General features: G+C 36.7%; 11 protein-coding genes across 27 annotated transcripts; 5 read left to right on the top strand and 6 right to left on the bottom strand.

Moving 5' to 3' along the window:
* The first annotated feature begins 8,933 nt into the window (after nt 1-8,933).
* On the top strand, nt 8,934-19,561 carry LOC147536920 (autophagy-related protein 9-like). Of its 9 annotated transcripts, none has more exons than XM_086644553.1 (12): nt 8,934-8,997; nt 10,874-11,481; nt 11,586-11,625; nt 12,285-12,927; nt 13,020-13,340; nt 14,439-14,661; nt 15,691-15,870; nt 15,986-16,192; nt 17,108-17,185; nt 17,285-17,355; nt 17,513-17,623; nt 18,492-19,561. In XM_086644553.1, the coding sequence occupies exons 4-12, from the start codon at nt 12,347-12,349 to the stop codon at nt 19,342-19,344; spliced, it is 2,625 nt and encodes an 874-aa protein (XP_086500679.1). In that variant the 5' UTR covers nt 8,934-8,997; nt 10,874-11,481; nt 11,586-11,625; nt 12,285-12,346; the 3' UTR covers nt 19,345-19,561. The 9 variants fall into 9 exon arrangements, with proteins under 9 accessions (XP_086500679.1, XP_086500677.1, XP_086500676.1 ...); XM_086644551.1 differs by having other exon boundaries at nt 8,974-8,997; nt 10,874-11,343; XM_086644550.1 differs by lacking the exon at nt 8,934-8,997 and having other exon boundaries at nt 10,828-11,343.
* Nucleotides 19,562-20,463: 902 nt separating this feature from the next.
* LOC147536919 (metal transporter Nramp7.2-like) lies at nt 20,464-26,736 on the bottom strand. The gene is made up of 13 exons (XM_086644560.1): nt 26,586-26,736; nt 26,407-26,485; nt 25,457-25,497; nt 24,464-24,542; nt 24,221-24,325; nt 24,018-24,127; nt 22,688-22,866; nt 22,472-22,541; nt 22,217-22,390; nt 21,990-22,094; nt 21,364-21,495; nt 21,163-21,258; nt 20,464-20,888 (listed from the first exon to the last, which is right to left on the bottom strand). Exons 1-13 carry the CDS (start codon nt 26,700-26,702, stop codon nt 20,628-20,630), a joined length of 1,548 nt encoding a protein of 515 aa, XP_086500686.1. The 5' UTR covers nt 26,703-26,736; the 3' UTR covers nt 20,464-20,627.
* Nucleotides 26,737-29,538: 2,802 nt separating this feature from the next.
* Nucleotides 29,539-31,612, top strand: LOC147536918 (protein TEEBE-like). The gene is made up of 3 exons (XM_086644549.1): nt 29,539-29,791; nt 30,169-30,675; nt 30,987-31,612. Exons 1-3 carry the CDS (start codon nt 29,674-29,676, stop codon nt 31,505-31,507), a joined length of 1,146 nt encoding a protein of 381 aa, XP_086500675.1. The 5' UTR covers nt 29,539-29,673; the 3' UTR covers nt 31,508-31,612.
* A 6,056-nt stretch (nt 31,613-37,668) lies between these two features.
* Nucleotides 37,669-42,197, top strand: LOC147536917 (uncharacterized). Its single transcript, XM_086641756.1, has 4 exons — nt 37,669-38,153; nt 40,579-40,714; nt 41,345-41,438; nt 41,644-42,197. Exons 1-4 carry the CDS (start codon nt 37,753-37,755, stop codon nt 41,922-41,924), a joined length of 912 nt encoding a protein of 303 aa, XP_086497882.1. The 5' UTR covers nt 37,669-37,752; the 3' UTR covers nt 41,925-42,197.
* A 369-nt stretch (nt 42,198-42,566) lies between these two features.
* On the top strand, nt 42,567-44,322 carry LOC147536916 (17.1 kDa class II heat shock protein-like). Its single transcript, XM_086641757.1, has one exon. The coding sequence runs from the start codon at nt 43,664-43,666 to the stop codon at nt 44,147-44,149; it is 486 nt and encodes a 161-aa protein (XP_086497883.1). The 5' UTR covers nt 42,567-43,663; the 3' UTR covers nt 44,150-44,322.
* A 760-nt stretch (nt 44,323-45,082) lies between these two features.
* LOC147536914 (uncharacterized) lies at nt 45,083-57,417 on the bottom strand. 6 transcript variants are annotated; one of them, XM_086644543.1, is made up of 10 exons: nt 55,576-57,417; nt 51,412-51,653; nt 51,003-51,060; nt 49,393-49,531; nt 48,463-48,706; nt 47,609-47,737; nt 47,436-47,485; nt 46,853-46,950; nt 46,476-46,763; nt 45,083-45,836 (listed from the first exon to the last, which is right to left on the bottom strand). In XM_086644543.1, exons 3-10 carry the CDS (start codon nt 51,048-51,050, stop codon nt 45,348-45,350), a joined length of 1,485 nt encoding a protein of 494 aa, XP_086500669.1. In that variant the 5' UTR covers nt 51,051-51,060; nt 51,412-51,653; nt 55,576-57,417; the 3' UTR covers nt 45,083-45,347. The 6 variants fall into 6 exon arrangements, with proteins under 6 accessions (XP_086500669.1, XP_086500666.1, XP_086500667.1 ...); XM_086644540.1 differs by having other exon boundaries at nt 48,457-48,706; nt 55,576-56,079; XM_086644541.1 differs by having other exon boundaries at nt 48,457-48,706; nt 51,377-51,653; nt 55,576-55,884.
* Nucleotides 51,976-54,230, top strand: LOC147536915 (uncharacterized). 4 transcript variants are annotated; one of them, XR_015226329.1, is made up of 5 exons: nt 51,984-52,310; nt 52,764-52,989; nt 53,426-53,449; nt 53,554-53,725; nt 53,901-54,230. XR_015226329.1 is itself a non-coding variant. In XM_086644546.1 (4 exons), exons 1-4 carry the CDS (start codon nt 52,200-52,202, stop codon nt 53,652-53,654), a joined length of 462 nt encoding a protein of 153 aa, XP_086500672.1. In that variant the 5' UTR covers nt 51,985-52,199; the 3' UTR covers nt 53,655-54,230. The 4 variants fall into 4 exon arrangements, 2 of the variants coding, with proteins under 2 accessions (XP_086500672.1, XP_086500673.1); XM_086644546.1 differs by having other exon boundaries at nt 51,985-52,310; nt 53,554-54,230; XM_086644547.1 differs by having other exon boundaries at nt 52,005-52,368; nt 53,554-54,230.
* Nucleotides 57,418-65,238: 7,821 nt separating the features above from the next.
* LOC147536913 (uncharacterized) lies at nt 65,239-68,691 on the bottom strand. Its single transcript, XM_086642454.1, has 4 exons — nt 68,154-68,691; nt 66,862-67,610; nt 66,233-66,635; nt 65,239-66,062 (listed from the first exon to the last, which is right to left on the bottom strand). The coding sequence occupies exons 2-4, from the start codon at nt 67,607-67,609 to the stop codon at nt 65,426-65,428; spliced, it is 1,788 nt and encodes a 595-aa protein (XP_086498580.1). The 5' UTR covers nt 67,610; nt 68,154-68,691; the 3' UTR covers nt 65,239-65,425.
* Nucleotides 68,692-71,791: 3,100 nt separating this feature from the next.
* Nucleotides 71,792-72,343, bottom strand: LOC147536912 (uncharacterized). The gene has a single exon (XM_086642714.1). The coding sequence runs from the start codon at nt 72,341-72,343 to the stop codon at nt 71,792-71,794; it is 552 nt and encodes a 183-aa protein (XP_086498840.1).
* Nucleotides 72,344-84,672: 12,329 nt separating this feature from the next.
* On the bottom strand, nt 84,673-85,635 carry LOC147536911 (Integrase-type DNA-binding superfamily protein). Its single transcript, XM_086644465.1, has one exon. The coding sequence runs from the start codon at nt 85,584-85,586 to the stop codon at nt 84,870-84,872; it is 717 nt and encodes a 238-aa protein (XP_086500591.1). The 5' UTR covers nt 85,587-85,635; the 3' UTR covers nt 84,673-84,869.
* A 29,562-nt stretch (nt 85,636-115,197) lies between these two features.
* LOC147536910 (expansin-B18-like) lies at nt 115,198-117,975 on the bottom strand. Its single transcript, XM_086642331.1, has 4 exons — nt 117,674-117,975; nt 117,090-117,202; nt 115,864-116,057; nt 115,198-115,760 (listed from the first exon to the last, which is right to left on the bottom strand). The coding sequence occupies exons 1-4, from the start codon at nt 117,873-117,875 to the stop codon at nt 115,427-115,429; spliced, it is 843 nt and encodes a 280-aa protein (XP_086498457.1). The 5' UTR covers nt 117,876-117,975; the 3' UTR covers nt 115,198-115,426.
* Between the last annotated feature and the right edge of the window lie 3,776 nt (nt 117,976-121,751).

Below are 121,751 nucleotides of genomic sequence, written 5' to 3'. Positions count from 1 at the left end.
TGTCTAAATCACAGTCGGTTTAGCTAAGCCTATAAAAGGGCCCCCATCGTCCTCTATAGGACACGAGCTTTCTTCTCACTGAACAAGCTTTACTCGACTCTTGATCTCTCAAACAGAGAGATCCCCCATCAATACTGAGTTCCCATTCGCCCCCAAAAGGATCAATCAACATTCATTCTTTTACTGCAAAGAGCAACCTAAATGTCTTGAGCGTCAGAGTGGTTTTCAAATCCTTTGCAGGTTTTCCCATTAGGAATTAGGAGTAGGAGCAGGAGCGGGAGCGGGAGCGGGAGCAGGAGCGGGAGCGGTAGCAAGAAGCTAGAGCGGGAGCGGGAGCAGTAGCAAGAAGCAAGATGACTCAAAACAACATCGATACCCTTCTTGCTGAACTCATGATTCCAGCCGATGTCGAACTCGTTCTTCCGACTCCCGAAGATCGAATCAGTTTTATTGATGACCGTCGTGTTAGTGTGTATAAGATCTTCTTTCATTTAGGTCCGATCTTTTTGTTCCCTCATTTCCTTGTTGATTTAATGAGCTTCTACGAGCTCCAGCTTTTTCAGTTGAGTCCTAATGCTATGATGACAATCATGGTGTTCTATCTTCTCTGTCTTCAGAAAGGTTTGAAAACCAGTCTTTACACCTTTGACAAAATCTTTTCGGTAAAGACTAGTGACCTCTGTTGGTATTACTGTTCCTCTCGTATGGGACCGTTTTTCTCGGCTCCTTCTATCCCTAAGGATTATAAGGAGAAATATCTTTTTGTTCGTCCTTCCCTCGTGACTACGAAGCTTGGTTTCATTGCTCATGCCACCAATCCCTCCGTTGACCGTCCTAAAATCACCACCGACGCCTAAGATGTTAGATTCATGGAGGTCTTAACTGCTCTGGACAAAGGTCAGGAAGGGTCGATTCTTGAAGACATTGCTGATTTTCGTGCTTTGTATCAGACTCGCATGCTTCCTTTCCTTCCGGGTATGTTGATTATTTATCGTTTGAGGCACTTGCCCTTGATTTCTTCATTTATGCAGGCTATTTCTTATATATTTCTTCTTCACAGTGTTCTTGAAGAAGCGATTCAGGACCGACAACTTGCCCTCTTCTTCCTCTGCTAAGAAATCTCGATCTAAGACGGTTCCTGGCCGGAGCGCTGCTGGAATCGTCATCCACGAACCGGGTAGTCTTGTTGTTCCTTTGGCTCCCTCGAGCTCTTCCACTGGGATGACCCCCCTTGACTGTGGTGCTATCGCCTTTTGGACCCGATCTGGAATCCACTCTCGTGCTGACAAGGGCAAAGTTCTTCGGGTCATGGGGATGTCTGCCAAGATGTCTCGCTGGCCCAAGGGTCTTCCTTGTTTCGTGGTTTCCCTGGTTAACGACTTTGATCATTATTTCACGGAGGTACCAAATATTTTTGATTTGACCCTTATCTTGTATCTTTACTGCTCTACGATGATTCCTGTTTTCCTTTCTTCTTCTTCTTCTTCTTCTTTTTTCCAGAATTCCCAGGCTAGCCAAGATGTTGTGTCTTGTCTTAGCAAGCTCGAACGTATGGAGGCCCAGCTCCCGCGAGTTAAGCGAGAGGCTCTATCTTACAAGGTCGAGGCTGAGATTTTGGCCAAAGATCTAAAAATCATTACTGTTGATCAGGACTCTGGAAGTTAGCGGCGGAACAGTCTCGGGCCAGTGCTGAACTGCAGTCTTCTCAATCCAATGCTCGTATTTCCGTTCTTGAAAAGTAGCTCGAGGCGCTCAAAGAGAGAGAGTCCGACCTGGTTCATCGGAGGGAGAAAGATAAAGCTGCCTCAAAGGATTCTCGCCTTAAGCCTCTTGAGCTGGCAGAGTTGAATCGGGCGAAGGTGGTAGCTACCTTCAAGTGTAGTGATGAATTTTCGGCCATACTGCAGAAGCAACGCAAGGTGGCTTTCCAGGTTGGTTGGGAATCTGCCCGTCGCTTCTATGCTCCCAAAGACTTTTCTCCCCTGCGCCATATCGACAAAGACAGGGTGTCTATGTTCGTCAAGGTCGTGTCCGCTGATCTGGGTTCTAAGGAGGACTTCCCCTTTAGCGACAAAGATTCAGATGATGGGGCCTCTACTTTCGTGGTCTAGTTGGACGATGATTCTGACGAGGGCTCTACCTTCTCATTACCTCAGCCGGGCCCTGATGATCATCCTGATCCGCCTCCTTCTGAGGAAGAGTCGTAGCTTTCCTTGCTTCTCTTCTTTTGTTTTATTGGTTTTATGCTCGGCCCCCCTCGTACTCTGTTTGGATAATATCTCTTGATAGGTGTTTTTGGTTTTGATGAACTATTTTCTGCTGCACATTATATGTCTGCTTGTTATTTTCTCTTTGCTTCCTGTTACATAAGAAAATTCACCAGCCAAATACTAGTTATCGTTAGTTCAAACCTACGTTTACTAATGCAGATTTCCCTATCTTACCACGCATGCTCCGGATGAACGCTCCTGCAAGAACGACAATCAGTTAGACCTATTCTATCATGCCCTAATCTTACTATTTCCTCCTGCAAGATAGCACCCAAGTTAGCCTTGTATTTAAAATTTTTGAATGGTGTTCGAGTTAGAGCTCTGCCCCTAGTTCTTGCTACCAGGGTTGTAGTTTGACTAGGACTTCTCCTTGACCCCTGGTCGTCGCTACTAGGGTTGTTTTCGTCGGCTTGAGCACGATTAGTTTAGCTAGGACTTCTCCTTGACCCCTGATCGTTGCTACCAGGGATGTTTTTGCCGGCTTTAGCACGACTAGTTTAGCTAGGACTTCTCCTTAAGGACCTCTGCTCGTAGCCTCGGCTATCAGAGCTATCCTGCCCCCGATCGTCGCTTTCGTTAACGGGACGTTCGAATAACTAGGACTTCTCCTTGGGATCCTCGGTGGGGATTGCGTTTTACTCGAGTAAAGTGAGTTTAACTAGGACTCCTCCTTGAGGTCCCGGGTTGTCGCCTTAGCTACATAGGCTGCATGTTTCGCCTAAGCAAAGTGAGTTTAACTAAGACTCCTCCTTGGGCCCCTGTTGGGGGGCCGTGTTTTGCTCAAGCAAAGGTTCAGTTTAACTAGGACTGCTCCTTAGGGACCTCGGTCGTCGCCGCAGCTACCGAGGCTATCCTGTCCCTGGTCGTGGCTTTCGCTATCAAGGTTGTTTTTAGATTAGGGCCCTTGGTCGTTGTTTTCGCTACCAAGGCTACCTTTAGGTCCCATCGTCGTTGCTTCCGCTACCAGGGCTACCTTTTATCGAAGCCAACAAAATCTTCCTTTTTGCGGTACCGTTTTTAGAAAAATATTATTTTATTGACGAAAACCGTAGCTAGTAGCGCTACCCTGCTGCCTAAAGGCTCTTATTGTGAATTAAAATAAAGTGAAGAGTAAGTAAAAGGGTGGCTACCTGTCGTGCCTGGGAGGTAGGAACTTCTATTCTTGCATGTCCGTCGTGTGACCGTGGTGAGGAGCTCCTTCAGCAGTGGTCGGAGGGATATTCTTTCTCTTGCAGTTTCAAGCCGAGATGGCGTAGTACTCTCTAGCCGTTGCTTGGTTCCCTCTTACTGTCCCTACGAGATTCGTCCCCTCGATTGGAAACTTGATCATTAAGTGGCTCATGGAGATGACGACCCTTGATTCCCTTAAGAAATTTCTTCCTAAGATGACGTCATAGGCGTGCAGCTTGCCGATTATTACGAAGTTGAGCATCATGGCTTTGCTGGTTGCCCCTTCTCCGATAAGTATGGGCAGGGATACCACTCCCTCTATTTCGATGTGATTGTTTCCAAATCCCGCTAGGTGTGGTTCATACTTTTTGGGAGGTAGTGCCCTTACCTGGAGCTTCCTGAGGCAGGTACTGCTCATGACCTCTGCGGAGCTTCCAGTATCGATCAAGATACGACTTATGCTTCGGTTGGCCACCAGTGTTGTTATCACCAGGGGGTCGGTATGGGGAGTGATTACTCCGTTTAAGTGTTCATCTGTGAAGATTATGAACGACGAGGTTGGCGTCATCGTGGTTCTACCATCTTTTTGCTTTCTTTTTTACCTTGACTTCCTCTGTAAATCGAACCTCCAGCTACGGCGCTGATGTTTCCCCACACCTCTGGGTCCCAATCTGCTTTCTCTTTTTGATGCTTCCCTTCTTGGTCGTGATCTTCCTTTTGTTCGAACCCTTCTATCACTGTTTCTGCAACGTCCTCAAACTTCTGCATTAGGTCGGACTAGGGGTGAGAATCGGGCGGGTTCGGACTCTTGATTCTTGGGTTCGGGCGGGTTCGGGCTCAAGAGTAAGCTACCTGATCGGGATATCGGGCACTTCGGGCTGGGTAAACCTAAGTCTCTTTGAGCCCGCGGCCCGATTTTACTCGAGAGCCCGATTGGGCTTTAACGGGCTCGGGCGGATCAGGCCGCGGGCTTTTTGAATAAACAATAATTTGTGGATTATTCTTCTCCAATTTGTGGTTTATTTTTTTCCTTCACATGGATCGTAATCAAAATCTTCCCAAAGGATCATAATAATCAAGATGTTTCCAATTATGTTATGTGTTTCATATCAATTGATCATTATCATCATAATCCCCACATATGCAAAAATTCATTAATAGATATCATCTTATTTATTAGTAAAATTTGAAAAACAAACTAGTACATCTTAAAAACCCATCAATACAAAAGAAAAAAAATCTACACCAAAGTCATATCCATATCCTCCCCTTTTTAATTTCATCTTCTTCTACTTTAGTTACAGAACCATAAACCCTAATTAATACAACTTCCAGGAAACAAGATTTAATTACAGAACATATATCAGGAACCATCAACCATCAAAAGCTTGAAAGATCTCAAACATAAACAAACCCTAATAAACATAAATCCATCATATACTCGTTTACTCACTTGGGGTTTGATATGAAAGAGAACATAGAGAGAAAGATGATAACAAGTCTAATATAAAGAACACATACTTACTAGATCTACATTTTAATTCTCTACATATGACTTTTATAGAACAAATCTAATAGAAAGAGGTAGAGAAAACAAAAATTAAAAAGCATACATACAAATGAAGACTAAAAAAAAGATTCAAAAAAACCTAGAACAGATCTGTAAATCTGTAAACATAACTTTTTTCTTCATCTAATAACTCCTCCTTGACTTTGTCTCTTGAGAATTTTTTTCTTCACAGATCTGACTTCATTAATACTCTTCATCTAGAGAAAGTAAAGGAAGGAGTTTCTAATGATTCGTGGAGGGAATGGAAAATTACTAACCATGGAGGAAATGGAAGAGATGGAGAATAGTGGAAGAGATGAAGAATAGTGGAGGATGGTGGAGGAGGCACTAGTTTTTTTGTTTAACTGCAAGGAGGCAGTAGGGTTAGGTTTAAAGACTGAGAGGAGGGTTTTGTTATATATATAAGCGGGCGGGTAGGTCAAGTAAACGGGCGGGCGGGTAGGTCAAGTAAACGGACGAACGGGTACATTGTATTTTCGGCGGGCAGGCTTCGGGTGTCTAACGAGCGGGCGGGCTTCGGGTGTCTAACGGGCGGGCGGGCGGGCTTCGGGTGTCTAACGGGCGAGCGGAACGGGCTGGGACTCGAGAAAACACCTTACCCGAGTCCCGCCCGAGCCCGACCGGAATTTCGGACCGGGCTCGCCCAAACCGGGTTCTTCTCGGTTGTCGGGCGCCACGAATCCGGGCGGTTAGGGCCGGTTTTCGGATTTCAAACCGTTTTCCCGACCCTAGGTCGGACAGGTGTCGGGCTAATACCTAGGTGAGGTTTTGGTTGTGTGTTCGACAGATGTTCGTCTTTACCCGCTTCATACTACCAGGTCTGGCCAGGGTCTTGCGCCGACCCGGGTTAGGTGCCTTACTAATGCTTGGGTGCTTCCGGCCCAGAGGATTCGCGTGACCGAGAGTCAGGTCGTTCGGGAAGGCCTCGCGGAAGGCCTGGGCGAGCTCCTCGAAGGATCTTATCGACCTTGGTCGCAACGACCGATACCATTCCTGAGTTGGCCCTGTTAGGGTAGTCGTGAAAATTACACACTAGACGTCGGGGTCAGTCATATAGAGATTCATCACAGAGACGTAGTTGTTGAGAAATCTTTGCGGATCTTCTGAGCCGTCGAATTGTTCCAGGACGGGAACTCTGACTCCCTCGAGGTCCCCTAATTTCAGTACTTCGTGACTGAGCAGAGGCTGGGGGGTCCCGTGTGCTGGCTCCTTCCTGATTGCTTCAACTACGCGGAGGCTCTCTTGTAACTGTGCGATCTCTTTTTCTTGTTGTAGTCGTTCGAAGGAGGCTTCGAATATGACCTGATTGAGGTACATATCTTGGGTGCTTTCCTCTGAGGGCATGTTCGTAAAAGGAAAATTGTTAGTTTTGAAAGTGGAAAAGAGGATTCGAGTTTTACCGAATCAAAGGTTTTGCTGGAGAGATGCCCTCTTTCTAGCGTCAAATGCTGATGTCAAAAAATGACCTTCCGTTATATCAGCATGAAAAGGGAGTTGGTGCATGACAACCTCCGCTATGATGGTATATTCTGTTATGAGAGGTGAGATTCCTCTGGTTAGTCCTGCTTTCAGCTATGGTTCTCTACTACGTTGCTCCAACTCTTCGCTCCTTGCTCCTTACTTCTGGTTCCTTGCTCCTTACTTCTGGTTCCTTGCTCCAGCTCAGGTCTCCTGTCTTTTAGCTCCAATTACAGCTGTCTCCAAGCTCCTGTTCTTCGATTCCCGAGGGGGGAACCTGCAAAGGGTTCGAAAACCGCTCTGACGCTTAAGACAGTCAGGGTGCTCTTTGTAGTAAAAGAATGAATATTGATTGATCCTTTTGGGGGCGAGTTATGGGAACTCTGAGTGTTTATTCTAGGATTTCTGGGGTAGAAGACGATGTTCTAAGATGTGTTCTTAGATTCGGGAAGTCTCCTCCACATCCAAGATTTAAGGGATTCCCAGATGATTCAAGCTATCTTGTGGAAGACGATGTAGGGGGCCTTTTATAGGCTTGTGAGGCGGTGGTCTTTGTCGCTTGAGGGAAAGTTTCCTTTTGTGTTTATCTCGGATTCGGGATATGTGAAAGTTCCCAAGTTCAAGGATCTTCCATAGTTATTCTGGCGGTGTGATAGATCTTTTGGGAGAAGTTTCCTTCCTTAGACGCGTGGAGTCCAAACTTGCTTAAACACTTCAAGATCTGTAACCGACTAGGATCTTTGAAGTATTTCGAGATTAAGTCAATTTGAAGAGAAAGTTTCATCTCGTGAGTATCTAGGGTTTCTCTTAGAGTCTATCCCGGATCTTTGATAAGTGGAAGTTCCTAAGTTCAAGGATCCTTCGTAGATATCTTGCCGTTGTGATAAACTTTAGAAGAGAAGTTTCCTCCTTTTAGATATGTGGAGTTCAAACTGGCTTAAACACTTCGAGATGTGTGTCCGACTGAGATCTTTCTAGAAGTTTTGGGATTAAATCGGTAGGTCGCTTGGCGCTGCTGCCTCCCCAGTTCTGGGCGTAAGACACTGACCGAACCTGTGGGACCCCCCTCACTCCTTTGAAGACCCCAGGACTTATTTGTCCATGCCAAGAGCGTCTTGCAGGGCTGGTTGCTTCTGGCCGACCTCCTAGTTAGGGAAATATTCGGTGGATCATCAAGAACTCAGCGGTCATGCTGCCTTAAGCCGGTTTGACCTTGTAGACTTCAAGTATGATCTTGAGTCTTCAGACGTTCGTCAACGTCTGGACATTTTATGCATCATCATGTACAATGCTCCTCATTTTATATTTAAAAGAGCTTTACCATTACTAAAATGGGACCCTTAGATGGAGGGTGGTCGGTGCGGCCGCACCGGTCGCACCCCCTCCCCCATGCCTCTACAAAGACTTAAGATCTTGACCAACTGCGATCTTTAGGAAGATTTTGGATTAAGTTGGTAAGCTTGCGACATACTTCTGCCTTCTCATGTTCAAGGCATACCACATTGGCCTTGCTTATGCGAACCCCAGCTCTCCTCACGAATCTTAGGTCAGACCTGGTTGTGTTTGAGGCATGTCAGGGTTGGGTCTCCTTAGACGATCTTGCCGACCTCCCGATTCTGGGCTTAGGTAGCAGACCTCTTTGGGCTCAGCAGTCATATTGCCTTGAGATGGGTTGACCCGTAGGAGTTTTAGGGTTTTGGTCCTTTCTTGACTTATTGACTATAGTCAACGCGTGACCATTTTATGTAGCATCACATATCTACTGAAGATTGATTTGAAAATCAAAACCCTAAACTCGATTTCGAAGATTAATTGAATCTTCTCCTCCATCACTTCTTGAAAACAACATTTGAACTTTATCAGACCCAACATTTACTTCTTCTTCATTTCTTGAGATCAAGGCTGCTTCCTGTAACCTAGTTCCATAAAGAGGTCAATTTTGGGATGAATGTAAGTTTTGGGATCTTCTAAAGGTGTCCGTCCTGATTGCAACTAGCACCCTATAAAAGGGCACCGACAGTAATATCTTGGGTGCCTTTAGAAGTTTCCTTCAAATTTCCTCTGACATATCAAACGCAAATAATTGAATTCATGTAAGAAAATTCCATCAGAAAAGAAAATGATTACATCAAATATTTTCACACGTACGAGACAAATCCTTAATCTGAAAATGGAATTAGATTTTAAAATGAAAATTCCAAATTCGAAAATAAAATTGTTGTTTCATCAAAAAGAACTTCATTTGGAGATATTTCCAAGATTCCGCCTCTTGGTCTAATTTTTATTTTTATTTAACTTTGGGTCTTAGTTCATCGACACCTATATTTTTGTAGTGCAAAAATTATCTTTTTACGTCAAAGGACAATCTTAATTTGTAGCGGTTAGATCCCACGTATCTTGGGCGAAAAGATATGTAAAGACACATGACCTTTTATCGAAAAGTCAAATACGATGAAAATCGACGTGAACGGAAATCAAAAGAATCCTGACCCCTAGAAAAAGCCCAAGTCCAAAAATTAGATTAATTTAGTCAAGACCCGAATTCAAGCTCATTTGGGCTTAAAAGTTATCCATCGTTTCTTCTTCCAACAAGTGAAAATGGAATTAGTTTTCATACATTTACAAAGGTGCCTCTATAGGCGGCTTCCAAAATTACTACAGGCACCTCCCTAAAAGGTTTGACCACTGTCAAACCTCCGACAACTGTAGGCGCCCTCCGTTCGGACTCACCAGTCTGAGGCCAAAAGCACGTTCTCGGACTGGCCCAGTCTGAAAGGAGTCTGACTCCAACCCGATAGGATTCAGACTAGGCCAAGTCCGAAACCCTATTTTGGACTTCGGATTGACTAGTCAGATGGTGTCAGACATGGTCGATTTTCATCCCCAAATCTCACAAAACTCTAGGGTTTTTCGTTGGTTCCTCCATATAGGACTTCTTCATCTCCAAATCTAAGGTTGATTTTTTCATCCCTAAATCTAAGGTTTCTTCATCCTCTCAACAAAACCTTGAGATGTTTAAACTTGAAGATTAAAGGATTTTTTATTTCCTAAATTTGAAGACCTTAAAGTAAATCTAGGTTTTTGATTTCCTTCGTGATGTTTAATGATAATATTTGTTGATAGAGATTAATGGTTTTTGTTGGTTTAATGTTCGATTAATTTTGAGATTGGAAATTAAAAGAGAAAATAGAGAGAGAAAGAACAGTAATGAAGAAGAAAATAAGAAGAAGAAGAAGAATGGGGGGGGGGGGGGGAGGGGGGGGGGGGCTCGGAGGCGCCTATAGACACTCCCATTTAACAATTACTTTTCTAGGGAGAAAAACTAAAATGAATCTTAGGGTCCGTTTGATACCCGTGAAAATAGAGTGGGGTAATCGATTTTCTTAAGAAAATCGTTTTCCACTCTTTGGTTAGAGCTAAAAAGTGTTCGAACTACTTTATTGTGGGAAAAATATGTTGGAAAAAACTCAAAGTTATTTTCCACTAAAAAGGTGGTAAAATGGTTTCCCCACAGATTCTTTCCTCTTCTAGTAAAAGACTATCTCTTTCCTTTTTTTTTTCTCTCTCTCTCTCTCTCATACAAAAACAGGAATATCAACTCTCCCGATCATCGTCTTTCTCACACAAACAACAACTCTCTGTCTCTTTTTTTTTCTTTCTCTCATACGAACAACAACTCTCTTTATCTCAATTATCTTAATTATTTCTCTCTTAACCACTTCATTAAAATCCATATCTACTGAAGGTTCATTTGACAATCAAAATCCTAAATCTGAATTTGAAGATTGATTGAATCTTCTCCTCAACCACTTCTTGAAAACAACAGTTGAACTTCATCAAACCCAACATTATTTCTTGAGATCAAAAGCTTCTTCCTGTAACCTAGTTCTAGACGGAGATGAATTTTGGGATGAATGTAAGTTTTAGGATCTTCAAAAGGCGCTCACCCCAATTGTAACTGGCGCGCTATATAAGGGGCCGACAGTAATATCTTTAGAAGTTTTCGTCAAATTTTCTCTTACATATCAAACATAAAAAGTTGAATCATTTCTTTCGCATCGAAAAAGAAAATGATTTTAGATCAAATTTTTCACACGTACCAAACAAATCCTTTATCTGATAATGAAATTAGATTTAAAAATGAAATTTTCAAATTCGAAAGTAAAATAGTTGTTTCATCAAAAAAACTTCGGATATATTTCCAAGATTCGGGCTTCGGGTAGTGTCCCTCACAGGACAACCTAAATTTGCAGCGATTAGATCCTACGTATCTTGGAGGAAAAGATATATAAAGACACGTGGCCTTTTATGAGAAAGTCAAATCGGATGAAAATCGACGTGAATGGAAATCATAAGAATGGTGACCCCTAAACAAAGCCCAAGTCCAAATATTAGATTAATTTAGTCAAGACCCGAATTCGAGCTCATCTGGGCTTAACTGTTTATCCATCGTTTATTCTTCCAACAAGTGAAAAAAAATAGAGAGAGAAAGAGGAGAAGAAGAAGAGCTTCGAAGAGAGAGAGAGAGAACCCAAAACGCCACTTAAAAAAATTAGGGAAACAAATCTTCCTTACTTCCACGCAAACAAATCGAAACCCTTTTCTCCTCCTTCTCTCTTACTTTTTAACTTTATTATTGTTTTCTTCTTCTTTCTTCTCCTTCAATCTTTATCCTTATTTCAACGCTTTTTATTTCTCTCTCTACTTTTCCTCTCATACCCTTTAACTCTCCCTAAGTTGATTATTACTTGAACTCTTTGTTTTTTTGAATTATTACACAGAAATAACTTTTGGGTATCCATCAAAATCACTTATTGTGATTGTTTTTCATCTGTTTGATGACTTAATTGAACAGCAATTCTTTGTCAGTCTCAGGTAATTTCTTTGTTTATAGGCATCAATTTTTGTTCTGTATAGATTCTTGTATGTTTTTTCTATGATTCTTAGGTATTTGGTGCTCTTTGAATGATATTGGGTTTTAGTGTTTATGGGGAAGACTTTAATTTTTAAAAGGTTTGATAGAGAACACCAATTTATTGTTTTGGTATTTACCCTAACTTGACATTGAAGAATTCTGGGTACATGAAATTTTGATCAGAATTTGTGTTTATCTACAGAAGCTCTGGGTGGATTTGGAGCTTCTAGGAGACATATAAGGTGCATAATCCCAATCCTGTACTAAGAAAGTTGGAAGTGTAATTCTTCATCTTTATGCCCAATTATTTTTTCGGTAGCGTTTCCAATTGAGTATATATTGCTTCAAGTTTCTGCCTTTAATTTGAATTTGTTTAATTTGAAGTCAGCTTATTTCTTGTCAATTTTGCTTTAAGTGATTCAGATGGTGGTAGATGTCAATTGTTATCTTTAAGCGTAATAGAACAGTAGGATTGTTGGTTTATTAAGACAAGTGCTTCAAACTTCATGGGAAGCAAGTTTTAGTATTAAAACTGCATTTTGATTAATGGTTTCTGTATGAGTAGACGAGTAGCAATAAAAGTTAAGATCTACTTTGGAAAACATTACGTGGGACATGTTATCTTCTCTCTTCACTTGTATCAGTTTAAATTTTCGAACTCGTACCGGTTTTATGTTCTTTGAGCGAATTGTGCTAATTAGTAGTTAATAAGTGACACATATTCTTTTCCCCCATTTTCATCTATGATCATTTAAAAGAGCAAGTTAACTGTTGTAAGCTTACAATCGTTATGTTTGGTAGCCATTACGTCTATTTAGTGGTGCACTTTAATACTTTATATTTCTGAAAAAACCTTACCGAATGTTGAATTGCATCTTCCTTCTTTCTTTACTTGCTTTAGGATCCATTCACATAATTTTGGGGGATGGACTTGTTCTATTTGCTTGGTCTGAAAATTCTTGAATGATGTCTGGTAGACAAGGCGCTACAAATGCTTCCAACATATTTAAATGGAAATGGCCCAGAGAAGAATCATCATTACATAGAGAACTGCTAAATGATGTTCCACATGAGATTGAATTGTCTGACTATCGAAGGGTGCCAAGTTCCGGTAGTGAGAGTCCTTCTGGTCTTCTCAATGGTGAAGACTTGAATGTGGAACCAATTGCCGATTTAGACCTTTTCTTTGAAAGACTTTACAGTTACTACTGCGAGAAAGGACTTTGGTGCATTATCATCAAGTGGATAGTTGAACTCCTAAGCTTGGGATTCACCATATGTTTCTCTGCAGTTTTCTTATTATTCGTTGACTGGAATGGCCTACGAAATGCGAAATGTGGGATAGATGCCGTTGAGTCAGGGATTAAGCCTTGTGATCTGGCTAAAGAGGCGTTTCACCAACATCCGTTAACTCCTTTAACATTTATTAAAGGGGTTATTGTTGGATATCTAGGAATCTTTTCTGTTTATTGGATCTTCTGCTTTTTAAGGTTCTTTGCTCAGTTAAAAGAAATTTTGGAGATTCGGAACTTCTATTACAATAGGTAATTGAGAAACTAAATCCCCATTCTTTTTTCGATGCTCAAAGTTTGTTGTCAAGTAGCTTCGAAGTTTATTACTTTCTCTTCTTATGCAGTCTCCATGTTACTGATCGCGAAGTTCAAACAATGCCGTGGGCATCGATTCTTGAAAAGGTTGTCCAGATACAAAGATCTCAACAACTCTGTGTGGTGAAAGATCTGTCTGCACATGATGTGATCATGCGAATAATGCGCAAGGAGAATTACTTGATTGCGATGCTGAATAAGGGTGTCCTTGCTTTTCCAATCTCTCAATGGGTCCCCGGTATTGGTCCTGCAGTCAACTTTGGCAGAAATGGAAGGAACAATCGCTTAATATTGCCCAAGACTCTTGAATGGACTTTAAATTGGTGCATACTACACAGCATGTTTGACAGGTATGTCAAAATAGCGTCTTGAGCATGTAGTCGCTTCGGATTCCCTTTGTTCTTTTCTTGTTGTCTCTGTACAGTCCCTCCTCTCTTTTTTCGTTATATTGATTCAAATTCTTCAAAAAAAAACATCGTATTATGGACAAAAAAGCTTCAAATTTTATTAACTGAGGTATTTTACTTATGGACATCAGTTTGTTTCAACTCAGAAGGAATTTTACTCATAAGTATCATATCTCGTGTTACCTCCTCAAGTATGAGGCTTCTGGGGTATCTATATAATCATCTCGATGTGTCCTTTGAGCCTATTTTGTTCCTTTTCTATTGATTACAGGTATTGTGTACTTTTCAAAAAAAAAATTTATAGGTATTGTGTATTGATCTGCAAGTCTTATGTATCTCTCTTTTCCTTTTCATTCATCCAAAGGTTCTTATATAGAACGAGTAGTTGAGTTTAATTCTTCTCGCACCTGCTCACTCAGGTGGAAGAAGTAATGTTCTTGATAAAATGACACGTTTCAAGCTTCCATGTACCACTTGAGTGAAGCATCCATCCCAATGATAGTTAAGTTAGTTTGTCTCCATTATAGGAGCCATATGCCTGACATATTGATGTTTCTGGACAAATTTTGGGTTACAAATAGATTATAACTGCTGGACCAACAACGTGTGAGTTTCTATAGCTTCTTTCTGAGTGTAATGGATGTAAGAAAACATTTTGCTTCTCATAATTCACATTCATCTAATCTTGTTTGAAATATTAGCTAAAAATCCAATTGATGAAAACTATAACCATTTGTCAAATAATTGTTTTATAGTCTCATGGTGTTAATTGAACAATTCATTTCAATAAGATGACATCTCAGAAATGAGTTAGACATTCAGTGTATGCCAATTGTGCGGTGTACATCGTTATCTCACTTACGTTGTCACACAGTAAGTAAGCTCACGTTTAGTCGTGGAGTGGCTTAACTGCTTTAAAGGTTATTGCTTCCACATTTGTTGTGGAGAAGTTCAATTTCTTTTCGTTTTTTTACTTCTTAACAAGTAAAATAGCGACCAATGCTCTTCTTCTTCTGATTCTAATGTATTTTATTCTTTCAGAAACTTCTGTCTACAGAGGGATTTTCTTTCGAACCCTATGGCATTGAGAAAGAGACTTATGACAGTAGGCTTGGCAATGCTTCTCCTTTCTCCCTTTCTTGTCATATTTATGCTGGTATATCTCTTCTTGAGGCACGCAGAACAGTTATACAATCATCCAAGCACGGCATCATCTCGACGGTGGTCTAATTTATCGAAGTGGATATTTAGAGAATTCAATGAGGTATGACTCCCATTAATCAAATTTCATCTTCAATGTCATTTAGTAAATCCATCGAAAAGTAACTAACCTGGTAAAGATAAGAGGTGAACTACCCTAGTTAAGACCTTCAGAGGTAATTTCGTGGTCAGCAAGTTGTAGGAGCTACAATTTTTAGACATTAGCAGTTTCACATTTCTTTGGTAGGAAAGGCAGAAGCAGAAGAAGGCATGAGGATTCATCTTATTTCTTGCTCTTCCTTTAAGTATGTCTTTGTTGTTTTTGGTTTTATTGCTTGCTTGCAGTGGAACTTTAGCAAATATTTACATTTTCCTCCTTTTATGCCTTGATGGTGTTTATTACTTTGTTTGAATGCTATTTGAGGAATTAATTCATAGTTACCTCTGGCAAAATAGGATGTTTAACATCCCTACAAATTATCATAACTCGCATTGCTAGTTACAAAGTGGCTCATATGTTTGCAATTCAACAGAGAGCACAGAAACGTGCCTTGGGGTACAAATATTTGCAAAAATTTAAGGTTTACCAATCAGAGCCTATGACATAAGTTTCTTACAGAAAGAAGTAGTAGTTGGCGCCATACAATAGGAAAATAGCTATTTATGGAATACATACAACACATGCTGATGGTTTACTTAAAGAGCTTCTTATTCAGTTTAAGCTTGTATCTTCAGGATTAGTTGTATAAGTTCCCAATAGCGGTGAGAAGGTATTTTGAGGTGTCAAAGAGAAAAGTACTAGTTGTGTCCTCTTTGTCATATCAATTCATAAGCATACATTATATAAGATTTCTTGTGTTCGCACTCTAAGCAATAAATATATCAAAGAAAAATTGCGTGCTAGTATGCTATGCTTCTACTATTGCAGAGAATTATTGAGTTTGATTTGCCGTTTCGAAGAAATTAAGACATAGATTTTGCCGTTTCGAAGAAATTAAGACATCAATTTTGCCGTTTCGAGGAAACAGCTTCATTGTTTAGCATATTTGATTTTCAAATATCTTTCTTTAATCTTTTCATCTGGCATATACAGGTTGATCATTTGTTCAAGCACCGAATGAATAGCAGCATAATACATGCTGCCGATTATCTGAAGCAATTTCCATCTCCTCTCATTACTATTATTGCCAAGTTCATCTCTTTTGTATCTGGAGGCTTTGCTGCTATTCTCATCATTATTGCTTTTCTTGAAGAATCACTACTAGAAGGCCATGTAAATAGTATTTCTAATCAACTAATTAAAAGTCTATTTTATCTAGCATTACACAGTTAAGATGTTCAGAGAAGTCGAGTTTCATTTGACGGAAAATTACCTTAAATGTTTTCAGATATATGGTCGCAACTTGTTCTGGTATGCTGCTGTTTTTGGAACTGTAACAGCTATTAGTAGAGCCGCTATACAAGATGAGCTACAGGTTCTTGAACCAGAAGGAGCAATGTCATTAGTAGTCCAGCATACACATTACATGCCAAAAACATGGCGTGGCAAAGAAAATACTGATGTTGTGCGAATTGAATTTGAAACCTTATTTCAGGTAAATATGGTTTTTTTTCTAATCCTTATGTGCTAAACTGCTAATTATAGTGCAAAAACTTTAGCTTTAATTACGCCACAGTGGAACCATTCTTGATGAACAATCATAATTATCGTATAAACAGAAATTTATGAACTGAAGTATAACAGAATTTGAAGTTCAAGCTTCTCAAATACTGGCTTATCCTCTAGTTTCGTTTCACTTTAATATAACTCATTCAACACTTATGCTGAATGACGAATAATAGTCGCAATATATTAGTTACTACTCTTCGCCTCACTTTGTCCCACTGAAAAAGATGCTGTGGAGGATCTGTTTGTCAGATCACGATGATCATTTTCAAACATGCAATTTCCTGTATATAATAGTTATGCATGTTAAGTTTGTGGTTATCCAACTGAAAACCAATTTGCGATGAGTGGAGAGAACCTAGACATTATATTCTTAGTTACTAGATCACCCTTCTTCCATGTGGGACTCTCACATGCCCCCTGATGTGTGGCGTTATTTGGGCCTAACACGTTTTTTTCTTTGCGGTTGACATGGAGCAAGTGTTGCTTTTAAACCTAACACGTGTGGGCCTAGATCTGATACCATGTTAAGTTTGTGGTCATCCAACTTAAAACCAATTGACAATGAGTGTAGAGCACCTAGACATTATGTTCTTAGTTACTAGATCCAACTCAAACCTCTGCAAATCCGCGCAAGCCTCTGTAACCCTGTGCGAATCTTATTAAGGAGCTGAAGTTATTAAAAAAATTGTTGGATCCTTTTTGAGAAAAGAAAATTTGGCCTACGGAGATTTCACTCATTTTCCCTTAAAAAACCAACTTGAACTTCTTGTTTCCCCTGGTTTAAACTTTTAAATGGTAAATAATATTTGGTGCTTATGTATTAAATTAATTATTAATGCAGTACACTGGGATGATGTTGCTGGAGGAGATGGCCTCAATATTTCTTACTCCATATTTACTTCTTTTTGTGGTACCACAGGTATACTTCCGTACTATTTTGAACATATTTTCATCTCATTCTCATTTTTATCTATTAGCCTTCTTCGTACTAATCTAATAAGTTCTACAAATTCTGCAGCGGGTGGATGCCATCTTGCAGTTCATTTCAGATTTCACAGTGGATGTTGAAGGTGTGGGTCACGTTTGCAGGTTATAGTTCTTCTATATTTCTTATACCCATATTAATGGCTCAGTATATGTTGGTCGAATCTTGTTCTAAAATCAGTTCAAATTAAATATATGAGTTGTTCTTGGAGTTTTACGGAAGATTAAATTCAAGCTCTTTCTCTTATCTACACTTCTGCAGCTTCAGTGTCTTTGATTTTGGAAATCACGGCAATAGCAATTACGGTTCACCGCACAATGCACCTCGAAACCAAAGGAGCTCGCAAGGGAAGATGGAGAAATCGTTCTTGAGGTATGAGATGTAACATTGATACTCCTTTTAAGTATTTTTTTTGCCTGATGGATGCACAGATACTTGTGTTCTACATCGGATGCTAGATTTCAGTAACTTTGATGGGAATCATGTGCGGTTTTGTATGTACGTCATTTACGAAATTGCACAAACTTTTGTTATTACCATAAAGTACAGCTTTAGGTTAACGTCTTTTGCATATGATATAAGAGCATCTCCATTGGGAGACTTAATCTCTAAAACTTAGACTGCGACATGGGATTTTAGAGTTTTGTTAAGATTTTCTCTCTGATTAAAGACTATTTGAACTCTCTGATGACATGGAGGTAGTTATTTTAGAGATCCACAAGAGGACACATAAGTTTAGAGTGTCCTCTTCAGGATCTCTAATTGTCATAATCATTACCTTCTATATTTTGGGCAATAGGCAACTTTCCTTCATAATTTCTTTACAACCAATTTTATTCTATCATTATCAAGTGGCACGAGGACAAATATTTTTTTTTTTCTTTTTTGATACTTTCATTGGAGACAAAAGAAGTAAAGGGTCTCTACTCTGCCACCAATGGAAGAAAATCTCAATTGAGACTTAACACTTTCGATTTTTAGAGTTTTTCTCGAGTCTTCCGTTGGAGATGCTCTAACAAGGGCTAGTCGAAGAGTAATTCATCATTAGTAAAAATAAAGAATCCAATGACTAAGGAGGTGTTCTTTTAGATTTTTTGAATCTGAATCCTCTGAGTCTGACTTGTTTTAACTATTGTTGCATTAATGTTCCATAGGATTGGTGGGTATGTATTACGCAGTCCAGTAACTGATGACATAAGGTCAAAAATCATATTCGTCTGAAATTGTGATTGATTTGCAGCTTCCAAACCAGCTATCCTACTTGGGAACCAAATGATCAGGGGAAGCAATTTCTCTCCAATGTTCGGAATTTCAGAGAGCAAAAATTGCAAAGAACACACCAAGAACAGAGGTATCCAAGGAATAGGCTATTAAACCATCCGACTATGAGATTCCAAGGCAACACAAGTGGATATATCTCACGGGATATGCTATATAATAACATGGGGTATGTTCCTATAAACGGTTATCAATTAGGTTCTCTATGGATGGTAGATACGGATCAAAAGAATCACCCGTATTTGCTTGACTGGTATTACACATCACGCGGTGATCAGCAAGATCCAGAAGCTGAACAACCATTGACAACCAAGTTGGATGAGAGTGGAAGAGATTTTTGGACGCCACCATTTGATCCGAATAAGACAAGAACAATACCAAGATTTGAAGAGAACTGGGGTTTCCCAATAGACGAGGAACGTGTACAGAGTCACATGGAAGCTTCTACTTCAACTCCTATGTTTCGGGAAAGTGTGATTCAGCATGACAACGCGAGTAATCAAGAATATCCTTCCGGTAGCCATTGGTGGGATCGTCGTGATCCCCAGTCTACAGGTCCACAGGCAAGTTTTCTCGAACCTCCTAACTTCATCTATCCCATTCCTGAAAATATTTATGATAACTCGTCCGATAAAAGTACGGAGGAACAAGAACTAAGATTGGACTGGAGGAACTCTCGAGTTTTATCGAGAACGACTTACATGGAAGAAAACGATGCTGATGCAGACTTAGAATTCAATCTCCCGTTCAATGACGTTTACTATAAACCTTCTGAAACAACTGACCCAAGTAGACCAGAAAATCATGAATTGTGAATGACTAGTAGATTTTAATTTTTTTTAATCTTTATTCAGATGTTCTTTGTTCCGGTTATGCTTGATTCAAATTTGTTTGTAGGACTGGCTTTGATTTCTGGTCTTCCTTGGTATTCTTTATTTGTATATAAATTTATGTTTCCGAATGGAAATTCTTCCGTGGGGGAAAACCACGTCACTATGTAATAGTTGCATCGATTAGATCATTCATCTCAAATTCTTGTCCGATCTAAAATTTCCTGTGGCTTTTGTTGTGTTTGGCCTGCCTCACCTGTGTTTAAGATCTATTTTCATGGTATGTCCAAATTTTCATGCTAAAGGGCTCGAATAAACTACCTAAACTAGGGGGGTCAACGGGTCGGTTCCGGTATTTAACTATCCAGAACCTGAACCTATAAATTGTAACGGTTTCGGTTCTTGACGGTTCCGGTACCGGTACCTCAATCAAAGGATCCAGAACCGGAGCCTTTAAAATTCTCGGGTACCCATCGGGTACCCATCGGGTATCGGGTACCCATTGGGTATCCACAAGAGCATATCAAATATTTCTTAAAGTAGAAGAATTTGCATGAATCTAGTGAAAAGAAATATCATAAACGACATAAACCCTTAAATAAGCAAATATCCCGCGTACAATAGTTGATGAGTATAAGAGATTAGAGATTAGAGATTAGGAGAATCAAGAAAGAAGAAATGAACCTTTATGTTATATTAATTCGCTTACTTTTGTGTTTTATAAATTAGCTTTCAACCATGGAAAAGAGGATTTGAGAAATTTCATAACTTGGTGAGTTGGTAACTTGGTGAGAAAAACCCTAACGTACAAGAATACTATATAATCTAGGGTATTTTTTCGTATTATCTCGGGTACCCATTACCCGTCGGGTACCCGACGGATATACCCGATAAGTACCCGCCTCCTAGTCGGGTCCTTTCGGGTATACCCATTTAAGACCCGATTTCCTTTATGGATCTAAAACCTATACCCAGTACCTACCAATTAAGACTCGGGGTCGGTTCGGTTCTCGGGTACCCGTTGCCACCCCTAACCTAAACCTTAATGTAAATCACTAGGTAATATAAACTCTAATAAGTAAATAATAACAGAAACAAATACAATTACACAAAAATTAAAATGGTTTTGTCAAATCAAATAAAATAATCTTCTCCTCAACAAAAAAAATAAAAATAAAATAATCTTCTCTCTAAACCAAGTGACTAATATCAGCAAAATCCTCTCTAGAGATAGCTAGGGAATTTATTCTTTATCTTCTTTGAAATTATTAATTTTCACTCAGTTCTCTCAGCTCCATGGACGATGAAGGTAAATCATCTACGAAAGTACCAACACGATCTTTCCTAAATGTGAGGTATATGATGGCTATAAGGTAGATAGCCATGAGAGGAAAAACAATCATCCCTATGAAAACATTACCAACCTTTGGCAAGTTGTTGTGTATTAACCAGTCTATGAAACCTGTGCTCAAGTAGTAGACGTTTATGCCTATTAAGCATACCCCTAGTGTCCAAGATATCACCATAATCTGCAAAAACAGTACATCAGTATTAGGTTTTTTCTTTATATAGTAACACTTTTCAAAAATGATTAACAACCCGCCTAGTACACTTACTCGGTTACCACCTATGTGGTGAATAAGACAAAGGGCATTTTGGTCTTACGCACCTACAAAAGCTACGAATTGACCAAAATACTGCTTGTCTTATTAAGGGACGGTCACCCAGGGAGTCGTCCTGGCGGGTTGTTTATTAGCTTCAAACACATTTTTTTTACTTTGATATCTCCTCATATATACTTACATAGATGGAGTTTTTGTAAGGACCCATTTTTGGAGAGCTACTGCTGAATTTGAGGAGTGGGATTAGAGCAAATGGGAGCTCGAAAGACAGTATCATCTGATTTAAATTACCCCAAACACGCATTATTCACAATTCTAATTAGCTGCAGTAAGAGAAGTGGAACATTATTACTATGTCGAAAATGTGAGAACAAATGCTAACCGATGAAATAATAATGAGCTTGCCAGCACCGGAAGCTCCCCCGATGACGGAGACTACAAGGCTGGGGGCAATTGCAATGCAACGAGTCACGATGTTTCGTATCCATTTCTTCATTTTAAGGTCCAAGAACCCCTTCAAATCAAAATTACAGAGACAAGTCAGTACGGTATTAAATTTCAAAATATTTACGCCAAAATGGTCATCATATTTCAACCGAAATAACCAAAATATTAATATTTTCGACCCCTCTTGAATGAAAATTTACTTACGAATTTCTTTGTTCATATTTAAACCAGAATGGCTAAGAGAACGAAATATTTGAAATGAATCATATGTTTATACTTCCATTTGAAAAATATACATTAGACAAAAATGAAACAGAATACGAACGGCCAAAGAAGATAAAAAATCTTAAAAGCGGTCACAACACAAATGGAGAATAATAAAATTTAAAATATATGTAAAGAGACTTATGGACATGTTAACTATGCTATGTCAAAGGTTCATGCAGTTGAAGTCATCTTCATTTTTTTTGTGGGGAACTAAATTTTTTTCGGAGGATGCCAAATGGAGCCAACGAGGAAATTATATCAACATTAGTATGATATTTATCTCCCGATACATACCTGCATAACATACTGGCCTGCATAAGTACCCGTGATGGTTGAACTCTGTCCGGAAGCTAGCAAAGCAATGGCATAGACTATTGAACTCGATTTTCCCAATACATTCTGCAATATAAATCCCAAATGAATGTGTAAATTTGTTGTATATGACCAAAGGTATGGCAATTTTATGTCGCAAACACGTAAATGTAGCAATAGGAGTGGTTTCTATTTCCGCTGTATCATACCTTGAGGAGGAAAGAAGCAGAGTTAAGAGTGAGATCACTGCAATGGCCCACATTGTCCTGGGATAGATTATCAGCTGAGCAGACAGTAGCGGAGACTGAAATTATCGCGACGTTGATAAGAAACGCAATGAAAAGTGCAAAAGCACTTTCTATAAGGAAATATCTGCATGCACTCTGCAATGGTACCATAAAATTCAAACCTAATGAATGGGAGGTTCAATGAGAGCATGATTAGTGCTCTAAGAAGGAACTTACATTAATACCGTCCGCAGTTTGAGGAACCTTCCTCGAGAGAACTAAAGCCGAGTGAAGAAACAAATTATGCCTGTACATTCTCACATAGAGTGGGTTTATAAAAGTAAAATATACGTAAATAGAGGTTCATCATGATCAGAATGAATTATAAGTTGGTTGTCCTGAAAAAAAACGACCTTCTTTTTTTCACGACGCGAAGAAAGAAAAGAAACTTACGGCATAACAAGTGCACCTATTAAAGCAATAGCATCGCCAATAGCACTTTTGTCGAGCTTTGGAATGAACATACCCTTCAACAACTCTCCAGCAGGTGGCTTTACATAACTCATCTCTCCAAAAAAACAACCAGCCATCACAAATACAAGTATTGTTATCAAAATCTCTAGCTTCCGTACCTAATTGTACCATCAAAATCTCATTGTCATAAAAATGTTCTAATAAATTAAATAAATGAAAGAGACACTTATGATTAGTTAAGGATATCTAGTAAGACTTTTGATGCCCTAATATAGTTTAGGGGACATGGCCCTCCTTGCACTCTCTGGTACACTCTATTGGTTAGGTTGCTAATAGGACAAGGGGTATTTTAGTCTTTTCGCAATCCTATTAGGAGGAGTGCACGAAGGAGTGTACCGGGGAGTCCCAGTGTCAGCTTCGTTTTTCTCCAAGTCTCGCTCCGACTTAGATATTTTAATTTTCATCACATACCTTTAAAAATTTCTTTAATCTCAATACAAATAACAAACTAAACGATCAATGCAAGAGTAATATTATGAGTAAAACTTAAAGTGATTATAGTACATTAATTTATACATTCACAAATCATCATCTCAATTTTCACAAGCTTCCAAGTTTTAAAAGTTAAAGTTTTGTGATGAAGGGTTTCCACTCTTAGTTTTGGACCCTTTGGTTGGTTGATTAGTTGGTTGATCCATGTACAGAATAAATTGCAACTTCTATATTATAGTCTTTAAATGACCTTGTACACTGTACACCTAATATAGACACAAAAATAGATGTACATACTTTTTTTCTTTTTTACTTTTGAACCCAAAAACAAACTCTTTGCCACTCGAACTTTACTTTTATCCTCCCCAACATGATATTCACCCCCTAAACCTAACTTTTAGACCTGACTTGTATTTTTCCGTTTCCTGGGGGGTATTCAAAAATTTGGAGTGTCCTTGTTGGACGTATGCCAAATTTTAGCTTATCACTTCTATGGTGAACCTAGGCGTCAAATACTATTAGTAGGTGAATAGTTCAATAATACATTTGTGCATAAACATGGTAGAAGTTGTGGTGCCAGAGTAAGTGACAGTATGATGATTCGATGAAGGCGCCTCTCTCAAGGTAAAGTTCTTATGTTTGATGAAGGCGAGAGTTTGATTTATGCGTTGAGTGAATTGTTCAATAGTATATTATCTCTTCAAAACTTGATTTAGCATAATTAACTATTTAGAAATTCGACTAATCCGTTATGATATTACTTTCAAAAAATAAGGAACCAATAGTATACCCGGAAACGATTAAGTCAATAATTTACCCCGTATTTTTGCAGCGAGAGAAGTAAGAGAGTACTGCAACCCGTTAATAGCACTCCCACCCATACTGGTATGTTGAAGAGTATATTAAGCGCGAATGCGGTTCCAATCACTATATTCAACATCAAACATAAAGTGAATTTGACCATATTGTATATTAAACGTAGAAAAAAAACACTTATACCCTATACACACAAATATATACCTTCAGGAATATCAGAAGCAATAACAGCAAGCTCTGCAAGCAACCATAGACAATATTTGACATATACCGGATATTCAGCTTTACATACCTCAGCTAAATGTTTTCCTGCATAAAGTATATAAAGATATAGTTGGAATATCAATATCTTTAGGTGAATAAAATTACTTCGATAATAATTAGTCAAACCTCATAGATAATACCTATTAAAATTAAAATGGGTAATATTCTATAACGATAGCGTACCCGTGGTTACTCCAAGATTTGCAGCTAAGGATTGAATAATTAGAGCGAAGATTAACCCAATAAGGATCACCCATAGTAGCTGATCATAGAGTAACCAGAAAAACGATTAAATCAATTATGTTTTACATGTTAATTTTTCTTCTCAAACGACAAAAAAACGAAAAATAATCAACAAAATGGTGGCTCTAATGGCACTTGGCTAAAAGGCTGTTAGGGGTGGCATTTCGTTGGCTCGGGTCAATGGCACTTGAAACGAGTTCTCTATAAGCACCCGGTCAACTAACTTGGGTGAAGTTCACCTCCGTTTTCTTCTTTTATCTTCGTCTTCCAAAACCAAAATTCTTTTTTCTTTCAAAACAAAATTCTAGGTTGTGCACTACTGCCGCCATTCTCCGACAACCACATCGACACATACCGGCGACCACTCAAATAAACGGAACCATCAATCCGAGTGAGATATTCATCTTTCAACTATGTTATATCATCTTTTTTAAAGAAGTGAAGGTCCACTATCATCGATATTCTTAGGTCCCGGATCAGCTGATCCGTTTGGTCCTCTTTGGTCCGATCAGCTGATCCGTTTTATTCTCTTAGGTCCCGTATCAGTTGATCCGTTTGGTCTTCTTAAGTCCCGGATCAGCTGTTCCGTTTGGTCTTCTTAAGTCTCAGACTGGCCTATTCTGTCCTATAGATTTTTAGGGCAAATAAAATTTTATCTTTCATCACTATTCGTCTTCACTAAATGATTGGTGATTCTAACACTTAAAGAGTGAGATGACTGATTGAGAGCAAAATTTGAGATTTGGTTTTGAGCTTTAGAGAGAGAAAATGAAGGTTTTTTTCTAAATTAATTTGCAAATTGTGAAATTTAGAAGGAGGTTAAGGTTGGGTTAGATGAGGCGGGGTGCTTACAGATGAAGTTGCTAACAGAAAAGTTAGTTGTTGGGCGGGGTGCCTTTAGAAGCATATAATGTTTTAATTAATAAATGAAACCTCATATCCATGATTTGCTCCAGCTTGTAGATCAGTTTCCACTACATCATTCCAAATATAATAAAAAAAAATCAAGAAAACAAAAATAAGACTGAAAAAAATGTGATCTTCTGCAGAGAGTTATTAAAGGTGTATTTCATTCATCCAGGAGGAATTAATATTAGAAAATAATCAATAGAGGGAAATAAAGATCAACTATGGTTGCCTCATGAGGGGGTGAGATCTTGTAAGGTCTTTATTTCCTATATTCTAGTAATCTTGTGTGTTGTTTCCATTTATTGAATATATTTGGCTTATAGCATCTCTAAGATATGCAAAACTTAATCTTAAAAACTCTGAGTGCTAAATATGTTTTTTAGATTTTTTTCCTTAAAAATTTGCCCCAATGCAACACTCAATTTGGATCTCTAAAGTGACGTGTCGAAGGTGGAATAGAATTATCTCAAGAGGATACTCTATTTCTAGAGTGTCCTCTTGAGATATCTCTAAATGTCCAACTCATTAATACTTGATATTCAACCAATAGAAATCGAGTCTTCTATATATTCTAAATATCTAATTATCTATTTACAAAAATAACTATATCATATAAGTAAAAAAAAAACAATTTTAGAGTTTTGCATTAGAGAAAAATAAAATTAAGAATCTCTATTTTCGCCGCCAGAGTAAGAATCTCAATTGAAACTTGACACATAAGATAAATAAAGATTTTGTTTGAGTTATGCATTGGAGATGCTCTAATACGAAGTCAAAATAAACTCTAATTTAATTATGTTTCAGATTTTAACTATTGATGACTTGGGACACACTTAGAGATCCTTGAGGGAAAACTTTATTTTCAAGTCCAGAGAAATAAAATTTTAAAAAATTGGAATATGTATGTAGCAGTCAAACTGTAGAGATTGAGCATTGCATTGAAAATATTCAGAGAAGAATAAAAAAAGACTTACAGTTTCCAGGATCAAGATAAGCTAAAGAAACGAGAAAACCAGGTCCTACATAAAACATAAGTTTCTTCCACCATGGTTTCTAGTTAATCACAAATAGAATGAGAATTAAAAATCATCTAACCCCACATTAAAGTGAAATGGTGAAATTAAAGGGCTAAAAGTATGAAAATTAAGATTACCTTGAGGTTAGAATCATCATCTTGATTGAGGTATTTGTTGGTACTAGGGTTATTACTGGATGGTAGGATCCTAGCCACACTATCAAGTGAAGCAATATTATCATCTTCTCTCTCCATCACATGAAGTTGTTGCTCTTGTTGTTCTTGTTTGCTTCCCATGTCCTTTTCCCTCTCCAATTTCATTTGAATTGAGATAATCCCTTCAATTACCAGTAATACACTAGCCTAAATCTCTCCCTATATATTGACAGACAAGAAATAGCAATGAAAATTCGACTTTAAATCACAAAGAAAATTGAGACAAATTTCTTTGGATGGCAATTAAGAATTAATAATGGTTTTTCCATTGTTTAAGAATTTTGATTTAATGGAAAATTTTGTTTTGATGGCAATTAGATTTAGTTATTGATTTTCACTTTTCAAATAATTTTGGTTGTCATTCTTGGGTAATGAATGAGATTTATCTAGCAACTTAGCAAAGAAATATCTCATTATTACTTAATAAAATTTCTTAGTTTGTCTTTCATGTCTTAATTTTTCAATTCCTAACCCTTAGAGCTCCTTTTCTAGTCATTGAATAATTTTTAACTATTTATATTTCACAATCTCTCCATAAATCTATTATTCCCTGTAACATAAGGCTAGTGGAACCAAAATTTTCCTCCATAAATCTCATCTTCTTACTTCTTACTGCTCACATTCGCTTCCCTCTTCCTCTCATTTTCGATCTTGGTCCGCACACACCTCTTGCATCTCTCTCCACCATACTCTTTGAGATTTTTTGTCCAAACTCAATAGTTTTATGAATATTCAAATGTTAAAATCTTGAGATATTTGTGTTTTGTTTGCTTTTGAGAAGTTTCAAATCAAAATTCTGTTTATCTAACCTTGCATTCTCATAGTGTAAGGAAAACAAAGTCTCAGGTAAATGAGAGTGATGTTATAAGAGGGGTTCGATAATATCTTTTTTTTTATGTTTTGTGACGTAACGGTCGTTTGCTGTTGTTAAAGTTTGTCGTTAAGAGTTTATTACATTTTGTAAGAAACTCTTAATTATCTTTCCCGCTTCTTTTATCTCTCTGAGATAGATGGTATCCCAATCGTGATCGTCCAAATTTGGAGTCCCAGATCCAGAACCAGATCCAGAATGTCGGCGAAGGGGGCTCCCCTTTTCCTGAAGAGAGTAGAGAGAGAAGAGAAGAAGGAAGAAGAAGCAATACCAAAAAAAATTAAGTTTGAGAGTCGTTAGACCTTTGTCGGAGAAGATGGTGAGGTGATGAGAGGGAGAGAAGAAGTGGAGGACAAAAGTGATGAAATAAAGTAGAGAAGGAAAGATGAGGTGGATTGAAATGTCTAAGGATTTTTTTTTAATTAATTCAATTTTGGTTGCTTAGGATATTTCTGGAAAAAGTTGAAATTTTTTTACCCTTGGAGGACAAATCAAACTAGGCGACACTTGTGGGAGGCAAAACAAAAGGTTAGTAACAAATTTGGGGCCAAAGCGAAATTAACCCAATTGGAATATAGGCATAATAAGAGACTAAGCAAAAAACTAATATAAACTAGTGGGCGAAAGAGTAATTAGCTTAAAATTCCAACTCTTTTTTACCCTTATCCAGGATTGGAATACTTGTAAGTTGTAAGAGTAACACCAGGGAACAAGAAAATCTAGGTAGCAAAAATTCTTTGTGCCTTACCTAATTCGTGGTTCAATGGACCCAACTCAGCGAAAACACAAATCACGATAAACTATACAAAACTTTTGTTATGAATATATCTCATTTTTCTTGTTCCCTAACATTCTTTTTTGTATTGAACGAGGAAATCAAAAAAAAAAAATTGTATTGAATGAGGAAATCACGCCCTACAAAATTGTAAGGGCGAGCTTTCAAATTTAAACTTTGGAATATATGTATTCAATTTCCTAGGTGGACCCTCACAACATCAAAGTGCACAACTACTAGTCTACTATACAATATTCAAACCATCTTATACCTTTTTGAAACCGTAACTATTTTTTTAGTGTGGTGCTTCCTTCCACTATGCCCAGTCAGTGAGCAAACTGTCCGCTTGGTTAAAACATCTCCAAAGTTTTTTTTTTTATGAGATAACATCTCCAAAATTACTTAATATAACATAATTATTTCACAGTTTTTACTTGTCTTCCAGGCAGAAATGTGTAATCCAAGATGCCTTTTTCTTGTTGGTAATTTGTGTTACCCCCTCTCTACCATTAGAGAGAGATTGGGAGGTTGAGAAAGAGAATTAGGCTTTTCTATTAAAATTTGGCTGGTGGACTTATATGTTTATTTTTACTCTTCTAGTTTTATCTTCATAGTAATTTTTTTTCATCTACATTATTTATCTCTCTTCGTCTTCACTTATGTCTCCATCCCAATCTTCATCTCCATCAGGACAATTCCAAGTTCTTTTAATCTTTTTCTTCCTCGTCTCACATTCTTAACTAAAAAACACATGGGGTTTTCTTTTGAGTCCTCCACCTTTTCCGAATCTGGCCAAAGACCTACCTTTTTTTTAACAGATTAGTTAAAGATGAAAAAAAAAAATTACAGGAGAATAGAAGTGAAAATTAAAAACGAAGATCAAAACGAGAGAAAAAAATGAAGTATTTGTTGAAGATGATAGTGCGAGGTTAAAATTAGATGAGTGAATATTTGTTAAGTAACAATATCTATTAAAAAGTTGGGTCGTAATCGCCATTTCTCAAAAGATAGGGTCTAAATGGAAAGTTAGTGATAAAGTAGAGAGGTTTATTGAGAATCCAACTAAAAAATAAAAACAATAGTCTAGAAAGAAAGAAAGAGAGATTGGGAAGATAGTGGGAAATCTAGAAAGAGGGCCGTGGAAGACAAGGAGGGTATACCGTTGGAAAAGCAAATACAAAATTAAAATAGTACTAATTCCCGGCGTTAATTAATGCGTGTTGGAACTTCTTTTTCTTTTTCTTTTTTTGTTCTTTTTGAAACTATTTCCAATATAAAAAAGAAGAGAACATAGAGGAAGTAAGAAAGATAAAGAGAGTATTCTAGTGAGAGAGAGAGAGAAGATTTTAGTGAGAGAAAAGAAAATGGAGGTAATGAGCAGCAATGTTTCTGGTTTGGTACTACTTGTAGTGTTGGTATTCTTCACTAACATCTGCACCTTTGGATTAGCAACAACCAGAGCTACCACAAGCTATTTAGATGGTAAAATTATGCCAATTCATATTATCGAATATTATTTTTTGTTATTTTTATTTACCATGTTCGTAATTTTAATACGAATAAAGCATAGTCACTTCAGTTCTGATGCTATGCCCAGGACATATTTCGGCTGAGTATCAGTTTGATTTACTACTTTTTTTCTAGATCACGACTGTACACGTACTCTGACTGGATCCCAACCAAGAATCCAAGATATGTCCCGGGCATATTCACATTTTTCTTAATAATTTACGTGACGACAGACAAAATCTGAACTGGTTAAGGGCAAACAGGAGGCCTGCGGTTTCTCGTCCTTAAACTATCCTTTAAACTATCCTTCTTTTTTGTTGGGTTTGATTTGGATATTTGATTTTGAGCAGGACTTGTTCCAAATGGAGATTTTGAAGAAGGACCAAAAGCTAGTGAACTGACCAAAACAGTGATAAAAGGAAATCACTCACTTCCCAAGTGGGAAATCAATGGATTAGTTGAATACATATCTGGTGGGTCCCAACCTGGTGGATTTTTCTTTGCTGTTCCACGTGGAGTCCACGCTGTAAAACTTGGAAATGAAGCCTCAATATCTCAAATCTTAGCCGTTAGATCTGGTTCTTACTATTCTCTAACATTTGGTGCTACAAGAACTTGTGCACAAGATGAGGTATTAAGGGTCACAGTGAGACCTTCATCCCAGACAGCAGGAGATCTCCCACTTCAAACATTATATAGTAGTAATGGTGGTGATACTTATGCTTGGGCTTTTAGGGCAACTTCAAATTTGACTAAGGTCATTTTCCATAACCCTGGTATTCAAGAAGACCCTACTTGTGGCCCCCTTTTGGATGCTGTTGCTATTAAGGAGATCATCCTATCCATGCCCACCAGAGGTATGTCCATGCCACTTTCCACTTTTTCTTTTTTCATCCACTATAGTCTAGAGAAATGCTATTTGGTCCGAAATTTGGGACCGACCACAAGCCGAAGGCTCATGTTGCTGGCTCCCATTGGTCAGGCTAGATTTCTTTCCACATGACCCGATCGATGAGAGTCTGCCAAATCAGCTTTTGACCTGTGGTTAGTTTCGAATTTCGCGCCAAATATGATTTATCTTCAGATTCTTCACTTTATATTTGACTATGTTTGACTCTACCGTTTGTCGTTTATAAGAGACAGTTCACTAATGAATTCTTTCATGCAGATAATTTGGTTAAAAATGGTGATTTTGAAAATGGTCCTCATATCTTTAAGAACTTTTCCACTGGAGTCCTTATTCCTCCCAAACAACAAGACCTAGTATCTCCGCTCCCTGGTTGGATCGTTGAATCACTTAAAGCTGTGAAATACATAGACTCAAAGCATTTTAACGTGCCGTCCGGATTAGCTGCAGTTGAGCTTGTTGCAGGAAGAGAGAGTGCAATTGCTCAAGTTCTAAGAACAGTCACAGACAAACTCTATAATCTCACATTCACCATTGGAGATGGGAAGAATGGATGTCATGGGTCGATGATGGTCGAAGCGTTTGCTGGTAAGGAAACCCTAAAAGTTCCATTCATATCCCATGGAAAAGGTCAATTCAAGACTGCAACTCTCACGTTCAAAGCCATTTCAAACAGAACAAGGATAACTTTCTATAGTGCTTATTATCATACAAAATTACATGACTTGGGTACCCTTTGTGGACCTGTTCTGGATCAAGTTAGGGTTGTATCTGTTTCCTAAAATCATGTTATAATTAGAAGTGTGGAAGTAAGGGATTGAGTTTCCACCTACACATGTTCACTCTGCTGATCTAATATTAAATTTATGAAAGTTATGTTATGATCATGGTTTATATATATAACTTTTTCTTTTGGTCATGGTTTATATGAGAAGTTTCTCTAGTTAGGCGCCTAGTTAGGCTATTGGGGCCTCAATTTTGGGAAATTTTATATGCACACACACCATTCCTTCTAAGTTATAGGCAGTTTGGGAAGGAAGAAGTTTGTGAAGGAAGGAGGCGCCTAGTTAGGCTACTGGGGCCTCAATTTTTCTTATATGCACATACATCTCTCTTGATTTGAAATATTTCTTCTCCTACGTCCACATTCCTCCATACCGACCAACTATTTTTCTCTCTTCCTTTCTCTTCCAATCTTTCTCTCTTCTCCTGCCTCTTTCTCTCCCCTTCTCTTGTCTCTAGTGGTTCCGACTAAGGGGAAGCTCTCTTTCGTCGAAAACGGCGGTTTGGGAATCTCCCAAACCAAACCGATTTTCCGGTGAGGGGATCCTCCTTTTCACCAGATTAGTTGGAGAAATGATATTGAGGAGAGAAAAGATTGAGGAGAAGGAGGAGAGAGAAAAGAAGGATAAATAGAGGTAGTGAAAGTAGAAAAATTATGGCGATGGTCGGAGTTGATGGCGGTGGCCGGAGTTGGTTGTAGAAATAAGGAAGAAGAACAGGATACATTGTTTCCCTTTAAAATTTGCACCCCAAAAAATTTGTCAAAACTCATATTTTTTCTGAAAATTTTATATCCTGAAAAATTTTAGATCTTGGAAAATTCTCTTCTTTTCTCAAAGGCCGCCTCAAAAAACCCCTTGATATGTGTGCCTATAACAAAAATGGTCTAATCATTTTGAATTTCCCCACCTTGTAGGTTTTTTTTAGAAACCATTGAAACCCTTTTCATTCATAAGTGATTAAATCACTGGTTTACATGGCAAAAGTAATTCCTCTCTGTTCAGCGACATGAGAGTTACATAAGTAAATTCTAAGAATTTCGAATGTAAAGTACCTCACGAGGTGATAAAACTAGACTCTGACGAAAAAGATGAAAGGATCCTAAAGATCACGAATAAAAGGACCCTAAAGGTCAACAAAATATTAAATAATACAGAATAAAGAAAAAACTAATTTAAATCCCCGTCGCTTTCGCCGGAAAACCGCAATTGTCGCCGGAAAACCGTCACCACCATAGAAAAAAACCGCCGTCATCATCGGAAGACATAATTAACTCAGCAAGTCTCAACGAGTGAATTCCTTCTTCTTTGTTACTGATGAAAGCGATTCCTTGTTCTTTCAACCCAAATCTGATGAGCATAATAGTATTGAAGATAAGCAGGATGTGATCGAATTTGATCCTCAGACAATGGAAGTGATCTAGTTGACGAACTAACATTCCTCTGTAAAATCGAAGGATAAACATCCAAATTCTTACTATACAAACTTCCAATAGCAGTAAGAGATCCATCAATAGTTGGAGGAACACTTCCACTTCTTAAAATATTCAGATCTCTCTCCCGATTCATAATCATGTCTTTTCCATTTCTCTCACTCAACATCCTCTCAATTTCGTTTCCTATAATAATGCTATCTTCTAAATTTCCATTTGATCTTACTCTTAATCCTTTCTTCAAGTTATTCCTTACATCTAAATCCGACAACATACTCTTTCCAAACCCTAATCTACCAAAATCTAATCAAACAAAACTAACAAATCTGAAAATGCCGAATCAAAAACCAATTTGCGCTAAATTTCCTCGTGAAAACTCGGTCCGGTAGGAAATCGTCTTGATGACCAGGCAGTTGTTGATTTTCCTGGTGAGGGATCGGTTTTGTTCAGTGTTTAGTAAGATGTTTGGAGTGGGTTCTGTGGTTTGAAGGTTTTGTAGTTCTAATGAAAGGATATCAAATTCAGACAAATGTGTGGAAGTGTTCTTAGAGTTAGCCATTGAGAGTGAAGGGATATGTGTTAATTAGGGTGAGAAGATGAAGGATGATGAAGGGAATGTAATGGTATAGAAAAACCTGAGAGTTTTATGCAAAATCCCTAGGATTATACGATAAGGAGTTAAAATAACCGTTTTCACCACTCTCCCCACCTTGTAGTTATGAAAGTTATGTTTTGTCCTTGCTACTTTACGTTTATATATTACTTTTTGGAAGTTATAGGTCACCTTAATTACAAGTTTCTCCCTAGTTATCAATTTGTATCAGAAACTCTAAGTGTCACATAGATTTTTTGAAGTTTTTCATTAAATGTGTTTTTTGTTGCAGGTTCATTAAAAGCTTTTCCAATGAAAAATTTAATATGAAAATATAAGATGATGTGCCGGTTGCTAAATAGAGATATATCTGAAGGATATTCCTTTGTAAAGGAGATGTCCTTCAACCAAGTTAGTCTATTGGGGCCTCAATTTTTCTTATATGTACATACATCTCTCTTGATTTGGAATATTTCTTGTCCTACACACACATTCCTCCATAACCACCAACTATTATTTCTCTCTCTTCCTTTCTTCTCCTTCCTATTCTCCTGCCTCTTTCTCCCACCTTCTCTAGTCTCTAGTGGTTCCGACTAAGGGGAAGCTATCTTTCGTCGAAAACGGTGGTTTGGGGATCTTCCACACCAAACCGATTTTCCGGCGAGAGGATCCTCCTTTTCACCGGATTAGATAGAGAAATGATATTGAGGAGAGAAAAGATTGAGGAGAAGGAGGAGGAAAGAGAGAAGAAGGATAATTAGAGGTAGTGAAAGTAGAAAAATTATGGCGATGGTCGGAGTTGATGGCGGTGGCCGGAGTTGGTTGTAGAAATAAGGAAGAAGATCGGGATACATTGTTTCCCTTTAAAATTTGCACCCCATAAAATTTGTCAAAACTTATATTTTGCTTGAAAATTTTATATCCCGGAAAATTTTCTTCTTTCCCCGAAGTGTCCACTTCAAAAAACCCCTTGATGTGTGTGCCTATAACAAAAATAGTCTATTCATTTTGGATTCCCCACCTTGTAGTTATGAAAGTTATGTTTTGTCCTTATTACTTTACGTTTATATACTATTTTTCGGAAAGTTATAGGCTCACCTTAACTACAAAGTTCTCCCGAGTTATCAATTTGTATCAGAAACTCTAAGTGTCACATAGATTTTCTGAAGTTTTTTCATTAATTCTTTTTTTGTTGCAAGTTCATTAAAAGCTTTTCCAATGAAAATTCAATATGAAAATATAAGATGATGTGGCGGTTACTAAATAGAAATATATCTTGAGCGTGAATGAATATTGACATTTTTTTGGTGGCCGATTTTTTTTTCTGTATGTTTGATTGGATTTTGGAACCAAATCCTTCTTATCTGCTTTAACGAAACTCCCCACTTCTCTCACAACATAGTTCTGATCGGGATTTCTCTCCACCTTTCCTATTAGCTGATTTTGTTGGGATTCGTAGTAACCTAATATCTTAAGCGGAATCTCAGAAGTCTAACTAGCACTAGCTACCAGGATCACATGCAAGAACTAAAGATGAACTAGAATGAGATAGAAGTCTACCTTAAACGCTTTTTATCGAACTACACAAATTGCCTTTATCCCGAAGATCAGAACTCCAAACAACACTCCTCTACTCTAGACACCCACACAAACGACTTCAACTCCCTCCTTAGATTCATCTAGGACTTTATTGAGAGTTTGAGATGAAGAACAATTATACTTTATTTGACTAGATAGATAGAATCAGAGCTTTTTCTCTAATTCTCTCACATCACTTAATGTTGTAGAGATAGATTTTTTCTAGAGAAAATTCCACACTTTTTCTGTTCTACAATGGTCCTTGTATAGAAAATCTTAAAGTCAGAATCCTATTCGAAATATGATTCAATAGGGACCACAAAAAATAAGACTCGGATTCCTAATTTGAGTGAGATTCCTAGATGAGAGATTTGTCCCATCTTGGACATCCCCTTGATGTAGCCGGGGAGGCACCCCCTTTAGTGGGTTGGGCCTGGCCGACCCATTGATTTAGCCGACCATTACATGGTCGTCCCCTTCCACTTGATCAGGGCCTCTCTGATGGGCTCGATCTTTCTATCTTTGCTTTGATCTTATCCGAACTTTTTTGGCCTATCAAATTGGATGTAATAAAACATTTTACCTTGTTCTCTCTAGTTGCATCTCTCCGATAAAACCATCACTCTTTGGTGTAACCCGTTGTAGACTCCTATCGAAGTTAGCCGCGAATCACAAAAGTGATTGAAGATCGTAGTTGACTTCTAGCTAGGCATTACGATCCCTAAATCGACTGGATCAGATGATCTTCTGTATAAAGTCATCATTGTTCTATCTGGCAAATTGGCATCTTGGTCGAAGGACATCTCTTTCAGAGGGATATATCCTTAGTCTCCCACTTGTACTTACAACAAGTGCAATGCTCGATTACCATGTCATTTCATATCTCATCTGATACATCATACCTTTCAGACTTTCTTGATCTAGAGCACAACTGTCAACCAAATGATTAACTTTTAATCAATTTGAGCGTGACCACACATTTTCAGTTGTTACTCTTCAAGTGACCCGAAGATACTAATCCTAACTTAATGAGGAGGACATAATCCAATCTTGCACTACTCAGCTTCGTGTCTATTATGCCTCACCCAGTATTCGTTTTTATAACCTTCTTTTACGATGCGGTGTTTGACAATACCTAAGTTTGACATTCCTTACATAAGATAAGCAGAACACACATGTTATAAGGAATTTCTATAATCTTGTCAATGAGAGTTCCCGACGTTCAACTTTTGAAGAACTCTCATGGCGGATTATCTAGTGTACGATACAACCATGTAGTTGACTCGAATACTTCTACTCCTATAACCCATGAAACGTCGTAATTAGTCAATCTCACATGTTAGTCTTCCTAAGTCATTGTCGTCCACTTGATGACCTGGACTACGTACACACCCGTCACTTGAATCTAAATTCACTTTTTCGCCATGACACTAATCTTACTTAGGAAATTGAGAAATATTAAAGTCCAAGATCTACCAAAAGAACAAAATAACATAAGACTTCTGCACTAAATGGGCTAGACAATCTAATATCAATCAGGGCTAGACGGATCAGTCGATCCAAATTGTATTTATAGGTACCAGAGCAGATCAATCATAATATGTAGCCTTTTTTTGTGTAACACACTATGTGTTCAAACATTAAATAATGGGTTGGAGAATATTTGTATGCCTCATTACAAACTTCTCACAGGCAGAAAGTCGGTTGGGAAGCGCCACTCCATTTAGATCCAATATTTTTGGACCCCTTTCTTCCACAGTTATTTTCTTGTTAAAAGATGCAAAAACACAACTCAGTGGCCATTATATCATTCAGATTTATCAGTCATGGTGTGTTTGGATGGCGGAATCATGAATCCGCGGATTCATGAGTCCTTGGGATTCATGATTCCACGGATTCATGAATCCAAGTAATATTTTTTGGTTTGTTTGGCAACTAAGAATCCTATGATTTATTATTATTTGAGTATTTTTAAACGTCTTTAGAAAAAATATGATTTTTAAAAAAAACAATGATTTTGAAAAAAAAATAATGATTTTGTAGAAGGAAATATTTTTTTGTTGATTTTAAGTTTGAAATTTAGGCTCATAAATCCAAAATCCTAGCAAATCCTAGGGGGTAGGGTGGGATTTTGGTCCAATACAAATTTTGGAATTAGGAATCCTTTGGATTCAAGAGTCCTAGGATTCTTGGTAGCCAAACAGACCAAGGATTCATGATTCCTACCAAATTCCACTTTTGATAGGAATCCTACTTAGGAATCCTGCAACCAAACACACCATCAGTGTATTTGAGTTAATGTCGACAAGTGTCGGTGCCGGTGAATATCCGTGGTAGTGGACCTTTACATAAGAACTCAAAAGAGAATGTTGTTAAGGTAATGCTCAGAAGAAGAAGAAGAAGGTAGAAGAGATGGAGGTGAACTTCATCCTTATATATACCAGGTTAGTTGATTAGGTGCTTATGGAAAAGTCAATGACCATTGACCTGAGTCAAACCGAACCGCGTGTGCTTTTACCAGCCCCTATTGCTGGTAACCGGTTGTATCCATATAAGCCACTTATTTTGGGTGTCATGTCCTCTGACCCCTTAAGAAGCTGTGGGACGGAGTGGTAAGGGATAGAGAGGTAAGTGGTAAGGAAATGGGTAGGTCAGTTGGGAGTGGTGGTTGGGTAGGAGGAAGAACCTTAAAAGCTCTAAAAACAAATACAAGTACAAAACCAACATTTGATAATTCCAACATTTTATCTTTACCCTCATCATCATCTTCATCATTACAAAATAATTCAATAGATTCTTCAAATCTTCAACTTTCAACCATTCCTTCTTCTTCTTCTACAAATTTGCGTTCATCATCTTCATGTTCTTATTCCTATGAATCTGATGAATTGGAATGGGAATGGGAATCTGTTAATGGAGTAGAAGAAGATGAAGTAGTAACAAATGGGAATGGGTATTATTATTATGATGATGAGGGTAGGTTTCTTTTTGGTCAAGTTCCCTCTGCAGATGAAGTTCAATTAGCTGTCTCTGCTCTTCAATTGTATGTCTCTCTTTCTTCCCTTACCCACAATAACTAAAATGTTTTCTTAATTTGGGTTTTAGTGATTGATGGATAACTTTAGATCTATTTTAAGGTTAGGGTTTTAAAGTCTAGATTTTTCATCAATTGTTTAAGTTGAATATTTTAATGGAAGCCTTAACTAGCTTGCTTCATTAGTAATTTTAAAAGTGTTACTTAGAACTACTTTTTCTGCTAAACAATTAATATTAAACGTGGGTAGATGGGTTCCACAAGAATCTTTGCTATTTGATATATGATTCTTGTGACTTGTGGTTAACTTTTAGGTTTTCGTTTTCAGTACAAACTCTGATGGAACATGGATTTTTTATTAGCCTTTAGGTTATTTTCTTTTACGAAGCTAGACACGGCATCGCGTCTGAAGTAACCAACATAGTTAAATAGAAACATAAGCAATTACAAATAAGGAAATAGCGGACAAACAAAAGAAAGCAATCCAAGACTATTGACGTTTAGCTTATATGGACTACTCTAATCCAAGTTTTTTCTAACGTAAGAACCTTGGTAGTGTGAGGAGTACGTCTCAGATCACCCCAAGAAATATGTTATGAGGATGCACCTCTCTTCTGTGAATATGCTTAGAGCACACATGAAATACTGGATTAGCTATCGTAGAGATGACACTCTTGTTGTGACAGTAGAAAGTAGCTGATTTGGACAAATTAGTAACGCCTACAAACCCAATCCAAGTGATAGCTGATTTAGCACTCCAAGTAGTTGGAGGTAACAAAGATAGAGAATCATGTAGCCGGAAGCCTAGTATTGGGACAAGCAGCATCTGAAAAAGCAGTCAGTGTAGTACAGTCCGAGTCTTTATAACTTTGAAGACCTAGATGAATTGTCCCTTTAACATAGCGTAAAAATACACTTTACAGCAAGAAAATAATCTTCAATAGGAGCATGCATAATTTGACAAGCTAAATTAACATAGTAAGCCGAGTCAGGATGAGTTAACGTTAAATACTGAAGAGAGCCCACAATTGTACGATACGAGTTTAGATTTGCATTGCACTTTCCTTTCAAATTGAGATAAAACGTACCAGGTAAGGGTGTAGAGTTTGGCTTAATACCTTCAAGATTGAGAATCTTGAATATATCAGTAGCACATTTGGATTGAGTAAGTCATAAGCCCTTGTCATTAACTGTTGCTTCAATGCCAATATAGTGTTGTGAACCCATATTCTTCGTATCAAAGGCAGTACTAAGCCTTCATTCAGCTTACGTCAAAGTAATATCATCAACATGGAGCAATGAATACAAATAACTAGATGAAGAGTGAGGAATAAAGAGAAAGTTGTCAGACTGACTAATGCAGAAGGCGAGCGTGAGCAAAAACGAGCTAACTTCTCATACCATGCTCACGGGGCTTCTTTAAGGCCATATAAAGGTTTATTAAGGCGACTAACATAAGTCGGGTTAGAGGATTTTATACACCCAGGTGGTTGTTCTATGAACCTATACCTCCATGTATATTTATAAACCATAATATTATTAGGTTTTGGGTGAAGAATAACCTATACCTCCATGTATATTTATATGTGTAAAAGGTTACAAGTTTAGGAAACAGGAAAGTGGGCCGAGGACCCAATTTTAAGTTTTTTGAAGTTAAAAAGACAAGTTATACTCTGTTTGGTTAAAAACTCAAATATTTTTTTTTTGTTTGTTTTGAAACCCAATATTTTTTGTAACCCTCTTGCAAGCAGTTGCAACCCTCTTGCAGAGCAGTTGCAAACCTCTTACAAGTAGTTGCAAATTACGAAAATACCTAGGGAGGCGAAGACTAGAAAAAGTTGAGCGATCCTTTTCCGCCAAATCAGAAAATTTATAGGGAGTTTTGACCAAGTTTCTCGAAACAGGAAATTAGGAATCCTTGTTGTACAGAAAAAGAGAAAATAGAAACTAAATTTACAAGAAAATAAACTTAAAAGACTTCCCTAATAGACAAGGCCCTAAGACTTGACCGAGTGGGCATAATAGGCCGAGAAGAGCAAACAGACTTATCATTAGTTTGCATGCTACACATGGCTTATCCTTATGTATATCCTTCATACGACGTATAAAATTACGTAGAGTGATGCTACTAACAACGTACAGTATCACATACATTTTTCTTCATAGGAATACCAGACCCTACGAGAATCGTCTAAACACCTTGCCACTAAGAAAAGGGGTGCCAAACAACTTAACCTATTTGTGCAAGCAATTGTTGGCATACCAGATTCCTGTTGAACTTTTCCTGTATCTTTCTGAACATTGAATTTTTTCATAAACCGTCCTAGTAGGTGAGTGACTATTGACTCCGTGGGTTTATTTTGTACAAAACTAAACATAGCACTTTGTCTATAGTTCTGTTAAAATCTGAAGTGTTCTACTGTTCTATGTACAGGTTCCCCTCGGCTGAGTCGGACTTGGATTGGATCGAACCCTCTCTACAAGTATATAATCCAATAACTTTACAATCTCATGGATATGGAAGGGTTTTTGATGCTCTCCGTTTGTTGCAGACCGAGCCAAGGATTCAGGTGCCTTTCAAATTAACCATGGTTTTCCTCCATTTGTATTGATTCGTCATGAGCCCTCCAGTTCACTTTCTTTTGCATGACTTTACATTAGTTACTCTGTTATTGAATCCTAAACTGTATTTACTTGAATTGTTTTTTGTAGTTCAATCAATTTTGGCAGATACTTGTTTACAACTCATGAGCTTCCCGTTACCGTTTTCAAATACTTCGCGTATCCAATTTTTTGTGTTAGAAATCTTAAATCTTGATTGGCCTAACCTGCTGTAAAGGTGTATAAGATTGATTACTTGAGCTACTTATCACCTACATGACTTTTTTGGTAACTAATTTAGATTTTTAGTTTATTTATATAGAGATCAAATGTTTGGGATTAAGGGTGTTTTTTTAAGATTTGATTTAATATATATGAAAGAAATATGTGCAAAAGGTTTTAGCCCTTCGGCTTGTGGTTGAGAATTGAGCATTTGAGTGACTGCTCCGGAAAGCAAATTGAACTAATCGTTTTCCTTTATGGGTTCACCATGTTGATGCAAAAGCCTCTTGTCGTAGTATATATATAGCAAACCTTTATTGTCCATTGAAAATTGTTATATATTTCTTAAACTTGAGGATGTTGGCAATTTTGTGCAGAGAATGGTCGTCTCATTATCCACTGATAAAGCTGTATGGAATGCTGTTTTGGGCAATCAGATGGTACAGGAGCTCAGAGAGTCCTTTGACACAGGTTTATACAGAAAACCTCAATTACAAAATATTAATTTTTTGTTTCAGTTTTCAATTTGATTCGATATCATACAACTAAAAGAGCATAAGATTTGTGAGCTCCTTGTTATTCATTTCCCTTTCGGTAAAATTTCTTCTTTTTGTTATACCTATTCTCAGTTATCTAACTGATATATACGTATATGTATTTTTTTTGGATGAAAAAGAGTTTGCAGCTTATGCGACTGAAGATGAAGAACCATGGAGCTCGGATGAAAACCCATATCCAACTAAGAGCATTCTAAAGTGGATTTTGGAGAAAACTAAAGAGAAGGTAGGAGAATTGGTCGAGAAGATGACATATATTCTCAACACAATACTTCAATCTGGTGAGGAGAAAAAAGCAGAAGCAAGCGAAGGTATGTTTGAAATTGCTGTGAGATCGTCTCTCTTGCTGTCGGTTTTCGTGCTCCTTCTTGTGGTCTTAGCTCGGTCTCAGAGAACTTGATCACTATCAGCCACTCTCTAGATACTTCGACAAAGTAAACTCAGTCTGGTTTACAGAATAAATACGTAAAAAATTACCAGCGAATAAAAATATTCTGATGTGTGTATTTGATACTATCACAGTCATCGGTCATTTGTATCTAACATATGTGGAGCTTACTATGAAGTTCAATATGTGCACAGTCGATACTTGTACGTGATTAGACCTAAGATATTTTTCTATATTGAGGTGATTCTCTTAATAAAAAAACCTACCCTATTCGAGTTCGTGCAATAGCCTTGAGCAATATTCTTCGTGAATTGGTTACTGAGATTCTCTCTGAGGAAAATCCAGCTTTCCTTACCATAATACTGTCTGTCTTCAAATTGCATTTGCTTCCGCAGATATCCGATAACATTTTTATTGCACCAAAGTCTGGTTCGTCTGTTTTGAAACCAGACCTTCAAAGTCTGGTTCGTCTGGTTTCTAGACGAAACCAGACATTTCCGGCGAGGGGGAGGAGCCCTTTCCCAGAGAGTGACAAGATAGAAGAAGACAAGTTCAGTTAAGGTCATTGACCTACGAAAACCTAATGGCAATTGACACCGTTAGGTCAAACGTTGGTTGAGGCATTGCCTCCTTAACACACATTGCCTGTAACTAAACTAGGCATTGATTTTAGTAAGATTGTATTTAACAACTATGGACATTACATATAAATCTCCCTTATTATATTTGTTTATGTCGGACATAATCTCGTGTGTGTCCCATTTATTCCCAAAAGCAACTCTAAGAATTGAGGGGTTAGGCTCCATTGCTCCAAGATTCAAATATTTGGAAGCTCGGCCTCCGCTCTCCTCCAACAGGGTAGCCCTCGACTAGGCTCCGCAAAGGACTGGGAGCCTCAACCAATATAGTCTTTGCGTACTGACGGTTATACTGGGGTGGTTCCATAGCAGGGTACCACCTCATTACTCCGACCCAACTCAATTCAATCATTATGTTCCAATTCTTCTCCATTTTATTTTTACCTAATATGTTTCCAATACATTCATGGAATGAAGATATTTTTGGATTTGTGAAATATAGTTCTCTTTGTTAACTAGGGAATGATACCGCTGAAGAAACATTGGAAAAAATCATTGTTAACTCGTCTAAAGACAATCATTTACACCTCATGACAAATAGCTTGTAAACGGTCGTCCGAAAATCCGAATCTGATCCACAACCGTACTCAAATAATCCGACAATTCGGATATCGAATTCAGATATCGATATCTTGTCGGATATCGAATTCGGATAGTAATGTATCCACTCCGAGTTCGCTCTGTTTACAGCCTTCATGACACATGGATAGTAGGAATGATAAAAAAAAGGAAGTAATGAAAGTTGTCGAGTACTTCATTGAGGGTAGAAACCAAAGTTGTGCAATAAATGGTATCAAAAGTCGTTTGAGATAACACAAACCATACTCAGAAATTATATGGTCACGTGACCATGTTAAAAAGAAATTCGGAGAAAGGTTAGTATTGGAGAATGCGCAGTGTGGGAAATTTCCACATTATTCTGGAAGTAAACCAAAGAAGCAACTGGAAGGTTGTAAATATCGAGAACCTTCTTCCAGTTCTACCACCTCTATATAAACCCAATTCTCTTTTTCAATTTCACCACATCAATCCAACAGCAATAGAAGAACATTAATCAAGAACTACCCAATTAATTTCAATCAGTGCTAGTAATAATTAGTGATCAGAGAGACAATGGCATTCAGGCTAATGGGTTTTGGAGGTGATCCATTGTTGTCAACACTTCATGAAATGTTAGATGGACATGAATTCTCAGAATCAGAGAAATCGAACCCAACAAGGAAATATGTTAGAGATGCAAAAGCAATGGCAGCAACACCAGCAGATGTTAAAGAATACCCAGATTCATATGTGTTCATTCTTGATATGCCTGGTTTAAAATCTGAAGAAATCAAAGTGCAAGTTGAAGATAATAATGTACTTGTTATAAGTGGTGATCGTAAAAAGAAAGAAGAAGAAGAAAAGGAAGAGGGGGTTAAGTATTTGAGAATGGAGAGAAGGATTGGTATGTTAATGAGGAAATTTGTACTGCCTGAGAATGCAAATGTTGAAGATGGAATTTCAGCTGTTTGTCAAGATGGGGTTTTGACTATTACTGTTAAGAAATTGCCTCCACCTCAACCAAAGAAACCCAAGACAATTCATGTTCAAATTGCTTGAATCTGGTTCTAGCCCTTAATAGGGATTCAAAGTTGAGGGTGGTGAATTGGGATAAATATGTAGTTTTGTTGATCTTTTGGGGAGTGTTTTGTTTCTTTTGTCTAATGTCTTGCTTGGTGTCTTGTGTTTAATAATGGAGTATGACTTATGGAAAGAAAGATTAAGTTATGAAATCTTAAGTTCTCTCTATTTTCTTGTCATATTTCTTCATCTACTATTGTTTATCTGTTGCCTTTCTTGTCCGATTGGCTTCATTACACTCCCACTTGCATATGAATTATATATAGAACAATCTTTGATTATTATCCCACACCCATATGATGCATTTAAATTTCATGACAATGTCAAGGCTGTGCATACCTCACATGACCTAAATCTTCTCCATCAAGTAAACAAATACCACACTCCACCTAATAACAACCACACATGCTATAATACAGGCCTCCAACAAACCTGTAATTTGTTTGAACTACTGGTTGTGTAAGTTAATTTGTTTGAACTAGTGGTTGTGTAAGTTAATTTGTTTGAACTAGTGGTTGTGTAAGTTGAATGACCACTATTTGGCTTTGCAACCTTCAAGTCCTCAGCCCTTAAAATATAGGGCTATAATACAGGCCTCCAACAAACCTGTAATTTGTTTGAACTACTGGTTGTGTAAGTTAATTTGTTTGAACTAGTGGTTGTGTAAGTTGAATGACCACTATTTGGCTTTGCAACCTTCAAGTCCTCAGCCCTTAAAATATAGGGAAATGCTAAGAGTACAAAGAATCTTTGACAAAATTCTTGACACGATGAATCACACAGGTAAAAGAATAGCCTAGATCGAAGTCAAATTTTGAAAAACTTTGAATTTCTTTTGTATTTTAGCGAAAATGACTCATCATGTCAAGGATTTTGCACATGTAGCACTTCTGATATATACAGTACCCACCCTTTTTAAACTGAAAATCAAATTTTGTTTACTCCTAGTTCAAACAAATTACACATAAATTTCAGGTTTGGACTTGTATCACTACAAAAACAAACATAGCCTCAACATTTCCACATTAAGACAGATCCAGATTGGGCATTCCCCCAATTAAAAAGGGTAGGAAACACATTAAAGTTACAACTCAAAAGAGAGGGTATATGTACATGTAATTTCAAAAAGGTAACACAACATCCGAGAGAGAGAGAGAGAGAGAGAGAGAGAAGAATCTCAATCTTTTTTTAAAGTAAGTTCATGTTTCCTCTTTGGTCCAACCTCTACCAACAAAGTTAGAAGAGCTTCACATACTTGAGAAGCATCAGCTTCAACAGGGTTATCGTTTAGTGATGAATAAACCATCCAAGCATGATCTAATTTCCGCTTGGGACGAACAACCACAGAGCCAGGAACCTCTGCATCACGGCAAGTAACAAGCCCATCACTCTTTTCGCCGTACCTGACTTGAAGAAGCTGTGCACATGCAGCCATTGCAGCAGCAAGAGGCATAACAACTGGTAGTTTTGCAGACTGACCACCACTCATTGGTGCAACCAGTGGGAATTCTGCATGAGCAACATGAGACATGGTAGACAGAATCCCTGGAGTAATACCCGCTTCTGTGTGGAATGAAATTACTGGGAGTTCTCTGGGCAAGTGGTTTTTCATCAAGAAGTCCTTCCTCCTCTCGTAGGTCAAATCTTCTAACGCCTGCATATCACCCTGCATCACGAGACCGTAAAAAAAGTTCAGAAAAACAAAGCCGGATGAGCTTCTGCTAGTCAGTATAAAAACCAGAGAAATAAATTTTTCATTTTCAGCTTTCAAGCTTTCCTCGGCTCCAGTATCTTTTTCAGCTCCAACTTCAACAATGGGAGGAACAAGGATGGAATTTGTAACTTATTCTAGGAAATGAAATTTACACGATTCATGAAGACCATGTGTTTAAATTGATTGTTCAGTGCTTTTAACTCTTCATGGAGTCGATCTTTAGAAGTATATAGCCAATGAGTTACGTGAACTTGAGTTCGTACTCTCCAAAAATTATTCCATTCAAATACAACAACTCTCAAATATCTTAAACAGCTAAATAAGCAAAATACACGAATCATATTCAGGTTCAGATTTTCAAAAGAAGGGGCATGAAATGCCTAATATAGAAGATAAGGGAAAACAAGTAAATTTGTCTAACTAAGCTGATTAACCGTCTAATGTCCAAATCAAATATGAACCAACCTCTCCAGGTAGGCAAAAAATAAAAGAATTAACAGAGCCAAACAACAGAGATAACAGATTATCGATCTTATACAACTTGTCTTTATCTAATGAAGGATAGAAGATAAAACACAAAAAACAGAATACCTTAATCACTTTGCAGATAAGGATCTCCGTAACTTTTCGTAATTGAACATAATCACCAAGCTGTCCTTCTCGCAGTATATCAGAAGCAATTGGGCTTCCTCCATATGGACTCTGCGCTAATACCAACCCTCCAACCTTATCTTTAAGATCAGGCCAGTACATGGATAATGCTGCCGCTGCATCTACTCCGCCTTTGCTGTGCCCAAAAAGCATGACACGTTTGCCCGAACCCCAATAGATTTCCTCAATGTACTCTTTTATCTCCCGCGCATTTTTCTCAACTGAAGACTGAAGATTGAACACTCACACTAAGTATTTTAGAAAGACAGGAGAGCGACAAAATGTTGTAAAATACTCAAACAACCAAAGCAGAATACCTCACTATGTATCTTCGCAATATGGCAGGCCAGACCCATCTTTGAGAAACACACTTTGGTGTTAACAAAATAAAGTGGCCCATGGTTGCTAAAGAGACCTGCCCTGGCATAAATATTTGAGAGCAATTAGTAAAATTGATCATGTCCTTTACCACTATACTTGATCAATAAAGGTTACGACATGATGACGAGAAAAACTCTTTCTCCTACAATCGCTGCGCTCTAAAAAAAAAGAACTTATTTCCACGGTTGCGGGCTCAGCAAATCAAGTCCTTCAGGGCTGGAAATGCATCAACACTGATGGTCGAGACCACCCAATATTTTGTTTTCAGTACTAACGAGGCGGTTGATAAAATCTCACTTCAAACTCTAAATTAGATCATTGCGGTCAAAGTCACCCAAAAGCTTGAATCCGCCCCTAAACTCTCTCTCTAGTAAGATGCATCTAATTACATGAGGTCAGACCAGGAATTGCTTAATAAGAATATTTGACTTTTACCCTTATTATTGCTAAACACACAAGGAAGAGAAACATACAAGTTAATCTTATCATTCATCTTGACACGAGTGCAGTAACTTATACCTGGAATCAGTAAATAAACCATTGAGTTCGGCAATGTGTGTACACCATGTCTGGCAAATATACAAGCAACAAGGTCAAGAAGTTAAAAGAATAAATAGCATAACCATTATTCCCATACAAATCGATAATAGTTTTTCATTTCTTATAGAGAACAAAAGTAATACGCATTTTACCTAATATTTTCAAGTATTTCCTCAAATCTATTTGTTCCATCTTCGACTGGTGGCACCCCTGAAGCTCGCTGCAGCCATCCTATATCATCTGCTGATCCACGAACTGTTTTCCGTGCCCGAGATATAAGGCTGCAACAAAGATAAATGTAAGCAATCAAAACAAGGCAAAAACTGATATGTGTTCCAGATATTGACTTCGAATTTAGAAGACCAAATTCTTTTTAATTTGTATGTAGCTGGAAGCATTTATTAATTACTAAGTATGTTTCACAATTACCATGTACAATAGCATTTTCACCATGTTGGACAATTTTTTCCTTTCGTCAAGGCAAAATGGGAGTGCTAAACTAGATTGATGGTGGTAGACGAGGCTTATGCCCTGAAGGTGCACCGAGATAATGTGATTTCTCCCAAATTTCAGGCCATATCAATAGAATTCTTAGAGAGGCGCATTTCTTATACCGGTTGAGGCACAAGGCATCGTCCATAGTCCATAACTTCCGAAATCCCTAGGTATCTTATACTCCATTTTAGTTTTATCTTCAAGCTAACATAAGAGATATTTACGGAACTTTATTTACCATTTGACAAAATAAAATCATTTCATCTATGCTGTGTCTGAGACCAAACAGAACCACATTTGCGTGGTTACATATCTTACTACAGTCTGCCGGTACAATATTTATGATCAAGCTTGAAAGATAATATGTCTCTTGTTTATAAAAGCATTATATTCATTTACGTGGACTAAATACATGGAAACGCCATAACATTGACAAATAGATCTACCATGAGAAACTGTGCAAGTATTAATCAAAATATTCATGAGAAACGACAAATGATAGGACCTGTACCCTTGAAACATGGAAAACCCATTTTGAGCAGTCTGTGTTGATACTGGAAGTTCAGTTGTATTTTGAGATGAATTCCTAGATGAGCCCCTCAGCGTTCCATTAGGTATAGATGGAGCAGCAGTAGCTGTTGAATAATTCCCGGACGATGATTCAATTCCTGTAGGGAATGGTTCTGTGGCTTCTCCGGAAGAAAAAGTAACTAGTTCCTGAGCATTTAAGCCTGAATCTCTACTTGATGGTTCTTCTGCAATTCCATGATCAAGATTTGAATAAGAGAATATTATTAACGAAAGCTAATTCTGACATAAAAAATTCTGAGCAAGGTTTAAACAATCTGTGGTAGAAGCAAATAGAGGTGGATTATACTCCAAGACAATGGGAAACAACTTCACACCCACTCAAATTTTAATTGTAAAATCTCAACTATTTTCATGAGAAGAAATAGAAAGTAACGGAAATAGTTTTAAGTACAATTTGTACAAATGCATGCAAGAATAAATGGTTTTCAAAAAATGGGTGTTTGCCCATGGACTAATGGAGATCAGTCGAGGATTACTCTTGCTATTGGGGGAGTATTTAATCACCATAAGACCAATACAAGAGCTAAAATTCAGACAGTGAAGGACCATAAGTAGAATTATGGTTATCAATTCCACCTGAAATTTCAGTAAAATGTTTGATTATTGACAAGCCATCAGATTTAATATTTCACATAATTATCTGGGTAAAATACGGGAGTACCCCCGTTAAATAGATCACACTAGTAAAAGACAAGTCCGGTAACTAGCAATATATAGAACTCTAATAATCTCAGAGAAAATTGGATCCAGTAACCATGTACTGAAAGTCCAGAGATCTTATTATCCGTCTATATATAAGCCCAATCTTAACACCGTAGTCTCAAAAATGAAATATAGAGATAAGACCCACCCGGGAATTCTGTGAAGCATCGAGTTAAATATGAAGTTGTTTGAGAAAGATAAGAAGCAGCTTCATTAAGGGCTGGGACAGAAGTAAATAGCTGAGGAATAAGGCCTTCGTTCCCGAAATCATCATTATGGGCCTGAGACTAGAGATAAAAATAAAAAATATGAAACTGGTTAGACATGTAGAGAAATTTATAACAAGAAAGGAAAACTAAAAAGCTCTATGAGTGAGTGAAGAAGTTGTCACTCTGGCCACTGGGGGTAGAGGTAAGTTCAACAAGCTGGTTATGTACATAAATGTAACGTAACTTCTCCATTTATATGCCATACGCCCCCTTTAACTTTAAGAATTAAGGACATAAATGTGTGCAAGAGGAAACTACAGCCTAAAACATCTTCGTAAATCCTAAGGACCAATAAAGATATGAAAAGTGCAACTGCTATCAAAAGCCGAATTTACAAATCAGATCTCATATATCAGATTGTAACCTGAACTCCTGATTTTACAATTTTGAAAACAGCCAATGCATCATTACTGAAGTCATTAAGGCGTTATGCCGTTACCTAAAATGGGACATAAGTAGCATGTCTTTTGTATTAGGGCTCATACTAGTAAGAAGTAAAGTCCAACTAGGACTGCTTTAGGCGGCAAGGCCTTTAGGGGCATCCGAGAGCCATAAATTTATCTATTATTTTCATTAACTTTCAGTATATAAAAAATAAACAACCTTGGAGTTAGCCTCTTTTTATTAATTCATTCTTTTTAGATTTTATTATGTTATATTTACCGTGCTCCCTAACCTAGAATAGTTAACGTAATCATAGATTCCTCTGTGCTCCACTGCAGTGTCAGAGCTATAAACTGTTTTCTAGCCCAATATTAGATCATCAAATTTCTTCGAAGAAGAGGAGTTCGATTCGAGATTGGATTCAGATGTAAAATGGGAATGGGCTTTAGTCATGGAAGTCCCGAAATACGAGCACGAAACATAAGAAAAGTCTTCAAACTTTTAGTATCATGGGAAAGATATATGACTAATCCATGTGGAAAGGAACTCGACAAATCGAATTATGATCTTATATAGGGGTTTTGAAACCTACAAAGACTTGGACAACAGCGCTTCACCAGAGCTTTCTTCACATGATATACATATTGAACAAGTATGGCCGGGTTTGTCTGACATAGGTGATGTAAAACAAAGATATGTACACCATGAACTCCGTTGGCGGCACCCGTAAGTGGGCCGCAACCACGTAAGGGAGGTGTTACAAACGACCTAAAGCAACAAAAGTGATGGTATTTTACACTTTTGTGCCAGAATAGGTAGACGATTCTCCCTTGGTTCAAATCAGCATTCCAGGACAACAGTTAGACCATCAATCTTAAACTTCTCAGTGGTTTGGATGCCTTAAAGCTAAGTGTAAGCTTCAAAGTAACCTCGGACACCAATGTTCCTCATTGCGGACAAAGTCTAGAACAGGAGTGCCGGGAGACTGCAAAATAAGCTAGGACAGTCTTTCTAGCAGCAACAAGCAAATGTGAAAAAAAAATGATACCATTATAACTCACATGCATATAAAGCAAGTGTCCAAAAAGCAACATAACAATCTTACCACCAAAGGCGTACTGGATTGCCCAACTTTTGAATCTCCTGTTTTCATCCCCCCTTATCTAAACTCAAAGAAATATGCGAAAGAACAAATAATCAACATAATATCACCCAACTTCTGAACAAATAATCAACACATTATTGTCTCTCCTTATGGAGTAAAAGTACAAACTACCTAGTAGATTTTTAGGGTTACAAACACCGTTTCAAAATTCATTTGAGTAACTACAAAAGTTTCATTCATATCTAGAAATACCCAACTTCCAACTCTGAATGATCTTCTAATTAGTTTCACTAATCAATTACCAAGGCAAAGATGCAGTCAAAAAGGGGGTGAAGTTAAAACAACAAGTTATAAAAGAACTCAAGATTAAGCACCTCAATCAAGAAAAAGTTCAGACCAGTTTACTCACAATTTGTGTTGTTGAAGACAAGAGGAGAAATTTTCTGTTTCCGTGTGAAATCTAACTTTAATCCCAATTGAAATGAAATCTAGGGTTTGTGAAATTTTGGTGGAGACAGGAGGAGTAACTGGGAATAACGACCGAGCAACCGCGGCAAGTATTTGGAATTTGTTCCTGAATTGTCGAATCTCTGGGTTCGATGTTGTTGCCTCACCTTACAATTCTAGGTTCTGTTCGTCACGGCACGCCACCTGTTACGCATGCAAGTTTAGTTTGTTCACTTGTTATTAACGTGGGTGATAGGACTATCGTCACAACTCCACCATCATCTTCCGAGTTAGACCGTTTTGGAGAGCGGTTTTGACTTGGGAATTTTGCTCCATTGCCAAGATTTGGGTGCAATTGAGCAATGGAAAAATGACTATTTGGGTTTGAAATATTATCATAATAACTAAAAACACCTAGATCTTTTCTTATTAAGTATTAGTTATCAAAATATTATGAGTAATTATAGGTCAAGTTTAAAATAATATGGGAAACTACTAAACATGTCATTTTCTCTATTTTTCCTTCCTAAAATACCCTTACCTATTAAAATATATTTCCTATCCCAAAATACTCAGAAAGTTCATGGGTTTTTCATCATCGTCAAGCTCTCCTCTCTCTCTCTCCAAATTTTCTTCAATGGCGACAAAGATTCAGAAACCTAAAGACGTTGAACTTGAAGGTGAACTCACTAAGAAAACTCTAGATAATATCTAGAAAACCAACTGATGACGAATCTCTGATAAAAGAAGATGAACCCAAATCAAGCTAATCTTTGGACGCCGCTTTGCCTTCTTCGATTGTTGATTCTTCTTGTACAGCTTCAGATTTTCAAAAGAAGATGTGTCACCCTGAGCGGTTTGGTATGCCTATTCAACTTTCTGTAAAAATAAAAGTGGAATTCTCGCGCTGAAAGGATTGGTGTTTCAACCTAACTTCTTCATTTTATTTGAATTTTGGTTTTAGGGTTTTCTAGAGTTTATAGAATTTTTGGTTATTAATTATATAATCTGCTAAATGTATTCAAATAGTAATGGTTGTCCGGCAGAATTTAGGGAAAATGACATAGTTGAGTTTAGGTTTTAGTAATTTCAATGAGATAAAGTTGGTTGCATGGTTAAATTTTCAAACACTCCAAGGGATTAGGAGATAATAGATTTGATGACCTTTATGAGGTAGAAGGGGACATTAGACTTCATAAAGCATGTGCATTTTGACCTTGTTTAGAGTCCAGTTTCCATTACTTCTTGGATTTCTTCAAGTGGCTAGTCTATTTTATAATTTAGTCATCTTTCATTTTCCATGGTTTACAATAGAGCATGAAAACTGAACAAAGTTGCGAGGGTACTACTGCTGCCTATGAAGAGGCAAGTGTGCCAGCAGTTGACGGAATTGATACCCCAATGAAAGGGAGGCTGTTTGTTAGCATAAAGGAAAGGGTTCCAAAGATGCACAACAAAGCACTGATATGGACATTAGCTTCATCTTCGGCTATATCATTATTTAGTCATCTTTCATTTTCCATGGTTTACAATAGTCTTTGTGAGTGCCTGATTTTTCCATTTTTATCAGTTCTGTTTCTTTTCACCGAATTCCTTATTCCAATGTATGATGCCCATCTTATTGTTTATTCTTGGGATGATAACCTATAGAGAATGTAGTGCTATTACACACTCTTATAAGTGATCAGGTTAGGAGATCTTCAATGTCAGATGATATTTACCTGAATTTTTGTTGCTATACTAGTTCTGGACTCATATGTCTGTAACGATCTTTATGGGCTGCTTCTTGATTACCATCGAGAGACCGTAGGAAGGAACTAATCTCAAATGTTAAGGTCATAAGGCAACACTTTTCCGTATGCTTGATTTCTATCCCCTCATTACGAAATGAAATTCTTAAAAACTTCTCTTTACCTTTGTAAATTGGAATGGTACTACTTGATACTTCTAATCGTGTTCTCCATTTGTCATTTCAGGTGCAAAACCTTCTCGAGCAAATGGTGAGTTCCTTCTTCTGCATAACTAAAAGCAATTCCGTTCTGAGATCCTGTACGTCCATTCTTCAAACATAAAATATTGTATCTTAAATGACTTCTGTTTGCAGCAATCGAGGTTCCAAACAATGTCCGACTCTATTGTTTCAAAAGATTGACGGTCTTGATCTATATGGACATTAGCTTCATCTTCGGCTATATCATTATTTAGTCATCTTTCGTTGTCCATGGTTTACAATAGAATCTCTAAGTTTATTTGACACTCTTGAACATGCCATCGAGGTGAACTCTTTTTTCTCTTTTCCCTCTTAATCTCGTTGATTGCCTTATGCCCCTTATTTATTTAAGGTACTAAATCAGAATAACATTTTATGTGTATTTTGGATTTGTATGTGTATATTGGGTTCTTTGTTTCCTTGACTACATGATGTACTTGATGAAATGGGTACCAAAATAGATCAGTTGGACCAAAGCATCAATGAACTTAAACCCGATATCCGGATAGAAGAATCACCTTCTGATTTGAATCCACTGACGCCAAAGCTCGAAGACACCAAGCCTAAAGACGGTTCTGCCTAAAAACTAAACCTCTTTGCTTTGCAACAGAATCCTGTGAACTCTCGTTAATCTTGTCATCTACACACTTTTTAGTAAACCAGATACTTTTGTAAGTTGTGTTGTTTAATGAAAGCCTCATACCAGTTTATTGAGATTCCTGTAACTATCCTAACTCTGAGAATACTGTGATTCTGAGCGAAAATGTCAATCTAGGTGAATGTTGTTCTTGTTAACATTAATACCGATTTCGCTTTCATGATTGCATTAAGTTGGTGTTTTTTTTTCATTGTTTGATTTAACTTGTCTGAATTGAATTATTTGAATCAAACAAAATATAAATAAGTCCGCAACGGTTGTTCAGCTTCGTCTGAATCACTGATTCGACCATTATAGGGGCCAATTTCTCAGGTTGCTCATGTCATGTGTGGGGACAAATAAAGATGTATCCATAAAAGCAAAGGGATGAAAGTCTAAAAAGCTACCGCCTAAGATGTTACAACTATTCAAAACTTAATTTTGGCTTTAATTTATTCAAAGCGGACACAAGGTGTTTGATGAATTTCCTATTAGAGATGTGATTTCGTGGACTTTAATTTTGGCTTGTTATATTAACTGTGGGTATCCAAGAGAAGCTCTTATCATTTTTTGTCAAATGCGTTTGAAGGATCACACTCATCCAGTGGAGGTGGTGGCAGTGGTGGTGGTGGAGTACCACTACTCCAGATTGAGGAAGAAAGAATGAAATTGTTGTCCGGATATGTAGCAGTACCATAGTATTTGTTTTTTAATTACAGGTGGGGTTAGTGGGTATGGTGTTGGAGATGATTGTAATGGTGCAGAACTACAATTGTGCATTGATGATGGACCCAACAAACCGACTGTAATAAATTGTTGATTATAAATTGGAGTTTGAATTTTCTTCACGAAATCGATTTTGCAAGATCTCCAACTCGAAATCACATATGCAATGTTTGCAAATCATGTTTGCAATATATAGTTTGCAAGTTTACATTATGCAAACACAAGTTTGCAGTTTACATTATGCAAACACACGTTTGCATAACAGATTGTTGCAAACACGTTTGCATAACAGATTGTTGCAAACACGTTTGCATAACAGATTGTTGCAAACACGTTTGCATAACAGATTGTTGCAAACACGTTTGCATAACAGATTGTTGCAAACACGTTTGCATAACAGATTGTTGCAAACACGTAAAGGAAAAAAACGGCGTTTTTTTCTGAGATTTTTTTTTTAAAAAAAAAGTATTGAAAGTGGATCTTGTTAGAAAGCTAATGAAAAATCATTTATAAATATATAATTTTTATAGAAATCCGACATCTCAAACAAAAGTTATATCGATTTAAAGTTTAAAGAAAAATAAAAGAATTTAGTTACACAAAATGACAAAAAAAGGTATTTTAGTTTTTGCACACTTTTTGACCTGAATAATAATTTTCAAATGTTTTGTGTTTTTCTACTTATTTTCAATACTATTTTGACCTTTCTAGAAATTACCTCTTGAGCAATTTTACCCCAACCCAAAGAAAATATGCAAAACATAGTAACTCACTGTGTATAGGAGAGATCGGCGGGACTGATCTAGCTTTTGTTCCCACGATAACACCCTCTAAGTTCTTAGCAATAGCCGCACAAGAAGCATAGTGTTCTCGAAAAGCACCATCGAAATTAATTTTTACCAATCCATAAGGTGGTGCACACCAGTTGCCTACCTGCAAAAAGGAGTTAGAAGATGGAGTTTGAATTAGATCATAAACATACCTGAGGGACTCATTCGTTTGCCACCAGCATAAAGTCAGATCTGGTTGCATCTGTTGAAAATGGAGTTTGTTTCTTGTTTTTCCCCATTACTACATCAGGTAAGTAAGGTTATACCAAACTTTGTTTCCCCTTTCCTTTTGTAACAGTATGTTTGTTAAGGATCTGACCGAATCTATAATTATTCTTTGAAGGTCCGCCATTCCTGCCAGTTGGTTCAAATCTTTGTATCTTGGGCAAACTCCAAAAAGATGGTAAGTCGTCTCTAATTCTTCCAATCCACGCATCTCACATTACTGTGAAATATGTGGTACTTGAACGCTTATATTACTAAGTGTAGGTAACCCATTTTGAACAGTTTTCCAAATGAAATTTTGATCTTTTGGAAGCATGTGTGTTTTTCTCCAAAATTCTTTCGAAGGAAAGAGAAACGTTGAATGTTGTTGCACTGGAATAGCCTTTATCTCTGTATAATATGACTTAGTTGAAAACTTACCACTTTCAGTTGGACACCAAATTAGCTTATCCCTTTGTCCAATCTCTATTAATGGAATATTAGCTATAGCTCATTGAAGTATCTACTAGTCAGTGGCAAATTTCATTGTTGAGTTTCCTGCATTATGAGATCAGATACCTAAATAATGTTCGAAGGTAATTCCTGGTTAACAGTAGGTATATTATCAGGTATATTTGGGATCCATGTATCCGATCTTATCTTGATCGAAGATCCATCACCAATATTCCAAATAATGTTCTTATGCATAGTCTCCTTAGTTTGGTTTATTGTCCGCCAGAAATGTGAAGCCCTTGGGAAATATCAGACGACCAAAAGTCACCATTCTTTAAATACTTAGCATTGAGAATTTTCACCCAAATTCATGCGGGCGAGTAAAAAATTGCCATGTCATTTTAGCAAGTAGAGACATGTTAACCTAATACCCAATCCACCTAATACCCAATCCACCTTTATATTTTGGACAAGTAATAACATCCCAATTAATTAAATAGAGTTTTTTTTATCATGTGTAGAATACTCCCACCAGAAGCTTCTTTCAATTTTCTCTAATGGGTTAACCACACTTTTAAGCAATATCTAATAGCAATAGGGATATGTGCAAAACGATGTTAATATAGATTTAATGAGAGTTGTCCTACCAGCATGGGGAACAAACTTCTCTTTCCAACCTTATAATGAATTGTGAAATTTATCTACTAACCAATCATAACTTTGTACCATGTTTCCTTTTTGAGAACAAGAGCTCCCAGATACTTCTCTTGGTTAGTCATAAGAGGAACATTAAGCTTCTGGATGAATTGAGATTGGATGTTTTAGGCACACCTCTACTGAAGTAAAAAGAAGATTCAGAGTAATTTACCTGTTGGCTGGAGAAGTTGGAATAGTGGTTCATGAGTTGAATAACTGTATCTAGGTTTTCAATGTTAGCACTACCAAAAATAATCAGGTCATCGCAAACAACAAATGTGTAATGCTGGGACAAGCCTGATTGATCTTGTAACCTGTAAATCTTTCCTGATTTTCATAATAATTAAACAAGAGAGAGACTGTGAGGGAAGTATAAATGGATAGGAAGATAAAGAGCAACCCTGTCTTAGGCCTCTAAAGGTCGTAAAAATCTCTCACCCTACTCCCATTGATCTGAACATAAAACCTAGATGTGGTAATACAAGACATTCTGAGCTTTAATATCTGACCACCAAGACCAATGGCTTTAAGGACTAGTTCTAAAAACTGCCAGCTTACTCTATCATAAGCTTTAGCCATGTATATTTTAAGTGAGAAACCTCATTTCTTAGCCTTGGAGTTATGCATAGAATGCAAAAGTTCCATTGTGATTACGATATTGTGCATTATCTGTTTGTTGGGAACAAAGGCATTTTGGGACCACATGATAACATATTCTAAGTATGGCCGAATTCATTGCAATTAATTTCGTGATGAATTTAAAAACCGAAATGCAAAGGGAGATCGGTTTGAACTCTGAGGCCATACTCGGGTGCCTAGTCTTAGGAATTAAAGCAATAGTCGTATTATTTAAAGGTGGATCAACCGAACCTGAAGAGAAGACCGACTGGATATATGTAATTAGGTATGGACCAATGGTGTCCCAGTGGTTTTGGAAAAAGAAGCAAGGTAATTCGTCAGGTCCCGGGCTCTTGATTGAATCCATCTCCATAACGACTGTTTTAATTTCTTCTGACGTCAGGATACTTGAGATGTAGCCCGGTTGTTCAACTGCAAAAACCTTATATACACTAAGTACTTTGGTTGGAGGCTCACTATCTAGTTCAGCCGAAATAAATTTTGAAAATGCTCTATAAATTCCTTAGAAATGTCATCTGAATTTCATGATATGTGTCTATTTCGAAGCGTTAACTGGTGGATCATATTTTTCTTGTCTTTTGGTGGACATAGCAATATGGAAGGCTTTTGTATTTCTATCCCCGTTTTGAACCATTTTGATTTCACACGTTGTTTTGCTTTTGTACGTTGTAGATTTTTCAAAAACCTAATTTCCTCTGGATTTTGCTTTCTATGGTTAGAACTTAAAACTTAGATATAGTTCGGAGTTGTTGGCCCTCGACAATGAGTTTAGGTAATATGGGTGCATGGTCGCTATTATAGCAAGGTAAATGAAATACTCCGCCTCAGGAAAAAGCATAAGCCACTTGACATTAGAAAGTACTCTGTCCAACCTTTCCTTTGTTAAATGATGAATAGATTTGTTATTGTACCAAGTGTAACCCGGTCCGTTATAACACAAGTCCATCAAATTTGCATCGCGAATAAATTGCTGAAAGTTAGACAGAAAAAGAATATTAGAACCGCTACCCCATTTTTCAGAACGATTGGATAAAGCATTTAAATCCCCTAACCAACAGTAAGGATTAGACAACCCTTAAATTCTTGTTAATAGACTAGTCCAGAATGAAAGTCTATCTTGTAAATTTGGTGGCCCATAAATAAAAAGGAGGTCCAAGGGCCAATACTGTTAGTTGTTGTTATAGTAGCATGTATTAAATTGGAAGAGGAATAGTAAACTTAATGGTGGGACCTAACAACCCGCATGAAATACAAAACCGCGGTAGTTTTTCCAACCTTGATCTCAGTAGAGATAAGTTGGGTGTTTGAGAGTTTTAAATAAGAGAGGATAAATCTAAGGCCCAAAAACACAGCCCAAATAGGAAATCCAACCCAATAGGGATTTATATTTCAAAAAAAACCCAAAATGTTAGATTACCTCTCTATCCCTCCAAAAGAAATTGTTCCCTCTCTTATCCCTCACACATTTCCCGCCAACACACCCAGCCTTTCTCTTTCTCTCCCTGACTTTGATTAGACACAACACACATCCCTCTCTTGGCTTCCGCGCTCTCTCTCTCTCTAACTTGAAATCCTATCTTCTCCCTCCATCAAAACGTTTCATCTCTATCTCTCTCTCTATTTCGATCAAACTCTCTCTCTTCATTCATACCGGCGCATCTCTATCTCTCTCTCTGTCTCTTTTTCAAGCGAAATCCCTCAGCCATTAACGCCTCTAAGAGTCCAAACGTTACAGCCGAATCTCTCTCAACCAAACCTATTTAAGCAACCGGATCTCATCTTTTTTCTCTCTATTTCTCTCTGTTTCAACAAATCTCAAGCTTCTTTCTCGATTTCTCTCTCTTCCAAAAACAGGTACGTCTCTGTTCTTCCTCTAACTCTTGATCCTCTCTCTGTTGTTGGTAAATTATTAGGATTGTTGGAACATTTTTGGGGTTTCTTGTTTCACATCTGTGGGTTTTGGTACAGATTTAGGGGTGTTTGAAAATTTGGGGGAGTTTTCAAACAATTAGGGTTTATGATTTCAAGTTTAGTAGTCTGATCTATAGTCTGTGATAAATCATTTTGGGTTGTTTTTCGAAAAAGTTTTAGGGTTAAGTTGCTCTAAAGTTTGTGATAAAACATTTTGGTTGTTGTTTTGTGATTTCGGAACCATTTGGGTGTTTATGGTTCTTCATCAAGCTTCTAGGTTAGTTTTGTTTTAACATTTAGGGTTGTGATCCGAAAGTTAGGGTTTGTGTGGAGACATTTAGTACTTTGTCTTTGTTTTTTGGGGGTCTGTCTTTGTTTATGAAGTGCATGATTTGGTTTATCATTGTGGGTTGTGTTGAAGAAATGTTGGATTATGTTCAGACATTTTGATAGTTGTTAGTGATTTCGAAAGCATGCATCTACACATAAAGGTCATTTGGGTGTTTATGATACTACATCAAGTTTCTAGGTTAGAGTTGTTTTAACATTTATGTTTCTGTGGAGAAATTTAGTCATTTGATCAAGATTTATGGGTTGTTGATTAACAGAATGTTTTTTCTTTAACATTCATGGTTGTGAAAAAAAAAACTAGTATATGTTTATACATTTTGGTTGTGTAGATACATTCTGCTTTTGTTTGTCTTTGTGTTTGTTTGAAACATATGAACTTTTGCAGACAATCCCAAGATGGCTAAAACTAACACAAAGAAAGGAGATGGTGCTGATAAGAAACAACAGACTCCTGTGAGGGATAGCCCCAGGAAGAGACCTGCTGAAGAGGCATCAAATGCTGGGCCGAGCAAAAAAGGCAAGAAAGTTGCCAGCCCCGAACAAGCAAAGGTGTGTTATTGTATAAACATTTTTTCAATGTTCTGACAATAATGTTTGTGTTCTCACATTTCTTACAATTGTTATGCATATTTGTTTGTGTGTTAACATTCTGTAAAATGTTGCTTCAGTTATTGATCTGTCATTATTGTGTAGAGGCCTATGCTTATTGTGTAGACACATTAAACAATGATCTGCCATTACTTATTGTGATGAAGCATTAAGTTTACTGTTGAACATTTTGTTGAATGCCCTGACATTTCTGTTATTGTTTCTGTGAAGCACCGTGGGTTTACTTCAAAGGCGAGAGTGGACAAGGTGGAGCCTCAACCAAAACCAACAGAGGCTAAAGAGCAGAAGAAGAAAGCTGCTTTCAATTACAAATGTAACTTCAAAGCAGTTTTCAAGGTGGCGCGGGAATTGCAGTTATATATTACTGAAGAGCAAAAGGAGATGTTGCTTTCTTCACCATTCGGGGCCTTATTTAAGGCAGTGACCAGTTTTAGTTTCCGAACAGAGAATGTGATGGAGAAGCCGAACAAAGCCATCTATGATCTTCTGTACTGCTATGACAAACAGAGCCAAGCCTTCAACATCGGAGGGAAGTTGATTCAGTTCACTCCCGGAGATGTTGCTTTGTTGTTGGAAGTCCCAATGGAAGGACAAATATATGATGCATTCCCAACCAATGTCACCATAGATGTGGCTAAGGACCAGTTTTTGAGCAAGTATTTCAAAGACTGTATTGTTGAGGGAAAGGCTGCATCTTTTGGGGGTCCCAGCATCGAAAAGGCTTTGCATGTGGCTGCAAGAACAAAGGCTCCAGCCATTGAGTTCTTGAAACTATGGATTATGTACATGGCAGCCACATTCCTGTTTGCTTCAGCTGCCGGCTCCTCGGTTGTCGGGAGTTTTTATCACAATCTCCAAACGGAGAGAATGATGAAAAGAGTTTCATGGGCGAGAGCTATTCACTCCTACATGATGGAGAGAATAAACAAGCACTCGGAAGACCCGGCAAAAGCTTCAGGATGCCTGACTCTTCTCCCCGTAAGTATTCATAACCATGCACTTAAATGTTTCATAATTTCTTATAGTGATAAAAGTCAAATTAGTGTGCTCTGACATTCTCTTAAATGTTTCATCATTCTTTTGGGGCTTCTGTAATGCTGAAACATTTTGGAGAATGTTTGGGCATGTTATAAAATGTGTTTACATTTCTTATGGTGATAATGAAAAACAGTACTGACCTAAGAGTGTTTAATTTCTTTGCAGTACTGGTATTGCATGCACACCAGGATCCATGAGGACCTGGTTGGAGAAGTAGGGGTCAGTCCTAGAATAGCTCGATGGATGATCGAGCCATTCTTCCTTAAAGGACTGGAAGAAGAGCTGGAAAGCATTACAGAAGAGCAGGTAATTTGTTTTAACATTTCTTATAATGTCTCGGTTATTTAAACTAATGTTCTAACATAACTGATGTCTGAGTGACATTTTAACAAATGTTGGAACATTTCCAAGAATGTTGGAACATTTAATTAAGTGCATGTGTTTTTTTAAGAGGTGTTGAGATAATAACCTTATGTATCCCTTCTTGTAGGTGAAGGTGGAGTTGGTGGCGGAGTCTGTGGAAGAGGAAGAGTTGTTAAAGTTCACGGAGAGGGTGGTGGAGGAGATGAATGAGGAGGAAGTAGAAAAGTTGAAGGAGGAAGTGGAGAGGTTGAGAGAAGAAAATTTGTTGGTTAAGAGAGAGTGTGAGATGGTTAAGAGAGAGAGTGAGATGGTTAAGAGAGAGAGAGAAGTATTAAAAGAGGAGTTGGAGAGGATGAAGAGAGAGAGAGGAGAGAAAAATGATGTATTGGAATTTGATTTTGGTGTAGGAGGGGAGGTGGATGTTAGAGACGAGGTTGGTAGAGAGTTGGTGACTGTTGGAGAGGAGGTGGAGGGTGGGGAGGTTAGACAAGAGGTGGAGAGTGGAGATGGTGGAGAGAAGATAGTGGAGCAGGAAGTAGCCCAAGAAAATCCGGAACAAGTAAACGTAGAACCCAGCATCGAAAAAGAAAGTGATGCCGAAGCCCAAACTGAAGGAGCAGAAATAGACGACAATAAGGGTAAGAAGGCAATTTCTGATGAGTCGGTAAGGGGTCAATCTTCCGGAGAGGGCCAAAACCAGGAGCAGAAAGTGAGACAAGTTGCTGGGTCAAGTGAGTAAATGCTCACGCAAATCTTTACTTCTGTTGACATTCCTGTCTTTGCTTGATTAGAATTTGGAAATGTTGGAGCAAATACCAGAATGCTACAACATTTGAGATACTGTTATAAAAAGTAATGAATATTGTCTTTGTTTAGATTAAAGTTGGTTTTATTTCTAGTTTATTTTTTTGAAGCAACGTATTAACTTGTGTGCAATCTATCTATCTTCTCTGAAATTCTTACTTACTTGTCAGATGATTGGTATGAACATAAATTGTTCCGCCATCGTTACAAGTTTTTTGATAAACGGTAAGTAAAAGAGTTCTATCGTACTCCCACGATGTCTTTTACCACGACAATTGAAGACTTTCTTTTACCACGAACGAACGACAATAGACTGGTCGGCTAAGTAATAAATAAGAAACAAACAAGTAAGTGTTCTTCTCCCACATAAATACGTAAAATGTTTGAACATACGTGCTAACGTTTATATATATTGATCGAGAATTGGATAATAATTTATGTTAAGATTTGGTTTTCTATCGAATGTTGACTAGTTAAACGTGTGGTGGTGGGAACAGGTGAAAAGCATTTTCCAAGTTTTTTCAATGTAGGTGAAAATGAGAAGGAAGAAGTTGACTTTCAGCTGACTTGGCCTTCAGCTTTCTTTTCAGAGGTTTGCGAAGTGGCAAAAGTATATGAGAACTATGAGATCGTGGAGAACGAAAGTTCTTCTGAAGACGATTTTGTAGATAAGCCAAAGGTTGAAACGGCTGAAGTTGTGGAAAAGAAAGATAAAAACAAACCAAACTCTTTGGTTAAGAGGGTTAAAACACAGCCAAGAACCCGAACCATGACCGAGAAAGCAAAGCAACTCGAGAAGAAAAAACCAATTAATGTAGATGAAATTGTAGAGTTGGGAGGTGGAAGGTCAGCAGCAGAGGAGGAAGGCCAGAAGCTAGGTAACTGGAAAAGAAGCCCGGTGTGGAAGAAGTTGAAGGAAGAAGAAAAGGGCCTGTTGGAAGAATTCATCAGGAAAAGTGACAAAAGGTACGAGAAAGTTACTGTAATCTTCATGCATTTACAGTTATGTTCGCACATTATAGTTTGTGTTTATGCATTTATATCTGCTTACTGTAATGTCCATGCATTATCACAAATGTCATAACATTAGCAACTGTGACACTTGTTTTTTCAAATGTTGCAGCACGAAAGTCTGGTTCAGTAATGGGATCAACGACATTCGTGGGAAGCAGCTAGATATGTTGATGATGAATCTGGAGTGCGACTCACAAGTTATTAACTGGGCGAGTTCGTTCGTCACTAATCACGAGGATTTGAAAGAAAAGAGTGTCCTATGTCTACCATCAGAAATCTATGTGAGTTTAGTGATTAGAATGTTTTCCTATCATCATCTTTTATATGAGTGAACATTTTAATAACTTTGTGTATGTTCTACAGACGATGATCAAGTCCGAGGTCAACCAACCTTCTATCGAAAGAATGCTCAACCGTACGTTGAGTAATAATGCTGGGAAACCGGAGATCTTATTTGTGTGTGCACCTATCTGCCATGGGGGGCACTGGACACTATTGGTATATAATATATTTCTCCATCGGTGGACCCATTATGACTCAATGTCATTTGATAAGAAGAATGCCAAGGAGTGTTACGAAAATGCCCGGGAGTACGCGGCATATATTGAGGATGTAATGGAAGAGGTGGGATTCACAATGTATGGAACCCAACAAAGATATGCTGATGTTCTTGGGGAGCCAGAATTCCCAACTCAGGGAGAAAAGTAAGTGTTTTCAAACTTTATTTGTTCCCAACATTAAGATGCATGCTTTAATTAGTATGAAAATGTTCAAACATTTCGCGAAATGTTTAACAAAAGCCTCTTATGTTTTCATACAATTGATAAAAAAACACGTCATTTAATATAATGTTTCTGTTTTGTGTGGGAATGTAGAAACATTATTGGTTATGCTTTAACATTCCATTTGTGTCTTGAACAGTCCGGATTGCGGTCTATTTGTTATTTTGAAAATTGAAGAGCTAGTCCAAGACTGCATGACTACTGGACCCAAACAGCGTACAAAAAACCCAGATTGGGTCTCCCGGGCACAAAGGAAGAGGGCTAAGATCACGCACAATATATTGAAGGAGAACACAATATCTTGGAGGATGGGCCGATGTTGAAAGTGTGGTTGCCGTGAATATTTTTTTGTTTGGTGAAAGATCTTTTAATCAAAAATGAAGTAGTTGTTGAGGTAACGGGTTATGTTCGCTAAACCCGAAACCACTTCATTCTTGATTAGATTAAAAACAATGATGGTTTGTAAAATTATTTTGTGAGGTTAACGACATACAATGATTTTGGATGGGATATTTATGTTAAAACTAAAGGAAGTAAATTTGAATATATTATTATTTTTCTTCAACATCATGTGTGACATACATTGTCCCCTTAAAGTTTGTTTCAGGAAAGAACATACACAGACATGTTAGAACATTCCTCTTAATGGTTGGACATATGGACAAATGTCTCGGGAAATATGTAATACTGAACCTTCATTGTCTAGAATGTATTCACTAAACTTCATAATGTGGACACATTGTAAATAATAGCTAGACATGTAGTAATTCATTCACTGAACATTTTGTAGAATGTTATCACATATTCACTAGACAAAAATATATGTACTAAAGACCAAAAGATTTTACTAAACATTGAGCACAATGTAACAACACTCTGTTACATGTTGGGACATATCGGTGAATGTTATAACATTTAGTAAAATGAGACTACAGTTGGGCTCGACATGTCGCACTGTTGTGATAAGCGGGTTGGTTGCACCTGCGACATATTCTTTTCCTCCTGGTAACATCTCCGGAACTCTGCAACCTTGTTGTACGTGGTCTGCCTGGTGCCCTTCTAACTAGTGGAGGAAGAGTCTTGGTTAATGGATCAAAAGTATATGGTTCGTCAAAATTTGGAACGGGGTAAACACAATGTTGGTATGTGTTCCTGTAAGCCTCCACGGTCCAGACCGGATCGTAAAAACATGTACTATCACCACGAGTCTTGTTGATGCATAACATTGCATGTTGACACGGAAGCGAATCTACTTGCCAACGCCGACAAGAGCATGTGAGAGTACCAAGATTTACGGAATGGCGTGGAGTAGAATATACTTCATAAACAAGTGGGGCTGCCTCGACGTATCTCCAAGTCTCCGCAACTTTGTATTTCGCTTGTTGCTCCAAGTTAATGGATGGGCAAAGAAATGTATTCCATCCAATAGAAGCGTCTCTATGCTTTCGCATCTTGTTCATAATCTTCTGTCTTATGGCATCCAACAATGCTGTAATAGGGAGCACGCGGGCTTTCTTGACCATGTTGTTGAAGCTCTCAGACAGTTGGGAAGTGATGGCGCCATACCTGTGAAAAAACATTAAATGGGATGCTTGTAAAACATCGTGTCGTGTTAAAACATTGCGCGAAATGTATAAACATGTATATGCCTGACGGAACACATGAACAAATGTCCATTCATAACAGAAAGATATGATTAATGTTAAAAAATAACTGAAAAAGAGAAAACAAAATACCTATCCCCTGGGAAAAAGGAATCTGCCCATGATTCCGGATTAAGGGATTGGAAAAACCTCTCGACATTGGTTCCACCCATCTCAACCATTTGTTCAATGGTTGCGTGATACTCGCTCTCGGGTAATGCCCGTGCCGCCGTAAACATAAGACTCTGAAAATAACGTGACTGGCGCGCCCCGTTACGTATCCTCAAGTTCAGATTACATCGTAAGTGCCAAGCACAGAATGAGTGATGAGCGGTGGGAAAAACGTTCTTCACGCCTTTTAGAATTCCAGCATGTCTATCCGAAATAAAGGTGTAACGTTTGATCGGATCTACTGCTAATTTCAAATTTTGCAAAAACCAATCCCAATTCTGATCATTCTCAATGTCCACAACTGCGTAAGCAATGGGGAAAAGACCTAACAAAAAAAAATGAAATACAAAATTAGTTCTGTTGATGCATGAATCAAAAGTGCATAAGCATTTTTGGAAATGTAAAACCATATTTAGGAATGAGGTATGACTTCAATAAATTACGCCGCATCTTTATCTATGTCGCGTCAATAATGATCATAATCTAACATTTTGTCACGTGTTAGCAGGAACACTAGAATGTTAACATGTGATGTGAAAATGAAAACATACCGTCGTTTCCGTCCTTGGTAACCGCAGCCAAAATGCAGCCATTAAAACGAGTTTTGGCGAATGTTCCATCAATATAGATCACAGGGCGACAGTGTTGAAACCCAAGGATAGATGCGTGAAGGGCAATAAAAACTCGGACAAATCTGTTGGTAGTGGGTTCGATTTGCAAATCAATTATGCTATTGGGATTAGTACTCTCCAAAGCATCTACGTACCACTTCAACTTTGCGTAGGAATCACCCTCCTGCCCAAATACTTTGTCCATGGCTACCTTCTTACCACCGTAAGAAAAATAATAGGTCAACTCAACACCGTAATCGTCTTGAAACTTTTCTTTAACTTCAGCAGTACTCCAATTTGGGTGTCTTCTGATGTCTTCATTCATTAGGCTGCCAACAAGTTTACTAGACAACTTGGGATCCGCAGGTTTGAGAACAACATCGAGACAAGCGTGATTCGGTTCGTACTCTTTCAACAAAAAAACGGATTTACATCCCAATGGTGCAATCCCGTGCACTCTCCAATTACATCCGGGTTTGGAACAAACGGCAGTGACACGACCTGGTTCATTCTTGATATATTTGTAGTTGTTCTTGGTTGCAATGGTATATCGACCAAGAGCGTCTCGAAAAGCTTTGACACCACCGGGGAATATTTGCCCAATCTCCGTAAATACGTCGCCCCATGAGTCACATACTAACTTCTTCTCATTATTTTGAGATGTAGAAAGTGACCTTTCAGTTTCCATACTGCAAAATTGAATAAAATGTTATGAAAGTATCATCAATTGTATTAAAATGTTAACAAATGTGTGAACATCTAGTGTAATGACTAAACACCGCGCATAATGTTTTGGACATGCGTAGGAATGTTTGGTTATCAAGGAGAATGTCGTAGAATTATACGAAATGTGTGAGTTTATGTGAAAATGATGGATAACATTATACTGATTGTTTCGAATATGTGGTATAATCAGGTGGTCCAAGAAGCAATGTCTGATCATTCTATCAAATGTTGAAGCAATGTCTAATCATTCTATCAAATGTTGGTCTAACTGCTAGTTCAATAGCTATGAAACAAATGTGTTAACACATGATAAACTACTTTTAACATGTACCATGTGTTCAGACATTTTAGAAAATGTTAAAACAAACTTTAAAGTTGTACCAGAAACCAAAAGATTGTACGGACAGCGGTAGAACTGTACGGACATTCCAGAAACTAAACAGTAGACGAGAAGGAAGAACAAGAGCATAAAAATCATAAAAAAGAGATTCAACATCAACAGTTACCTGGATTTATAGGACAAGAATATGGTGATTCGAACAAGTTGATGAGTCTAGAAACAAACAAGTTGATGGCTTATCTCTATGATGACTGAAGGAATAAAGGGTTTTGTAACTCGGTTTGGAGATGTAGGTGATGACTGAAGGAAGATGATGACAATATTAGAGAGAGAAACGTGAAAACGAAGATGATGATCGAAGAGATGAAGACTGTAGATAGATGAAGGTGGAAAAAAAGGGTTTGTATTTCGGTAGAGAGATAAAGTGAAAAAGATTTTGGAGAGAGAAACTAAATCAGATTTTGGAGAGAGAAAGATATGAGTTGTTAGAGTTGAGGGATATATATAGGAGGGCAAAAGAGGGTTTACAAGAAAATAGGAAATCTTAGAGATAAGAGTTGGGCCCGGATTGCACATTGGGATGTGTATTTGGGTTTGATATGAGTTATTATTTGATTATTGGGTTTTGGGTGAGATATTAAACCTTGTTGGGTTTTTTTTTGTATTTGGGCCCAAAATTTGGGCCTTTCATCAAAATTTTCTTTAAATAAACTCTCTGCGGTAAAGGCTTGTTAGGGCAAAATTCGATTTGGACACGACCGACGCCATTTTAATGCCTCTTCAGTGGTCGTAGGAATGATATTTCCCAGAGAACTAGCAAGACGATTAACAGTATTGATATTAAGATGTCCAAGTGGAATCCCATGCAATTGAACCCAAAACCAACCTGATTCAAATTTGTGATCCCCCGACATTATCTAATGTGCACTGTTGTAGAACAATTAATTCCTCTTGGATAACTCATGGAGAACTTTCTAGAGCCAGATCTAGTTTTGTTGCCGTCATAAACTTGATTAAAAATACGTTATCCTTGACCTCCGTAAGATTGAACTTATTGGGTTCATGGATAACTCTAGACTAGCACATCATAGCCTGCTAATGTCAAACCTCTTTGTACTCTGGATTAAGGAGTGAAAAATCGAAATATTTGGGTCAAAATGACCGCAATATTTCAGTTTTCAAGTTAGGAAAATGAAACTTAACTTACACTTATTTCGTGTAAGATTTCGTCGAAATCTAATACGAAGTTTCGAAATAAATGTTAATTTCTGAAAGAACAGATCAGTAAATAACACCTATGAGAATCGAAAGTTACTAGAACCAAAAATCTGATCAAAAGATCATAACTCGTTTCTGTGTTCTTCATTTTCTGGTTTATTGCTCTGTATTTCTTCACCATCACTTTCATCATCATCACAAGAACAATAATAGGTCCCATTACAAGAAGCTCAACCTGATTCAAGAAGAAGAAGCAATCGTCATTTAATGATGCATGTGAAGAGAGGTAGTTGGTTAAACTCAACCTTTTAGCAAGTGAGAAGATCAATTTGCTTTTGGTGACAATGATGGTTACAAGAAAATTTAATCTTTTTCATCCAAAAATTGGGGAAGATAAAATTAGTTGGCAATGGCTGAATAATGAGTTTCAAATCTACCAGCACAACTCGTCAATGGACATGTGGATAATCCAAAGGTTTAAGAGTGCTCATTGTATAATAACAAAACAATCCGAACTGGTACAGGCAGTCATGAGAAATTAAACATGAATCACCTTCATTCGATCTTTTCTGAAACCGTTTCTGATTTCTTCAACAACTATAGTTTCTTTTACAAATTCCGCTTTCTTTTCAATCTCTTAACCTGAATTTCATACTTCTACTAAATCAAAGTGAATTTGATGAAGCAAATTATAGAACAAGAATTAAGAAGATGCATCAAAGAAGAAGAAGAACAGGAAGAAACCCTAGAAAATTTTAGAGTATTTTAAAGAGATGATGAGTTTTAAGAATCCTAAAATTAGAAAATGACCTTATTGTTGTTTACCTATACTATTTTAAACTTTACATATCATTATACATAATGTAAGGGTTCTAAAACTGATTAAAGAGAATGACTCTCGATACTTTTAGGGAAGAGGATTTTGAGTGCGCGATTTATATTTGCGGCCCTAATTTTACCGCCTACCTGAAATTTTAGGCGCAAAATTTCGTGACGACTAGTTACGGACTAGCCATAGCAAATGCCAACCATTTGTTATGCTAAACGAAATATCGAGGATGTCACCGTTGACGTGTAATCGGAGAATGACAAGGCTCGTAGAATGTCCGAAGCTTGAGTCTACTCTATTACCATAATTAATTGTTCATAAATAAAATTGCTCAATTCCCAATACTGAATACTCTCTCTCTAACACATGTGACTAAAATTCCGTAACATATTTCTAACGCCTATCTTCACTCTTTATTTAATAGCTTATTTTCTTTGAGTTTAATTATGCATTTTTTTCTTCACATATAAAGAGAATGAATGTTTTCGAGTAAAAGAGAAATATAATGTACATTTCACATAGTTGTGTCTAATCCAACAAGTTTCTTCAATGATGTTCCTATAATAGTTTTTGTACAATGTTAAGGTTATATAGAAAAAAAAATAGTGTGTTACAGTCAAATTAGTAATCTTTTTTTTTTGAAAAAAAATAATTCTAAAACAGAATGTGTTAGAGTCAAATTAGTAACTATTTTAAAAAAAAATTGTAAAATAGATTGTATTAGTGTCAAATTGGTGATCTTTTCTAAAAAGAAATTATAAAATAGATTGTATTAGAGTCAAATTAGTAATCTTTTTTAAAAAGAAATTCTATCAATTTTATATTTATTATCTTTCCGATTTAAGTTGGAGTAACGTTTTTTTTTTTTGAAATTCTCAATATAATATTTGCTAGATAACACCAATAAAATAAATTATATTTTTATTTTTATTTAATAATTTAACAAAAGAAAATGACTCTGTCTAGTAAATAATTTTGTAGAGTTAAACCATAGTTATATTTAGCAATTTAAAATTCAACAAAAACTTTGCTAAATGAAACCACTAAATGAACTATTGGTGTTGTTTAGCAATTGAATAAAAAAGTAGTGGTTGTGTCTAGCAAATAGCTTTGTTGAGCAATTATGCAGCTTCGTTTAACATTTGTGTTTTAGAAACTAAACTCTTACCGATTAAACACTCATTTCATTATCAAGAATCTTCTTCTGGTCCTTATTTTGTATACTTATAGGCGTCATTTTCTGTTGTAGTCTTTGGTCTGAAGAAAGCTGCCCAACTGGAATCGAAGTCGACAAGTTATATTCTAGAGTTATCCAATTGTTCTCTGTAAATTAGGAAGGTGCCAACACTTATCACAAATTACTCGAGTTATTTATAAGTTTTTTTTTTGTTAGAACTAGTTATTTATAAGCTTGATCATAGTTAGTTATAGAGAGAAAGTAAGGAAAACAAACTAGGTTACAAGTATCACTAACCAACTTTTCAATTACTGTTGCTACAAAAGATCTATAGGCACATCTCTTAGATTCTTAATGGGTACCACACATTAACTATCTTGTTTCGTTTACACTTTAGTTACACCATCTTCTTTATTCTCTAACAATGGCCTTTAGAGTCCATGATTCTAAAATTATAACAGTAGTAATTCTTATTCAATTCATCATTAATCTTCAAGTTTTATGTTTCCAATGGACTATGATGTATCAGTCAAATCAATGACTCTTTCAGTTTTTTTTTTTTGTTGAAACTATTCTGTCATTAATAGGAATAAACGTTATTACAATATTTATCAACTAAAATACAAGGAACATTATGCCACATTTTGCTTCTATTCTTCTTTCTCGCCCATTTTGCTAGCTTGTCTGCATTCAAGTTGAGATCTCTCTTGGTGTATTTGAATTGCACTATATCAAATTCTCTTCTGCTTTCTCGAATTCTTCGGATATGAATCAAAGATTGCCAGTTGACAGAGTGTCTTTTATCATGGATGTTCTTGATTAGATTTAAGTTGTCACTTTCTATGATTATTGACTTGTGATTTTGTTCTTTCGCCCAACGTAGACCTTCTAAGATTGTTATTGCTTCACATTCTTCACTATTTCTTGCCCTCAATGTTTTCACTTGCGCTGCTATGAATTTTGCATCTGCATTATGTGCGATTAAGCTGATTCCCGAATTGGATATTACATTAGTGAAAGATGCATCAACATTAATTTTAATGAAAGGTACTGTTGGCGGTTGCCATTTCCCGGGAGGTTTTTGATTAATTTTCTCAGGTTTTTTGTTGGTTTTTGGAAATGCCTTAATCATTCTAATGATGTTATCCAGATCATTTATCTCGTGATGGAAGCAGTGGTCACATCTAACTTTCCATAATATCCAAAGGATGCTAGCAAAATGAATATCGTCATTAGTATAATAAGTTTGGTTATCCTCTTGCCACGAGAAGATCCATTCCGAGACCGAAATAATATTTTCAGATATAATATTAAAATTAAACCAGACATTTCTAGCAATAGCACAGTGTAATAGTGCATGTTCAATTGTTTCGGTATGCATACAATTAGGGCAAGTGAAGTTATTGTCAATGTATTTTCCTATTCTGTCTCTCACCGGGAGAGCTTTTGCACAGATTTTCCATATGAAATTTTTTATTCTAGGAATAGTAGGAAGGTTCCAGATGAAATTCCAGTTATGCGAGTTAGCTGAGGGGGTGATATTATTAGTGCTAATGTGTTGCACAGATTATAATGACTCTTTCAGTTGGATATCACAAAAAAAAAAGGTTATTTTCCAAATGGCCCCCAACTTTGTCACCAGCTTCCTGTCTGACCCCCTAGATTAGCAAAAATACCCATATAGTCTCTTTTTTTCGTTATCTTTAACTGTCTGTTACTCTCACTCCTCCACCTCATTTCCTCTCTCAGCCAAGTCACCTAAAATGCCACATCATCATCTCCTCCGGCAGGGGTCGCCGGCCGGCCAAATTTCCGGCCGGCGACCTTCAAACATTAAATTTTTTTTTCTCTCTCATCTCCCTTTCTCTATTTTTTTTTCTTTCCCCTCTTTCTAGAGAGAGAGAGAGGAGAACAGACCAGATTTGTTCGTGATGAACACGAACAGACCAGGTCTGTTCGTGAAATTCTCTCTCTCTAGATCTGTTCTAGAGAGAGAGGAAAGAAAAAAAAATTTAGAGAGAGAGAGAGGGGAGAGAAATTTTTTTTTTTTTTTTTTTTATGTTTGAAGGTCGCCGGCTGGAAATTTGGCCGGCCGGCGACCCTTGCCGGAGAAGATGATGATGTGGCGTTTCAGGTGACTTGGTAGAGAGAGGAAATGAGGTGGAGGAGTGAGAGTAACGAACAGTTAAAGATAACGAAAAAAGGGGGCCATATGGGTATTTTTGCTAATCTAGGGGGCCAGGCAGGAAGCTGGTCACAAAGTTGGGGGCCATTTGGGAAATAACCCAAAAAAAAATATAGTTTGTATCTTGTAGGTCCCTTAGAGCATCTCCTATGCAATACTCAACTTACAAAACTCAATTTGACACATAGGACTACTTGAGTTTTTGACAAAAAACACTCTCCAATGCAACACTCAACTAGAGTCTCAATATGACGTGGCAACAATAAATATTGAGATACTCGAAAGAAAACTCAATTGTTGAGTTTTCTTTTGAGTATCTCAACATTTATTGTTGTATCTCAATTGGTCCACATCAACATTTTATATATTAAAATAAGAACCAAAGGTAAATCCAAAGTAAATGTTGAGTTTTTTTGAGTGTTGCATTGGAGATGGATTTTGAATTGAGTATTTCAATAGTGCAACCTAGGAAAGAGAAACACAACTCATACTTGACATATTCTCAAATGGCTTTGTTTTTTCTGGGAGATCTTCTCCTCGCCGAAAGCTACTACAAGGAAGTAGCCGATCGGCAAAAAGTTATTCACCAAGTACAAGGATAAGAAATAATGGATGAGGATTACGAAACAATGGTGGCTTTGATGGGTTCACTTATGGGGAAGAAAGATGAGAATTTGTTGAAGTTATCAAACGATGATGCGAGATCAGAAGATGAAGGAAGGAAAAACCTAGCGATTAAGCTAATCTCGGGGAAAAGTATGAACTTAAATACACTAAAGGAAAAATTATTGAGTGCGTAGAAACTTATTGGCAAACTCTGGTTGAAAGAATTCTATGAAAACTCTTATATTGCTAGTTTTGAATTAACCACTGATAGAGAAAAAGCAGAGGATGGATCACCTTGGTATATCCAAGATGAGTTACTCATATGGGAAAGATGTGAAAAGAACAAGTTACCAACTGATTATGTGTTCAACAAGATTGAATTTAATGTCCAAATACATGGTTTACCAATTGAGTATCTTATAGAAGATACAGTAACAAAAATTGGTAATATGATCGTACAAACAAAAGCTATTCAAGACGGTGAAGCTAATAAATGGGGCAAGTATGCCCGAATCAAGGTGTGCTTAGATACTACGAAAGCTTTGAAAACTGAGGTATTGATTGAATTACCAGATAAACGGCAAAGCACATTACAAGTTAAGTATGAAAAGTTAACCAAATGCTGCTATTTTTGTGGAAAGTTGGGACACTTGATGGCCGACTGTGCTACGAGGGCGGAGATTCGTGAAGCTATTTCTGACAAGTGGTCTGTGGAAACACAAGAAAAAGCAAAGAAATTATTGCTTCCAAGATTTAGTGACGCTATAAAAGCGGATTTCAAATCAAAAGTGAAGCTCGAACAAAGAACATCAGAGAAGAAGAGTCCAGCCGGAATCCGGCCAGGAAAATCTATGAAAATCCAAGACTTTCTCAAAGCGAATCGACGGAATCAAGTAAAGTTAGGCAACTGCCAAATACTGAACAAAATAATTCCCATAATAGCGAGAATTCAATATCGAAAGAGGCAGGTTATGGCAGCAGGAATCTGGTAAATTTCCAAACCACTATTGATAAAGATGGCCAACAATATCTTAGTATCTCCAAAGTTACCAATTTAAAAGGTATTCCAAGTCAGGAGGGCTGGATAGAAGAAGTGGACCAACTGAAGATACATACACCTATGGAAGTGGAAGTGGGCCAACATTATGCATTGACCATGCCTACTGAGGATATAATTCAAGAGAGAGTTCCTATTGAAACCCAGACTATGGTCAATTCCATACTACGTGAAAATATATTTTCTAAGGAGGAGGACCCAAGAATGAACAAGACTTATGTTGAAGTGAAGAGTTGGCAGGAGCATAGTGGGATGAAGGATAATAGGGAGACAATGAACTTACATGACAAAGTAGAGATAGTTAATGAAAAGAATGATATGCACAAGGCTGCCAAAAATTCTGATCGAATAATACACAACCCCAGTCGTGGGTCTTGGAGGAAGCAAGCTAGAATGGTGAACAAAGTTAAGAAATCTCAAGATTTAGTAAGTCCAAAGAGTACAAAGCGGAGTCGAGCAATGAAATTAATCGATGAAGAGATAGTCGAAGAAGTAGGTAAAAAGAAAATTTGATATTGAACGTGTAGACGATACTAGGGTGATGGCGGCCAGCCCCTTAAGGCCGCTCCCTCAATGATTATACAAAGTTGGAATTGTCGGGGAGTGGAGAATGACCCGACAATTCTGTCCTTGAATACATTCCTCCAGGCAGTAAAACCTTCTATTGTTTTTCTGTCTGAAACTAAGTTATCACAAACTTCTTCGAATACTTGGATTCAAAAATTGATTTATAAGAACTATTTTATTGTACAGGCAATTGGGTTGAGTGGAGGATTATGGCTTTTATGGGATGACGATGTGAGTCTAGACATTGTCTCTTCTTCATCAAATCATATACACTCGTGAATAAAGGAGATAGGGCAATTACATAATTGGAGCTTACTTTCAGTTTATGGGCCTCCACGTATGAATGATAGAGGAGCTTTTTGGGATTTTATGAGAAATTTCAGTTTTAATATACAGGAACCGTGGTGTGCGATGGGGGACTTCAATGTTATTACCACTAATTCAGAAAAATGGGGCTGATCCGGACTAAACAGTAAAGCGGCAGAACAATTCAGAAACATGATTACAGATTGTAATCTTGTTGATTTAGGATACTCCGGTCCTGCTTATACTTGGGCAAATGGTCGAGGAATCCAACATCATATACGAGAAAGGTTAGATAGAGTTCTTGCAAACCCTGAATGGAGGCTTCGATTTCCAAACTCGCTAGTTAAACACTTGCCGAGGTTTAATAGCGATCATGCACCTATTATAATGAACACTTCGAAACAAAAAACTCATGGAAATATTCCTTTCCGTTTTGAAGCTCATTGGACTCTTCATGCTGAGTTTGACAATGTAGTGAAAGAAAGTTGGGGTCTGAGTAATGGGGGATTTGTTCAGAAACTACCTCAATTGGCAAAGAAATTAAAGGGATGGAGCAAAGTCATGGTAGGGCAACTATTTTCTCATATCAAACAAGCTGAAAAAGATCTCCTCGAACTACAAAATCGGTCACCCTCGTCGGTCTCTTTGGAGGAGGAAAAAAGAGCTACAGTGAAGTTGGAACATTTAAGAAGAATGGAGGAGGCCTTTTGGAAGCAGAGAGCAAAGAAATATTGGGCTCAGGATCACGATCGTAATACCAAATTTTTCCATCTCTCGGTTCTTAACAGAAGGAAGAAAAATAATATTCTTGCTATCAAATTAGCCGATCAGAGCTGGTCTGTAGACCCGATTAAAATTTCTAATGAGTTCATTGATCATTTTTATAGGGCATCGAGGTCTGAACAAACAGACGACTTCCCCGAGGCTCTAGAACTCACAAACCGTCCACTGTTAGCCACAAAGAACCTTATGCTTAGTGCGCCACCATCGAAAGAGGAGATTTGGAACATACTTAAAGAGATGAAATCTGGTAAAGTGCCTGGACCTGACGGTTTTCCAACTCTATTTTACAAGAAGTGTTGGTCGATTATTGGTGATGAAGCCACTAGCCAAATCAGGAACATCTTTATATCAGGTCAATTACCAGGTAATCTAAACCACACGTTCATCGCATTAATTCCAAAAGTGAAGGCACCTGAAAGACTAGTGGAGTTCAGACCAATTGCTCTATGTAATGTATTGTATCGTGTTGTTACAAAGATACTAACACACAGGTTCAGACCACTTATAGGGCAACTTATTTCTCAAATACAAAATGCATTTGTACCCGGACGTCATATCTCTGACAATATTATTGTGGCCCAAGAAATGTTTCACTCTATTGCGCAGACCTCAGCGAAAGATGGCTATTTTGCTTTGAAAGTTGATATGGCAAAGGCATACGATAGGGTGGAATGGAAATTTCTGAGTACGGTTCTTACACGATATGGTATTATTGGAAATACACATCTACTCATCATGAATTGTGTCTCGACGGCATCTTTTTCGATATTATTGAATGGGCGCCCAAAAGGCCACTTCTTCAGTGAAAGAGGGCTAAGACAAGGTTGTCCACTTAGCCCGTCCACTTAGCCCGTACTTATTTATTCTATGCTCGGAAACTCTCACAAAATTGGTGGCACAAGTAGAGAAAGATGGGTTGTATAATGGAATTAAAGTTAACTGATATGCTACATGTATTAGCCACCTTATGTTCGCTGATGATTTGTTCTTTTTCGGGAAAGCTAGTGAGACCAATGTATCAAAATTAAAAGACATCCTAGATATGTATGCTCAATGCTCAGGGCAACTTATCAACTTCCAGAAATCATCAATTCAATTTAGTGCTAACTGTGAAGATGATAGAAGGGAATTTATCTTGAATAGGCTCGAAGTTAATGAGATGAAAAGCGATGATATATACTTGGGTAACTACTTATTGAAACCATAAAGTATCTTCGTATGATTTTATAGTACAAAAAATTGAAAAAAAACTAATGGGGTGGAAAAGAAGTACTTTATCTCATGCGGGAAGAACTACGCTTCTAAAGGTGAACTATCGCCGATCCCCATTTATTTTTTATCGACAAATATTGCACCTAAAGGAGTTGTTGATAAAATTGAAAGGGTTCAGCGAAACTTTTGGTGGGGGCACAATACGGAAAAACCCAAGATGCATTACTTGAATTGGAGGAAGCTACAAGCTAGTCAAAAGAATGGTGGACTGGGTATTCGAAATATGGGTACAATGAATAAAGCTATGGTGGGAAAGTTAATATGGAGATTCATTTCGGAACCGGAGGCGTTGTGGGTACAATTATTAAGGGCCAAATACCTAAAAAAACAAGGATTTCTGGAAACATGAACAAAAAGCAACAAGTACATTAACCTGGAGGAGTATGATGGAGATGAGAGGTTTTATGAAAGATGGAATGTGTTACTCGGTTGGTAATGGAGAAACTGTTCGAATTTGGGACGACCCATGGGTTCCAACCCTCCGAGGTTTTAAACCGGGAACTAAGAAAGATGACACCGATGTAAAAAACCTATTTCGGGTGTGTGACCTATTTGACATCGATGAAGGGTGGAACAAGAATATTATTGAAGCTACTTTTGATTCGTTATCAGCAAATGCAATTTTGCAAATCCCATTGATAGGCAGAAATATAGATGATAAACTAATTTGGACATTCACAGTAAAGGGGGAGTTCACATCTAAATCACTCTATCAGTCTTTAGAAAAAGAAATGTCGTCTTCTTCGCAAAACATGGAGCTGCCTAATGGGATCACTTGCCGTCGAATATGGACGAAGGTGGAACTCGTTCCGCGTGTGAAGATGTTTATATGGAGGATACTCCAAGATGCATTACCTACTAAGAAGCGTGCACTTCGATTCAATTCACAAGTTTCAAAATTGTGATCTTTATGTTTGAATGAAGAATAAGACATTGACCATCTATTCCAAAATGCCGACTTGCCAGGGAAACTTGGATGAGCCACCCTCTACAACTAAGATTGGAAGGAGATATTACCTTTCCCACCTTACTGTGTAAGTGGTTTGAAGGTAAAGAAGAGGAAGAGGTGATTGCATTGCGATGTTATGTGGCTTGGTTCATGTGGAAAGCCCGAAACAAATGTGTATTTGATGGAACAGATCCGAGTAGTCAAGTCATAATCAAAGATGCTACGGATATGATGCAAGACTTCTCCGATGCAAGATTAGAATCTCCAATTCAAGATGAAATAAGGAACCCGCCGGATCGAGAGAATTTGAAAGTGAATTTTGATGTCGCTTATAAGGACGGGAAGGCAACATTAGCTGTTGTGTGTAGAAACGCAAAGGGTGAGTTCATAATGGCTCTAACCCAGTCAACTAGAGCTCTTTCGGCTATGGAGGCTGAAGCTAAAGCAGCTCGATTAGCTATAAGGTTAGCCACTGACCTTAATCAGTATGGATGTACCGTGGAAGGTGATGCGTTAGTAGTTGTAAACGCTTGTAGTTCAATTGATGATGAAATGCCTTGGAAGATTCGAGCTCTAGTCGTGGAAATCAAGAATGAAAAAGCTAAGCTAACGAATTGTTCTTTTTCTTATTGTACCCGTCAAGCAAACCAAGTCGCGCACTTGTTAGCGCAATCAAATTTTAACTCTAATGAAGAAGTAATGGAGGAGACAATGAATACTCCTCCATGTATTGTAAGTCAGTTGGCTATTGATAAAGCCAACTGTTGTTTTCAATTTGAAAGTTAATAAAATTAATGAAACTAGGCGATAGCTTATTTCCATCAAAAAAAAAACTCATACTTGAAACATTAGATTAATTGAATTTTTGTTGAGTGTTGCATTGGAGATGCTCTTAGTATAGATATTTTGCTTTGAAATAACATGATTACATTGGTTTGATATATCAAATGATGAAATATAATCATAATTAACATTAAGTAATTCCATTCTACACCTAAAGGTCATATAAATTTCTCAATACGTCATTGTTTACGCACTAAATAACTCAAAGTTCAATATATCATGAATTTCACTTATGTTCCATACCGAATTTGAGATCTTGTTGCTTGTGGTGGCAATCACCCTGTCCATATCATTAGCAAATAGAACAACATATTTCTTTTCAATCAACATGTGTTTCATGTTGATACCAACCACCTAATACCATAAGGTAAAAATATTAATTCAACTTTTATTTGGTGCCAGCTGGCAATAATCTATCTTTCCACTATTAGACATGAAACACGATATTCTCATTAATTTAATTAGATAATGTTAATGAGATAGCCTGATAAAGTTTCATATACATGGAATCATTGGTAAAAATACTATACGACAGCAGCCTATGAGCCTCTGCATACTTGTGCACCTGTGGTACCTTGAACTAAAATAACCCGAATAAAATATAATAGATGAAAATACTGCCAAGTACAATCAAGTAAACTGATACGGTTAAGTGTTCTCGTTAGTCCTAATTTATGACTAGTTTTCGGCCTAGTCCCTATTTTATGAGGAACATATGGATGGTCTATTCTTTTTGTGTATTTTAAAGGGTTAATTTCGTTTTGGCCCCCGATTTGTGACCAACTGGCCGTTTTGGTCCCTAATTGTGTCCGGCAGTTCGTTTTGGCCCCAAAAAATTTATAAATGGCCTCAAATTTTTTCAACCTCCCAATTCTACCCCCATGGCATTTCTGTAATTATTTTTTTTTCTTTGTCCACCTCATCTAACAATTGACACATCACTCTGTCCACCTCACCCTTCTTCTCCGGCGAAAGGTTGCCGGCCGGAATAAAAAATTCCGGCCGGCCACCTTTACCAAAATAAATTTTTTTTTCATTTCTCTCTCTTCTTCATCTCCTTCTTTCTCTCTCTTCTTCTTTCTTGATCTCTCTCTCTCTCTATAACTCCGGCGAAGGGGCGGAGCCCCTTCGCCGGAGAACCAGACCTTCAAGGTCTGGTGCGAAACCAGATTCGGTCTGGTTTCAAACCAGATTCGGTCTGGTGCGAAACCAGATTCGGTCTGGTTTCAAACCAGATTCGGTCTGGTTTCAAACCAGACCGAGATCTGGTTTCTACAACCAGATCCCGGTCTGGTTTGAAACCAGATCGGAATCTGGTTGTAGAAACCAGACCGAATCTGGTTTCCAACCAGACCTTGAAGGTCTGGTTTGAAAGTGAAACCAGACCTTCAAGGTCTGGTTCTCCAGCGAAGGGGCGGAGAGAGAGAGAGGTAAAGAAAGAAGAAGAGAGAAAGAAGGAGATGAAGAAGAGAGAGAAAGAACGAGATGAAGAAGAGAGAAAGAAGGAGATGAAGAAGAGAGAGAAGGAAGGAGATGAAGAAGAGAGAGAAAGAAGGAGATGAAGAAGAGAGAAAGAAGGAGATGAAGAAGAGAGAGAAGGAAGGAGATGAAGAAGAGAGAGAAAGAAGGAGATGAAGAAGAGAGAAATGAAAAAAAAATTATTTTGGTAAAGGTGGCCGGCCGGAATTTTTTATTCCGGCCGGAATTTTTTATTCCGGCCGGCAACCTTTCGCCGGAGAAGAAGGGTGAGGTGGACAGAGTGATGTGACAATTGTTAGATGAGGTGGACAAAGAAAAAGAAAAAAAAATAATTACAGAAATGCCATGGGGGTAGAATTGGGAGGTTGAAAAAATTTGGGGCTATTTAGGAATTTTTTGGGGCCAAAACGAACTACCGGACACAATTAGGGGCCAAAACGGCCAGTTGGTCACATATCGGGGGCTAAAACGGAATTAACCCTATTTTTAATACAATAACCTAAAAGTAATATCTCTAAAGTATTTTTCTATAATCTTTTTTTTTTATTTTCTTTTATCTCTTCTGTCTTTCTATCTTCATTTCCTTTACTCTTCAGTTTTAACAACCAACTAGTCGTCGGATGACCACAAACTTAACAAATAGTTCATGTTTCTCTCTTTAGAATATAAACAAAAGCATATTTCTTTGTTCTCTATTTCTAATGAACTAGTGCATAGTTGAAGCTATTAACAATGATGAAGCAACACAAAGAGACCTTTATTGAAATTGGTTATAGCGGCTACTATTGCAAGGTAAGTGGAAATAAAGTAGGATCTAGTGATGGCCAACGGGTCGTGTCGACATGGAAACAGACTGGCCCGGCCCGACCCGTTTATTTAAGAACACGGAACGGCACGGAATGTTCCGTGCCGTGCCGACCCGTCATGGGTCAGGCCTTCCGTGGCGGAGCTGGGATTCTAAAGTCTCAGACCCGTTAGACACGACCTGTTAGAAACATAAGAACGCCACGGAACGACCCATGCACGACACGATCTGTGAAACGGGAACGGCCCGCCAGGAGAACGACGCGTGCACGGCTCGCCACGAAAACGCCAGCAACGAAAAGTCCAACCACAAACACATTACCCTCCTTGATTATTTTAATTTAGAAAATAAAATCACCTAGGGTGATGTACACCCTCTTTGAGGGTGTTTCACATTAATAAATTAATAAAGAGGTATTTCAATTTTTATTTTGTCTGTCATTCTACTTCATTCCTCTACTATTCTAATATGTTTACAAATTGTTAGATTTTTATGAGAACTTTATATTACAAAAAAAAAAACAAACATAAAAAAGACTTAACAAAAAAAAAGTAATACTTGGACTTAACAAAAAAAGTTTTACTTTTTTGACTTAGACATTTTTTTGTTGAAAGAGAGACAAAGAGTTGGTATTTAAACTTAGTCAAAACAAATAAAAAAGACATTTATGAGTGGGTCGGAGCCATGAGAACAAACACGGAAACGGCTGGAAACAACACGGAAACGGCTGGGCATTCCCTTGCGTCGTTTCTGTGCCCAGACCTTTGAGGTCTGAGCACGCCACGACTGTCAAACGGGTTGTGTCGCCACGACACGACCCGTTGCCCACTGCTTTTAGTATCCAGAATAATTCTAAAGTTTACATGTTCAGATACCATGACAGAATCTGATTATCGATGGTTGTAAGTAAATTGATCTGATTCACTGTGGCACAACTTATTTATAGCACATATATCTCGTGCTATATGAAAACATCTAAAGGATAGAAACTAAATATATTTAGAACAAGATAAACTTAGAGCAATATCAAACATACTTTATGGATTCAGATACTGTATCTGCACAACTAGACTAATTATCTACCTTTTACATTCTTATAAGCTGTGAATGAAAATGCATCTAATTTATGTCTAATCAACTTTAAAGTAAAACTAAAGTAAAAGTCTGAAAGAACATTAGTTCTTAAATTTTCAGTTAGTCTCTTAATGAGAGATGTTGGTGTGGTGGGTGGTGGTGATGAGGTAACCAACCACTCATTAATGGTTAATTAGTGAGTCAAGATATCTTGTTTTAAAGGAGGGGGTATGGTTGCTTTAAATCACTTTAATGCTAACTAGATATTGTCTCCCCTCTATGTGTCCAAACATTAGGGTAATTATAGACCACTTTTACATGGACACTAATATTTTATAGTGATGAAAAGCTACTCTACTAATATCCAAAGAAAAAGGAACACATACAAATATTCTTCATGTATCTTTCTCTTAGAATTGGAGAATTACCTTTTCATTTAAATACACAAAAAGGATATTTCATTTAGAAATTTCCTTGCAACTAGTAGACTATTACTTCCCAAACAAGCAAAATTAGAAAACTTTACAACCAAAAATCAAAACCCTTAAGACCCATTTTGTAAAGAAAAATACCTAGCTTGGATGGCACTCAATTTAATATCAAAATATACTTTTTAGTTTGTTTCCTTTTTTTTATGAAAGATTTTAGTTTCTTTCCTTGATGAAGTAATTAGAGCCAAGAAGTAGATGTTTTATTAGGAAAAGAACAACTTAAAAAAAAAGAGGATATGCATTAACATTTTAAGTTAATTATTTGATTGGTAGCAAAAAGTAAAAAAAAAAATTTAAATAAACTTGAAACTAAAATGTAATGAAATCCATAAATTTTGATCATATTGAGAAACGAACAAAATTGTAAATAGAAAAGCCTTTTCCTTCTATACCATAATAATTTAGGTAAGACACAACTTGTGGTTGGTTCTTTCTCTTAAGAGATTAAGTGGTAGTAAGAAGATTTGAAATGATGACCAATGGACAGTAATGGAAATATTAATTATAATGTGTTATGGTAAATCTCTTTACATGTTTTGTTTTGCAAACCTCAATAACCATGTGCCGAATTGATTTACTATACCATTTTGACAAAAAGATTTAATATAAAGAAAAGAACATTGAGGTAGACACAATTTGTGGTTGGTTCTTTTTCTTAGAAAAACAGAGATTTGCAAATAAAAACTCAACATTATATAACAAAAATCTCTTTTATTTCAGTCTCTCGGAGCATCTCGATGCAATACCCAATCTTAGAAATTCTGAGTGTCAGGATTTTAGAGTTCATTTTCAAATTCTTTCTACAATGTAAAACTCAATTTGGATCTTATAATAAGACGGTATTTAAATACAAACATCTCAAGAGGATAGTCTAGCAAAAATCAAGTCTTCATATATCTACAAAAAAACAAAATATTTCATTAAAAAATTATCATACCACGTAAGTAAACAAAACAACTTTAGAGATACATTGGAGACATACAAAAATTAGAGGATCTCTAGTTCACCACCTATGAATGAAAATTTTAATTTGAACTTCACACGTAAGACTAAATAGAGTTTTTTTTTAGTTTTGCATTGGAGATGCTCTGAAAGTTACATACGAGCTTGAGAAGCAAAGAATCTAATCAACCTACAAAATGATATATCTATGGCCCAAATACTTCTTGAAAAGTTTGTACTTCACCAAATTTAATTCACTTAATAAAAGTTTGTACAATATTTGAAGAAGCTATCTAAGTCTAATGCTCCCACACGTATGGCTCCTCGAGCCGAAAACTTATATCGGCTCCAGTCGACAATATCCATGGGAAAGAAGAAGAGAAACTATCAATTGAATTCGAGACATGATCGATAAATAAGTCTGGTAAGTCAAACAACGACTCGTCGGTATCGTCAATTGATTGAGAAATTGAGGATTCTTGAGTATTGCTTGAGAATGTAGTTGTAGTTGGGGAAGAGTGAGAATATTGCAGCTCAATTTGACTTGGCTCGGATGAATCCTCAAAGGCTTCTTCTTCTTCTTCAGTTACCGGCTTAAATAACATGGCCGCTTTCGTAGCTGCAGCTTGAATATCTTTAGGTAATGAACTAGCAGCTCGGGGAAGTTCCGAAGCCAACTCTGGGAAATTAAGATAAGCCGAGCTCCCTCTAATAGCAAGTGCAGCTACATCATGGGCTCTAGCTGCCATTTCGGCCGTACTAAATGTTCCAAGCCAAATTCTTGATTTTTTTCTTGGTTCACGAATTTCGGATACCCATTTTCCCCAACTTCGCTTCCTTACACCTCGATAACTCGGGTTGTTCGTGTTGGTTGTATTGTTCCCCATTTTATCTACTTTCTTCGAACTGTTTTTTGTCAAAGACCCGGTGGGTGTCGTGGTGATGGTGGTGGAGGAGGTGGTGGAAGAAGAAGAGGAGTTTTGAGCCTCACACTGTGGAATTGTTGAATTTTCCATGGTAGGAGAGACTAGAGAGGCAGAGGCAGAGGCAGAGGAATGTCTTATTGCAAGTAAGGAAGAATGAGAGAGTGAGAGATTAAATAGGATAAACTTCTTGTGGTTCTTCACCGAACCGGAATGGAATAAAACCAAAGAAGTGGGTCCCTAGACCAAAGTGCTAACTACACTACTTTTGAAGAAATTAATGGGCATTGGACTTTAGTCCTTCTCCTTCTTTTTCTCTTTCTATTTGATTATTGTTTTATTTTACTCATTTTTATTACTTTAGATTTTTTATAGCTTTACTTTCTCATTTCTTACATTTCTAAGGTGACTGAATATATATATATATATATATATATATATATATATATATATATATATATCATTTTGATTTTTCAAGCATTTTTCTATCTGAAATTTAGAATTAACACATAAAAAAGGACAGGTAATATGAAACTTCAAGAAAAAAAGAACTAAAACAAATAATATTGGTAATATGTAACAAAAAAGAATCAGAAGATGCAGCCAAACAAATAGGGCAAAGTCTTAGTTGGTCCTAAACCCAAGTCACTGCAATCATGATTTAACCAAACAATCAATCAAATATTTGTGTTTTTCCTAGTGCCAAATATGGTTTTGATTTATAAATGTAATGATTAAAGGGAGGGGTCACATGTTTAACTAAATCCATATATATAATAATAATTTAAAAAGATTCTCCTACTACATGAGTCCTGAGGACATAAGGTAACCTAAAATTTCTTCATTTTGTGACATTACATTGAGTATATCAAATTACTTTGAATACATCTGAGCAAAAAAAATTACTTGAATTCATCACCAAGATAAAATATGTTCATAACTAGCCAGAATCAACGTCGAATGTTGATATAATATTCTAAATGTCACTATATTAATATTACGTATAAAATTTTGGTTGAATTTTTTTAACCCAAATTATTTTTGGTAAAAAAAACATACATCAAACGATTTGAACAAGCAGTAACTATGAAATATGTTCACAAGTGTCATACATCAACATGATGATAGAAAATGATTTTTTGAATTAAAAAAATTATCATAATAAATAAAAAAACTACATCTTTTTTTTTGCTAAGCTGTCAAAATATCATGATTAATGATGCATAAAGTGTAAAATAATATGAGTAAATGTTGTTAAGGTCATTTTCTAATTTTTACATGCCCAAAATGCCCTTATTTATTGAAATTCACTTTCTCAAACTAAAAATTTTTAGGGTTTTCTTCCTCCTCTCCTTCATGCAGATTTGGGGTTCTCCACGTTTTTCGTCTGAGTTCGTGATCTTCTTCTCCATGTTCTTCTTTACGAGTCTATGGTCTTCTTTGCATCATCATCTTCATCCAGGGGCGGAACTATGTGGAGATCAGGCTGGGCAGTTGCCCGACCTGATATCCACATATAGAAACTAAGTTACCACCGTTTACAACAGATTGCTTTAGCTTTGGTGGTGGAGTTTGCATGCTTCCAACCCAGAGACACGAGTTTGAATCTCTGGGCCTGCCTCCTAGCTCTTTTTGTTTTCATTTTCATTTTGGTTCCAACTCTCACTCTCCTTTATAGACTTTAGGCTTGCCCGACCTTGTATGATGAGATCTTGGTTCCGCCCCTGTCGTCATCCAGATCTTTTTCTCCATCATATCTTCGCCATCATCTTCATGTAGAAAAAACGATGGCTTACTTCCCCATCAGGAGTATAACTAAGACAAAAAGTACTACAACAAAGACATAAATCTTTCTTGTGGAAATTCGAATGTAGCCTTTTTTGCGTTTTCAACTATATGTTTCACGAAGTTTTCTATCAAGATATTCAAGATGAGGACTGGTTGTTTACTCCACTCCGTTCAGACTTTGTTAGATTGGAAACCTTCATGAATGTGGTGCCATCAAACACTAGATTACCATGTACCTGATGCATAAAGTGAATGGAAGGAATGTTAACTGCTCACTTTTAAGGAGACAAATTAGATGAAGTGTTATTCTCTCATCATGCTTAAAATTAAGTCGCATCTCTTAGAATGGTATGCCCTATTTTGAAGGAGATTGTGTACCATCAAAATTTATCTGAGTTTCAAACCAGACGACATGGCTGTTAATGGGTGACGCATCGGAAAATTCCAAAAAAAATTAGATCTTCGTCTAAAACTTTTAAAACTAGAAAAAGCCTTTAGATCTTCGTCTTAAGACTTGTAGAACCAAAACTAACAAAGGTTAAACTAAAATACTGAATTCTTATTGATTAACTTGATGAACTAAACAACAATTAAAATTCCCTTTATATAGTATTAGGGATTTCTTAAACCTAAACAGACTCTAATTAACAACTTCTACTAACATATTTAATAACAACTTCTAACTAAATAAACTACTCGAATCTAAAATCTAGAAGGTTTCCTCAAAATATAAAACTGATAAAACTAATAATTCTCTACTAAAAATGATAGAAAACTACTAAAATAACTAAACTTGATAATACGTAACATTCTTTGAAGATCTTCTGAAAATCTCACTGTACCAGTCTTCTTCACTTCAAAAGAACTCGTCTCGAGTTTACTAATTGAGTAATTGACTTGAATGTTCTCCTTTGATATGCCATTTTCGTGAATTGTGCGTAGGAATCACCAAACTTTCAGATTAGACTGGAGATTTTATTAGGTTACAGAAAAATTTCTGACTATAATTGTTATGCGATTCAATTTCCCTTTTCACTCCAAAAATAAACTTGTGAAGGTTGTGAATATGGAGATTGAAAATTACCAACTTTGATGAAGAGCTAATTTCTAAATTACTCCATGTGAAACAACTTGAGATTCATGAATGAAAACGGATCTTCGTATGGAGGAACTTCAATTGGACTAAAGTCTAACTTGCCAAGTTTCTAACTTTTGATTCAATTTCCTTTGACTCAATTTTCTGAATCACTTCAATTTCTTGAACAACTTTTTTAGAAACAAATCCCTCATAGTGTAAATTGATAGTATGAGATTTTTCCGTGAACACAATAACGTCGAGTTTTGCTTCATAAATAATATTATCCAGATTGTCTATGGTTGCAATTCGTGGTGGTTCAACATTCTCTAAGGGAGTTGTTTTTACTTTTTTTTTTGTTAAGGGAGGTTATTCTTTCCTTCGAAATCGAAAGTTCCTATATTCCCATTCTTGAGCTTCAATTTTTAGGGTATTGTACGCTGCTTAAATAGTCCATACTGTAATTTCCCAACCTTTTCTCACAGACTAAATTTTAATCCGCTTAGAAACCGATTCGCTAACACATTTAAGAATGAGACATTCTCTAAGGGAGTTGTTTTTACTTTTTTGTAGTTAAGCGAGGTTGTTCTTCCCTTCGAAATCCAAAGTTCTTATATTCCCACTCATGAGCTTCAATTTTTAGGGCTAAGTTGTACGCAGCTTAAATAGTTCATACTGTAACTTCCCCACCTTTTCTCGCAGACTAAATTTTAATCCGCTTAGAAACCGATTTGCTACAACATCTTCATATTCTGTAATGTTTTCCATATTGTTTTTTTTTTAGCAAATCTTGAAAACTCCTTATAGTACTCACTCGTTGAAAGCAACCCTTGTCTACAGTTCTGTTAATCATGAACAAGTGTTGTTGATAATTAGGAGGTATGAACCTCTCCCTCAGATTCTCTTTCATAGACGACCAACTCTGGATGGGTGTCTTTCTTTGTCTCATTCTTAGATATTGTAATTGATCCCACCAATTTGCGGCACTCCCTTTAAGTCGACAAACAATAATTTCAACTATTTTCTCATTGAGAATAGTAGCCGACATATTGACTTGTCGTTCGACCTTATCTAGCCAATTAAGGAAGTTTTCTATAGGTAAATACCCATCAAAGATTGGTATCTCTTCATTGATCTTGTACTCATCATAAACGTGTGGGTACACTTGAATTGAGAAATTATTACATTCATCTCCTGAATTGTTAACATAATGTTGAAAATGTTGCGTTCTTCCTTAATAGGTAAGTATCCGTCGAAGATTGGTATCTTCATCTTGTATTCATTATAATCTCTCTGCGGGTGCAGTGGAACAGAAAAATTGTTACCGTGATAGTATTTCTCCATATTGGTTGATTGATAACAAAAGAGAAAAAATAATAATAACTGTATGATTTTTGGTTTTTTTTTAAACCAACTTTAGATGAATCTTTGGCAAATCCATCGATGTGTTTAAAGTGATCTTCGTGTAGATGATGTCTAACAAGGCAAATCCTCGCCCTTGATGCCAACTGACGCAACGGAAAAGTCTGAAAAGAATTAGATCTTCGTCTAAAACTTTTAAAACTAGAAAAAGCCTTTAGATCTTCGTCTTAAGACTTGTGAAACCAAAACTAACAAAGATTAAACTAAAATACTGAATTCTTATTGATCAACTTGATGAACTACAACTATTAAATCCCATTTATATAGCATCAGGGGTTTCCTAAACATAAAAAGACTCTAATTAACAACTTCTAATGAATAAAATACTAGTTTCCTAAACCTAATCAAATTTAATAACAACTTCGAACTAAATAAACTACTCCAACCTAAAACCTAGAAGATTTCCTAAAAATATAAAACTAATAATTCTCTACTAAAATAATAGAATACTACTAAAATAACTAAACTTAATAATATTTAATATTCTTTGAAGATCTTCTGAAAATCTCCCTGCATCAATGGGAATGACCAATAATAATCCTAGAAAACTGAAACCCTGATTTTATTGATGAAGATGATGAATCTGATGTCGATGATGAATTTTATTTTGATGTTGATGACGATGCACAACCAAATTTAAAACTCTAATGAGATTTTATTTAATGATTAGAAGAATTTTTTCATATTTGAAGAAGAAACTTTGGTTTTTTTTTCTCGATTTGCAAATCGAATTCGCAAACTCTACAATTTGAGATTACCTTCTACAAAGCTTGCAAATCAAGATTCCAATTTACATTTTGTAAATCCAGTTCACAATTTATATTTTACAACCGCAGATTGCAATTTATATTTTGCAAACCCAGTTTGCAGAAAGACGGTCTGAAAAATCGTTTTCTTCTGATTTTTTCTTTTGAAGAAAAGGTAATATTAAATGTGGATCTTCTTAGAAAGTTAATGAAAAATCATTTCAAAATATGTAAGTTTCATAAAAATCCGACATCTCAAAAAAAAAAAATTATATGAATTTAAAGATAAAATAAATAAATAAAGAACTAGGTACACAAGACAACAAAAGAATATTTTAGATTTGTATGTTTTTTTACCTCAATATTAGTTATCAAATGTCATCTTGTCTTCTTTTTTACTTATTTTCCTTATGATTTTGACATTTTGAGTTAAAAGCCCTAGTCATAATTATAAGGGAACCTGGATTTTTTTTTTGTGTTGAAACATAAGGGAACCTGTATTTGAGATGAAGATGTTAGGGGGACCAAGTTTTAATGCTCCCAGTCCGTACAAGAATCCTAAGTCCCTGTTTACCATAGCCATAAAAATCACTAATCTCAGATGTCATCTTCTCCTTTTGGATGCATGGTTGTATTTGTTTAAGAGCCCACCACTAACAGCTCGAACAAAATGTGTTTTTTTTAAACAAGTGGTATCATTGTATTATTTATGAAACTTGAAACGATACAACACTGAACAGTGGGGTATAGATATGAAGAAACAACTATTACATTTATAATTTAGCCCATTCTCTTCATTCTGTGTCTTCGACAGTTGACATCCTTCTCCGCAATAGTAAGTGGAAAGGATTGGTACTCCAAAGACGATAATAAAGGACCATAACCAACGAAACTGAACCATCTCCCCATAAAATGGCCAGATTGAGACCCGGTTGGTGGAACGTGACTCCCGTTCCTGCAAGTAGCCACTAACTAACAGTCTAACCCATGACCTCCACTTCACAACCAAATTCAGTTCAGAGCACACCCGAAGAAACAAGTGGAAAAAGAAATTCAGAGCTTCAAAGAAGCCTTGCGATTTCTTAAAGGCGGAATCAACAGATTCCAGGATTACCCCCCAGTATTCTCTCGATAGAGAAGTCATGTCCCACCACAAACCGAAGAGATTGCGATCGAACACCTGGTACATAGGGCCGCTGAAGAAGTCCGAGTCAAAAGACTCAACAAAGACAGCAAAATAATGCAGACAAGCTGCAAAAGGTGGAAGGTGAGGCAGAGAAGCATATCTGGTGAGAATTGAGGTCAAAGCTGAGACTACTAAAGCAGTGCTTGCCGAAATAGGAGGAACCCAAAACATTTCCAGGGAGTATGAAATTTTCTTGCCTGGTTCGAAAGGTCGACCAGAACTAGTGCTAACCAAATTAAACACCCAATGCGATTTCAAACGAGTGGGTCTAGTCTTGCAAGTATTTAAAGGTCGGCCCAACATGAGTAAGAACATAGACATCTTGTACTCTCCTGGGTCAAAAGGAGTGCCCATGAGGTAAGAAATTTGAGCCCAACAAAATAAAATGTAAACAACCCCTGAGATAAGATGGTGGGCCCAGTGAAGTAGAGACCATGTTAGGCCCATGTGGAAGGCCAACTCATGTGCGTGAGTGTACTTTAAATCAACACTTGTGAACTAATGTGTTAAATGAAAGACAGGTGTTGCTTTCTTGGAAATAGAGCTTGCCATGCACCAAATTTCCAAAAGATGGCCGGCAAGAGTTGGTGGTTTTCCGATCAACAATTCCGGCGAGATGATACGCGAGAAAAAAGAACCGGTCTGATTTGTGTGAGATCTAGAACAACCCCCTGGATCGAAAGGCCAATCAACATATCGTGAAAACCAAACCCATAGAAGTGGAGGAGTTATCTCATGGTTGATGGTGTAGAACAAAGAAAAAATGGTCTGCCTCTTATCCATATTAAGGGATAGATCGGAGTAGGAATGAAAACTAGAGAAGCATGAAATAGAATTTTAGAGGAAACCCCATGAACCCCTTCAAACACATAAACTATTAGGCCTACACTTAAGGAAACAAGGAGAACTGAAATTTGAAACTTGCTATTAAGGATATAGAAGCTTAAAGACCATGCTACTATAGGAGATCATAAAGCAAAAACCAACCAAAACAAATAGCAACAAAAGATCACAAAAAACTAGAAGAGAGATGAGAATGTAAGAGGATGAAAGAAAAACTCAATCTTATACAGAGAACTAAAAACCACTAGAGGAAAGATAGACAAGCAGAGAAGAGATAAAGATCTACAAAAAACAAACCTGAGAGATCTAACAACCTATGATGGTAGACTGAAACAAATGAAAGTAACAAACATGAGAAGCCATTTTTGGACATGACCAGCCGCTGCTCTCGACTTAACAGAGCTCGATGATACTTCAAATGTCCTTTTGGGATTTAAGTTAGTATGAAATTAATTGATCAGTGGTGTGAACAAGTCAACAACTTTCTTCTCCTCAGATCACTTCTCACCTCACTCTAACAACTCAGTTTCTAAGCTTTCTCTCTCTACTCTGGTTTCCACCCGGAGGATGACTTTCCGAGTGAAAAAACTAAAGTTTTAACAAAATGTGTTTAACCTGTTCATACATATCATAGTATGTAAGCCTATTCCTTCCATCGGAACTCTCGTCGCCTTATGCACCATGCATCCCTTGACAAAGGTCCCCTCTCTTGCATCATAGCTTCAGAGACCATACCATCTTGAATGCATCTCACTCTGAAAGCTTTCTCTCGGAATCATGCTCTCAACGTAGCTCTTCATACACACTCCAGTATACCTCATACCATAGTGGGAGAATCACTAAGCTCTTCATCACACTCTTCGAGCATAGATACCATCTCTTGAACCTGCCCTCCAGGCTCTAGAAGTATGCTTCCAAACATACCACATGTTCTTATGCATATCTCCATGCTTGTCCTCTCAAGCTCCCAAAACATATCCATTTGCCACTATAACTAGGCTCTTGGAACACATCTTGTAAGCTATCAAGCTCTAAGCCCACCCATCACTAGGACCAGAGCAATATACACGTTTGCCTATCCACTAGGCTATCAATGGTGGTCATGGTGTATCTAAGGTGTAAAGGAAGTGTAGAAGAGGTGTAAATATATGTGTTGTATTTTAGATAAAGTGTGGTCTGTCACACTAGATCAAAACTTGTAACAACCTAATAACCGTCTCTAACAACCCTAACAAACTTCTCTAAGTTTGTCTATATATTGTAATATCTCTAAAATCAATACAAGGTTTTCTTCATTCGTTTATGGTATCAGAGCTTTAGAGCTCACAAGCGAAAACCGATCCTTCTTCTTCTTCATCTTCTTTCTACTGTTTCTCTCACTAGATTTCTCGAAATCATCTTCATCTTTCTCGTCTTCTAAACTACTCTCTCTCTCTACAAAATCAAGCAATTTTCTGATTCAAGCATGGATTATCCAAAGATTAATTCAGTCCCAATCAATTCAATGGCTAATGCTATACCAATTAAGCTCCAAGGTGATAATTACATCGCCTGGAAATCCCTATTTCTCCCTATACTCAAGAAATACAAAGTTCTTGATTTGGTCGAAGGCACAAGACCGTGTCCCTCTCAATTTGTTGATGATGATTCTACAACTGTTAGTTCATCATATATTGAATGGATCGAAGAGGATCAATCTCTTCTAATTTGGTTGAATTCAACACTTTCAGACTCAATAATTCCATATGTTGTTGGTATAACTACTTCAAGAGATCTATGGTTAAGTCTTGAAGAAAACTTCTCATCCTCTTCTACTGCTCATGTTCTTCAGTTACAGAACAAATTAAGAGAAATAACTAAAGGAAATCAATCAGTTTCAGAGTATCTAGGTCAAATTAAGAAGATCACTGATGGACTTGCAGCAGCTGGTTCTCCTTGTTCTAAAAATGAAGTTATTATTACTATGCTAAGAGGTCTTCCATCTGAATTTGATGCCTTCTCTGCTGCTATAAGAGTAAGACATCCTCCTGTTACTATTAATGAATTACATAATCTTCTTGTTAGTGAAGAAATTACTGTTTCGGATAGGATCAAGAGTACCTCTAATTCAGTTAGTCAAGCATTTCTAGTCTCATCTAATCGAAATAGCTCATCTAGAGTTTACTATGATAATAAGAAACCTCAAGGAAGAGGTAGTGGTCGTGGTAATTTTCAATCTTACTCACATCCACAATCTAAGCCAAATCAGCCAAATCCAAATGCAAATTCACACAAAAATCAGCACAGTTCAGGCAATTCAGTCAATCCTTTTTCTGATAAGCCACCTACTAGATGTCAAATATGCAACAAATTAGGACACAGTGCCTATGAGTGTTATCATAGGATGAACTTCTCCATTCAAGGAAAGAATCCCCCAAGAAACCTATCAGCTATGCTTGCTACAACAAACATTAATGGGTTCAATCCCTGGTATGCTGATACTGGAGCCTCTGATCATATCACACCTGATTTGTCTAATGTTGCTTCAACCTCATCCTATGGTGGTCATGCTACTGTGAATACTGCTAGTGGTCAAGGTATGTGCATCTCTCACATTGGTAATTCTTCTTTTCAAGTTAATAAACATGACTTTACTTTGAATGGCATTCTTCATGTTCCACAAGCTTCTCATAACCTTTTGTCAATTCATAAATTCACTAAAGATAATGGTGTTTCTGTTACTTTTGACCCTGATAAATTTCTTGTGAAGGATCTTCAATCACAGAAGATGCTTTTCCAAGGACCAGTTAAGGATGGTCTTTATCCAATTCCTATTCAAATTTCAAAATCTCCTCCTGTTCAAGCTCTTCAAACCACAGCTTCATCTACAATTTGGCACAAAAGGCTTGGACATCCTTCCTTTCAATCTATTCAAAGAATAAAGCACAGTCTATCTTTTTCTGATTCTTGTAATAAACCTATGTTCTGTGAAGATTGTCAATTAGGAAGAAGTACTAAGCTGCCTTTTTCATTATCTTCTTCTTCTTCTAGACCATTTGAGTTACTACATGGATGTATGGGGTCCTACTAATGAACCTTCATTTTCTGGTTTTAAGTACTATGTGAATGTGATTGATGATTGGAGTAAATATTGCTGGGTTTTTCCTCTTACATCTAAGTCTGATTTCAGACATGTTTTTCTTGAATTCAAAGCTAGAATTGAGAATCATTTTCTCTGCAAGATAGATACTATAAGGACAGATAATGGTGGAGAGTTCCTTCACAAAGAACTCAAATACTTATTAGCTTCACATGGTATTCTTCATCAGACCACTTGTCCTCATACACCAGAACAAAATGGTGTTGCTGAAGTTAAGCATAGACATCTCATTGACATAACTAGAACCCTGTTAATACAAGCTTCTCTTCCTTCTTCTTTCTGGTGTGAAGCCCTTCTCACTGCTAATTACTTGATAAACAGACTTCCTACTAGGTCCATTGAGTTTCTAAGTCCTCTTGAGAAGCTCTATGGTGTTACTCCTGATTACTCAGTTCTTAGGTCTTTTGGGTGTGCTTGCTACCCATGGCTGAAACCTTATACAAATCATAAGCTGGAACCTAGAAGTATTCCTTGCATCTTTTTGGGATATTGTCCAACACAGAAAGGATACAAATGTTTTGATCCTAAAACAAATAGAATCTATACCTCTAGACATGTTACATTTGATGAAACATCTTATCCTATGTCTAAGTCTCCTGATTATACTCCTAAAGCTCCTGCTCCTTCTATGAGTACTATTTCTTTACCACCAAACCCAATGTTAGGTGTTTCCCATCCAATCCCATGTAATCCAACACAACCTACTCCTGCACCTAATATCTCATCCCCTGAGCCCCATCCTTCTCCTGCACCTAGTGTCTCATCTCCTGAGCCTACTTCCTCTCCTAGTTCTAATGTCCCATCTCCTGAGCCTCATTCTTCTCCTGCACCTAATGACTCATCTCCTGCACCTAATGACTCATATCCTGAACCTAATATCCCAACTCCTGAATTAACTTCTAATGCTCATCCCATGGTAACAAGGTCTAAGGCTGGTATCTTTAAACACAAAATACTCCAAGCTACTAAACACCCAATTCCCTTAGCCCTAATATAACAATCTCTTCCTGAAACTCCAACTTGTTTCACACAAGCTAATAAAGTTCCTCATTGGAAGGAGGCTATGCAGGCTGAATTTGATGCTCTTCAAAAGGCAGGTACATGGACTTTAGTTCCACCTAATCCCTCTCAAAACTTAGTAGGGTGTAAATGGGTCTTCAAAATTAAACAAAATTCAGATGGTTCAATAGAAAGGTATAAAGCTAGGTTGGTTGCTAAGGGGTTTCATCAAAAGGAGGGTGTTGATTTCTCTGAAACCTTTAGTCCTGTTGCAAAACCAACAACCATTAGAATAATTCTATCCCTAGCAGTTCATCATAATTGGCCTATTAGACAGTTGGATGTTAGTAATGCTTTTCTTCATGGCCAACTTAAGGAAGAGGTTTATATGGTTCAACCATCTGGTTTTCATGATACAAATCATCCAGACTATGTGTGTAAACTTCACAAGTCACTATATGGGCTTAAACAAGCTCCTAGAGCTTGGTATGAAGCCTTAATGAATGCATTGCTAGGTCTGGGGTTCACTACTTCCTCCTCAGACTCTTCCTTGTTTGTTAGTTTCTGCCAAGGTATTATTACTATTGTGTTAATCTATGTAGATGACATTCTTGTTACTAGGTCATCTCCTTCTGCTTGCAAGCATCTCATTGAACAACTTGGCTCTTCCTTCTCCATGAAAGATCTTGGAGATTTACATTACTTTTTGGGATTAGAAGTCAAAAGAGATTCTTCTAGTCTAACTCTTACTCAAACTAAGTATATTTTGGATCTGTTAAAGAAGAGTGACATGATTGGTGCTAAACCTTCTTCCTCTCCTGCTGCTACTGGTTCAAAACTCACACCTAATGACCGTCCCTTACTTTCAGATCCTACTTCTTTTAGGTCCTTAGTGGGAGCACTCCAATACTTAACATGGACTAGACCTGATATATGCTTTGCTGTGAGTCAAGTCTGCCAACATATGCATTCTCCAACTGAATTACATTTAGCTGCTGTCAAGAGGATTCTTAGATATCTAAAGGGTACTTTAGATCAAGGATTGTGTTTTACCAAAGGTGATTTATCTCTCACTGGGTATTCAGATGCTGAATGGGCTGGTGATCTTTCAACAAGCAAGTCTACTGGTGGTTATATCCTATATCTTGGTTCCAATCCATTATCTTGGTCTGCCAAGAAGCAATCAAGTGTCTCTAGGTCCTCTACTGAGGCAGAATATCGCAGCTTAGCTCAATGTGCTGCTGAATCAGTTTGGGTGTGTTCTCTTCTTCATGAACTTCATGTTTTTCTTCAATTTCCTCCCACACTCTGGTGTGATAACATTTCAGCTATTTCCCTTGCTTCTAATCCAGTGTTTCACTCTAAAATGAAACATCTTGCTATAGATTTTCATTTTATTCGAGAACTTGTATCATCTGGTCGAATCAAAGTGCACTATATCAAGTCAGTAGCTCAGCCTGCTGATATATTCACCAAAGCACTTCCATCTCCTCGATTTCTTGAGCTCAAGAACAAGTTGAAAGTGTCTCCTAGCCTCTTTCATCTTGAGGGGGGGTAATAGTCAACAGAAGTCAATGGTGGTCATGGTGTATCTAAGGTGTAAAGGAAGTGTAGAAGAGGTGTAAATATATGTGTTGTATTTTAGATAAAGTGTGGTCTGTCACACTAGATCAAGACTTGTAACAACCTAATAACCGTCTCTAACAACCCTAACAAACTTCTCTAAGTTTGTCTATATATTGTAATATCTCTAAAATCAATACAAGGTTTTCTTCATTCGTTTAGTATGTTTATGATTGAGAGAGGGAGAGAAGTAATAATATGGATAACTAAGTCTATTCCTAAGTACAAGTGTACAACCAAGTTTATATATATATATATATATATATATATATATATATATATATATATATATTAATATATATTAACTTTTCTCTTTAAAATTTTCTTATAATTTATTGTATTTATCAAAGAATGGGTTATAATCCTTATATACAGGGAAGATGAGAGGATACAGGGAAACAATGGCTTTAGAACTATTATTAGTCAACACCACAAATGACTACATGAGGTGGCTTATGCAATTCTCTTTCAATTTCCACCCAAGAGTGCAGTGGAAGTCCAAGCCACATTCACGGACATGATTCAACCAAAAGCATGAAGTGTTAGTGTCATTTTATAGCTCCTCTCCTTGTATAACCATTTTTTTTTTTTTTGACAAAGAGGTAATATATTGATTATTGTGCCGAGACAGCACTCTAAAAGTCAAATTTTACATATTAGATAACATCGACTCCCAAGAAGACAAGAAGACTGAGAAAGGTACCCCTATGAAAATTCTAGTTGGTAAAGCCCATGAAAAAATTAATCTCTTGACCTCTACAATTATTTGTTCAACCGAACTAAAATTATCTTTAAATATCCTTGTGTTTTGCTCCTTCCACAACGCCCACCAAATAGCAAAAGGAATAGCAGTTCCTAAGTATCCCATATCTCCTTGTATAACCATCATTCCAGATAATTGCCTCATCAAAATTTTATCAATAATACTTGCATGGGTTAAAATTTAACGAAAGAAAAAGTGTACGATAATATAGCCTCTAGGTTATGCTGGATGTGCGTAAAGTTGCTTCTTTAAAACTTTACTATGAAAATCTAGTGGGAGAAAAACTAGGCGAATGAATAAGAGTACAACGCGTAGATATCCTTTTACTATATAGACAATGCACGCCGAGTTTGAAAGTTTGAAATTCCCTCTAGTCATAATCATTAGTAGGGGTTCTTTATCAAAATGGCTATTACGAAGAATATGACATAAAATATTAATTACAAGAAATATTACATAGAATATTTTACCGAATGAAGGATATTACGCAATATATATATATATATATTTTTCATATATCAAAACTAATAGATATACTCTATCAACCTCCCTCAAGCTCAACCTTCGGATCTCGAAGGGAGAGTTTGAAACATAATACTTGCTGATGAGCCCTCATTAATCCTTTCGTAAAAATATCAACTATTTGTCATTAATCCTTTCGTAAAAATATCAATTATTTGATTTTGTGCTAACACATATTCAGGGTCGTTGCTGGGAATTTGGAGATCATGTGCCAAATTTGAATCTGGACCTTTCGGACAATAAAAAAATTACAAATAAAAATTAATCAAAATGCAAGATAATTTAACAACGAATAGATGAATCCAAATGTATTTCGAAAAAAGTAGTTATACGAAAAAAAAAAATCATTTCAAATTTTCATTTTTATAAGAAATCTAGTCCAAGAATCCACAATCACTTGTGAACAAGAAAAAAATTATTTATTGCAACTTAGATTATATGTTTATAACTACAAATAACACAATGAAATTATAAACTTTTATTGAATGTTTGCATTTTAAAATAATATCATATTGAATATTTGGTTTACAAATTATTAAATATGACAAAGCCAAATTTTTCATAAAAAACGGTTAAAAAGGTGTAGCGGAGAAGAAATGTAGATTTAGTTAATAACAATTGCGTGGTAGAAGTAGATAACGGTAGAGGTAGATAAAAAAAAAAAATTGGAAGCCAACAGACTTGAACCCGAGTCACTTACACAGAAAATAGGATAAGTTACCAACTGAGCTAAGGAACCTCAAATTCTATTTACATAGCTTGATCTATATATTACTTACTCAGATCTATAAGAGAAATGGGTCCTAATGGTGGGGGGCCCAGTACAGGAGCCTTGGTCTCACTGGGCCTTCCACGGGTCTGGACGTATTTAACATGTAAAACACCTCTTGTAACTCTTTTAGGAACAAAATGATAATCAAGATCCATATGTTTGGTCCATGAGTGAAAGTGGGATTGTGAGCCATGTAAGTTGCACTAATATTATCACAATAAAGGATGGGAGCATTGTGCATTGGTACCTACATATCACGAAGTCAAAATAGAACCGAAGCAATACCCACAGTTGTTATGGTCATGGCTCTACACTCAGTTTGTCCTTGACCGTGACACTGTTGGTTGCTTCCTAGAAGATCATTGAATTAAGTGAGACCTAAAAAAGATACAATTACCTAAAGTAGATCGACGAGTATCAGGATCACGGACCCAAGGTAGCCTTTAAGTAACGGAGGATATGTTTCACCGCTGCAATGTGGACGTCTGTCGGTGAGTGCATATATTGACAAACTTGATTGACATAATAACTGATATCTAGACGAGTGAGGAATAAATATTTCAGACCCCTAACAAACGAACGATATAAAGTTGCATTCCCAAAGGATTTTCCTTACCCAATGTATATTTTCTTACCAACTAGACTAGAAGTACTCACAGGCTTCGAATTAAGTAAATCAATTTCATCAAGTAGTTCAAGCGTGTAACTTATTTCCGTGAATGTGACTCCCCAAGGTAGAGCGTTTGATCTCCATTCCAAAGAAATGATGGAGTTCTCCTAAGTTCTTCATAGAGTATGAGGATAATTAATCAAATCTGATAAAACTTTTGAATCTGAACCTGTAATCAGTATATCATCTACATACAATAATAATATTGTAATTGAAGGTGAGGTTGATAAATGAAGGAGTAATTCGACTTCGATGCAATGAAACCTATTTCACGAAGATATGATGTAAGTCTGTGGAACCAAGCCCTAGGAACTTGTTTTAACTCGTATAACGCCTTGTTTAATTTACAAACATGGTCAGGATAAATAGTGTCAATAAAATCGGGTGGTTGAGTCATATGCACTTCCTCACTAGAAAGAGCATGCAAAAGGCATTCTTAACTTCCAATCAAGTGAATTTTAAACCTAATGTAACTGCAATACTAATGACCAATCGAATCGTTACTGGTTCACAACTTGTGAAAATGTTTCATCATAATCAATGTCATGTTGTTGATCAAAATTTTTGGGTACGGATCGAGCCTTGTAACGATATATAGTACCATCACTTTTGGGTTTAATTCTAAATACCCACTTGGAACCAATCAAACTCATAGACGGATGTAGATGTACTAAAGTCTAAGTCTGATTACAATCAATGCATTAAATTCATCTGGCATGGCCTCGCACCACTTCGGGTCGGACTTGGCTTCACTATAACAACTAGGTTCTTTAAGAAATGGTGGTAAAGAAGAGATTAATGCAAAACTAACTAGATGTCAGGTAATCATATACTTTTGGACTAAAGGATTTCATCTTTCGATCGTGTTACCATATGATGTATGCAGCGGACCAGTTGCGAAGGGATCAATTGTTCATTTGACAAAGCTATTGGTGAGTCTGTATCAATGCTCGGTTCAATTGACTTGCTTACGCCTAGAGTAAGAGAAATTGCATCGTTAGAAACCATTAGGGAGCCAGAGTTAGTTGAAGAGGAAGATATTATTGGTGAAGTTGTTACTATTGGTGAAACATTTGAATCGAGTGCTAAAAGTGGCAAGGAAGAGGGGGCCAAGTCAATAGGCTCATCCCTGGGAACATCCAAGTGAGAAAAAGATAGTAATGAGGAAGCTCGACCTAGATTTGTTGGAAAAAATAAGGGCGGGGTTGAATTTCCTGAATATAAAATAAACCAATTTCGAGTTTCTTTCACTGTAACCTCATTTTCTTGATTTTAAAATTAAGGTAGTGTAAATTGAAAAAGTTTTCATCATATAAAACATCCAGCCAAATGTAAGTCCGGGAAGATTTTGGTTTAATGCACTTGTAGCCCTTAGGCAAGTTACCATATCCAATAAAGGCGTATGCCAAACTTTTATAAGCAAACTTATTTTTGCGATAAAAGGACAATAATGGGTAACTAACCCAAATACACGCAGAAATTCATAATTTGGTCTTCTTTGGAAAATCACTTCAAAAGGAGACTTATTTTTCAGAACTGGAATTGACAAACTATTAATAAGATAGGTTGTTACTCCAAATGCCTCAGGCCAAAAGGTTTTTGGGAGATGACTTTGGTGCAAAAAAAGATATAGTCCAATTTCAACAACATGTCCTATCTTTCTCTAAGAAACTTCATTTTTCTTAGAAGTATGAGGGAAAGACAATTACTGTAAGATTCAATGACTTCTAAAATATAAATTTTATTTTATTTGAAGTAAATTCACCTCCACCTCCGCTTTGAAAAATTTTAGTTTGCTATTAAACTGATTTTGTATAATTAAAATAAAAATCTTTTATGCAATCAAATGTTTGAGAATTTTCAGTGAGAAAGTAAAGCCAAGTAAATTTAGTAAAATCGTCTACCAAAACAAAACAAAACAAGATATCTATATCCTGAATTTGAAGCATTAGGTGAAGGTAAGACAAATCAGAATGTACTTTATACAAAAAGTTGTTGAGACTGGTAAAAGATGGTTTATCAGCATAAATATTTTAAATCAGAAACATCTAATTGTTTATTTGAAATCATTTTAGACGATATCGGGGATGTCCCAATCTCACGTGTCATACATTATTTTTTACTCTAGATCCTAAAAAGCAAGAACTAAATTTCCCAAGAATTTTCTAGAAAAGCTCAAAGAGCTGAAGCAGAGCATTGATATAGACCATCTTTGTTATGCTTGTGAAGGACCGCATTCCCTGTTAGTCGATCCTGCACATAAAACACATTTTTATCAAACACGACAAAACAGTCTTAATCCTTGGTGAATTGAGAGACAAAGGTAAAAGTTTTTGTTATAAAAAGCTCATGAAACGCAATTCTCAATGTTAATGAAGATGATGGAGAATTAAGGTTAACATTATCGGTATCCTTTACAGGTAAAAAATAATTAATGTTTCAATAACTGAAACTTGGTCACTGTCATTGTAAGGATTCATATTAACTGTTTGGGGTGGAATCATGAGCCATATGATTAGAGGCCCCAGAGTCAACATAACAATAAGGATTGGCGGTACGCATTGGACAATTAAGGAATATAGTTTGGTTGATAGTTTTGATTTCTCGATGGTAGAAAAAATAAGCAGTATGGACATGACGTCAACAATTTGACAAACAACTTGTGGATTATAAGAAGAAGGATCAGGGTTACCATGAATTGAACCTCTTTGAGTTGTAGAATTGTGATTCCAATTACTTCGACCACGTCTTCGACCTCTGTTGTCAAACTGTACGACCGATTTTGAGTTGAATCATGTGATGTATTATGGCTTTTAGCCACCAATGTTTTTCTGACTGAAAAGGAGTATGTCGTTATTGGATACACATCTCATGTGTATATAATGAAGGAAGAAGTTGAGAGAATGATGGAAGGTTCTCCCACTTTTCGACTGCAATCACAAAGGATGAATATTCTGGGCCTAAATCTCTTAAAGTATACAATACAAGTTTGATGTCAAGAGCCGACATATATATGCGGCAATGTCATCAAATATCTCTTTAATTTTACCTACATAATCAGTAATAGACATAACATTTTTCTGCATAAGTGCTAGTTGAAGAAGAAGTTAGGACTTACGAGCTTTGTCATATTTCGTATGAATGAAAAGTTTCAATTGTCAGCTTATGAACACTCTGAATGTAAAATAGAGTTTATGGGAAGTCGATTGGTTGGTTTGTATGCATTTCGATCAGGTATTCAGTGGACATAATAAGTATGAAGTTAGAGATCGATCGAAATTCAATTATATACTTACTCGAAGTCTTCCGAAGTTGGCGAATTTGCTTTTACGTTTTAACTTTTCATTGTTTTATTTTAGTTTTTTTTTTTTGTTGTACAAAGGTTATTTTCTAAGAACCTAATGTTTATATCGGTTCTTTATGGTTTTGGTAGAGGAGGAGCGTCGGAGCTTATCGTTGACGATCATGCTACGATTTCGGCGAAGTTGAAGTGTCGCTAGGTAGGGATTCTGAATTCTTTTCCCAGCATAGTTTTATAGATAATAAAATGTGTTAGGTCTTATAGTTTCATGCGACATTATAACTAGAGTTTAGGTAGCATGAAACTTGATTTTAAGTGATGAACTGAATATGCTTAAATAGTTTTAACTGTGATATTAGAAATGTTTTCTAACTATTTTTATGATGATTGTGAAATACTTGGGTTTTCTTGTATGTACCTTGTTATACCAATCGGGGTTTCATGTGAACAATACGAATAATCCAAGACAAGTAATACGAACAGTAAAGAACAGAACAAAGGGATTTACGTGGTTCGATTGGTGAGACCTACTCCACGGCGACAACGGTGTGATGATTTCCACTATGATAAACAAACAAGTTACACAAGAGATTCGTGAGATTGTGCTACTAATATCTCCTTAGAGTTTAGTTTATATAGCCACTGAACCCTAATCCCACCGCCTCACCGTCTCTCTATAACCGACTCTCTCTTCAACCGACATTATACACGGATATGCTAACACTAATAACCGACATAAGCCTAGCTTCGCATTCCAGCTCTGTCTCGGAGTTCAGCTCTGCCTCGGAGCACTGCTTCGCATACCAGCCCTGTCTCAACAATCAGCTCCGCTAACGGGTCCAAAATTTGGCGCCGAGACCGAAGGTCTCGACAGGCAATTACCATTGCCTTGTAAACGGGTTGGCGGACCGTAAACCGGATTCGATACCAATCTATATTCGAGTCACTTCTATCCTACGCGACTACGAATTATGTCAACCTAAGGGCATGAGCAATTGAGGTTAGGATAATATATTGACATGGGTGTAACCCGTGTGAGACAGTGAGGTGGTGCGACACTAGTCATGAGACCCGTGGGAGTAGAGTGCTTCACTTGCTCGCCATGGTGCTCGCAGCTCGAGGCTCAAGGCCGTACACCCTGATCGCTCGTCTGGGAGGTGACATTGATTGGGAATCCCTCTACTTTGTGTGCGATATGACTCTTGGTCGTTTCGTTTCCGTGTTTGATAAGATAATGAATTGAATAAGGGTTTTGATATACGAATGTAACTGATTTTGAAAGATCGCATTAGCTGCATGTCAGGGTACCGAAGAGAATAAGGTTCAGGTCTTTCCTTGGGTATTGGGGGACGACTCTATTATTCGAAATCGGTGATAAAAAACATAACAGGTACTTAAGGTATATATGTATCATGAGGTAAACTCTTCAATGATTGGTGAGTCCCTTAGTGGGAGATGGACTTACCGGCTAGGGGTAAGTCTCTTTCTCGAGGAAATGTTAGTGCATTAGCTAGTGCCTAAGTAGGCTGGTACTATCTAACGCACTCTAAATTCTCTTGAGGAACTCTCTCTTAATTGGGAGTGCACCATAGGTAGGCAGTTAATCACTGCTATTGCTTGCTAGATTAAGGAAAATAGTTTTGTAAATAGTATATATAGTAACTAGTTTGATAAATCATTTTGTCATGATGTTTATAACTTATTAAATGAACTTTTGAAAACGTGATGGATTTTGAATTGGTCTTCTACCAGAATAACTCGTGTAAGTGAGTATTGTGACCCCCCTACCAGTTGTTAGTGTGCAGGTGTTTCTTGTAGCCTCGAGGCGGAGTGTGTATTCCAGCCAGTGATCTTGTCTGACGAGGCTAGCAGTGTTACGTTGTTTTATTTTGTTTTCGTTTATTAAATCTTCGTATAATTTTGTGTATGCGAATGTATGGTTTGCATGTCAGGTTTTACAGGTGCGACCGGTTCGATTTATAGAGGATACTCTGTCGGGTTGTTGTCTCGTCTGTGAATTGTCGGGGCGTGGTCGTGTCTATTTTGGGACACGGAACGTCACACTAGATACCATGAAAGTGTCAAATTTTCCTTTGTAATAATCATTGGCAAGGATTCCATTATATAGTTTCTCAAAAGGAATATTACAAAGAAAATATTACCAGAGTTACAGAGGATATTTCAAGAAATATTACATAAGATATTACATGGTATGTTCTTTTTCACACAGGAAACTAATTTATCTGACTCATTCACATTCTCTTGTGGCTTAGAGAAGACTATAATTTCTACATGATTAGATGAGGTTGCATGCGTTATCTGTTTACTTGGTCACCATGAGAAAGTTTACCTCTGCTTGTGATGACATAGCATATGTGCGATCGGGGGCCTACGAGAAGGAGTGTCATAGGTGAGACAACATCATGCCCCTTAAACAACAAAAAAATAATTGAAGATATGAGAGCTCCCTCAAGTAACTAGTTTTGGTATAAATGTTCAAAATAGTGAATCATTGGAGAATTTTGGTTTTAGGTTGGTTGGTAAATACCTTGTTTTACAACCTAACTATTTCTCTTTTCATATTTTTTTTCTTTTACAAAGAGAAATACAGTTATATATAGAATTTGAGTTCAATAGTTTTCATTTTCTTTTCAGATAAGAATATAAGACTAGAATTTAATATTTTTTTGTGAAAGAATGGAAATGGGTTGGTGACTTGTTTTTTCTGAAGTATTTTTAAACACCTAATAGATATTAATTACAATGTTCATTCACATTCATCTAAAATATAACAAAAGAATTATTTAACCAAACTAAGAAACTTTTTGCTACTACGATAAGTATATTAAAAATTATGTTTTGTCTTATATTACCGAAGAACCCCGAACAAAATTTTGCACGAAACGTGGTTTTTCTTAGCCACACTACTGTGTGTGATATTTCTTTATGAAAATTAGAGATATAACGAGCGATTGTGTATCCTTTTACTTAGGAATCACCTAAGACTTTTTTAAATAAAATGAGTATCTGGGGATCCTTTGAGATGACAGAGAATTTGCTTCTCTCTTACCCAATGTCACTTTATTGGTGAAGAACTATATCTGGTTAATAAGTTTACTGCAATAACTATATAAGGTACATTGAGCTAGATATCACAGACCACCAATAACACTCAAATACGATACTTCTAAACCAAGGAGTGCTTCATCATCATCCTTAGGATCCAATGAATCTTTCAAACCACCTAAATCTAATGACCGTTGGTTTACTAAGAGGATATGCATCGTCCGTCTAGAAGTATTTCGGGACTTGATATACAATTTTTTGTGTACAAGCATGTTGTTTGCCACTTTCAATTTGTAATCAAAGAAAAAAAAAATTATTTTTTCAATATCTTTCGTCTCGAATTCTTTCTTTTGGAGTTCCAATTAAATTTATATTATCAATATATACTACAATCATAGCAAATTGATAGAGAAAGATATTCTCTATATTTAAAATTAGGAGTTTCTATATTTTAGAAGATATTTTCTAGCTATTTAATATTAGGAGTTTCTATATTTTAGAGTTTCTAAGTAATTTAGGAGTTTCTATATTTCTATATTTCTAAATATTGAGTCCTAGTTGATGTCTAATTAGGAGTCCTAGTTAGAGTCTAATTTGTTTGGTTGTAGCCTGTATATATGGATGAGTTCATAGTAGTTAGGATATGAATATGAATATGAATCTTGAAGTTATTAATAAAGTTTTCTATTAGTATTACGTTTATCTTTGGCTGGCCTAGAGAAGGACTTAGGTTCTTATCAATTGGTATCCAGAGCAGACGTTCCTATCATTCGCTTTCACACTACTTTTTTTTTTCTTTGTTATAGAATCTTGTTTTTGGTATAAACTCAAAAAAGAAATGGAGAAACAATTAGGTAAATTGGCGCAGAAGATGACTGAGATGACGGTAAACCAATCGTTATTGATTGAGAAGATTAGTCGATTGGTCGAACATAGAGAGATTGTGTCTCAAAGAGGTGATCGGTGAAAGGTTATATTTTGCACGGTTTAATGGATCAGATGTGGGAGAATGGATTGTTCAAGCTGAACAATATTTTAAGTTCTATGACATTGCACAAGACCAAAAGATTTAGTTTGCAATCAGTTACTTGGATGGAAAAGCATTGCAATGGTGTCGTTGGGCTAAAATAGGTATTCGTTCATGGGAAGAGTTTGTCGAAGAGGTTGTTGGTCGCTTCGGGAGAACGACGTATGAAGATGCAGGGGACGCACTAGCAAAATTACGACAAATAAAACCCTACTATGAATATCAAGAAAAATTTGATTGTCTTTCAGATATGGTTAAGAAGCCCGAAAAAGATAAGGAGAAGACAGAGAGAAAAACAACCAAAGTAGAGGAGAAGGAAGCGCACAGAGAGAACACAAAAATCTCAGATTAATACGACATTGATGCCATCTTGATGAATATACAAAAACAAGAATCTAAAAAGAAGGAAATTCACATTGAAGAAAATGTTCCTAGACCTTCTCCTCGATAAAATTGTTCGATGAACATCAATCCACTGAAGGAAACAAAACTGATCATCTATGGAGGATATTCCAAACAAGTAACATCTAATAAGAGTAGCTGCTCTGAGAAGGGAAGTTCTACAGTAAGAAGGGCATCTTTGAAGTTATCTCCAAAGTACTATGGTCCATACAAAATACTGAAAAAAATCGGTCCAATAGTGTATCGTTTGGAATTACCTGAGGGAACTAAAATTCATCTTGTTTTTCATGTTTCTGTTTTGAAGAAGGCAGTTATCCTCAATATTGCGATTGATGACGAAATACCAATTGTCGAAGATGAGGGAGACCCGGTGTTAACTATGATCAAGAAGCATCGTTGAGGGCAAGGATGCTGTCAAGGGAGGAGGAATGATAGAGAAAGATATTCTCTATATTTAAAATTAGGAGTTTCTATATTTTAGAAGATATTTTTTAGTTATTTAATATTAGGAGTTTCTATATTTTAGAGTTTCTAAGTAATTTAGGAGTTTCTATATTTCTATACTTCTAAATATTGAGTCCTAGTTGATGTCTAATTAGGAGTCCTAGTTAGAGTCTAATTTGTTTGGTTGTAGCCTATATATGGCTGAGTTCATAGTAGTTAGGATATGAATATGAATATGAATCTTGAAGTTATTAATAAAGTTTTCTATTAGTATTACGTTTATCTTTGGCTGGCCTAGAGAAGGACTTAGGTTCTTATCACAAATCCAACATTTGCTTTCTTGATAAATATAGAGAAAATGACATCATTTACATAACTTGTTTTTATCAGATAGTTACTAAGACGATTATACCATATTCGTCCATATTGTTTCAATCCGTATAAAGTTTGATTAAGCTTTACTGATTATATAGTACATGGTTTGTTTTAAGGCAATTTAAATACTTCAAGGTTTTTAATATAAATATCAGTATCCAACTCTCCATAATAATACGCAGCGACCCCGTTATTGAGATTTTATGTCGAGTTATTCTAAAACTGGTAAATTAATCAAATATCGAAATATTATTCCATCCATAACGTGTGAATAAGTTTCTTCATAACCGATCCTCGGTTTTTGTAGGAAATCCAGTGCCACAAGTCTTGCTTTATAGCGAATGACTTTGTTCTTCTCATTTCTTTTTCTAATAAGCACCCATTTAAAACCTATAAAGTTACATCTTCATACGTCATGAATACATGTCCGAAAATGTTGCGCTTGGAAAGTGAACACAGTCTTGAATGATTGGCTTCTTTCCACATCACAAACCTTTTCTGACATTCTTCAATAGAATGTGGTTCATATATTCATCATTTCTATAATAATATCAGTGTCATTTCAATCCCCACTTTACCTGTATCTCTTCACCGGGAGATATCTCAATTTTTTCACGGATTTGTGCCTCTTTATGGGCTTGACCCGCTTTAGGGAGCATTTCTTCTGAAAACGTGGTGAATATAAATAATATACTCATACGGTAAATATTTCTTCCCAATATTTTCTAGGATTTGTGCCTCTTCATGGGCCGCACCTCTAAATTATTCTCATCTACCCCACAAACACATTATTAATTTTCGCACATTTATCACTAAATATGAAAAAAAATATATATATGATACACAACGGTATTATTCTCAGCTACCCCACTAGCATGATTAATTATCACACAAATTTATCAGTAAATTTGCAAAAGATGATACACAATCGTAGTGTAAGAGATAATACTACACAAAATCTTAAGAAGTCCGTGATTTATACAATATTTTCAATCTTGTATCTTAATTTATGGAAACAGCCTTTAAAATATCGACTAACTTTTTTTTTTTTTTTTGATGAAAAAATATCGACTAACTTAGCTAGTGGCACATGTGCATGAACATCAAAAGAAATCAAAAAGTTATGTCGCCCTAAGCAATTTATAAACCGAAATAAAGTAAAAGTGGGTTCTTCATAGCGACTAAGGTTCGTTTTTGTAGTATTTATGACTTAAGAGTTGTTTTCATGGCTGTTTATGTGTTCATCTCAAACAACTGTAAATGAATAGGGAAGTCTTAATCTGTCCAGTGTCCACCCCTCATTCCTCCTATTTGAAATGGAGACATATTTCAATTGTAAGAACAGCCGGATGAAGCCTCTCCAAGCTTTAGTTCCAATAGTCTTGTGTCTTGTCTAGGGCAAGTTGGGCTGTCATACATTGCAAAAAAGTTGGGCTGTCATCTGTCTAATTTATTGAGAGACCATTTGTTTTTATTTTCTTTCGTTGAATATTGACAGGCCATTTAGTTAAGACCACAAAATAGACAAATAGTCAATTTTAGATGGCCCAGCTAACCAGGCTAAAATATGCATTAAAAACATCTGTTTAACATATAACCCAATGAAAATTAGAATCTTTTTATGTTTTTATTAATGAAGAGGGGCATAAAATTATACAAACATAATAGTAGAGAGATTTTTTATGATCTTACGTGGATTTTTGTAATTCGTACATATGATGATTCTAAATCACGAAACAGCGAATTACGAAAATTTACTTAGAATTTTATCTAGATTTGCTTAATTTTTCTTATTCTCTAGCATTACTCTTTCCATCTTAAAGAATGTCCATCCAATGATCATTGGATCTCCTACATGTATTATTTTTTTTTTTGTTAAGAGGATCTCCTACATGTATTAGGAATTCTAAATAATTATATTCCGTAATATTTGTTTTCTATATTTGCATTTCTAATTATGTAAATAAAAGTTATGTAAGGCCTATCAATACCTTAGGGAGTTTTAAAGACACCCTCTATAAGTGCTAAAGGCGCCTCCTTTCTTCAATTTCCTCTCAAATTTGCTTTGAGGGAGGTGTCTCGAATATTTAGAAAGGGTCCTTTTAGAACTTCCCAGTACATTAATATGAATAAATACAAATCACCTTCGACGTTAGGGAAGAAGAAAAGTTTTCGGGGTACAACATTTAAAGAGAAATTTTATAGGCAATGTCCTTTATTTTTAAAGACAATGTGTTTTGCAGGCTTGATTTGGTCAATTCATCATGACCAAGTTTGGTTAAAGGCAATCCTCACTTTGAGGGTTAATTTAACAAGCCCAACAAAAATCGTCGACCGTCCATCTCCGGCCGGCGATCTTAATTAAAAAAAAAAATCTTTGTTCCTTCTTCCTCCTTGCTTCTTCTTCTCCTTCCCCTTCCTTCTTCTTCTTCCACCCCTCATATTTCATAAATGAGGTACCGACTCCACTTATGCAGACTCCTCTTGTCTTCTCTTAAATTTCAGGATAGATCTGGTTGTATTTGAGCCCCCAGTTCTGGCTTGAGTCTCAGACTTATTTCAGATTCAACCTCCTTATTGACTTGATACGGGTTGACCTGTTGAACTTTCAGTCTTTTTTTTTTTTTTTTACTTTATTAATCGTAGTCAACTGATGACTATTTGTTGAATCATCATATACTTAAGCGAGAGTACAATCCTTTATAAGAAAAAATGTGATGACAAATCTGCAATGTTGAGATTCACCAATAGTAACTTTGTGTGAGACATAGATGATAGAGAAGTAAATTAGGACATGTATTTTCGATGAGTTCTGATGCAGTTTCGTGGACTTCAAAGAAGCAACCTACCGTGACTTTACCAACCATAAAAGCTGAGTTTGTGGTAGTTGTTGTTGGAATTGGAGCCAATTTTGGCTCGACCCGACTCGTCAAACTCAGAAACTGAACGCGCCATCGCGTTCGTCTCGTCGAGCTCTTCAAGTTAGAGCCAAGAATCACTCGAATCCGATTCCGGATGAATGAGAAATTCAAGTTTAATGTTTGGACGAAGATCGGTCAAATTAGGAACTAAAGCGCCAAACTGGACGAGTCAGATTGGGGGGCTTTTGAGCGAAAGGGACGCGTTCAGATCTGGACGGTGAGCGTTCCTTCCGCGGGATTCCGCCAGATCTGACGGTTACGCAATGATCCTCTCGGGACAATGTCGGGATGCCACCAGATTCGTTGGATCCGAGAGATCCAACGATCCGCGTCTCCTCCACGTCGGGCACCGAGTGGGACAAATCCCATCTTTTAATCTAGCCGTCGCTTTTGGCATCTGGTAGGTACATTTCGGGACAACTCCATCTTAATCTAACGAATGGCGTTCTGTCCGCGATTTTGAGCTAGATCCAACGTCCCAAGAATGAACCGACTCCAATTTCAGTTATTTTCCCAGTTTAGTCCACCCTTTCGAATGGATACATCTTTTAACCCAACAGACACTATGCACCCATTCAACTCCTATATAAACAACCCAAAACCATTCCAATTCTCATCAATTCATTCTCTTCTCTTCTTCTCTTCTCTTCTATCAATTAGAAGTTCTGGTTTGTCTAGAATATCTAATTAGGAAGTATTTCTAGAGGTTCTGGTTTGACTAGAATATCTAGAAAAGGAAGAAAGAAGTTTTGAGTGAAGTGATAATCATAGGTCGTCTAGAACATCAATTCAATTCACTCTCTTCTTCTCTTCCCTTCTAACAATTAGAAGTTCTGGTTTGCCTAGAATATCTAATTAGGAAGTATTTCTAGAAGTTCTGGTTAGACTAGAATATCTAGAAAAAGGAAGAAAGAAGTTTCAAGTGAAATTTGAATTTCCGAAGCATCTAGAAGATCATCCGCATTAGTCCAAGAGCTCATAATACTTACAAAGGTTCGTCCGCTTTCAGAATATAGAAGTACCATCTTAAAACTCTGAAAGGAAAGTCGTTGTATCCCGAAGGCATACACCCTAACGTTTGGTACTGTTACGGGGGTGTAAAATGTCTTAAGGAAAGAGAATTTATTCTCGCCTCGACTACATTAACATCTATCCCGGTTAGTCCGAAAGAAGAAATATTTATAAATCATTATTCTTTAATAGTTTATCTCTCTATAAGTTAGAGAAAGGAAACTCTGTCTAAATCAAGCTAAGACAGAGAGAAATCGACTTATCGATTGATAACCAGAGGAACAACAGTTGTAACTTGCGTTCTTCAAGTGGTTTGGATGAAAAGTGTTCTTAAAAGAGTTAGGACATTCAAATAGAAGTGGTACCACTATCATGTGTAACACAATAACTCAACTATTCAATCGCCCTATAATTCAGTTATGCATCATATGATAACATGGCAAGAGCACAAAAGAAAAAAGTTTTTTTTTTTAACAGCAACAAAACCAACTAATCAAGGGACCAAAGGCTCAGTTATCTAATATATGTAAGAAATGTTTATCCCTTCTTATCTTTTATTCTTATTAAAGCTTCTAATACTTCAAGTTTTACTCCAGAAATATAAATTAGGGTTTTTATTGGTTGATCTGGATCTCTTACTGTCATTGATGGAAATTAATGTTAATTTGAAATAAAAGCAAAAACAATATGAATATAATGTTTGACTAATCATCTTCTTCTCTGTGTTGGAACATTTGAAGGAACTGCATTTGCATATGGGCAGACTAGCCGTGGAAAAACCTACTCCATGAATGGTTCAATATTCAGATGGTGGTTTTTGCCTTTCGTGAAACTTCAATTTTAAATGATGTTAAAAGTTTCAAGAGTTAGTCTTTAGCTTGATAGTATTTTGATTTCTTAGATGACAAATCGGGAGTTTTTAATTCGTGTATCTTACATGAAATTTTTTTTTTTTTTGAAGAGGTACATGGAAATCTACAATGAGGAGATCAATGATGCAAAATTTCACTTTGCGCCAAAAGTGGTCTTTACTCGTTAGTTTCTGTGATCATATATCTAACGTACGAAGAAATTTGATTTATGGAAATTTTAGGCTAGTCCTGTGGAGATTTAAATCCGGGCTCCGCCCTCGTATGAATGGAGATAGTAAACATATAGATGTAAGGTTTTGTTTCTTCTGAGACCTTACCGATAATGAAACAGTGAAATTAGTTCGTTATGGAGGTCAAGATCAGGTAGCACACTTGATGAGTCAACCTTTTGAAGCTTGATGCATTCAAGAAACTTCCGGTAGCCTATTGGAATTAATACCTTGGTTTCTAGGGAATACAGTTTACTTTGAATTAGTCCAAGCCCTTGTTACCTTATCGATCAAATGCGCATTATTTTTGTAGTTCTTTAGTTAGAGTCTATGTATCGGATGGTTGTTTAAGCCATAATCCACCGTTATTAAAAGTGAAATCATTCAATCTAGCTGATTTTGGTTATTGTTTGAATTGTTTCTTGTTTTGTTATCAACAAATGTTTTCTTTTCTTTCAACAAAAAAAAAAAGTTTTCTTTTAGTAGAAATTTAAACAAACACCAAGGAAAATATGAGATATTTAGCCCTAGATTTTAAGCTTTAGGCACTTCACACATACAAACTGCATTTCACACATACAAACTGACTTTTACATTTGATAAAGACATTATTAACCCTGAGCCCAATATGAAATCCTAGTTTTGAAATATGGAAGAAGGGGGCTTCAAAGGACAATAGAGGAAAGGAAATTCTACAAGTACTTCTCAGTCTCTTATACTCTGCCCACAACACAACTAGTTCAGGGAGTCTAGAATATTACAAGTAGTTAACCATGGATCTATAAGTTGCTCCAGGTTTCCATCCAACAGGAATTACATTTCTGGCAACTAGGGTTTGATCCGAATACCGAGACGTTAGCCGTATCGAAAAGGGGGCATGTAATTCTCTTCCAGCATCGAGCTTCCAATCAGCGCCCCACGATTGTCGCATAGCTCGCCATTTACCGGTACCCTTGCTAGTTTCTTTTAGATCAACCCGAGCAAGATCGCCATCCCCTTCTTGGAATTCGACAACAACCGCGAAGTAATTAGAGTTTGAACCTTGATCAACATGGAATGTCACTGTCTTTCCCGAATAGTCACAAGCAACACTGAAACAAAAAAAAAAGATTATATGTCGAACTAATAATCTTCTTCGTCAATCATATAAGAGAAATGATTTTTAATGGGTTATGAATGAAAATGATGACCTACCGAGCATAGCGAATTTGTAGAACACCCGCATCACGTAATTTTTTTTCTTGACCCGGGAGAGCCATGGCACCAAATGCAGTTCCACTAAGATCAAAATGAGCTGATCCGGCTAGGCAAGACCCACCCGGGCAATAGTCCGTGATCACCACGGTCACCGGCTTCTTCGAACATGATGGATGCTTTGTACATTTCACCTACAAATATATAGTTGGACATATTGCTGACCACATAAGTTGAGGTGAATATTATCTGAGGGGCCCATAGTATGAAAGAGACAGTTGCTCTTGCATAGACCTTTTTTTTTTGTTTAAAGACTAGATATCATTGTAGGTGGGGTTTTCTCATTTTTGTTGTTTAAAGTCTGACCTTTCTGAATCATTTAAGTGAATCTGTCTGAGTCATTAGACAACCTTCTGAGTCATATGAGTCAATCTGTCTGAATCATTTGAGTCAGATTTGCTCGAGTCATTTAAGTTTGGCTTGTTTTGGTAAAGGACATAATATTCATTTCACGTGATTTCAGATAATAGACTCTTAATTCAGACTTACTTATGTCTGAATCAAATAGATCCAATATTCTTCAAAACCAGCTATTCAAATAAGTCAGATGCACCAGTCATACAAAAACAAATATTCTTAAATTATTCTGAGTCAGCCAGTCAAACTATTCAGACAAATCAAGTCTGATATTTTTCAGAGACACTCTATCGAATCTGATATTATTGATGATCTCTAGGAGATAGAACGCACAAATCCAAACATCCAATGGTCCTGGTTGACTAGTAAAACATATAAAACCATTACGTTTGTACATATAATATTTTTTATCAACCTTGATAGAATGCACGGCGGGTCTTCCAGCTGAATCCCGATCTAATGACATGCCAGACAAAATTTAGAGATAGGTGGCTCTTCCCATTTTTGTTTTTTTATTGGTTATATATATGAACACATTTTAGTCAACACTCAACGCCAAACTTGTGGGGTGATTAAAAACTGGTTTCACTAAAGAATTGAAAATGCTATTTGGTTCAAATATGGGAGTGAGGGAAAGCTGATGCGGCCAGTTCCCAATTGGTCCGAATTTGTGAATATAAAAACTTCCGGACCGATTAAGAGTCGGCCACATCAGCTCTCAAGCTAAGGGCGGCCCCCATTGTTGGGCCAATAAGATTGTAGTTAAAGAATTAAAATTAACATTATTGAGGATTGAGGTTGAGTCAGACCTGATAACAAGCTCCACACTCTGTACCAGACTTGTAGAGAGATGGTCCAATTCCAGTCACCAGAGAAGAGAAAGGGGATTGTGACACTGTCGTTCCATATCCACATGCTCCTCCTGCATTAATTTATTATTAAAGTATAATATAAGTTTTAACCACTACCACTGGCCAAATCAAGACATTAATTAACTAAAAAAATAAAATTTAAACATTGCTATAACTTTTTTAAAGTTATACTTAATTTAGAAATAAAATAACAAAATCACAAACAATTTTCAAGTTACTACTTTACAAGTCAAATGAATTCTGTTTTAATATTAGAATTACTTGACTAAAAACTTCATGAAAAAGACTAGAAAGCTACTTAGCTCCTTCACCATGAGAAGATTAATGTCTTACTAAGGTTCTAGTATTTAGATTGGTTTCCAAAGAATATAATGAATTTACACGTACTGATTCACTGAGAATATACGTCTAAATTAAGGATAGTTTGTCAACCCAACTTCGTAATTTTAAAAATATAGAGCATCACACCCATTATGTATATAACAAGAGACAAGAGTTAGGTGTTGAAGGAACTACGTTACCATCGCTTCCTGCTCCGTCAGGGCTGCCATACCAGGTGGCTCCGGCAGGGTTCCAATGGGTTGCAATGGTGGATAGATTCAAATGTTTGGGGTTGAAACTCAGACTTACCTCAAAATAACTCATGAAAACAACTGCTAATACAATCAAGTACTTAAGAGAGAAACTAGTAGTAGTGGTAGTAATAGTAGTAGGAGTAGCCATTGAAGCAATATCACTTCACTCAAAGCTTAGTATAATAATAATTTGGAAGACCTAAGGCGACCTATATGTCTGCTATTAACAGGTATGTGTTTATGTCATTGTTGTAACACACAAACTTGGACTATTTATAGAGAAAAACAATGGGGAGTATATATTAATATATAGATCCTATTTACATGTCATCGATATTAGCTTTTAATTTTCTACATATTTGGTTATTTTATTTTATCATATTTTGCTCTTGCCATGTTATTATATACATGGACGGAACCAGGATTTCGTTCTAGGCAGGACTGACATAACTAAATTTTTTATCCAAAAGGTATAACTGTTTGCAACAGATGATGATACATTTTTTATTCAATTACAATTTGTTCATACTTTTATCATATTATACTATAAAATAAAAGGTTATTTTGCTACCACTAGACATCCCTCAAATTTGACAAGCTAAGAAATTTTTCGTATTTACTTTCGTGACAAAACACAAAAAATTAGATATATCAACTCTTTTGTCGTACGAAGTAATTGGAACAACATATGATAAACATGTCTCGCTAACTTCGCTAAGAAGTACGGGAGAGGCATGTGTTGTGGTGATGGTGGAAATGATAATAGAAAAAGGAAAAGAATAAAGAACAAGAGGAATGAGGGAAAGAGAATAAGGAAGAGTTAAGAGTGGAGGGTGGAGGGTCAGTCGACAACCTTTACAGAAATTGGTAACGCAAAAGTAAATAATAACGATATCATTAAGCCAAGGATAGAAAAACCGATAAGAACTAAAAGAAAATATAAAAACTTATGACTAACAAAAATAATTGAAGTACATTATAAGGAGAGTACAATTGGGAAAACAAAACAAAATTGAGCCTGGACCCAAAATAAAAAGTTATAATGGGCTTCAGACCAAACTTAAGATAAAATAGGTAACCGTTTTTACAGTCTCTGATTTTTCTTCATGCAAATACATAAATACGTCACTAACGTATTAATTGTTTAGTGAAAGTGTAAATATGTGTAAGAATAAGTTTATTTTCTGCGCAACAAAGACTACGTTGCATGAACTAAACTGTAAAACGCGTAGGGTTATTTACGTTTGTTGTGAGAATCGAAAAATATTTACATGTGAGATAAGATAAACATGCTAATAGTTTAACTGAGAAAATATTATCCTTAGTAAAAGTGTAATGCATTCAATGATTATATAATATTAGTAAGAATATTTAAAGTGAATTTGATGTAATTAAATAAATCCAACAATACAATTTCACTCAATATTTTGGAAGTTGCAATTATATGAATAAAAAGAAGTATTCTCATAACGAATAAAAGAAGTTGCAATTATACAACCCTGCATTTCAGTAGCTAAGAGAGAATTAAAGAGAACCAAAGAGTGAGAAAGAGAGCAAATAAATCAGAAACGTAATGAATATGAGTTATGTATAAAACCTCGAAATCATAAGAATATGTATAAAACCTCGAAATCATAAGAATATGAGTTATGTTGGGTTGTTGCACCCTTAGATACATTAAATCCTTCAAGAAATTTCGAAAACCCTTGTCAAATGACCAGACTCGAACTTAGGACCTCTTCCGCACTCATCAAAGTTAAACGCCGACTGAGCTACATACTCCTTTCTTAAGTTGGTTGACGTGTAGGTTATATTTATGCCATATTTAACATCACTGAGAAAGGGGCCCTTATATAGAGGGGGGTCGGTGCGACGACACCGCTTGCACTCCCTCTCCCACACCCCCCCCCCCCCCCCCCCCCCCCCACCCCGAATGCAATTAGACGTCGGTGTCACGCAAAAATGATTTGTCGTGAATCTAAAAATAGAAAGTCAAATAAAAATGATTTGTTTGGTAAATCTCAAAATTCATACTCCCTTTGTCCCAATGTTTTTGACCTTTTATGAGATCCAACTCATTAGGGATTTTTGGCTTGCTAACTAAAAATATTTTCTTAAACTCCACATATTTAACTTAGAGTGTTACAATAAATACCATGTTAGAAGTAGTGTCGAACCAATTGATTTTTTTTTATTGTTATTAAAAGTAAGGGGTAGATTTGGAAATGCTGGCAAAGTTGATAATAAATGAATGTAGATTGGGTGTTGTTTAGAATGACTGAACAAATATTTTGGAACTTGCTTAAAAAGAATAACACCCAAACATAATGGGATAGGGGAGTAAACGTTTAAGATTTTGTAGATTTGGTTTCAATAGTAAGCTTATTGCGATACTGAAATCTTTTTTTCTCGGATCCTTAACTAAAAGTTTCTAAAAGAGGGTGGGAGGGAGAGCAGTCACAAATCTAGCAGGGTCGGCCCCGACCCTGAGGCCAAAGCTTGCAAACCCTCGCTTCGAGCCCCGAGGTGAAAGGGCCTCCCAGAAAGACGCGAAAATGGAAGTAAAAGGGACCTCCGAATTTTTATTCTTAGATAAAATTTAAGTAACAACTATTTTATTTTAGCTAGTTGGTGAATGAATTGGAAAGGAGGTTAAACAAGCGAAGTTCAACCCCCGCCCACTGCATTGCATTTTTTTATTTACATTATATTTTTTTATCTCGTTTTAGTTGGCGCAACTCAGGCGTTGCTTGACAACAAAAAATAAATAAGTATTTTACCTATTCAGTAACGCAAATACTATCGACTCGATTTAAACTAAAATTTTAACTTTCTTTTAACTTTTAATTTTTCTCAACCTAATCTTTTTGTCATTTGCGGTTCTTTTCAATACCACCATCAAACCTCCCCTACCACCATCGGCTCTCACAATAACTAAACAACCACCACTACTCCCACCGTCACGACTACTAAATATAGATCACCACTACTCCCACTGTCACGATTACCAAACATACACCATCACTACTACCACAACCAGAAACATTATCACTACATCTACCTCCACAACCGCCACCACCATCGTCATACAATAATCATCATTAAACGATTGGACCACTACACCACCAAAATGAAAGAAAGAAGAAGGCTGAAAACTTTTACTTTCTCACTTCATCTTCTCTAAGAATTATTATTTATTAGTTCTTTTTTCCTGTAACTTTTATATTTTTCTTGTTTAAAAGAAAAAGAAAACCAACCAAGTTATTAACTTCGCAAAACTGACAGAGTTGCTCACTTGCTCGTGAAACCACTGAATCGGGAATTCGACTAAAGGACCGACTAGTACTTGCTCCGATTCTGAACTAATTTTCGAGTCACTCAATCAGATCGTCCGAGCATAAACGCATAGTTATGAAACACAAATTTACAAGTTTCATGCTTAAACCCCACATTAGGTGTAAGAAAAGTGTAGAGCATTCTAGTATAAGAAAAAAAATTGCGAAGCGCATGTGGGCCACTTTCTTAAAAATTTGTTCTGGGCTTCCGAATCTCAATTTCGGCACTAGAATCTAGCGTATATTGAATCCTAAAACATGTGTCTTTTTATTTGCATGTTCAGCCATAGAAGCAGAGACAAAGGCAGTTGGATTGGCTCTACGGATAGCAAAAAACCTCAATCAATATAACTGTACCATTAAGGAGATGCTCTGAGTGTTATTAAAGCATGTTCGGGACTGGAAGAAGAGATACCTTGGAAGATTCGATCTTTAATAACGGGTATAAAAGAAGTGTCACAGACAATATCAAATTGTTGTTTTTCTTACTGCCCTAGAAGTGCGAATGAAGTAGCACATTTATTAGCTCATGAAAAGTTTGGGAATAACTATGAGACGCCAATTGAATTGGCCATAACTCCTGAATATATTGTAAGTCAGTTAGAGACAGATAAATCCAACATTTCTTCGATTAATTATGATCAATAAAGCTAGGCTAGGCCTATTTTCATCAAAAAAAGAAAGAAAAA

The sequence above is a fragment of the Eschscholzia californica genome, unplaced genomic scaffold (genome assembly GCF_041429995.1).
Source record: "Eschscholzia californica isolate CP2 unplaced genomic scaffold, dmEscCali1.0.p SCAF_5, whole genome shotgun sequence".
NCBI classification, from domain to species: domain Eukaryota; kingdom Viridiplantae; phylum Streptophyta; class Magnoliopsida; order Ranunculales; family Papaveraceae; genus Eschscholzia; species Eschscholzia californica.
Note: the sequence above shows the minus strand (reverse complement) of the source record. Positions and strands in the feature narration are given on the sequence as shown.

Excerpts from the sequence above, each read along its gene's own strand:
- LOC147536920 (XM_086644553.1), top strand. The coding sequence starts at position 12,347 with ATGATGTCTGGTAGACAAGGCGCTACAAATGCTTCCAACATATTTAAA. Across the intron at positions 14,662-15,690 it reads TATTTAGAGAATTCAATGAG|GTTGATCATTTGTTCAAGCA; the intron begins GTATGACTCCCA and ends TGGCATATACAG. Across the intron at positions 17,624-18,491 it reads ATGGAGAAATCGTTCTTGAG|CTTCCAAACCAGCTATCCTA; the intron begins GTATGAGATGTA and ends ATTGATTTGCAG.
- LOC147536919 (XM_086644560.1), bottom strand. The coding sequence starts at position 26,702 with ATGGAGAGAGAAGATGATAATATTGCTTCACTTGATAGTGTGGCTAGG. Across the intron at positions 26,486-26,585 it reads ATGATGATTCTAACCTCAAG|AAACCATGGTGGAAGAAACT; the intron begins GTAATCTTAATT and ends GTGATTAACTAG. Across the intron at positions 24,128-24,220 it reads TGCTTCTGATATTCCTGAAG|TGATTGGAACCGCATTCGCG; the intron begins GTATATATTTGT and ends TGTTGAATATAG.
- LOC147536918 (XM_086644549.1), top strand. The coding sequence starts at position 29,674 with ATGGAGGTAATGAGCAGCAATGTTTCTGGTTTGGTACTACTTGTAGTG. Across the intron at positions 29,792-30,168 it reads TACCACAAGCTATTTAGATG|GACTTGTTCCAAATGGAGAT; the intron begins GTAAAATTATGC and ends GATTTTGAGCAG. Across the intron at positions 30,676-30,986 it reads CCTATCCATGCCCACCAGAG|ATAATTTGGTTAAAAATGGT; the intron begins GTATGTCCATGC and ends TCTTTCATGCAG.
- LOC147536917 (XM_086641756.1), top strand. The coding sequence starts at position 37,753 with ATGGGTAGGTCAGTTGGGAGTGGTGGTTGGGTAGGAGGAAGAACCTTA. Across the intron at positions 40,715-41,344 it reads AGACCGAGCCAAGGATTCAG|AGAATGGTCGTCTCATTATC; the intron begins GTGCCTTTCAAA and ends AATTTTGTGCAG. Across the intron at positions 41,439-41,643 it reads CAGAGAGTCCTTTGACACAG|AGTTTGCAGCTTATGCGACT; the intron begins GTTTATACAGAA and ends TGGATGAAAAAG.
- LOC147536916 (XM_086641757.1), top strand. The coding sequence starts at position 43,664 with ATGGCATTCAGGCTAATGGGTTTTGGAGGTGATCCATTGTTGTCAACA.
- LOC147536914 (XM_086644540.1), bottom strand. The coding sequence starts at position 51,050 with ATGAAAACAGGAGATTCAAAAGTTGGGCAATCCAGTACGCCTTTGGTG. Across the intron at positions 49,532-51,002 it reads AATCCAGTACGCCTTTGGTG|TCTCAGGCCCATAATGATGA; the intron begins GTAAGATTGTTA and ends TTTTATCTCTAG. Across the intron at positions 46,951-47,435 it reads GGTTTATTTACTGATTCCAG|GTCTCTTTAGCAACCATGGG; the intron begins GTATAAGTTACT and ends ATGCCAGGGCAG.
- LOC147536915 (XM_086644546.1), top strand. The coding sequence starts at position 52,200 with ATGAACCCAAATCAAGCTAATCTTTGGACGCCGCTTTGCCTTCTTCGA. Across the intron at positions 52,990-53,425 it reads CATGGTTTACAATAGTCTTT|GTGCAAAACCTTCTCGAGCA; the intron begins GTGAGTGCCTGA and ends TTGTCATTTCAG. Across the intron at positions 53,450-53,553 it reads AAAACCTTCTCGAGCAAATG|CAATCGAGGTTCCAAACAAT; the intron begins GTGAGTTCCTTC and ends TTCTGTTTGCAG.
- LOC147536913 (XM_086642454.1), bottom strand. The coding sequence starts at position 67,609 with ATGGAAACTGAAAGGTCACTTTCTACATCTCAAAATAATGAGAAGAAG. Across the intron at positions 66,636-66,861 it reads TACCAAGGACGGAAACGACG|GTCTTTTCCCCATTGCTTAC; the intron begins GTATGTTTTCAT and ends TTTTTTTGTTAG. Across the intron at positions 66,063-66,232 it reads TCCTTTTTCCCAGGGGATAG|GTATGGCGCCATCACTTCCC; the intron begins GTATTTTGTTTT and ends GTTTTTTCACAG.
- LOC147536912 (XM_086642714.1), bottom strand. The coding sequence starts at position 72,343 with ATGATTAAGGCATTTCCAAAAACCAACAAAAAACCTGAGAAAATTAAT.
- LOC147536911 (XM_086644465.1), bottom strand. The coding sequence starts at position 85,586 with ATGGAAAATTCAACAATTCCACAGTGTGAGGCTCAAAACTCCTCTTCT.
- LOC147536910 (XM_086642331.1), bottom strand. The coding sequence starts at position 117,875 with ATGGCTACTCCTACTACTATTACTACCACTACTACTAGTTTCTCTCTT. Across the intron at positions 117,203-117,673 it reads TGACGGAGCAGGAAGCGATG|GAGGAGCATGTGGATATGGA; the intron begins GTAACGTAGTTC and ends AAATTAATGCAG. Across the intron at positions 115,761-115,863 it reads CTACAAATTCGCTATGCTCG|TGTTGCTTGTGACTATTCGG; the intron begins GTAGGTCATCAT and ends TTTTTGTTTCAG.